The sequence below is a fragment of the Aethalodelphis obliquidens genome, unplaced genomic scaffold (assembly GCF_003676395.1).
Source record: "Aethalodelphis obliquidens isolate GAN/ISIS:26980383/991018 unplaced genomic scaffold, ASM367639v1 scaffold13, whole genome shotgun sequence".
Taxonomy (NCBI): Eukaryota; Metazoa; Chordata; class Mammalia; order Artiodactyla; family Delphinidae; genus Aethalodelphis; species Aethalodelphis obliquidens.
Genome location: NW_020837957.1, coordinates 3133532 through 3277710, shown reverse-complemented (window position 1 = coordinate 3277710; position 144179 = coordinate 3133532). Strand labels below are relative to the sequence as shown.

At 37.1% G+C, this 144179-nt stretch overlaps 1 protein-coding gene across 1 annotated transcript; it reads right to left on the bottom strand.

Annotated features, from left to right (window-relative positions):
- Positions 1–35155: 35155 nt before the first annotated feature.
- LEPR (leptin receptor) lies at positions 35156–137621 on the bottom strand. The gene is made up of 20 exons (XM_027113995.1): positions 137508–137621; positions 137142–137186; positions 110988–111047; positions 106181–106510; positions 103688–103811; positions 88275–88483; positions 83939–84084; positions 81976–82120; positions 77412–77702; positions 77135–77252; positions 74418–74617; positions 71855–72003; positions 70669–70828; positions 70469–70551; positions 67189–67405; positions 66185–66367; positions 64666–64761; positions 63179–63281; positions 62167–62242; positions 35156–36504 (listed from the first exon to the last, which is right to left on the bottom strand). The coding sequence occupies exons 3-20, from the start codon at positions 111025–111027 to the stop codon at positions 35677–35679; spliced, it is 3498 nt and encodes a 1165-aa protein (XP_026969796.1). The 5' UTR covers positions 111028–111047; positions 137142–137186; positions 137508–137621; the 3' UTR covers positions 35156–35676.
- Positions 137622–144179: the final 6558 nt, after the last annotated feature.

The following is a 144179-nucleotide window of genomic DNA, read 5'->3' as shown; positions in this document are numbered from 1 at the left end:
CAATAGATAGAAGCTCTTCCTCCTTTGTTTTCATATCACGTATCTGTTGAAGAAAACAAGTCATTTGTTTTGTGGAATTTCTCACATTCTGGATTTGGCTGATGGCAACTTCATGGTATCATTTGACATCTTCCTCTATGCTCTGTAACTCTTGTTTACTTGAGGTTAAATCTAGAGGAGAAGTCAGCAAACCATAGGCCAAAACTATAGGCCAGCTACCTGTTTTTGTAAATAACTGTTTTTGGAACACGGCCATGCTCGTTTGTTTACGTCTTGTCTATGACTACTACATCAGTAGACTTAAACAGTTATGACAGAGACTGTATTGCCTGAAACGCTGAAACTATTTACTCTCTGGCCCTTCAAGAAAACGTTTGCCAATTGCTAATCTAGAGGCTTGAATAAATTCAATGAATTCTCTGAGTTTCAAACATACTCCTTCCTACCCCTCCCCATTGTGTAGCAGCAATACTAGCCCCTCATGGTAATCAGGGTCCACTGTGACAATCAATATAGTAATTCCTTTACTTACTGGATGGCTTACATGCATGAGGCGCCCAATGTGGCCAGGTGGCTATCACTGCTTCCAGTTCAGGAAACTGTGCAGAGGCCTGCCCTGAAAGGGGGCCTCTCCCACTCCCCTGGGAATCAGGACCTCTCACATAGCAGAAATGAAGGTTGTGAGGACAGAAAGCACCGTACCCTACCTGAGTCACTGGAAGTAACAAAGTCAAACCTAGTTCCATGCATTGCCTCCTGATCCATCTAGTCAAGCTATTGAGGAACTATGAGAGTATGACATTATAGAAGCCAAGATGATGTAATATTTAAAGGAAGGAAAAGTTACCCACAGAGTCAAATGCTGCCAAAGGATGAAATAAAATAAGGTCTGCGGCGAGGAGTCACTTTTCTGCCTAAATGTCTTCAAAAACTCACTTTTCCCTACAGAGAAATAGTCATGAACATGATGTAATATTTGAGATCTGCTCAGGACACATGAAGTTTTTTAAACAGAGGCACTTAGGATCAGGAGTTGGTCACTCAAGTGCTGGCAGGCTGAGAGTGTAAAGGGGAACAGGACGATAACCTGGAGAGTGAGAACTGCAGGAAGCAAGAGCTCCTCCTCAGAACGGGGAACCTAAAGGGAAAGATGATGTTTCCAGAACCAGAGAACTTAAAGGAGGAGTTCTGAGAGCCTGGAATTTAGACTTCTTGGAGGAAGCTCTGCAAAGCTGGTACTCAGACCACCGAGGAAGGAGAATCCAGCAGAGGCTTCGATTAATTATCAAGGAATTTTAAGGCTTATCTGGTGAAGGACCAGCGGGGCTGGCTCACTGATTGTCAAAGGGGTTACAACCCAGCAGCTGCTGGCACCCAAGGGGCCTTGGAAAGGCTGGAGCCAACTGTCCATGACTCTCGAGAAACATGGACAACAGGAGAAGTCAACTTTCTCCTTCTTTCGTTCTCCAGCGCTTTCTAGTGCCTCCTATTGGCAAAACCGAATAGAGAAGCAGCTGGCATCCTAAACTGCTTTAGCCATGCTAAACCTGCCATGTACTCGCCATGTACTCTTCCAATTCCACGCATCTGTGCGTCTGTTGCCTCTGCCTGAAATGTCCACCGATTCCCCAGCCCCTTTATCTACTCCAAGTCGGTGAGCTAATTCCCATTCCTTACCTGTCCCCAGCCTGACACTCTCCAGCTTGGACTCCTGAAGAGCCTTGGGCATCCCTTATTACACTGTGGCTGCTTCTCTAACAGAACTTGGGGCTGCTGGTGGGCATGCACTGTGTCTCACTTGTGTCCACAGCCCCAGGGGCCATTAGCATGCCCGGAACATAATCGTCAAATCTGGCTGTTGACTAAGAAGTTACAAGGAGGGGAGTAGAGATGATAAGCCTGAGATTGGATTGTGGAAGGACTTATATGTCCAGCTGTGGAATTCAGATTTTATTTGGTCAGTACTGGGTGTCGACTGAAAAAAAATACACAACCTAAAAGTTGAGAATTATATTTTCTTTGGCGGACTTGCTGAGGACTTAAGCCTGGAAGCTTCTCAGATAGTTCTGAGGGACTGCCCTAAAGAGGTAAGAGAGGAGCCAGGATATATAGGAGTTTCTGCAAAAAAAAAAAAAAAAAAAAAAAAGGAACGTAAAAGACTACTGATGGGGGTGTGGTGGTGGTGGTGGGATGAACTGGGAGACTGGGATTGACATGTATACACTAATATGTATAAACTAGATAACTAATGAGAACCTGCTGTATAAAAAAATAATAATAAGATTCAAAAAAAAAAAGACTACCGATAATTAAATAAAACATCTCAAGTTAATGAATTTAGCGCTTTTCTATGTATGGGAGGATGCAAAAGCCTGGGCTCACTGAAATCATTCCTTTGATCTGCACCTTAACTGCCGGGCCAGTATCCTGCTTTCCTTCATTCTGAATCCCTTCAGAGTGCACAGTCTGGGGCAGCTGCCATGGCTGATGGCTTGATGGCCGCAGCATCCTTTTCTTTACTGATATGGCAGGCGACATTCTTAGTCCACACTGGGTAACTTGCGAATGTTTTTGACAGCATGGTGAAAACTGACCCTCCTCGTAGTTAGACGGACTGGACCAAGGCAGACTGGGAGCATGAAACCTCTTAGGAAACCAGTGGTATGGGGTGAGCAGAGGCAATGGAATGGAGGAAGGAAAGCACAGTGGGAAGGAGAGAAGATACAAATATCCTGGAGACAGAATCTTCAACGCTGAATACTTGTTTAGATGGGGAGAAGAGGCAAAACTAACTCCCAGACTTTATGCGTAGGTTTCTTGAAGTGTGATGGCGCCATTTTCAGAAAGGCGAAGAGGAGAAAAAACTAGTTCATTGTGAGTGAGGAGAAGCTGGGTCCAATTTCACTCATGTGGTATTTCAGTTGTTAATGGGGACAGCCTCGATTTTAGCCTCTCTCAGCTCATGCTAAATTGTATAGGTTCATAAGTCTTAGACTTTGATATTCACAAACATCTCCAATGGTAAAAAAAGTCCTCGTGGTTCCCTCCCTCTCTCCCTTGACTTAATACTGAATGATCAATGTCTGTCTCTAGCCACTTGTTTGTGAACATTTCCCCAGGCGATGGAAAGAGATGTCATAGTGAGGACGGGACGATTACCATTAGCAGGGAGGGTTAGGGACAGAGGAAGTGGCAGGAGATCATGGGTGAAGCAGGAATGAAAACAGGTGGGGACACAAGGCAGTGCCAGGTCTCTGGACTCCAGGGCCAGCAGCATGCCATACAAGCCAAGCTCGTGGTGGCATAAAAGAGGCTGCATAACTGTCTACCATCTTCAAATTGCTGATGTGAGCGAGCTGCAATCATGAAATAGAATTGCCTTTTCTTTTCTTTTCTTTTTTTCTTTTGGCCTCCGTGCAGCTTGTGGCATCTCAGTTCCTGGACCAGGAATTGAACCCAGGCCACAGCAGTGTAAGCCTGGAATCCTAACCACTAGGCCACCAGGGAACTCCCCAGAATTCCCTTTTCTGCTTTCCCATCTCCAGCCTGGGAGACCTGTATCCATCCTACCCACAGCAAAAATTCCCAAGTGCCAGGTCTCTGATTAAGAAATATTGGGGGTTTTTTTTAGGTTAAAAAATGTTTCACCAGTAATAAATGTTCACTTTAGGGGGGAAAAAAAAAACACCTAGAAAATGCAGTAAGGGAAAACAATAATCTCATCACCTGTCTTCACAGATAAGTACTGTTGATATTTTGTCTTTTATCAGAAATTTATATTATTTGTATATATGTGAATATATGTATTCACACATTATTTCTTTTTTTTTTTTTTCTTCACACATTATTTCTTAATGTTTCTCCCAGATTTTAGGTGGAAAAAAATAATGGTCAGTCTTCTGAAGTCACTAATGGATGTTTTTCAGTCCTACTGCACAATCTGGAGTCTGAGTCCCCTGCTGACCTCAAAAGCCCACCTAGCGAAAGCCCTGGCATAACCAGGTCAGCTGCCTGCCAACTCTGCAGTGGTGCACACACCCCAAGTGAGGAGGGTCTCTCTTGCATAAGTCCATGACAGATTTTTTCAGCTAGGGAATCCTAAATGCCAGCAAGAAGTCTCCAAATTCTTGGGACTATTTCAGGCTTTAAGCGTGCTCCAAATGGGAGGACTACAAGGGCCAAGCATTTCCTTTGGGGCGGGGTATAGTTGGGGAGGACGGAGAGAAGAATGAAGAACTCTCATTTGGAAAACGCCCACTATGCGCCAGTCAGGCACTGCTGAGTGAACCATTATTTATATGAAAGGTTCAGGGGACGCAGTGGAGAGGCCTCTGTCGGCATCCTGTTTTTGAAGGCCGACCGGAACGTCAGACTCTGGGGAGAAGTCCTTCACTCTGAATTTTTCAGAAACACCTGAAAAATAGAGACAGGCCAAGGATTTCAAACCCAGCCCCTTAAGAACAACTGCAGGTGACGCTGTAGTCACTCTGTAGGGCTGGACTGGTAATGACAGCTTCACATGCGAAGCTTCCCATAGATGACCAGCAGGTGGTAGCAGAGCACAACTCAAATCAGAGCACAACTCAAATCAGATCTGGGCAAGATCTGGGAAAGAGAAGTTGGAACCATCATGCTTTTTTTTTTTTTTTTTTTTTTTTTTTTTTTTTGTTGTTTTTTTTTTCCCCTTTTGTTTAACTTTTTTTTTTTTTTTTTTGCGGTACGCGGGCCTCTCACTGTTGTGGCCTCTCCCGTTGCGGAGCACAGGCTCCGGACGCGCAGGCTCAGCGGCCATGGCTCACGGGCCCAGCCGCTCCACGGTATGTGGGATCCTCCCGGACCGGGGCACGAACCCGTGTGCCCTGCATCGGCAGGCGGACTCCCAACCACTGCGCCACCAGGGAAGCCCTGTGGGAAAATTTTTAACAACAAATTCAATGTCTTTAATAGATATAGAACTGATCAGGTTAACTATTCCTTTTCGACTAAGCTTTAGTAGTTTGTGTTTTTCAAGGAATTGGTAAAATTTATATAAGTTGTTGTACTCTCTAAATTTTTATTGAGTTGTGTCACTCTGAGCTATTAAACAGAGAGCACAATGGGCAGAAAATAACACCTAGAAAAAGACTGACTTTGAAAAGCGCCTGGCTTGAAATGTGGTGAGGAGCCCGGTGATGCTGAGATTATGGTTGGGCTTCTGGCAGCTCAATATGTATTTATTCGGGGGGGAAAAAAATGATGGGTGTACTTTATTTCAGGCACTGTTCTAGGCATTAAGGGTATAAAATTGAAAAAACAATCCCATGCCCTTTGAAACTTATAAGATTATATTTTAATGAAATATACAGGCTATAAAAATAAGTTAATATAACTTTAAAGAATGGTTTTATTTTTTAAAAAAAAGAATGACTTGAAAAGGCACACCTTAGCTAGTTTGGTTTTGGATGGTCTCTCTGAGGTGAGGCAATCAGTTTGAGCAGAGATCTGCCTGAAGTGAGGCAGTGACCCACAAACAGACTGGAGCATTTCGGGTTCACAGGTCCTAAGTGAGAACCAGGGTGTCAGTGTTCTGACAGTCTGACTCTCAATATGTCCTTATCCAGGTTAATTTATCTGACCTCTTGACAAGGATCTTTGTGGGTCCTCCTTATTTGTGTTTTTCTTTAGCTTTCTTTAGGAAGAGCAGAAAAATACGCATGCAGCCCATTTTAACATATATTACTGCCATGTTGGAAGAAATGTAACGTTTTTCTTTCTACAAAGACACTAACTTATGAATTTCCATTTCTTTTCTTCTGAGAGGATACAAACATTTCTCTTCCTTTCTTTTGCCTTGCGCCCCTCTTTTCCACACTTCTCTTTGTCACAGAAGGCTGACCTGTATGAACTGCAGCAACAGGGCTCCAAGCCCTCTTTCTCAGGTTGGGTTTGGCTGGTTGAAGCTCTGAGAGGAAACTGGAGGGAGGTGAGGAGAGTGGTGTTGACGTGGTTATTCCCTGGATCTCTCACTGAGGGGAGCTGCAAGGCCTCCAGTTTTCTGTGTCCCTCAGTCAACCCCACTGCTCCTCTCAATGTGGCTGGTTCTTTCTCTCTCTGTCTCTCTCTCTCATATTCTCGGGTGGGAGCTCCATGCCTTCATGTCTTGGGACCCAGGACAGTAACAGTTTTGTTATTTTCATGGCATCCTTTTGAAAAAGGAGACCAAAGTCTTAGAGAAATAGATGGGTTGGAATTGATAATATGATGGGCGACCTGCTCAGGATCTCTTATCACACCCTCCTCAGAGGACTTGAGGACCCTCCCTTCACTAACCAAGTCCTTGTGAAGAGGCACCTGCATCCTTGAAGAGCTCGGCGGTGACTCCTCTGGGACTGGAAATGACCATGCAGTATGATGCTGTGGAATTGGGTTTCTGGCTTCAATGGGAAAAATAGATATGGGTGTGGTAGAGGCCAGGAGATGGCACTTAAGAAAAGCAAGGCTTCCCTGGTGGCGCAGTGGTTGAGAGTCCACCTGCCCGATGCAAGGGAGATGGGTTCGTACCCCAGTCCGGGAAGATCCCACATGCCGCGAAGCGGCTGGGCCCGTGAGCCATGGCCGCTGAGCCTGCGTGTCCGGAGCCTGTGCTCCGCAATGGGAGAGGCCACAACAGTGAGAGGCCCGTGTAACGCAAAAAAAAAAAGAAAAGCAATAAAGTGGCACAAATGCTACTGTAAGCCACCGGACAGAGAGTTAATCCGAGTATTTAACAGTAGCCTTAAACTAGAAAATGAAGAAAGAAGATAGCTAGGAAAATAAAGAACAAAAGAATGAAGATTTAAGCATGACAATCTATGTCTTGTTCATTGAATCTGGAGAAAAAGATTTATATATTTCATGCAGTCATCTGCATGTTTGAAGGTTTGAGGGTCTAGGGTGAGACCTGTCATCTTAAAGGAGACCATAGGTTTCCAGAAGATTCCCAAGAATCCCCAGCTTGAGGTCTGGTAGGAAGCACCACAGTTGCAGCTGTCATGGTGGCAGTTAGCTCTACAATTGTCCTCCTGGGTGGAGCAGCTCCAAGGCCTTCCACTTGGCCTTTCCCACCATAATAGCTCTCACTCCTTGGGTCGGAGAACAAACATGGTGATTCTGACAGTTACAAAGAAAGTCTATGCCCACTCCATAATCCGGGACTGGGGAAAGAAATAACGTGAATCTGAGGCTCAGGCCAAGACTCCCACATCACTGATCTCCGTAAACTCTAATCATGGAACACTGTGATGTTTCTGATCTCTGGGAATCAGTGTAAATTCACAGAGAGTATCTAATAACATTTGGAAGATCTGGGTATTTACCTGTCTGCAGTGCACCGTTAACTTAGTACATGGCTGCAGCTTCTCTTTGTCAAGGGTCTTTGGTTCTATAAACTGGCTTAATTCTGGTACGAAGCCGTAAATCTCTGCTATGGGTCCCCATGTCTTCTCAGCAAACCCCCAAAGTTTCATCCCATATATGTCAAGCAACAGCTTACTAGGCTGCCCATCCATTTCATTTCTAGAGACTGTTATCAGTTAGCCATCACCACAGATCCTTGTGGTTAAAACAATCCTGCAATTCTGCTTTCCCTATCAAATTAGTAGGTCTGACATCACAGAAGAGGAAAGAATGTTCTTTGGTTAAAAGTCTGAAGGTAAACCCAGTCATGGTCTTGAACATGAGAAATATCTGAGGTTTGTTAGGGATACCCACCATTTGAGTTTGTTGATTTCAAGGGAGAGCTTGGGAATTTGTGGTAAGGTTTAAGGTTTACATTGCAGTGCCTATGGATATAAAAAAGTTGCAAGGTAATGCTCTAATGTTATATGCAGAAATTTCTCCTTGTGAGTTAGTCAGCATTTGTATTATTGTTTAATTCAGTCAGTTTACCCGTATGCTTACCAATTTGTTTGCTGAAGAATACATCTTGTATCTCACTCTGTCCTTCTGGATTCCATTTCTTTCTTTTTTTTTTTTCCATATACATTTATTTATTTATTTATTTTTAGCTGCGTTGGGTGTTCGTTGGTGCGCACAGGCTTTCTCCAGTTGCCGCGAGCGGGGGGTGCTCTTCATTGCGGTGCACAGTCTTCTCATTGCGGTGGCTTCCCCCGTTGAGGAGCACAGGCTCTAGTCACACGGGCTTCAGTAATTGTGGCTTGCGAGCTCTAGACCACAGGTTCAGCAGTTGTGGCACATGGGCTTAGTTGCTCCACGGCATGTGGGATCTTCCCAGACCAGGGCTCGAACCCACATCCCCTGCATTGGCAGGCAGACTCCCAACCACTGCACCACCAGGGAAGCCCCATTTCTTTCTTATCAATGTTACTGGGTGGCTCTTTTAGCAAAGATCTGTCAGTGGTAAACTCTAGGTGCTCTGTTCTTTTCTCTCATGACTTCACAGATATTATTCTATTTTGGTTCCCACTGTTGCTTTTGAGAAGTCTATTTAAAGTTTAATTGTTCTTCCTTCATAGATTGTCATTTTTTCTCTGGTTTCTTTTAGTATCTTTTCTTTGTGTTCATGGTTTGGAAGTTTCATCATATGTTTGGGTATGGATATAGTTTTATTTACAATTTGGCCTTGTGATTCCTGGGTTTTAAGATTCATGTTTTTCTCTAATTCTGAGCCATTGTCTGTCAGACAACTCTTTGAATAGTACTGTTCTTTTATTCTCTTCATTATCTCTTCCTAGAATTCCTATTACACACCTTTTCTCTTCACCTCCATATCTTTTAACTCCTCTTTCATATATTCTTTTTCTTTGTTTTTAGGGGCAGCGTTCTGGGTAAATGCATGAGCTTTCTCTCCTAGCTCACTAAATCTCTCTTTGATTGTGTTTATTCTGTTGTTGAATTTTCCATTACTTTTAAAATTGTAATGACTATTGTTTTACTTTCCGGAAGTTACTTTCGTTCTTTTTAGAATCCACATGTTTGATTAGTAATAATGATTTTCTGTGTCACTTTCCATTTTTTATTTTATATCTTTAGTTATCATCAGCACGCTAATTTTAAAGCTCTTATGTATCTAACCTGGTTTTCATTGGGTATGATAACTTATTCCCATAGTGCATGGTTTATTCTTTTGATTGTGAGCTTCTCTTTAGTGAAAGTTATCTGTGGGAATCAGGTGTAACTTAGTTGAAGGCAATTGCTCCTGCTGTGTACCTTAGATTTACCAGTGGCAGTCACTACTTTTTAATTTCAATAACTATATATTTTATTTCTGTAAGTTGTACTTGTGTGTTCTTCAGATCTGCCTGATCTTTGTTAATATCTCCTTCTTATCTCATATATTTTATTCCTTTGTTACTTCAATTAAGCTACTCTCATTCATCTTAGAGTCTGATAATTCCAATTTCTTAAATTCTTGAAGGGTCTAATTGTGATGTTTTTCTTCTCTCTCTTATTCATGGATGGTTGTGTCCTCATGTGTTTCATAATTTTGGACTGTGAGTTCATGTTTGGCTGGTTTAAATCTATGTAATCCTGTGGAGTCTGGATTGAAGATGTATCCCTCTAGAGTAGTTTTGAATTTGCTTTTGGCAAAAGCTGTAAGGATATTACACAGGACCACATGTATATTAACATCTTGACTTGTTGGTTATAGACCTTGCAAAGGGTGTAAATTTATTTCCCAAACTTGTGCCAGGACAGAACTCTGGTTATAAATTCTCAGGGAAGATTTTTTTCCTACTCATATCCCAGGACAAAATAGACAAGGTTACTGTTATTCCCCCTTGCTAATAGCAAAATTTTATCTAATATTTTCACTGGTGGTGGAGTTCTTCAAGGAACCTGATCTTAGTTCTAAATCTATGTCTCCCAAAGACTTGACATCTCATTTGCCCCTAAGATGCTACTAAAACATCAAACTCCTGTGTTAGACCAGCAAACAGTGCAGAGAATCAGCAGCAGAAGTTCAGGTGCTTACGGTTCTGGTTTTCAGTTCCTATTTGTTTTAAGCCCACAAAAATATGTCTTCATTTTTGTGGGATTATCTAAGCATTTAAAAAGATATTTATCATAATTAATGAGTATTTCTAGTTTTTTTAATAAGAAGAATGTTTAACTTATTTAACCTACTCCAATGCTGGGAGAAGAGACCTCCTTCTGCATTATTTAGACTATAATTCTAATATTAACCCTCTAAGCTATGGCTCTTTGTACACAGCACTTTATCACCACCAGCAGAGCATGGCTCTTTTAAATGAAGTTCTGGCTTTCCAGACTCTTGTCCATAGTCTTAAAAGACTATTATTTTGGCCACAGTCTTAAAAATTTTATTTGGAAAGTCAAAGTTGAAAAGTGACCTCTTTGAGCTGTGTATATCTTCCCCATTCCCTGGACTAATGAACTTTAGCCCATGACTTAGTGTTAATAGGAACATGGCTGTGGAATAAGGAAGTCAGGAGATTACTGGGAAGAAAAAGTATGTCAGGTAATAGTTCACAATATACTGGCTAATAAGGCTTATCTTTTCCAGTATCTTCTTTTTTAAATATGGTTCTCTTTCTTTCAATATTTTATTATAAAAAGTTCAAATAGAAAGTTAAAAGAATGATATCATGCACACCTGCAAATCTACCACCTGGATTCAATAATTGTTTACATTTTTCTACATTTTAAATGATATGTATGCATAAAGAGATTATATATGTATGTATTTGTATGTATACTTATATACAATCATTTGAAAGTAAGTTGTAGACATTTTGTACCTCACCTAAGAATAAAGACATTTTCCTACATAACCTAAGAATGTTGAACAATAATTCCCAGATACCATCTAATTTCCAGTCCATTTGTAAATGTCCAAGTGTGTATTATAGCTTTCCCCACACCCTTAGCAGTTTTAGATAAAGAGAACACTCTTGGTTGATATTGGATGTTTTTAGTATGACAAAGCTTTGGAAGAAGGGAATGGTTATTTCATTATTTGTACAAAAAGCCCTTGAAAAGAAGGATATAATCTACATAAATATTCTTCATTTTCCAGTATATGAGGATATTGGAGCTGCAAGAGTCACTTTATCAACCTCAGTTTTTCAGATCTAATATAAATCCCCCAAACTCAACAAATTTTTATATGCTATAATGTTTCCTATTTAGAATGTTAGTTGGTTCCAACTGCACATAAACTTCTTAATCCTTGCAGAACTGATATTATTACAGAAAATGAATAGTTATACTTTCGATTTAGGCTTTCAAAAACTACCTGTGATAGTCACCTTAGGACTGAGGGCGTGAGCCCTGAGTCTGCCTCTCTTTGTTTCCCAGCCATGATTCATGAATGTGCACCTAGCTAGCCAGCTCCTAAGGTAGCCACAAGTGGTATAAGTGAGTTGGTCTAGAAAGCTGATGTATACCCAGCTGTAATAAAGCAGACAACACAAATATACAAAAACACCATCTTGGCCTGATTCACATCAAGCCATTCAGCGCTACAGTTTAGCTCCAGTTAACATTTTGCCATTACTATAAAGCCAATGGCTTCATTTTTCAATTTGTAAATTCCCTGGCATATGCCTCCCAGTGCTTAAGATGCTAGTCTTTAACTGGGTAAGATTTCAAAAGTAATGATCATAATATGTTAGCTATTTAATATAGGATTAACATTACATGTCTGTAAGGAATTTTTATCTTTAGCTGTAAGTGTGCATATTTCTGATGAAGTTAAGGCTGATATGGCTGACCTGCATTTCTATACTTTCAGGTACTACACAGCATGAATCTCCTCCTTCCCAGCCTAGTTTTTCTCTCTAAATATTCTCTCTCTTGTGCTATGCTATACTCTCCATGGCCAAAACACCTGTTAATCCCCTTACTCTCCAGCAGGCTTGGCCTACACATCTGGTGGAGCTATTGAATCTATCTGCAAATCTCAGCTGGGAGCAGTTTCTCTGCTCAGTCTTCATGACCAGAGCACGCAGGGCATATAGGCTTGTACCAGAAAATGCTGAGAACATATTGCTGAAGTTACTGAAAGGGGAATTTGAGGCAGTCAATTTGCTACAAGGACTCTAATGGGTCAGTTGCCCTGGAGAAAATGATGAACACTTCTCACTTCAAGTACCCTCTACTGCAGATCCAGTACCTCAGAGCTGAGAAAGTATAGCTGCCTCCTGTGCACCTCTCATCCACTTCACCAGGCTTTCATTTCCTTTCGGCATTTTCCTATTTAAATGACCTCATTTGTTAGATACAATCATCCTTTCCTCTGATGTTTTGATGATATTAAGAAGCATAAAAATGTGATAATTCTATGTGGCACAGAGGGCTTTAGAGCACACAGCACTCAAAGTGACCTTCTACTTTTAAGCTTCCTCCCAACCCTACCCCAGGGAAGAAACAACAGGTAATTCTTTCCACAGTGATACCCAACGACTGTATCAGTGCTGGGTGCATGACTAAAGGCGACATGCATCCAAGCAGATAGAACTGCCTAATACGAGTGCTGGAAATTAGTGAAACCAATCAAACTATCTCCCTCTGTTATTCAGAGAGTAGAATACAGAGAAGACCTTGAATCTACACATATTCAGAAAAAGAGATGCCTGAAAGACAACCTGCCCTGGAGTTGGGACAGAGATCATGAAATTAGCATCTCCTGGAGCTGCCTCGGTCACTGACAAGCTTCCAGTTCTGGTTCCAGTGCCAGCTCCAATCTTAATCTGAAGTAGTTGGCCGGATAGGTGGGTGCTCATGGATCATCACAGGGAAATCAAAAGGGGCAGACTAAGAGCCCAGGGGCTCAGTACTAAGGTAACTAAGAATGTAATTTTTCAAAATTAAATCTAAAGTATCTCCGTTCATTCAAATAATATCAGTTCTGCAAAGATGAAAGATTTTACATACAGTTGGAGCCAGCTAAAGTAGTAAGTAGGAAAGATTCTTGCATATAAAAACTTCTTGAGTTTGGGAGATTTACATTAGGTCTGAAATAGTAAGGTTGATAAAGTGATTCTTTTGTAGCTCCATTATTCCCAGAATAATTGGGAAACATACCACAGAAGATCTATCTGGCTAAGGTTATTTCCTAAAAATAAACACTTATTTCCTTAAATTCTCCTAACTGTTCTTTGAAATCAAAGAGTTTATCTCACTCAGAGATATATAACACCTTAAAGTAATTAGATAAGGACCAAGACTAAATAAAGTATTACATAAAGCAGAAGTGGGGATTCTGCTTTAAACAGGAGTGTAGACTAGAGATTCTCAAACAAATAGACATCCCACTGCAAAACACTTAATGCTGGACAAAAAGTTAATGAAATCCTCAAGGTCTAAAAACTTGACAAGGGAGCTGAAACAAGAAAGATAAGAAAATCAAACTTCAGGTATTAAATTTAGCAAATAAAAATATAGAACATCCAGTTAAATTTGAATTTTAGGTGAAAAAAAATTATTTTATGGGACACGCTTGTACTAAAAAATTACCCATTGTTCATCCTAAGTTCATATATAACCGAGTGACCTGTATTTTGTCTGACAACACTGTCCCAGGACCAAATGGTTACTGCTTATATGCTACTGGGCTGAGGCTTTGTATTTGCAAACAGTGGGGGCTAAACCTGGGAGCTTCACACAAAGCTAGGACCCTCTTTCTGTCCAAGGGAACCAATAGGGAAATATGTCTGTCTCTCCTATATCTCTGATTAGAAAAAAAAAAACATAGCCCTAGTAAGTCTCCCCATGAGAACATGGACTGGAATTCAATTTGTATTTACAGCTTGGTGGGTGAAATTAAAGTTCTAAAAGCTTGGTAGAGCCCCTGACTCAGAAGACGATGCAAATTCACTCTGAGGGAAAGCATGTTTAACTCAGATCTCTTATCGTTTCCAAAAATGAAGTTCAATCAAAAATGATTCCACAGGGCTTCCCTGGTGGCGTAGTGGTTGAGAGTCCGCCTGCCGATGCAGGGGACACGGGTTCGTGCCCCGGTCCGGGAGGATCCCACGTGCCACGGAGCGGCTGGGCCCGTGAGCCATGGCTGCTGGGCTTGCGCGTCCGGAGCCTGTACTCTGCAATGGGAGAGGCCACAGTGGTGAGAGGCCCGCGTACCGCAAAAAAAAAAAAAAAAAAAAAAAAAAAAAATTCCAAAAAAAAAAAAAAAAAAAAAAAAAAAAAAAAGATTCCACAATTTTAAAAAACATGCAACAGTAAACAAGCCACTATGAGTTAGAGTTAACAGAAATAACAATAGATTTAGATGACCTAGGACTCCAAATATTGACATCATCAGCTACCTAATATAAGGTAATTACTAATAAGCTATGTTAAAAATAGATATTGAGATTTTTAAAATAAGCATAAAACAAGATACAATAAAAATGCCTAGAAGATTTGAAAAAGGATTCCTCAAGTTAAAAACTAATGTCATTGAAATTTAAAATTCAATAAATATTTGATACAATAAGGCTAGGCTACTCTAACAAAAAGATCCAACAATAATTCAGTGCCATAAAGGAGACTAAAGTTTACTTTCTTCCCACATAATAGTCTGAGGCAATGTTCAAGGTAAACGTTGAGCCTCTGTTTCATTTGGCCATTCAGGGATACACTATCCTCCAGGTCCCTGTTTTCATCTATAGATGGGGTAGTGAGTTGTCATGGGTTCCAGATAGCTAGAAGGGAGAAGAGAGAATGGAGGAGTTATGAATAGGCCTTACATTTCCATCCTGGAAGTGGTATACTTCTATTCTGTTCATGTTTTATTGACAAGAACTTAGACCTAAGTGTGCTCCTTGGTAATTCCTCCTCTCACCCCTCCCCAACCCACTGACCCCAGGCATACGTTGTCCTACTTTCTGTAACCATAAATTACTTTGAATTTTCCAGAATTTTAAATAAATAAAATTATATGATATATACCCTTTTTTGTTTTGGTGGTGGTGGTGGTGGGGGTGGGGTCTGGTTTTTTTCACTCAATAAAATTATGTTAAGATTCATCCATGTTAGGATGCGAATAGAGATCATCATACGAAGTGAAGTAAGTCAGAAAGAGAAAGACAAATACCATATGATACACTTATATGTGGAACCTAAAACATGACACAAAAGAACCTATCTACAAAACAGAAATAGAATCACAGATATAGAGAACAGACTTGTGGTTGCAAAGGGGGAGGGAGTTGGGGGAGGGATGGAATGGGATGTTGGGGTTAGCAGATATAAGCTGTTATGTATGGAATGGATAAACAGCAAGGTCCTACTGTATAGCACAGGGAACTATATTCAGTATCCTATGACAAACCATAATGGAAAAGAATATTTTTAAAAAGAATGTGTATATATATATATATATATATATATATATATATAACTGAATCACTTTGCTGTACAGCAGAAATTAACACAATATTGTAAATCAACTATACTTCAATAAAAAAAGATATATCCATGTTACTGTATATATTACAGACGTTGGTATATATTAAAAACGTTGGTGCACAAATCTTTGTATGAACATGTGCTTTTATTTCTCTGGGTGAAATGGCTGGATCATTTGTGAGGTGTATATAACATTTTAAGAATGTTAAAGCAACCTTGCAGGTTTGGAATAAATCTCACTTGGATATGATATATAATTCCTTTATATATTGTTGAAATAACTAGGTAAAATTTTATTAGAAATTTTTGAATTTACATTCAGGAGGATGTTATTCTGTAGTTTTATTTAGTCGTAAGGTCTTTTTCTAGATTTTGGCATCAGGAAAAACTGGTTTTATTTCTTGTGTGAGTAGGGAAAAAGTCCCTCTACTTTCATTTTTCCTGAGGAATTTCTGTAGAATTAGTACTATTTATTCCTTAAATATTTAGTAGGATTCACTGGTGAAGTTAAGTGGGCCAGGAATTCTCTTTGTGTGAAGATTTTTAACTACAAATTTAATTTCTTTAATAGTTATTACAATGTTTAAATTATCTACTTCTACTTGAGGGATCTTTGGTAGTTTGGGTCATTCAAGGAATTTTTCCATGTCATCTAGGTACTGATTTTACTGAGAAAAGAATGTTTATAATCATTGTTTTCTGCTTAGGTCTTTATTACTTTTTTGCCTTAAAATCTACTGTGTCTGATATTATTTTAGGCACTTCAGCTTTCTTTTAATTAGTGTTAGCGTCATATAACTTGTTTCATCATTTTACTTTTAGCTTATTTGTGTCTTTATGTTTAAAATAGGTTGCTATGATCAGGTGTAGCTCTTACATATTTCATCTTGATAAAAGAAACTGCCAGAAGAAACCTACTGAAAATATTATATTTAACAGTAAATTGTTGAAAGATCCCCCCGGTATTGGTAATGAGATAAAGATGCTTCTTCTCACCACTTCTATTCAACATTGTAATGGAGGAGCTAGCCAGTGAAATAAAACAAGAAAAAGAAATAAATGGATTAAGAATGTATGAGAACAGGGCTTCCCTGGTGGTGCAGTGGTTAAGAATCCACCTGCCAATGCAGGAGACATAGGTTCGAGCCCTGGTCCAGGAAGATCCCACATGCTGCAGAGCAACTAAGCCCGTGCTCCACAACTACTGAGCCTGCACTCTAGAGCCCACAAACCACAACTGCAGAGCCTACGTGCCACATCTACTGAAGCCAACACACCTAGAGCCCACGCTCCACAACAAGAGAAGCCACTGCAATGAGAAGCCTCTGCACCACAACAAAGAGTAGCCCCCACTCACTGCAAATAGGGAAAGCCCACATGCAGCAATGAAGACCCAACACAGCCAAAAATAAATAAATAAAATTTAAAAAAAGAATGTATGAGAACAAATAAAACTGTCACTATTCACAAATTAAGTCATTGTGGATGTAGAAAATCCAAAAGGATCTACAGACCTTTTATTAATTAGAATTAATCAATATATTTATAAACACTATAAGGTTTGTATACAAAGCCAAATGTATTCCTATATACTGACAATACTAATAGGAAATAAATATTTTTAAATTATATCACTTACAATAAATAGCATCAAAAAACCATCAAATATCTAGTAATAAATCTAAGAAAATTATATATGAACCTCCACACTGAAAAAATAAATTATTGAGTCAAATTACAGGAAATCTAAATGAATGAAGAGCTATACCATGTTCATGCATTGGAATATCTGATACTTTTTTTTTTTTTTGCAGTACGCGGGCCTCTCACTGTTGTGGCCTCTCCCATTGTGGAGCACAGGCTCTGGACGCGCAGGCTCAGCGGCCATGGCTCACGGGCCTAGCTGCTCCGCGGCATGTGGGATCTTCCCAGACCGGGGCATGAACCCGTGTCCCTTGCATCGGCAGGCAGACTCTCAACCACTGCGCCACCAGGGAAGCCCTGAATATCTGATACTTTTGAAATATAAAGTCAAGGAAATTCCCCTCAAAATTTTTGACACACTGATTTGGGAAATTAACCAGTTGATTACAGTAAGTCCCCTACATATGAACCAGTTCCATTCCAAGAGTACATTTGTAAGTCCAATTTGTTCATTAGTCCAACAAAGTTAGCCTAGGTACCCAACTAACACAGTCAACTATATTGTACTGTACTGTAATAGGTTTATAATACTTTCCACACAAATAATACATAAAAAACAAACAAACACAAAAAATAAAACATTTTTAATCTTACAGTACAGCACCTTGAAAAGCACAGTAGCATAGTACAACAGCCGGCATACAGGGACTGGCATCGAGTGAACAGGCAAGAAGAGTTACTGACTGGAGGAGGAAGAGGAGGTGGGAGATGGTGGAGCTGAAGGATCATCAGCAATAGGAGACGGAGGGCAAGCTTCAAGTTCACTCATGCCTGAGGTTGATGGAACGCATGTTCGCATCTTTGAAAGTTCACAACTTGAAGATTCGTAGGTAGGGGACCTACTGTATAGGATTTGTATGGAAATATAAAGGACCAAGATCAGTCAATGCACTCTGAGAAAGAACAAAGCTGAGGGACTTATATTATCAGATATCAAGATTTATGGTAAAGCTACAGTCATGAAACAATATGGATACTGGCACAAGGGCAGACAGAAAATAATGGAACAGAATGGTGTCCAGATACAAGCCCACACATAGTATGTTTAAGACAAAGTGATACTATAATTCAGTGAGGGAGATGATAGTTTCTTCAATAAATGGACCTGAGTCTATTATACCATGGGAAAAAAATAGAGAATTGTGGTAAGCAGAGTACTAAGAATGGTCTCCCATGATTTCTACCCCCTGGTATCCATGCCTTTGTAAATTCCCTTCCCCTTGACTGTTGGCAGGACCTGTAACTTGCTTTTAATCAATAGAATATGGCAAAGGTTAAGGGATTTTTTTTGAGGTTATTAAGTTCTCTAATCAGTGGACTTTAAATTAACCAAAGGGCAGATAATCCTGAGTGGGCCTCACCTAACCAAGAGAGCCCTTTACAATAGGATCTAGGGGTGAACAACCCAAACAAGCCAAATATCCCCCTCTCCTTAGCTGACTTTGAAGAAACAAGCTGCCATGATTCAAAGCTGCAAGAAAATTAATGCTGCTGTCGTATTAGCTTGGAAGAGGACGTCGAACCTCAGATGAGCCCCTAGCCCAGTTTACACCTTGATTGTAGCTTTCTGAGTGGAAGACCCAGCTAAGCAATTTCAAGGACTGCTGACTCATGGAAACTATGAGATAATAAAATATGTGTTGTTTTAAGCTACTATATTTATGGTGATTTGTACACAGAAATAAAAAACTAATACAGAGAATCTTAACTGATACCATACAAAAAAAAAACAAACAAGAAAAACAAACAAACACAAAAAAACTAACTCTAGATGGATTGTGGAAATAAGTAGAAGAATATATTGATGACCCTAGGATAGGTTAAAAGTTCTTAAACAGAACTCCAAAAATGCTAACTATTGAGAAAAATAATAAACTATACTATATTACGATTATGTTTGCAAATTCACATATGTGACAAAAGATTCACATCCAGAATATATTTTAAAAATTTTACAAATCAATTGAAAACAAAAGCAAATGACCAAGTAGAATAGGCAGAAGACTTAGTCAAATACTTTTAGAAAGAAGATTATCTGAATGACCAAAACATATAAGAAACGATGCTTAATCTCATTTCTCATCAGAGAAATGCAAAACATTGGTCTACCATACTATTACACATTCACCCAGATGCCTGAAATAAACAGACAATTGCCATCATGTAATGAGATATCATGGAAGCCTGGATTAGAATGGTGGTAGAGGGACTTGAAAACCATTACAGATTCAAAAATATTCCCTGATAGCCTTCCCATGAATTCACAGTGTCTTGAAATATCAGACTTTGAGGCTGTAGACAAAATATTTAGTAAAGAGATTTTCATAAAGATAGGCCATCAATATTCATTTAATGTACTCTGGTGTCTTGTTTTATAAGTATATCATTTTGCTTTAAAATATATACATACAAAACTACCTCTATTTATACACACACACACACACACACACACACACACACATATTTCTCTCTGTCATGTACCCCAATGTGTTGCCAAAATAGTCTGTGTGAAATTGCAAGCAATTCTCAACCAATCTGAGACACTTAAGACTAAATATTCTGCTTATGTTTTGCTGGGCCACACAAGTAGTATGAATTTTGACCCCAAGTCCATGTGATGGGAAATCTGAGGACAGAAATCTGAGGGGGACGGAAACCTGAGGTAGGAATACTCAGAGCAGCTTTTCTTTTTCCTTTTCTTTTTTCGACTCAGTCCTGAGCAATGGCTGAGATAAAAACGTAAACCCCACCATTTTTCTCTGCTGAGCACGATTTTATCCTGTTCACCTCTGAGGTCCTCAACTCATGGGAAGGTCTCCCCACTCTTTCTCTCCCTAGATGTCGCCCTCTCAAAACTAGGTTAAAGGTCATGGAAATCAGTTGACTCCAAAGTTAGCATACTCCTCTGGGGTTTTCTTACTTTCTCTTCAGTGTAACCATACATTAAAATGATGGGTTTTTTTGTTTGTTTGTTTTGTTTGTTTGTTTTGTTTTGTTTTGCTTTGTTGCGATACGCGGGCCTCTCACTGTTGTGGCCTCTCCCGTTGCGGAGCACAGGCTCCGGACGCGCTGGCTCAGCGGCCATGGCTCACGGGCCCAGCCGCTCCGCAGCACGTGGGATTTTCCCGGACCGGGGCACGAACCCGTGTTCCCTGCATGGGCAGGCAGACTCTCAACCACTGCACCACCAGGGAAGCCCTAAAATGATGTTTTAATCTAGCATTTTTTTTTAGCTATGCTATATATTGGGAGAGATTTCTCTGAGCATCTAGTTTACTGTATTGATGAATAAAGAGAGCTTTTATGTTATTTTTGAGGAGATACATATATACAAATAATAGTAATTTGCTAATAGACAGTTGTTTCCAGGTGATAAAACAAGAAAATTAAAGCAATATCTTGATGTTCTTTAAAGTGTTCCATGATTTCCGAATGTTCTACACCTGAAAAAATTTGATAAAAACTGAGATAGAAGAGAAAAAAAGCAATGGTAACAATTATTGTCAACAAGGCTAGTTCTTTACAGTATGAACATATACTCTGTTGTCGAAACTGAAACACTTATAAGCTTGAAAGGCATCTCATATATACATAAAGGGAGAGTAGGCCAGACACAGTGAGATGGATAATCACCTTATTTATAACTCCACATCTAAAGCACAAAGTTTAGAGCACCTATCACATTTCTATTCTCTAGTATCAAAGGTGAATTTTGGGAAGAGTTTAATATTATAGATATGAATTATTTGTCTTTATTATTTAGGAAGATAAAAGTAATATTTTGCTCTCAACATTTAAAAATTGACAGATAATCTTGGGCAACTAAATACTGCAGTGATGACATTTTTCAGTATTTTTATCTTAACTCTGAATGAAATACCAAAAGAATTTTTTTTTACAAAAATTTAATTAAACTACAGTTGGTCTAGAAAGATATCAGTGAGGTATAATGAGCAGAGCTGAGGGATCCAACCATCCAGATATTAAAATATTGAGTAGCTGGTGATAATTAATAAATTTAGTAGTAGAGGAAAATAGATTGAACAATCAATAAAAAAGAATAGAGGGCTTCCCTGGTGGCGCAGTGGTTAAGAGTCCGCCTGCCGATGCAGGGGACACGGGTTCGTGCCCCGGTCCGGGAAGATCCCACATGCTGCGGAGCGGCTGGGCCCGTGAGCCATGGCCGCTGAGCCTGCGCGTCCGGAGCCTGTGCTCCGCAATGGGAGAGGCCAAAACAGTGAGAGGCCCGCGAACCAAAAAAAAAAAAAAAAAAAAAAAAAAAGAATAGAGAGCCCGGAAATAAAAATATACTTGAGGATTAGTAGGTGATAAATGTGGCATTTTATGTGAGTGAAAAAAAGTTTTTTTTCCCAGAAACAAATTGTGTTGGGACAACTGATTAGCCACTTGGAAAACATAAAAGCTAAATCATTATTCCACTCCTTATTATTCCACTCCTTATGTCAAAATTAATTCCAAATAAATGAAAAATATTAACCCCCAAATAGCAGCATAAATATAAGACAAATTAATTATCAATGAAGTGTTAGAATTTGGTATATTTTTCTAAGTATAATGCAAAACCCAGAAGGAATGAAGGAAAAGTTGAAAAATGTAAGGATGCAAAATGTATGAATGGAATAATACTACAAAGTCAAAATACAAGTGAAAAACTGTAACAAATGTTTCAAGAAAAGGAACAGCTTTTTAATAAAAGAATTATTGCATACTTCTAGTAGTAGCCATGGCAGAGTCTTATCAGATTTACTCTCCCATAAACAACTATAAAACTTAACACAACTGCTTTCTGGCATTAGACAGAAGCTATCACAAGGAGATGAGGGAAGAAAGCACATGGAGAAACCCCATATTTAACATAGCTTTCTCCCTTGTTCTCTAAGCACAAGAAAATTAAGCCCAGAAGAGAGCATCAGTGTTTCTGGGAGTGTCAAAGTTTGAGTGGTAAGGCAGTTGGTATTTAGAGGGCAAGATACTCAATAGGAACAAGTTGTTAAGAATCTTCAAAACTCCACATGAGGTGCAGTTCCTTGGGTCCTTGGCCAAATTCTAAGCTGTATATTTACGGGGTGAAACTCTAATATCCCTAGTAGAAAAGAGCTGCTTGTGAATTAAGAGCTGATTAGTAATAATAGCACAATATTGGGGAAAGTTTAGAATTTCATCCCAGCCATAATGAAAAGACACTGAACAACACCCAGGAGATTTAGTTGTAACTCTAGAAAGGTCATACCTAGGAATAATAGTAAAGACTAAAACCTAGGATGGGACAAAACTGAAATAGACCCTCCTCAAGTAGCCTAAAACAAATGTAAATAAGATCCAAGTGGTCCATAAATTCTTTAACTGCTAAAAAGAATGAAACTCAACATTTGGAGGGAAAAGATAACACAATCCAGAGCCCCTACAGCATATTATTCATAATATCCAGCATACAAGCAAAAATTACTACATATGTGAAAAAAAACAGGAAATCAGGAGATAAACCAATTAATGGAAGCAGGCTCAGAAATTCACACATTGAAGTTAGAGAAACATGTTAAAATAATTATAATTAACAAAAAGGAAATAGAAGAAAATCTGGACAAAGTAGAGGAAAAGTGTAACATTTCAAGAGACTATTAAAAGCTATAAAAAAGAATTAAAAGAACTAGAACACATTGGATAGTTTTAACTACACAGTGTTCATAGAAATGACATTAACTAGTGACCTCAAAGACAGATCAAGAAAAAATAAACAAAACTAAGAATAAGGACAAAAAAGGATTGGGAAAGAAATAGACATGTGGACCTAGACCAGAATAACTAACATGTGACTCAAGAGTTTCAGAAGGGGGCACAACTAAGGCACCTACCAGGCACCAGTGGGGGGACCACAGACACCTAATGGGACGGGAGGAACCCCCATTGACCAGGTAGGACGTGGGGCATGGGAGGAGTGAAGGGAGCAGAGAAGTGGAGGGGGGATGGGGCTGGTGCCCCTGAGGGGCGGCTGGGGGAGGGGAAGGGACCCCACACCTGAAGGGGGAAATTGGGGAACCATTGGGAGGGTAGAGGATCAAAAAGGAGTGTGGCCAAGTCTCCCCTGCCTGAGGGAGTGGGAGGGAGGGAAGGGGGAGCAAAAGTAAAGGCCGGACCTCTGGGACTGACACCCCTGAGGGGTGGCTGGGGGCGGGGAGGAGTTCCTACACCCAGTGGGATGCACCCACAGTTTGGGGTCCAGCGGCGATGGGGGAGACCCTGGGGGAGACGGTGGGGGAGTGGTGCGAAGGGAACGCGGCCAGTGCTTTCCCTGTCCACTTAAGCACTGGGGAGGCTGTTGGGCTCCTGGGCCTAATGCTCTGCCCTCAGAGTCTCCCTCCTGCTGTGCAGATCCCAAGCCCCACCCCTACACCCCCACCCAGAGCCCTACCTCTACACTCGGAGACCCCCTTCAATGTGCTGGGCCTAAATCCTAACCACACACCCTCGCTCAAGTCCCTACCTCCAAACTCAGGAACTCCACACTCCAGAGGCCCTCCTTTCTACATGCTGCATCTCCCCTTCCGTGCAGGTCCTAAGTAGAGGCCCCACCCCACACTTGAACATCACCCTGCCTAGGCCCCACCTCAAGCTCAAACGTCACCCTTCCACCCACCTAGGCCCCTTCCCACCCTAAACCCTGCCCCACCTAAGTCCCACACCTGCCTAAACTCTGCCACCATAGACAAGGCTTTTTTTTCTTTCTTTCTTCCTCTTTTAGATTGGGGTTCTGTTTTACCTTGTTGATTCATTGTTGTTGATTCCTTTATATGGTTATTTTTCCTAATAAATCTTTATTTTTCTAATTTTATTTTATTCTTAATACTTTGTTATTGTTCTCTCCTTTTGGCTTGTTACCCCCCCTCCTTTTATTTTTTCCTTTTTTCTTTTCTCTGTTGTGGTTTTATTTGACCTTGTTGCAGTTGTTTCAATTATAGTTTTATTTTACCTAATATTTTTTTATCTTTCTAATTTTATTTTGTTTTTTATTCTTTGATATTGTACTGTTCCTTTTTTTCTTTCTTTCTTTTTTACTGTGCCACAAAGCTTGTGGGATATTGGTTCCCAGGCTGGAGGTTGGGCCCGAGCTCCTGTGGTGGGAGCTCCAAATCCAAACCGCCTGACTAACAGAGAACCTCAGACCCCAGGGAATATTAATTGAAGTGAGGCCTCCTGGAGGTCCTCACCTGGCTGTATGCAACTGCATTCAAACTCCAGTGCTGGACGTCTCAGGCCAAACAACCACTAAGATAAGAATACAGCACCACCCATCAAAATAAATAAATAAATGGCAAAAAATATGTTACAGATGAAGGAGCAACATAAAAACCTACAAGACCAAATAAATGAAGACAAAATAGGCAACCTACCTGAAAAAGAATTCAGAGTAATGACAGTAAAGATGATCCAAAATCTCAGAAACAGAACGGAGAAAATACAAGCAACATTTAACAAGTATCTAGAAGAACTAAAGAGCAAACAAACAGAGATGAACAACACAATTACTGAAATTAAAAATACTCTAGAAGGAATCAGTAGCAGAATAACTGAGGCAGAAGAATGGATAAATGAGTTGGAAGATAAAATGGTGGAAATAACTACTGCAGAGCAGAACGAAGAAAACAGAATGAAAAGAATTGAGGATAGTCTTAGAGACCTCTGGGACAACATTAAATGCACCAATATTTGAATTATTGGGGTCCCAGAAGAAGAAGAGAAAAAGAAAGGGTGTGACAAAATATTTGAAGAGATTATAGTCAAAAACTTCCCTAACACAGGAAAGGAAATAGTTAATCAAGTCCAGGAAGCACAGAGAGTACCATTCAGGAAAAACCCAAAGAGAAACAGGCCAAGACACATATTAATCAAACTATCAAAAATTAAATACAAAGAAAAAATATTAAAAGCAGCAAAGAAAAGCAACAAATAACATACAAGGGAATCCCCTTAAGGTTAGCAGCTGATCTTTCAGTAGAAACTCTGCAAGCCAGAGGGGAGTAGCAGGACATATTTAAAGTGATGAAAGGGAAAAATCTACAACCAAGATTACTCTACCCAGCAAGGATCTCATACAGATTCGATGGAGAAATTAAAACCTTTACAGACAAGCAAAAGTTAAGAGAATTCAGCACCACCAAACCAGCTTTACAACAAATGCTAAAGGAACTTCTCTAGACAGGAAACACAAGAGAAGGAAAAGACCTACAAAACAAACCCCAAACAATTAAGAAAATGGTAATAGGAGCAGAAAAATTGATAATTACCTTAAATGTAAATGGATTAAATGCTCCAACCAAAAGACATAGACTGGCTGAATGGATACAAAAACAAGACCCATACATATGCTATCTACAAGAGACCCACTTCAGACTTAGGGACACATACAGACTGAAAGTGAGGGGATGGAAAAAGATATTCCATGCAAATGGAAACCAAAAGAAAGCTGGAGTAGCAATTCTCATATCAGACAAAATAGACTTCAAAACAGAGTATTACAAGAGACAGAGAAGGACACTACATAAAAATCAAGGGATCAATCCAAGAAGAAGATATAACAATTGTAAATATTTATGCACCCCACATAGGAGCACCTCAATACATAAGGCAAATGCTGACAGCCACAAAAGGGGAAATCAACAGTAACACAATAATACTAAGAGACTTTAACACCCAACTTTCACCCATGGACAGATCATCCAAAATGAAAATAAATAAGGAAACACAAGCTTTAAATGATACATTAAACAAGATGGATTTGAATGATATTTATAGGACATTTCATCCATAAACAACAGAATACACTTTCTGCTCAAGTGCTCATGTAACATTCTCCAGGATAGACCATATCTGGGTCAGAAATCAAGCTTTGGTAAATTTAAGAAAATTGAAATCATATCAAATATCTTTTCTGACCACAATGCTATGAGACTAGATATCAATTACAGGAAAAGAACTGTAAAAAATACAAACATGTGGCAGCTAAACAATACGTTACTAAATAACCAAGATCATGGAAGAAATCAAAGAGGAAATAAAAAAATACCTGGAAAAAAATGACAATGAAAACATGACGACTCAAAACCTATGGGATGCAGCAAAAGAAGTTCTAAGACAGAAGTTTATAGCAATACAATCCTACCTCAAGAAAAAAGAAAAATCTCAAACAACCTAACCTTACACCTAAAGCAATTATAAAAAGAACAAAAAAACCCCAAAGATAGCAGAAGGAAAGAAATCATAAAGTTCTGATCAGAAATAAATGAAAAAGAAACGAAGGAAACAACATCAAAGATCAATAAAACTAAAAGCTGCTCCTTTGAGAAGATAAACAAAATTGATAAACCACTAGCCAGACTCATCAAGAAAAAAAGGGAGAAGACTCAAATCAACAGAACTAAAAATGAAAAAGGAGTAACAATTGACACTGCAGAAATACAAAGGATCATGAGATTACTACAAGCAACTATATGCCAATAAAATGGACATCCTAGAAGAAATGGACAAATTCTTAGAAAAGGACAAGCTTCCAAGACTGAACCAGGAAGAAATAGAAAATATAAACAAACCAATCACAGGCACTGAAATTGAACCTGTGATTAAAAATCTTCCAAAAAACAAAAGCCCAGGACCAGATGGCTTCACAGGCAAATTCGATCAAGCATTTAGAGAAGGGCTAACTTCTCACACTCTTCCAAAATATAGCAGAGGGAGGAACACTCCCAAAGTCATTCTGCGAGGCCATCATCTAAAACCAAACAAAGATGTCACAAAAAAAGAAAACTATAGGCCAATATCTCTGATGAACATAGATGCAAAAATCCTCAAGAAAATACTAGCAAACAGAATCCACAGCACCATGATCAAGTGGGGTTTATCCCAGGAATGCAAGGATTCTTCAATATATGCAAAGGAATCAATGTGATACATCATATTAACAAATTGAAGGAGAAAAACCATATGATCATCTCAATAGATGTAGAAAAAGCTTTTGACAAAATTCAACACCCATTTATGATAAAAACTTTCCAGAAAGTAGCTTTTGACAAAATTCAACACCCATTTATGATAAAAACTTTCCATCCTAACTCAGCATAATAAAGGCCATATATGACAAACCCACAGCCAACATCATCCTTAAAGGTGAAAAACTGAAACCATTTCCTCTAAGATCAGGAACAAGAAAAGGTTACCCACTCTCACCACTATCATTCAACATAGTTTTGGAAGTTATGGCCATAGCAATCAGACAAGTAAAATAAATCAAAGGAATCCAAATCAGAAAAGAAGAAGTAAAGCTGTCACTGTTTGCAGATGACAAGATACTATACATAGAGAACCCTTACGAGGCTACCAGAAAACTACTAGAGCTAATCAGTGAATTTGGTAGACTAGCGGGATATAAAATTAATGCACAGAAATCTCTTGCATTCCTATACACTAATGATGAAAAATCTGAAAGAGAAATTAAGGAAACACTCACATTTGCCATTGCAACAAAAGAATAAAATACCTAGGAGTAAACCTACCTATGGAGAAAAAAGACCTGTATGCAGAAAACTATAGGACACTGATGAAAGAAATTAAAGATAATACAAACAGATGGGGAGATATACCATGTTCTTGGATTGGAAAAATCAACATTGTGCAAATGACTATACTACCTAAAGCAATCTACAGATTCAATGCAATCCCTATCAAACTACCAATGGCATTTTTCACAGAACTAGAACAAAAAATTGCACAATTTGTATGGAAACCCCAAAGACCCCGAACAGCCAAAACAATCTTGTGAAGTAAAAATGGAGCTGGACGAATCAGGCTCCCTGGCTTCAGACTATACTACAATACCACAGTAATCAGGACAGTATGGTACTGGCACAAAACCAGAAATATAGATCAATGGAACAGGATAGAAAGTCCAGAGATAAACCCATGCACATACGGTCACCTTATTTTTTGATAAAGGAGGCAAAAATATACAATGGAGAAAAGACACCCTCTTCAATAAGTGGTGCTGGGAAAACTGGACAGCTATACGTAAAAGAATGAAATTAGAACACTTCCTAACACCATACACAGAAATAAACTCAAAATGGATTAAAGACCTAAATGTAAGGCCAGACAATATGAAACTCTTAAAGGAAAACATAGGCAGAACTCTCTATGACATAAATCACAGCAAGATCCTTTTTGACCCACCTCCTAGAGAAATGGAAATAAAAACAAAAATAAACAAATGGGACCTAGTGAAACTTAAAAGCTTTTGCACAGCAAAGGAAACCATAAGCAAGACGAAAAGACAACCCTCAGAATGGGAGAAAATGTTTGCAGATGAAGACACTGACAAAGGATTAATCACCAACATATACAAGCAGCTCATGAAGCTCAATGTCAAAAAAACAAATAACCCAATCCAAAAATGGGCAGAACACCTAAATAGACATTTCTCCTAAGAAGCTATACAGACTGCCAACAAACACGTGAAAAGTTGCTCAACATCACTAATCATGAGAGAAATGCAAATCAAAACTACAATGAGGTATCACCTCACACCTTTCAGAATGGCCATCATCAAATAATCTACAAACAATAAATGCTGGAGAGGGTGTGGAGAAAAGGGAACCCTCTTGCACTGTTGGTGGGAATATAAATTGATACAGCCACTATGAAGAACACTATAGAGGTTCCTTAAAAACTAAAAATAGAACTGCCATACGATCCAGCAACCCCACTACTGGGCATATACCCTGAGAAAACCATAATTCAAAAAGAGTCATGTACCACAGTGTTCACTGCAGCACTATTTACAGTCGCCAGGACATGGAAGCAACCTAAATGTCCGTCAATAGATGAATGGATAAGGAAGATGTGGCACATATATACAATGGAATATTACTCAGCCATAAAAAGAAACGAAATTGAGTTATTTGTAGTGAGGTGGATGGACCTAGAGTCTGTCTTACAGAGTGAAGTAAGTCAGAAAGAGAAAAACGAATACTATATGTTAACACATATATATGGAATCTAAAAACAAAATTGTTCTGATGAACCTAGGGGCACGACAGGAATAAAGCCGCAGACATAGAGAATGGACTTGAGGACGCAGGGAGTTGGAAGGGTAAACTGGGACAAAGTGAGAGAGTAACATTGACATATATACACTACGAAATGTAAAATAGATAGCTAGTGGGTAGCAGCTGCATAGCACAGGGAGATCAGCTCAGAGCTTTGCGACCACCTAGAGGGGCGGGATTAGGGGTGTTGGAGGGAGACGCAAGAGGGAGGGGACATGGGGATATACATATGCATATAGCTGATTCATTTTGTTATACAGAAACTAACACAACATTATAAAGCAATTATACTCCAATAAAGATGTTAAAAAACAAGTTTCACAAGGGAAGGATAAATAAAATGGGACGACATTGACATGTGAAGAAATAATGGCTGAGAATTTTCAAGTCTAATAAAACCTATTGGTGGTCAAATAAAAGAAGCTCAATGAATACCAATCTGGACAAGTAAAAAAGAAAGCACACCTAGACTTATAATAGTCAAACAACTAAAAACAAAAGATAAAGAGAAAAATCTTAAAAACAAATAAACAATGAGAAATTACCTTAAGGAAACAACAATTAAAATGATGGCTAACTTCTCAACAGTAACAATGGATACCAGACACTGGAAGGCAATAAAAAGACAACTTACAAAGATGGAAAATAACTGCAAACTTAGAATTCAATATTGAGCAAAAATATCTATCAAAATTGAAGATAAAATATAGATGTTCCCAAACAAAGCCTGAAAGAATTTGTCACAGCTGATCCACAGTACAAGAAAGTTCTTTTGGATGAAGGGAAATTATCCCAGATGGAAGCACAAAGATGCAAGAAGTAATAAACAAACAGTACAAAAGGGAAATTTGAAAGACTCGTACTGCCTAAAGCAGCAATGTAACAATATTTTAGATGTTTATGAAATACACAGAAATAGGAGAGGGATTCGTTAAATGTCTCTCAAAATTATTACATATTAGAGAAGTGCAAAATAAACTCTAAGAAACCCTTACACAACCATCAGACTGACTAAAATTCAAAAGGCTGACAGTATCAATGTTGATTAGGAATTGGTATATAAAGCAACAGAACTCTTCTACCTTACTGACAGCAGTGTAAATTAGTATGTATTTACATATGTATTTGGCAGTATGTATCTATTAAAGCTAAACTAAAACCTATCCTGTGATTCAGTGATTTTACTCAGATATGAAGTATGTAAAAATTCATTAAGCTTACACTGAAGACTTGTGTACTTTACAGTACATAAGTCATATCTTAATTAAGAAAACTTAGATCACATATATGAAAAATAATGATAAGAAAGCAATAAAATTATAATAGCCCAGTAGAAAATTAGGCAAAGAATAGGAAGGTAGAGAAAAACAAATGGCTTATAAACATGAAAATATGCTCAACTTCATTCATCAAGTTAAAATTAAAATAGCAAAAAGATACTTTAGACAATTTCAGTTGGTTTCTTACACTTGTAAGTTTCTTACACTTTCTTACACAAGAGTCCTGACAAGTAGATTTGTAAAAGTATGCCAAGACATAATTATGTATGAGAATGCTCACTTCAGTATTGTCCATAAAAATAAAAGATTAGAAACAACCTAAATGTTCACCAAGTTTGAATCATTTACATAAATCATTGTACTTTGATATAGTGGAATAACTATGTAACCATTAAAATAATAAAATAGGTATATTTGAGTTTCTATGGAAATATCACTAAGATATATTAAGGGAAAGGGGTAATTTTATAACAGCAAGCAGAATATGATCCCAACTATATAAAAACTTTAAATGTATGTGGTATAATAATAACAGGTTATTTTTAGGGAACAGGAACTAAAGATTGAGAATGGAGGGAGACAACAATTTTTATTTTATATTTCCATGTACTATTTGAAATTTTTTATGTTCATTTCACTTACATTTTAAAACTAAGCAAGGAGAACATATCTGAATCCTAGCCCAAATACTAGCCCCCAAACTCAAATTGCTAGAAAACTAAGTGATGAAACAAATGTTCACAAATGACTGTAAATCAAGATTTCTAAAGGAAGTAAAGAATCAAACTACAGAGCTCTTGATGTTTAAAATGAGTAATTTTTCATTGCAAGTGGCTGTAATGCCAGCAAGTATTTGGTGTGGGTGATATATTGAGAATACAGAGAGAATAACAGTAAAGAGAGACAGCTGGATCTAAAATGTTTACAAATCCCTTCCAAAGGCAAGGCATGTTTGTAACAATTTTAAAAACACAAATGCTAACAACGGGTAAAAATAATATAGTAACTATTCACATAAAATACAAGGATTACTTCATATTTTCCAAATCTTTGCTGAAAGTAGTAATCATACAAACATAAAATAATCCTAAAATAACTTAAACTCATAAAAATTTTACTTGGACTTTCCATTTCTCATATTTGATCTCATATCAATTCCAACATTGCTTATGATTTATAATGATAAAAATTTCATAGTCATAATTTACACATCTTTCTTTATGACTTTAGGGACAAAAAAGGAGAATTAGGCTAATTAAACTTTATAAAACAATTAGTGATGCATGTCTCAGCACTTATGTTTATAACGTTTATTAACATACCAATTGCGACTAAAGAGAAAGTGTTATCTGCATGCCAAATACTTAATGACAAGTTTAAAAAGTACAATATCTACAATATAAGTATTTCACTACAAAATTAAATATCTTCCAATTTTATTCTCAGTTCAGACTTTTTGAGTGGACATGTTATTTAAAATATCCTGTCAAAGATCCTTACAAAATTGAAGTTGATGCCATACATTTTACGTATAATTAATTTTGAAAAATAGACAGCAACTTTCCACAATAAATATTGATTGATAAACTTTGTATAAAAATATTTCATTCAATATAAAAACCCATGAAAACAATTTCTTAATGTTCATACAAATGCAAGTAACAATATTTCAGTTCTAAAGCAGTCTGTTGTATTCTAAGCTGCTCTCCCAACATCATGATGAGGTACAGGAACGCTTTCCAGCTTTAAACAATTGTTCAAGAAGGCGTAAAACTACTCACTTACCCAGTTTCTTTTTATAAACAGTTCTTCACATTTTTGGTAACTATGTTTAAATTTTTTTCTCAAATGTGGCTTCTTTTAATCATAATAGAGTGGACAATTTTAATTTTGTGTTTTAAAATTTGAGAATGTGTTTTCTCAATAGTAAACACTTTAGAAGAGTCTGTAACTATCAAGATGACCCTTGGAAGATGAAAAGTAGAACACATTTCTTTTAAAAACTACAGGAAATAATTTAGAGAGAGGTTTTTTTTCAGGCAAGTCTACGTGACATATGGTTGCAGTATGTCTTGATTCATTTAGCACGTCGTCCAAGCCCACGGGAGACCCGTGGGCACAACTCTTACAGCCTAATCTTTATATTGTGCCAACGAAAGTAGCTTTGGAATCTGGTATCAATTTGTGGAGGAAGTTTATCTTCTGTCAACTTATGAGTAGTTAAAACGGATATTCCTAAGAGAAGATGACCATATGTTTGATATATGGAAAGAGGGAGTTGGTTTCATTGGAAATGGATGAGAGGAGGTAGAAGAATGTCATGCTTAGGGTCATAAAACCTTATTATAGGTCCAGGATCACCCACTGGTTTGGGACTTTCATCCAGGTCTTTTTACTACTCGAGACTAGGTTTAAAAATAAAAGACTATCTGTTCCTATTCCTCTTGTCACTATGTAGCTCATCTCTAAATGGGAACACAGGGCTCCAATAGGAGGCCCCTATTCATACTGATGTGTATCTCGTCTTCTTTCTTCTTCTTTGTTCTTGGGGGCTTTAACCTAGGACATCTATAATCTCATTAACCCTGACAAATGATTTATCTTCAAACAATCTGTTTAAACTTGAAGCCATAGCTCAAATTATTAATTTCTGAGTTGATTTTCATGAAGCTCAGATTTAGAGAGACTGATTCACAGCTTGTGTTGCAATTTTAGGCCTTTAAATGAAATACTCAAAATTCCAGATTTATCCTAAGTTTAAAAGTCCAAACCTATATTTCAGCTCCTCTCTCCCTTAAAATTTTTTTTTTACAGAATCTCTGCAAAGAAATGGAGAATATCTAACCAAACTGAAGTACAAAATATTCTAAATTTTCATCTAAATGGTAATTTTCATAAAGACCCAATAATATACAGTAATACATACAGTGAAATGAACTTTTGAAAGTGAAAATCAGAGCCCTAGCACACTGACAGTAAATATGATCTAAATTTATATATACCAATAGGCCAGACTGCACCACTTCAACCTGCTCTATGAAAAGAAAGTCCCTTGGAATTTCAGTTTCTGAAATGTTTTTGTTTGTTTTGGTAACTGAAGCTGCACCAGAATGGTATCAGTGATCTCAGGTTTAAGGTGCTGTCACAAAATTCCTTTAACTCAGACCTGCAGCACTACGGTGGTCCTGGGATGTCTGAATTCACTACAGAGTACACAGAGCATGGCAAAACCTTGGGCTGACAGGAACATTTATCAGTTTCTCTTCCCTGTTGTTCTGGGTCCCACACCACAGGAGAATGGGAGGATGTCATATCTCAGAGGACTTGCTGAGTGTTTAATCTCTAATTATATGCAGAATGGGGCAAAATGTAATTTTCTATCTATGTATATTCTGTGAGCAGTATTAAAAATAATGGTCAATTTTACTAAAATTTCAATACATGTAATAATTCTGTTTCTGAAACTATAAATCACTGAAAAATCATTGAAAAAAATTTTTTCTCTTTGTATAGAATTATTCAGTGAGTTGATATGGGTCCTCTACCTTTCTCTTGTAAGAGAGTCACTGGTTGAGTGTGTGAGATCCTGAGATACCTCAACAATACTTGTGTCATGAAACAGCTTTATTGATTTCTAGTTGGCAAATGATCATGAAAGGTGTGAAAAAATATCTATCAGTTGGGGTCTGAACAGCTCATTTCATATGGTCACAACTGGAATAGAGAAAGGGGGAGGATTTTGTTTATGGTAATAGTAAATCAGTGGAATCCTCTCTCAGTCTAAGTATGAAACTAGTGATGTTTAACAACTCATAGGAATATTTTTGAGGACTGAAGTATTTATTTTGACGATACCGATAATCTTGAAATTCTTATTGCCATTGAGCAACTATCTCTGCAGGTTTCTTAATTTAGTTTGTTGTTCAATATGCTGTCTGGGTTTTCTTGCCGTACCAAGAACTGAAATAAACAATAAAGTCTCTAAAGGCAAAGACAACATCTGTGTAATTCTCACTTAATTTTCATCCAGTGTTATATTTCTACTTAATAAATTTTATTTGATTACAAGTCAGTTTTTTTTAATGGATGATAAGGTAAGGTATGGGTTAAAAACATAATCACTAGCATTCAAAAGATCCGGGTTTATATATGGATTCCACTAACTCTGTGACCTTGGGCAAATTACTTAATCTTCTAATCTTTAAAAGGAATGTAATAGTAGTACATGTCTCATACAATTATTTCAATAATTAATTGAGCTAAAGTATGGAAAATATTAGCACAGTGGTTGATTTATATACAGGAAGAATGCTCAGTGAGGAAAAAAACAATGTACATGCAAGTGGGAATGGGGAAGATGATTCCAGAGTGATACACAGTAACATATAGCAGTCTAACTGTAGCAGAAAGTGAGCATTTCAACATCTTTTATAGAGAAGAGGTGAAGCAGACATTATGTTTTCACAAGGGCTTGTGTTCTCATCAAAATACTTGTTGTGGGTATCACCATTCTAACAGGTAGTTTCATTCTATGGTACAGATCTTAGATTTGATACATAAACATTTGTTTCTTGTATATCTTCACAAGTATATCCCCTAGACCAGGGCTAAATCATCTATCTGCAACATTCAGTTGAGTGCCTACCACAGAGTAAGTACTCAGGGAAAGTATGTTAAATCGAAACATCTTCAAATCACACAGTCTAGTAGCACAAAATACAAATACATTGCACACTTTTAAAACGCACAAGGATGCCTATTAGGTATAATTGTGTGTATGTGTAAATTAGTGCACAGAAAAGACAACTCAAGGTAAAATAACCACACCCTTGAAAACACAGTTACATTTCACAAGTGTTAGTGTGAAGTGTTCTTTCAGATGTGAGTGTAATTCAGATGACTAGCTGTTTCCACATGGGTTCAATGTTCAAAGAAAATAGTACTGTTGGGTTTACGGCTAGCTAGACACAAGCCACTGGAGACCTTCCCAAGGTGCTGATTAATCATTATAAGAGTCGGTCTACACTGCTAGGCTCTTGAAGGCTTTCTCACATTTTTTGTCTATATTACTGAGTGAGGACAAACAGATACCATTAGTTTTGAAACAATCATTTTCAAATTTGCCTCTGACAGTTTTCTTTTCTCTCCCCTAACCAACACTATAGTGGAATATATTACCCTTCATAAGACTCATTACATCATAAGTCTGAGATGTGTCTGGAATGAAATTAGACAGTTAGGTCACACATCTTGTTTTCCACTATTTTCTGAGTCCGAGTAGAACAAGTCTGAAATTGAGGTATGTAAGATACAAAAGTCTTCTGATCAGAAGTTCCTAAATTGAAGTTATTTTCTACAAGGTGTGAGCAACTGTCCTGGAGGATTCTGATGTCGGTGAATAAACAGTGGGATGGGAATGGGGACAACACTCTTGACTCATCAGTCAAAAGCACATCACTCTCTCTCTTTTTGATTGAAGTGACTCCTAAATAATAGACAGACCTTTCGTCATGATTTTCTTCAGGGAAATTTCCCTCGAGTTTCAAAAGTTCATCCAATCCTCCTGAGAATGGAAGGTGTGGTGAAATTATATTGGGATGCTGATCTGATAATATAAAAAATGCCTGGGTTTCTATCTCCCATGAGTTATTAGAGAAAGAATCCTTAGGTAGAGAATTGTTGCTAGAGAAGCATTTGCTGACTGCGCTATTTACAAGCCTTTGCTCTTCCTCAGTTTCACCTGATTTAGAGTTGCTGAGCAGGGTGGCATATTTAACAGAGGGTTGTCTCCTACTTTCCTCCTCACAGGTTATCTCTGTGCTCTCAACCTCAGAGAAGTGAGCACTGTTGCATTGGTCACTAATACAAATAGAACCCTTTTCAAGATCCCGAGTCATCAAAAGTAGAGAGACTGTAGTTGGTGGTACCATCTCATCTTTATTTTTCCATGATGTATCAACACTGATATCTTCTGAAATGGTTTCAGGCTCCAAAAGAAGAGGACCAAATGTCACTGATTCTGTATGCTTGATAAAAAGATGCTCAAATGTTTCTGGCTAAAAGAAAAGACATATTTTAATACTCAATTGTGTTCATTTTTTTTCTTTTTGCTTCACTGTGATATCATGGAAGAAATAGAAGTGTGAAAGGTTAATACTAAAGGATATAAGTCAAGCACAAATTAACTGGTTTTGGTCTGAAATAAACAGATCAAAAATCATAAGGGAGAGGCAGTATAAGATAGTGTTCAAAAGTGGGATGAGACAGACGTGAGTCATTCTGTTTCTATGACCACGGACAAGTACATCAACCTCTCTGCCTTTCAGTTTCCTCATCTGTAAAATTGTGTTCAATATTTACTTCATGGTGTTGTGCAAGGAATAAATTAGATAGTGTCTGAAAGTGCTTAGCTCTCAATAAAGATTGGTTACTGTAATTAGAAAGTGCTATCTTCAGAAGAATTCCTAATATTTTATAGCAAATTACACTTCCATGAACTAGAAAATTTAACCCAAGTTTAAAAAGTAAATTGATATAAAATTGAATGAGCAAAACAACTTGTCTAAAGATAGCTAAAATAAGTACTCCATGACATAAGATATGATATGAAGGTAAACTATATGTGGCCTTATCTGCCTTACATCATACTAAAAATCTGTTTATGACTATCAGAAAGTAAGAACTAAGAATATCTGTTTGTGAAAACAATGAAGGTGAATGAGATGATCATAGCCTTTTAAATTACCATTCCTTATAAATAATTTCATATAAAAATACAAACTATAGGACATGTGGAATGAAGACAAAGATGCAAAACAAATGCACATCATATTTTTTATAAGAACAGTGGTTACATCACAACAAAAAATTCTGCCAAGCAGCTACAAGCGAGAATCTGTGCATAAAAAAAGCTCAACTCATACAACATAAACACGTTGAAAAAATAAATGCAAAATAAAAAATACTGTAGACACATCACATTAAAAAATTAACACAACTAAATGAAGTGCTATAGAAAATGTGCTCAAGTTTTGTTACACATATAATTAAACTTTTGAATTTTACAATTTTTAAACTAATAGAATGAATTCAGATTTATTGCTTGAAATAATATAACCAACTATTCTTCATAATGGCAAATATATTCCATATAAAAACACAACTCATTTAACATAGTTTTGAACTCTTAAATGAAATATATTGGTGATTATAGCCATAAAGGAATAAATATATGAAACACCAAATATAATGGAATAGACTTATACAGATATTAAAATACTGCATAATAACAAATACTATATTAACACAACCTTTTCTCTTATTCTATGAACATAGTATGTGAAGAGAAAACTGTTCCTGTGCCTATTTTCTTTCTGACAGAAATCTATTAGATTTATAATTTCCTTCAAATATTTTCTTGCTTATTTTGTGTTTCTTAAGGTTATGACTACATATGTATAGAATTTCTTAAAATTTAAAGTAACCTAGAAATTAAGATCTCCAAATAAAGGAATGTCATGCTATCAACATGAAAACAAAAAATACAAATAGCACATAGCATACAGTCAAACTCACAGCTGTTCTTCAAATGACGTGTTTGGCATATTTCATGCCCTCTAAAACTTCATAATTGGTAACTAATTATTATGTCAAATAATTTACATGTCTTCAAATGCATTTGATGAAAGATTTCACTAATAATTAAGAAATCACATATCCATATATTATTAAAGTATATTTTATAAATGGGTCACAAACATTTATTAAAAGTATGCTTATTAAAAAATCATTTCAATCACCATATGCATCTAACTTTTCAAGATTTTAGAACAGTCTGGAAGCATATTGAATATGTATTCAGCTGGTAAGAATTAAAGAATATCCTTTCATATTTTCACACTTCAATTTTACATTACAATGATGTCTATTAAAAGTCAGTGAAGGGGGAAAGGACACATTCTTCCTGATTTTGGGGGTTTTTTTTTTAGATTCAAATCAAACTATGAATGAAATCTAAATGTAAGTAATATATATGTAGCCTAAATCTGAGTTATTTGGGTTCATCAAACAGAGGCTTTGGTTTATTCTGAATGTGAGCAATATACCACACAAGTTAAATTCATAGAAATAGCAGGTGGTCTTTTTTTCAGGTAGAAAAGTCCTATGTTTGCCTTGGACTAGTTCTAAAAACTCCAGAGAGTCTCCTTTTTTGCATCACTGCCCACTTACCTGACTGCCAGAAGCTTTGGGTGGTTCAGTGCAAATAAATTAAATTTAGTAAAGAATTTCATGAGGAGGTTGAATTGGAGGCTGATGTGTTTTCTGATCTGGTCAGTCTGACCTGGATATGTCAGGTCATCCTGGTACAAACTGTAACTTCTACTGGCCTTTGACCAGAACAAACTGTCTTTCTTTGAACTGAAATGGAAGTTAGCACTTAAGCCATTTTTAAGGCTATTGAAAATGAAAATTCCCATATTGATCAAAGTTAGATATACATAAAAGCTATCAATATAAGACATTCAAAAGAATACCCAAATGGGTCAGTTTATAGGCTGAAGTGTCTAAAAGAATATAAAATGGAAAATTTTGGACATAAAATATGAACTAAATATTTTGACTGCATTCTATATTTAGAGCCATTGTATTTGCAAAGCTATGTGTCAGAAGTTGCAGTTTTCACCTAGTCACAGCATAGTCTACTATATATTTGATGATGTCTAATAAATCTGTGGTAAGAGCAACAGTCATAATTCTTTAATGTTTTATGACCAAATGACAAATCAAAAGCTAGATATCATAAATATTACTTGTTAAACTTTAGATGACTTGAAAAGTAATCATACATCCAAACTGAATTAGACTCAGACGTATACCTTGACCCCAAATTTACCCATCTATTTTAAGTTCTAAATCAACATAATCCACCATATTTTAGTTCTCAATAGTTCCACCAAAATTTTTTAGATTGTCTCCCCTTCTTCAAAATGTAAAAATCTTCTAATACTCTATAGAATGTTGGGAAGTTGGTAGATTGGGTTCATCTGTAGTGATCATGATTAGACTTCAAAGAATGTCCATTCTCTGTTCAGATAAAATAAAACAAAATAAGAAAGAAAAATAAAAAAATCACTCAGAAAGCAAAAGATAAAAGATTTCAAAAAGATGTTCTGTCAAGCATGAGTTCTGGATTATAAATTCTTGTGTTATACTACAGTAATGCATGTTTTTAGGAAAAGATAAAATTCTGAATTAAGGTGGCCTCTTGCGTTTTCTTAATGCATGCCCTAATATCACACTCTAAGGACAGCCTTAATGATCCCAGAAAAGGAAAAACTATAGAGGAATAACAGAATAAGTAGAATGAGGAAAAACAAAGAGCTGGAAAAATAAAAAGGAAGTAGAGGAACAGCACTATTAAAGAGTTTGGAAGAAGAAAGAGTAAAAGAGTGTATCTCTGAAAACAAATATTTAAACATTAAAAGAAAGAAGAGTTGAAATAGTGAAGAAGAATAGAATGACAGAATCATTATCATGATTTTTTAAATCTAGAGAAATGTTCTAAGAAATCATCTGGTCCACATTTCTCCCTTTTTATAGACAAAGCAATCAAGGCTTAAAGTTGCACAGCTAATTATAGCAGAGTGAGGCCCCTGACTTTTTTTCTACTCCAACAAGCTTTCTATAATACAATGAAAGATGAAAAGATATTCCAAACACAAGTAGGGAGGAGAACATGTTGTTTTGCTTTTTCTATTTGTTGTCATAGATTTGAGCTGATTAAATTCATCCTCTCTTCTGGTTCCTTATAACCCAAGGGCATATATATAGATATTAAGAAGAACAAGAAAATAGAGAAAACTGAAGTCATATTTTAGGGAAGTGAAATATATACTTCTAAGCCCAGTCATGTGCCCTTCTAGAAAGAACTTCTTACTCAAAGCTGCACCAGCTCTTCTACACTTCTGTAAAGCCATTCTAGCAATTTCAGGGATGCTCTGCCTCAGATCCATGAGAATGGTGTTCTGGGAGCTTGTGGGTTGCTGAGCTTCTTATTTGGAGAGCTAGAACAGGCTGAGGAATCTAGGATGGTCTTTGAACCACAAAAAAAATATCCATTTGTTTTTAGATTTAACACTCTAAAGTAGGGTGTTAAGTGGAGTACACTCTTATGGAAATAGTCATAAATGTAGACAACAAAGGAGCAGGGATAGACTCCCCCCACCTCAAATATAGATGGCTTGGATTTAGAGGAAGAAAGTAATATTTTAGGCAAAAATGCTAAAGAAAAAGGTAAAACAAAAACAACTTGGCTACAGTCTTTTAAACACTGTGAAATATGAATTAGAAGAAAAGCAAGGTTATTGACTCACTGCAATACATTTTCCTACCACAAGAATTCAACCTTTGTTTAAAATTTTTATTTTTATCCTCTTTAAAAACTTTTTAAGAGATTCTGATTTTTTCATTTATTTTATTGAAGTATAATTGATTTACAATGTTCTTAAAGATTCTGATTTCTAAAGTATCATGAGAAATGGGGTAGAGAAGTATTCTGGCTCAAGCTGGCAGTTTGAGCATATATATTTCTCTCTTATCTCTGTAGAGACTCTGTTAGGATGAAAGTACATGAATAAATCAAATATATACCCACAACAAAGAAGACAGTCTGAGAAGGTTAAGAGGTTATGAGATTTTGAATTTCTAAAAGATGGAAAACCGAAGGAGATGAACAAAGGAAGCTGCAGAGCAGAATATCTCCAGAGTGGGCTATAGCTGAAAAAGACAGTTTGCCCTGTTGAATACACTGGAGATGGGAGGGAGGGCAGTGGGGGGGGGGGGGGGTGAAAAAATGGAAGGTAAAAACACAGGAAGAAATGAGACCTTTGGCTGAAAACTGGAAACTCTGCATATGAATGGGGCTCTTCTAACTCTACTGCACAGGGAAGAGCCACACCCAAATTGAGGTTTTATTCTCAAAAGTAATTAAGAAATTATCTGGGGAGGAGACCTTCAAGATAGCAGAAGAGTAAGATGTGGAGATCACATTCCTCCCCACAAATACATCAGAAATACATCTACATGTGGAACAACTCCTACAGAACACCTATTGAACGCTGGCAGAAGACCTCAGACTTCCCAAAAGGCAAGAAACTCCCCACGTACCGGGATAGGGCAAAACAAAAAAGAAAAAAGCAGACAAAAGGATAGGGATGGGACCTGCACCAGTGGGAGGGAGCTGTGAAGGGGGAAAGTTTTCCACACACTAGAAGCCCCTTCACTGGCGGAGACGGGGGCGGGGGGGGGGGGGGGGGGGGGGGGGGGAAGCTTCAGAGCCATGGAGGAGAGCGCAGCAACAGGGATGCGGAGCGCAAAGCGGGGAGATTCTCGCACAGAGGATCGGTGCCGACCAGCACTCACCAGCCCGAGAGGCTTGTCTGCTCACCCGCCGGGGCGGATGGGGGCTGGAAGGTTAGGCTCTGGCTTCGGAGGTCGGATCCCAGGGAAAGGACTGGGGTTGGCGGCGTGAACACAGCCTGAAGGGGGCTAGTGCGCCACAGCTAGCTGGGAGGAAGTACAGGAAAAAGTCTGGACCTGCCGAAGAGGCAAGAGACAATAGTTTCAGGGTGCACGAGGAGAGGGGATTCAGAGGACCGCCTAAACGAGCTCCAGAGACGGGCTCGAGCTGCGGCTATCAGCGCAGACCCCAGAGACGGGCATGAGATGATAAGGCTGCTGCTGCAGCCACCAAGAAGCCTGTGTGCAAGCACAGGTCACTATCCACACCTCCCCTCCGGGGAGCCTGTGCAGCCCGCTACTGCCAGGGTCCCGTGATCCAGTCACAACTTCCCCGGCAGAACACACGGCACGCCTCAGGCTAGGGCAATGTTATGTCAGTCTCTGCAGCCGCAGGCTTGCCCTGCATTCCGTACCTCTCCCTCCCCCAATCCTGAGTGAGCCAGAGCCCTCGAATCAGCTGCTCCTTCAACCCCGTCCTGTCTGAGCGAAGAACACACGCCCTCAGGCGACCTACATGCAGAGGCGAGGCCAAATCTAAAGCTGAGCCCATGGGAGCTGTGCGAACAAAAAACAGAAAGGGAAATCTCTCCCCAGCCTCAGGAGTAGCGGATTAAATCTCCACAATCAACTTGATGTACCCCCTGCATCTGTGGAATACCTGAATAGACAATGAATCACTCCAAAATTGAGGCAGTGGATTTTGGGAGCAGCTGTAGATTTGGGGTTTGCTTTCTGCATCTAATCTGTTTCTGGTTTTATATTTAACTTGGTGTAGTATTTCGAATTTATTATCATTGGTAGATTTCTTTATTGATTTGGTTGCTCTCTCCCTCCTTTTTTTTTATATAGTTTATATATATTTTTTCCTTTTTCTCTGTTTGTGACTGTGTATGTGTATGCTTCTTTGTGTGATTTTGTCTGTATATCTTTGCTTTTACCATTTGTCCTAGGGTTCGGCCCATTTTTTTTTTTTTTTTTTTTTTAAGTATAGATTTTAGCACTTATATAATTGGTGGATTGGTTTTTTGGTTTGGTTGCTCTCTTCCCTTTTTTTTTCTTCTCTTTTTTAAATTACTTTTTAATTTTTTTATTTTAATAATTATTTTTTATTTTCATAACTTTATTTTCTTTCTTTTTTTCTTCCTTTTCTTCTGAGCCATGAGGCTGACAGGGTCTTGGTGCTCTGGCCGGGGGACAGGCCTGTGCCTCTGAGGTGGGAGAGACGAGCTCAGGACATGGGTCCACCAGAGACCTCCTGGCTCCACGTAATATCAAATGGCGAAAGCTCTCCCAGAGATCTCTATCTAAATGTTAAGACCCAGCCCCACTCAACGACCAGCAAGCTACAGTGCTGGACACCATATGCCAAACAACTAGCAAGACAGGAACACAATCCCACCCATTAGCAGAGAGGCTGCCTAAAATAATAATAAGGTCACAGACACCCCAAAACACACCACTAGACACGGAACTGCCCACCAGAAAGACAAGATACAGCCTCATCCACCAGAACACAGGCACTAGTCCCCTCCACCAGGAAGCCTACACAACCCACTGAACCAACCTTAGCCACTGGGGGCAGACACCAAAAACAACGGGAACTATGAAACTGCAGCCTGCAAAAAGGAGACCCCAAACACAGTAAGATAAGCAAAATGAGAAGACAGAAAAACACACAGCAGATGAAGGAGCAAGATAAAAACCCACCAGACCTAACAAATGAAGAGGAAATAGGCAGTCTACCTGAAAAAGAATCCAGAGTAATGATAGTAAAGATGATCCAAAACCTTGGAAACAGAATGCAGAAAATACAAGAAACATTTAACAAGGACCTAGAAGAACTAAAGAGCAAACAAACAGTGATGAACAACACAATAAATGAAAATAAAATTCTCTAGAAGGAATCAATAGCAGAATAACTGAGGCAAAAGAACGGATAAGTGACCTGGAAGATAAAATAGTGGAAATAGCTACTGCAGAGCAGAATAAAGAAAACAGAATGAAAAGAATTGAGGACAGTCTTAGAGACCTCTGGGACAACATTAAATGCACCAATATTCAAATTATAGGGGTGCCAGAAGAAGAAGAGAAAAAGAAAGGGACTGAGAAAATATTTGAAGAGATTATAGTTGAAAACTTCCCTAATATGGGAAAGGAAATAGTTAATCCAGTACAGGAAGCACAGCGAGTCCCATACAGGATAAATGCAAGGAGAAAAACACCAGGACACTTATTAATCAAACTTCAAAAATTAAATACAAAGAAAAATATTAAAAGCAGCAAGGGAAAAACAACAAATAACATACAAGGGAATCCCCATAAGGCTAACAACTGAAATTTCAGCAGAAACTCTGCAAGCCAGAAGGGAGTGGTAGGACATATTTAAAATGATGAAAGGGAAAAACCTACAACCAAGATTACTCTACCCAGCAAGGATCTCATTCAGATACAGCAGAGAAATTAAAACCTTTACAGACAAGCAAAAGCTAAGAGAATTCAGCACCACCAAACCAGCTTTACAACAAATGCTAAAGGAACTTCTCTGGGCAGGAAACACAAGAGAAGGAAAAGACCTACAAAAACAAACCCCAAACAATTAATAAAATGGTAATAGGAACATACATATTGATAATTACCTTAAATGTAAATGGATTAAATGCTCCCACCAAAAGACACAGACTGGCTGAATAGATACAGAAACAGGACCCATATATATGCTGTCTAAAAGAGACCCACTGCAGGCCTAAGGACACATACAGACTGAAAGTGAGGGGATGGAAAAAGATATTCCATGCAAATGAAATCAAAAGAAAGCTGGAGTAGCAATTCGCATATCAAAAACATAGACTTTAAAAGAAAGACTATTACAAGAGACAAAGAAGGACACCACATAACGATCAAGGGATCGATCCAAGAAGAAGATATAACAATTGTAAATATTTATGCACCCAACATAGGAGCACCTCAATACATAAGGCAAATACTAACAGCCATAAAAGGGGAAATCGACAGTAACACATTCATAGTAGGGGACTTTAACACCCCACTTTCACCCATGGACACATCATCCAAAATGAAAATAAATAAGGAAACATGAGCTTTAAATGATACATTAAACAAGATGGACTTAATTGATATTTATAGGACATTCCATCCCAAAACAACAGAATACACTTTCTTCTCAAGCGCTCATGGAACATTCTCCAGGATAGATGACATTTGGGTCATAAATCAAGCCTTGGTAAATTTAAGAAAATTGAAATCATATCAAGTATCTTTTCCAACCACAATGCTATGAGACTAGATATCAATTACAGGAAAAAAATCCATACAAAATACAAAAACATGGAGGCTAAACAATACACTACTAAATAACCAAGAGATCACTGAAGAAATCAAAGAGAAAATCAAAAAATACCTAGAAACAGATGACAATGAAAACAGGATGACCCAAAACCTATGTGATGCAGCAAAAACAGTTCTAACACGGAAGTTTGTAGCAATACAACCCTACCTCAAGAAACAACAAACATCTCAAATAAACAACCTAACCCTACACCTAAGAGAAAGAAGAACAAAACACCCCCAAAGTTAGCAGAAGGAAAGAAATCATAAAGATCAGATCTGAAATAAATGATAAAGAAATGAAGGAAACGACAGCAAAGATCAATGAAACTAAAAGCTGGTTCTTTGAGAAGATAAACAAAATTGATAAACCATTAGCCAGACGCATCGAGAAAAAAAGGGAGAAGACTCAAGTCAACAGAATTAGAAATGAAAAAGGAGAAATAACAACCAACACTGCAGAAACACAAAGGATTATGAGAGATTACTACAAGCAACTATATGCCAGTAAAATGGACAACCTGGAAGAAATGGACAAATTCTTAGAAAAGCACAACCTTCCGAGACTGAATCAGGAAGAAATCGAAAACATAAACAGACCAATCACAAGCACTGAAATTGAGATTGTGATTAAAAATCTTCCAACAAACAAAAGCCCAGGACCAGATGGCTTCACAGGCGAATTCTATCAAACATTTAGAGAAGAGCCAACACTAATCCTTCTCAAATTCTTCCGAAATAGAGCAGAGGGAGGAACAATCCAAAACTCATTCGACAAGGCCACCATCACCCTGATACCAAAACCAGACAAAGATGTCACAAAGAAAGAAAACTACAGGCCAATATCACTGTTGAACATAGATGCAAAATCCTCAACAAAATACTAGTAAAGAGAATCCAACAGCACATTAAAAGGATCATACACCATGATCAAGTGGGGTTTATCCAAGGAATGCAAGGATTATTCAATATATGCAAATCAATCAATGCGATAAACCATATTAACAAATTGAAGGAGAAAAACCATATGATCATCTCAATAGATGCAGAGAAAGCTTTCGACAAAATTCAACACCCATTTATAATAAAAACTCTCCAGAAAGTAGGCATGCAGGGAACTTACCTCAACATAATAAAGGCCATATATGACAAACCCACAGCCAACATCGTCCTCAATGGTAAAAAACTGAAAGCATTTCCTCTAAGATTAGGAACAAGACAAGGCTGTCCACTGTCACCACTATTATTCAACATAGTTTTGGAAGTTTTAGCTACAGTAATCAGACAAGAAAAAGAAATAAAGGAATCCAAATCGGAAAAGAAGAAGTAAAACAGTCACTGTTTGCAGATAACATGATACTATACATAGAGAATCCTAAAGATGCTATCAGAAAACTACTAAAGCTAATCAGTGAATTTGGTAAAGTAGCAGGATACAAAATTAATGCACAGAAATCTCTTGCATTCCTATACGCTAATTATGAAAAATCTGAAACAGAAATTAAGCAAACACTCACATTTACCATTGCTACAAAAAGAACAAAATACCTAGGAATAAACTTACCTAAGGAGACAAAAGACCAGTATGTAGAAAACTCTAAGACACTGATGAAAGAAATTAAAGATGATACAAACAGATGGAGAGATATACCATGTTCTTGGATTGGAAGAATCAACATTGTGAAAATGACTCTACTAACCAAAGCAATCTACAGATTCAATGCATTCCTTATCAAACTACCAATGGCATTTTTCAATGAACTAGAACAAAAAATTTCACAATTTGTTTGGAAACACAAAAGACCCCGAATAGCCAAAGCAATCTTGAGAAAGAAAAACGGAGCTGGAGGAATCAGGCTCCCTGACTTCAGACTGTACTACAAAGCTACAGTAATCAAGACAGTATGGTACTGACACAAAAACATAAAGATAGATCAATGGAACAGGATAGAAAGCCCATAGATAAACCCACGCACATATGGTCACCTTATCTTTGATAAAGGAGGCAGGAATGTACAGTGGAGAAAGGACAGCCTCTTCAATAAGTGGTGCTGGGAAAACTGGACAGCTACATGTAAAAGAATGAAATTAGAACACTCTCTAACACCGTACACAAAATCAACACAAAATGGATTAAAGACCTAAATGTAAGGCCAGACACTATCAAACTCTTAGAGGAAAACATAGGCAGAACACTCTATGACATAAATCATAGCAAGATCCTTTTTGACCCACCTCCTAGTGTAATGGAAATAGAAACAAAAAAACCCAAATGGGACCTAATGAAACTTAAAAGCTTTCACACAGCAAAAGCACACCATAAACAAGACCAAAAGACAACCCTCAGAATGGGAGAAAAGGAGCTACAGAGACGGGCACGAGCCGCGGCTAAAACCACGGACCCCAGAGACGGGTGGGAGACGCTAAGGCTGCTGCTGCCGCCACCAAGGGGCCTGTGTGCAAGCACAGGTCACTATCCACACCCCTCTTCAGGGGAGCCAGTGCAGCCCGCCACTGCCAGGTTCCCGGGATCCAAGGACAACTTCCCCGGGAGAACGCATGGCGGGACTCAGGCTGGTGCAATGTCATGCCGGCCTCTGTCGCCACAGGCTCACCCATCACTCCGTGCCCCTCCCTTCCCCCTGGCCTGAGTGAGCCAGAGCCCCGAATCAGTGGCTCCTTTAACCCCGTCCTGTCTGAACAAAAAACAGACGCCCTCCAGCGACCTACACACAGAGGCGGGGCCAAATCCAAAGCTGAGCCCCTGGGAGCTGTGAGAACAAAGAAGAGAAAGGGAAATATCTCCCAGCAGCCTCAGAAGCAGCGGATTAAAGCTCCACAATCAACTTGATGTACCCTGCATCTGTGGAATACATGAATAGACAACGAGTCATTCCAAATTGAGGAGGTGGGCTTCGAGAGCAAGATCTATGATATTTTCCCCTTTTCCTCTTATTATGAGTGTGTATGTGTATGCTTCTGTGTGAGATTTTGTCTGTATAGCTTTGCTTCCACCATTTGTCCTAGGGTTATATCCATCTGTTTTTTTTTTGTTTGTTTTTTCTTAATTTATTTTTTCTTAATAATTAATTTTAATAACTTTAATTTTACTTTATCTTCTTTCTTTCTCTCTCTGTCTCTCTCTTTCCTTCCTTCCCTCCAGGAGGTGGACTTTGAGAGCAAGATTTATGATTTTTTTTCCCCTTTTTCTCTTTTTGTGAGTGTGTATGTATATGCTTCTCTGTGAGATTTTGTCTGTATAGCTTTGATTCCACCATTTGTCCTAAGGTTCTATCTGTCCCTTTTTTTAATTTTTATTACTAATTATTTTTTAATTTAATAACTTTATTATATTTTACTTTATTTTATTTTACTTTATCTTATTTCTCTCTTTTTTCCTTCCTTCCCTCCTTCCTTCCCTCCTTCCTTCCCTCCTCCTTCCTTTCTCCCACCATCTTCCCTCCCTCCTTTCTTTCTTTCTTTCCTTTTTTCTTTCTTCCTTTCTTTTTTCCCTCCTTCTTTCCTTCCCTCCTTCCTTCCCTCCTTTCTTTCTTTCTTCCTACTTCTACTAATTCTTTCTCTCTACTTTTTCTCCCTTTTATTCTGAGCTGTGTGGATGAAAGGCTCTTGGTGCTGCAGCCAGGAGTCAGTGCTGTGCCTCTGAGGCGGGAGAGCCAACTTCAGGACACTGGTGAAAAAGAGACCTCCCAGCTCCACATAATATCAAAAGGCGAAAATCTCCCAGAGATCTCTATCTCAACACCAGCACCCAGCTTCACTCAATGACCAGCAAGCTACAGTGCTGGACACCATATGCCAAACAACCAGCAAAACAGGAACACAACCCCACCCATTAGCAGAGAGGCTGCCTATAATCATAATAAGTCCACAGACACCCCAAAACACACCACCAGACATGGACCTGCCCACCAGAGAGACAAGATCCAGACTCATCCACCAGAACACAGGCACTAGTCCCCTCCACCAGGAAGCCTACACAACCCACTGAACCAACCTTAGCCACTGGGGGCAGACACCAAAAACAACGGGAACTACGAAACTGCAGCCTGCAAAAAGGAGACCCCAAACACAGTAAGATAAGCAAAATGAGAAGACAGAAAAACACACAGCAGATGAAGGAGCAAGATAAAAACCCACCAGACCTAACAAATGAAGAGGAAATAGGCAGTCTACCTGAAAAAGAATTCAGAATAATGATACTAAGATGATCCAAAATCTTGGAAATAGAATAGACAAAATGCAAGAAACATTTAACAAGGACCTAGAAGAACTAAAGAGCAAACAAACAATGATGAACAACAGAATAAATGAAATGAAAAATACTCTAGATGGGATCAATAGCAGAATAACTGAGGCACAAGAACGGATAAGTGACCTGGAAGATAAAATAGTGGAAATAACTACTGCAGAGCAGAATAAAGAAAAAAGAATGAAAAGAACTGAGGACAGTCTCAGAGACCTCTGGGACAACATTAAACGCACCAACATTCAAATTATAGGGGTTCCAGAAGAAGAAGAGAAAAAGAAAGGAACTGAGAAAATATTTGAAGAGATTATAGTTGAAAACTTCCCTAATCTGGGAAAGGAAATAGTTAATCAAGTCCAGGAAGCACAGAGAATCCCATACAGGATAAATCCAAGGAGAAATGCACCAAGACACATACTAATCAAACTGTCAAAAATTAAATACAAAGAAAGCATATTAAAAGCAGCAAGGGAAAAACAACAAATAACACACAAGGGAATCCCCATAAGGTTAACAGCTGATCTCTCAGCAGAAACTCTGCAAGCCAGAAGGGAGTGGCGGGACATACTGAAAGTGATGAAGGAGAAAAACCTGCAACCATGATTACTCTACCCAGCAAGGATCTCATCTCATCTCAGATTTGATAGAGAAATTAAAAACTTTACAGACAAGCAAAAGCTGAGAGAGTTCAGCACCACCAAACCAGCTTTACAACAAATGCTAAAGGAACTTCTCTAGGCAAGAAACACAAGAGAAGGAAAAGACCTACAGTAACAAACTCAAAACAATTTAGAAAATGGGAATAGGAACATACATATCGATAATTACCTTAAATGTAAATGGACTAAATGCTCCCACCAAAAGACACAGATTGGCTGAATGGATACAAAAACAAGACCCATATATATGCTGTCTACAAGAGACCCACTTCAGAACTAAGGACACATACAGACTGAAAGTAAGGGGATGGAAAAAGATATTCCATGCAAATGGAAACCAAAAGAAAGCTGGAGTAGCAATTCTCATATCAGACAAAACATACTTTAAAATAAGGACTATTAGAAGAGACAAAGAAGGACACTACATAATGATCAAGGGATCGATCCAAGAAGAAGATATAACAATTGTAAATATTTATGCACCCAACATAGGAGCACCTCAATACATAAGGCAAATACTAACAGCCATAAAAGGGGAAATCGACAGTAACACATTCATAGTAGGAGACTTTAACACCCCACTTTCACCCATGGACAGATCATCCAAAATGAAAATAAACAAGGAAACATGAGCTTTAAATGATACATTAAACAAGATGGACTTAATTGATATTTATAGGACATTCCATCCCAAAACAACAGAATACACTTTCTTCTCAAGTGCTCATGGAACATTCTCCAGGATAGATGATATCTTGGGTCACAAATCAAGCCTTGGCAAAAATAAGAAAACTTAAATTGTATCAAGTATCTTTTCTGACCACAACACCATAAGACTAGATATCAATTACAGGAAAAGATGTGTAAAAAATACAAACACATGGAGGCTAAACAATACACTACTTAATAACGAAGTGATCACTGCAGAAATCAAAGAGGAAATAAAAAAAAACCTAGAAACAAATGACAATGGAGACACAACGACCCAAAACCTATGGGATGCAGCAAAAGCAGTTCTAAGAGGGAAGTTTATAGCAATACAAGCCCACCTTAAGAAACAGGAAACATCTCGAATAAACAACCTAACCTTGCACCTAAAGCAATTAGAGAAAACAAAAAACCCCCAAAGTTAGCAGAAGGAAAGAAATCATAAAAATCAGATCAGAAATAAATGAAAAAGAAATGAAGGAAACAATAGCAAAGATCAATAAAACTAAAAGCTGGTTCTTTGAGAAGATAAACAAAATAGATAAACCATTAGCCAGACTCATCAAGAAAAAAAGGGAGAAGACTCAAATCAATACAATTAGAAATGGAAAAGGAGAAGTAACAACTGACACTGCAGAAATACAAAAGATCATAAGAGATTACTACAAGCAACTCTATGCCAATAAAATGGACAACTGGGAAGATATGGACAAATTCTTAGAAATGCACAACCTGCCAAGACTGAATCAGGAAGAAATAAAAAATATGAACAGACCAATCACAAGCACTGAAATTGAAACTGTGATTAAAAATATTCCAACAAACAAAAACCCAGGACTAGATGGCTTCACAGGCAAATTCTATCAAACATTTAGAGAAGAGCTAACACCTATCCTTCTCAAACTCTTCCAAAATATAGCAGAGGGAATAACACTCCCAAATTCATTCTACGAGGCCACCATCACCTTGATACCAAAACCAGACAAGAATGTCACAAAGAAAGAAAACTACAGGCCAATATCACTGATGAACATAGATGCAAAAATCCTCAACAAAATATTAGCAAACAGAATCCAACAGCACATTAAAAGGATCATACACCATAATCAAGTGGGGTTTATGCCAGCAATGCAAGGATTCTTCAATATACACAAATCAATCAATGTGATAAACCATATTAACAAATTGAAGGAGAAAAACCATATGATCATCTCAATAGATGTAGAGAAAGCTTTTGACAAAATTCAACACGCATTTATGATAAAAACCCTCCAGAAAGTAGGCATAGAGGGAACTTTCCTCAACATAATAAAGGCCATATATGACAAACCCACAGCCAACATCATCCTCAATGGTAAAAAACTGAAAGCATTTCCACTAAGATCAGTAACAAGACAAGGTTGCCCACTTTCACCACTCTTATTCAATATACTTTTGGAAGTTTTAGCCACAGCAATCAGAGAAGAAAAGGAAATAAAAGGAATCCAAATTGGAAAAGAAGAAGTAAAGCTGTCACTGTTTGCAGATAACATGATACTATACATAGAGAATCCTAAAGATGTTACCAGAAAATTACTAGAGCTAATCAATGAATCTGGTAAAGTTGCAGGATACAAAATTAATGCTCAGAAATCTCTTGCATTCCTATATACTAATGATGAAAAATCTGAAAGTGAAAACAAGAAAAGACTCCCATTTACCACTGCAACAAAAAGAATAAAATATCTAGGAATAAACCTACCTAAGGAGACAAAAGACTTGTATGCAGAAAATTATAAGACACTGATGAAAGAAATTAAAGCTGATACAAATAGATGGAGAGATATACCATGTTCTTGGATGGGAAGAATCAACATTGTGAAAATGACTCTACTACCCAAAGCAATCTACAGATTCAATGCAATCCCTATCAAACTACCACTGGTATTTTTCAATGAACTAGAACAAAAAATTTCACAATTTGTATGGAAACACAAAAGACCCCAAATAGCCAAAGCAATCTTGAGAAAGAAAAACGGAGCTGGAGGAATCAGGCTCCCTGACTTCAGACTATACTACAAAGCTACAGTAATCAAGACAATATGGTACTGGCACAAAAACAGAAAGATAGATCAATGGAACAGGATAGAAAGTCCAGAGATAAACCCATGAACATATGGTCACCTTATCTTTGATAAAGGAGGCAGGAATGTACAGTGGAGAAAGGACAGACTCTTTAATAACTGGTGCCTGGAAAACTGGACAGGTACATGTAAAAGTATGAGATTAGATCACTCCCTAACACTGTACACAAAAATAAGCTGAAAATGGATTAAAGACCTAAATGTAAGGCCAGAAACTATCAAACTCTTAGAAAAAAACATAGGCAGAACACTCTATGACAAATCACAGCAAGATCCTTTTTGACTAACCTCCTAGAGAAATGGAAATAAAAACAAAAACCAATGGGACCTAATGAAACTTCAAAGCTTTTGCACAGCAAAGGAAACCATAAATAAGACCAAAAGACAACCCTCAGATTGGGAGAAAATATTTGCAAATGAAGCAACTGACAAAGGATTAATTTCCAAAATTTACAAGCAGCTCATGCAGCTCAATATCAAAAAAACAAACAACCCAATCCAAAACTGGGCAGAAGACCTAAATAGACATTTCTGCAAAGAAGATATACAGACTGCCAACAAACACATGAAAGAATGCTCAACATCACTAATCATTAGGGAAATGCAAATCAAAACTACAATGAGATATCATCTCACACCAGTCAGAATGGCCATCATCAAAAAATCTGCAAACAATAAATGCTGGAGAGGGTGTGGAGAAAATGGAACACTCCTGCACTGCTGGTGGGAATGTGAATTGGTACAGCCACTATGGAGAACAGTATGGAGGTTCCTTAAAAAACTACAAATAGAACTACCATATGACCCAGCAATCCCACTACTGGGCATATAACCTGCGAAAACCATAATTCAAAAAGAGTCATGTACCACAATGTTCATTGCAGCTCTATTCACAATAGCCAGGACATGGAAGCAACCTAAGTGTCCATTTACAGATGAATGGATAAAGAAGATGTGGCACATATATACAATGGAATATTACTCAGCCATAAAAAGAAACAAAATTGATTTATTTGTAGTGAAGTGGACGGACCTATAGTCTGTCATATACAGTGAAGTAAGTCAGAAAGAGATAAACAAATACCGTATGCTAACAATATATATGGAATTAAATAAAAAATAAATAAGGTTCTGAAGAACCTAGGGGCAGGACAAGCATAACGACCCAGATGTAGAGAATGGACTTGAGGACACAGGGAGGGGGAAGGATAAGCTGGGACAAAGTCAGAGATTGGCATGGACATATATACACTACGAAATGTAAAATAGACAGCGAGTGGGAGGCGGCCGCATGGCACAGCAAGATCACCTTGGTGCTTTGTGACTGCCTGGAGGGGTGGGATAGGGAGCGTTTGGGGGAGACACATGAAGGGGGAGATATGGGGATGTGTGTGTATGTATAGCTGATTCACTTTGCTGTAAGGCAGAAACTAGAACACCATTTTAAAACAATTATACTCCAATAAAGATGTTAAATAAATAAATACAAAAAAAAAAAAGGACATTATCTGGGGAGGAATCTAGCAGCTGTGAGGTACTGGTGTCTATGACCATATCTCTCCTCATCTAGCCAGAGCCCTGTCCACCCATTTAGGCCAACAATCCCTGCTTATGTGCATCATGCTTTCCCAGTCAGCCTGTCTATTATTTTATTCTTAAACATGAAAGAAAAACAAAGGGTTTCTAGATATATGGGGAAATTGTGAGATTAAAAAAAAATAAAGCCAAGATAAATAGGAGGAGAACATGATCCTAGCAGAAACAGAGAATTCAGGGAATAAAAGAAAAGAGAATTTCTAAAACAAACAATGATCCTCTAAATTTGTATTTCTAGTAAGACTTAAGAAAATATTGCATGCATAAAACCAGAACAGAATACAATGAAAATGAATATTTGGAAATTTACAAATATAAATAGCAAATAAATGTTTAATAGAAGCACTGAAAAAACAGGGTACGGCAAGGTCTCAAACGTAAAACAAACATATTAGTGAAGTGATAAGAAATATAGAAGATCCATGCAGAGGGTTCAACATCCATCTAATACGGATTCTAGAAAGAGATCCAAAAAAATAAGAGGAGAGGAAGTTATCAAAGAAATAATATAATTGCTTAGAGTTGACAGGAGACATGGAATCAAAAGTGTCTTCAAATGAGGACAAAGTTACATGAAAAAGAACCCCCCTAAATAGATTTAGACCTATCTCTAAAATTTTAGAACATCAATAATGGGGAGGATATTTTAAAAGTCAGAAATCTGCAAGTAACCAGTGAGGAGTAAAAATCAGAATGGCATCTGACTTCTCAGAAGTGATACTGATGCTAAATGATAAGGCAGGAATTGTCTCAAAGTTTTATTGGAAAGGCTCGTCGACCTGGAAATTGATATTCCACCAAACTATCAAGCGAGGAATGCACAATAAAAAGAATTTCAGGCATGCACAGATTCCGACTTACACAATATTTCCTGGCAGGTCATATAAGGAATTAGTTAATCAATAAGGAGGAAGGGAAAAATATCTAGAAAACAGTATCCGTTAGAAACCAGTTAAGGGAAAATTCAGAGTGATGGTTTGCAGCAATTTTAGAAAAGGCCTAATCCAGATTGCAGCAGGAGGATAAAGGGTTTCCTGGACAGGGTGCCCTGGGAACAGGTCTCAGTGAAGAAGCTTATATAGTAGCAGCACACAGAAGGTTAAAAAAATTTTTTTTTAAAAGAAGCAATTAGAAACTCCAGAAAAAGCAAAACAAACACAAAACAAAACATAAAAACTAAAAATGAAGCCAAGTAAAATTTGGCACAATTTAAATCAACAGGGTGGAATGTTTCTAAAATTTTTTTGAAAAACATTCTCCTGTGACACTGGAACCACCAAAAAGTGTGGTAATATAATCACATATTACTTGCTTCTGCAAGGAACAATACTTACATACTCATAAAAATGCAAATGCAGTTTACTGGGTTTTTTATTTTTTAAAATGAACCCATAGACAAATTATAGCACAGAACATATCAACCCTGACTTAAGTAAAAGTGTAAAGTTACAGTTGACAGAGATTGGGAAGTGGAGGGAGAAATGGAGGGAAGGGTAAGAGTGCTAATGTCTTTATTTTATTAAAAAGAAAAAATGGGGGAAGGGGAGCTCCAAGAAACAGTCTCTATTTCGTTGAACAAGAAATGGAGTTTAAGAAGATTCTTCTGAGGTTGCAGAGTGATTACTGAAGGAACTGAAAAAAGTGACAAACTATATATGGTAGGAGCATGGGGAAAGAAGGGGAGAAAAAGTATATGTATAAGTAAATCCTCATTATAGCCAGAGATCAGTAAATAATGTCTACATTTCATAATGCCATAAGCATATTATTTTTAGAAATATAAAGGTGACCTGCCAGAAAAATTAAAAGCAAACCAGTTTAAAGTAATGGCACTTGGGAAGCAAGACTAAAGGTACAGAAGGGTGCAGAAGAGACTATACTGTCCAATAAATGTTTTTCCATACTATTTCACTATTAAACCATGCACACTAGGCATACCGTAATGCAAAATGATTTTTTAAAATAATGGGACATATCAAGGCGTATACTCCCAGAGAACAAAGAGGCATATACAACCATGTGTCCTGTAGCATTGTTTATAATAAATAGAAAATAGTTTTCTATCCATCAGCAGGGGAATGGATATATGAATTGTGGTATATATTCATAGGATGAAATATTATGGATCAAATTATTAAACGAAATGAAATATATCAACATGAAGATATCTCAAAAAGAATGCTGAAAAAAAAAGAATGCTGAGAAAATAATAATTTTTGAATGATATGGGAGATTAATATTAACAATAACCAAATGTATTATTGTTCATTGGTCATGGATACATACATGCAGATGTAAGAAAAAAGGTGTTGTATAAAAGTATGAACTAGACAAATACATACTATATTCTTGAAAGTGGGTGCCCTAGGAAGGGAAGGAGAGACTAAAACTAGTAAGGGCAACAAGCAGGACAAACTTTATCTATAATTTTTATTAATAAAAATATATGAGGCAAATATGAGAAAATTTTAAGATATTGTGTTAGTACACAGACGTTTTTATATTACTCCATTTTATGTACTTATATTGTCTTAAAATAATTTTAAAGGGTAAAAGGAAACGGAACATACAAAAGAAAGAAAATCAAGGGGAAATTATGTGAGAGAATTTTCATCACATATGGTATCATCCTATACTGACGTTGTTTTAAACAAATGTGGGTTTTTTGGGAAATACCTCAGAATACTGGTTTTTTTCATCTTTGATTTGAATACTTACAGGTTTAGTATGGATTTTGATTTACTATAAAGGGAAGGAGAATGATAGCTTAAAAAGTGGAAGAAATTAATTAATTAATTTTAGGGGACATTTTAGAAATCAGGGTTTATTGTCTAGAAATTACAGGTATAGATAAAAATCAATGTTCAAAAAGATCCGAATTTGAAGAACAAATTAAGGGAAATAGTTTATACAAAAATTATTACCTCCTTTTAAACAATACTGTATTTGAATTGTTTTTAAAAACAATGGGCTCCCATAGTCTGTTTGCTTTGCAATGCGTTGTGGGTTTTTTGTGTTTCCTTTTGTTTTAGAATTGGAAATCTCAAATTTTGCTTATCCATTTCATCATTTGATGGCTATTTGGGTTGTTTCCATGTTTTGACCATTATGAACACTGTTGCTATGAACATTCATATACAAGCTTCTGTGTAGATATATGACTTCATTTCCATTGGATATATACCTAGCAGTGGATTGTTGGGTCATATGGTAATTCTATGTTTAACTGTTGGAGAACTGTCAGACTATTTTCCAAAAGCGCTGCACCATTTTCACATTCCCATCAGCAGTGTAGGAGAGTTACAATTTCTCCACATTCTCACCAACACTTATTATCTGTCATTTTAATTATAGCCATCCTAGCTAGTGTAAAGTGCTACCTTGTGTTTTTGGTTTGCATTCCCCTAATCGCTAATGATGTTGAGCACATATATATTCATTTGTGCTTATGGCTATTGGTACATCTTCTTTGCAGAAATGTCTATTCAGCTCCTTTGCCAATTTTTTTGCGTGTTGATATGCGTAACATAAAATTTACCATTTCAACTATTTTTAAGTGTACAATTTAGGGGCATTAGTACATTAAGCAATACATTGTTAATATGGAATCGATGGCTAGGGTATCAATGTGAGTCCAATGGACCTGAGGTTAACCAAGATTTTCACACCTACAGGCTGGATGATCAAGACAAGCTACAGAACCACTCTGTGCCTCAGTTTTGTCATCAGAAAATATAAGGCTATTAGGTCTATGAGATAATTAAATAAAATAATATGAATATGAAAGTACGGAGCAGATAGTAAATTTGTCTTGTCCTCTTTAGAAATATAATGTGAATTATATTATATTATTTTTCCCTAAAAAATATATTTTAGTTATTTAGGAGATTAAAGTAGAAGATGAAATTTTAAGAAGTTATTTAATTTTAGAAGATTAGATTTTTATCATTAGTAAAACCTTTGAAATTATATTCTTCTTTACTCTTCAAATATCCCCAAAACTGATTTATTCCTAATTGTGTACCTGTTAAACCCTAGTAATAAACTACGCATCTTGAGGGCTAGTTATGCTTAAAGAATATCTTAACAAGATTATGAAGTCTAACACTGGCAAAAGTAAAAAAAAAAAAAAAAATCAGTCTTACAAATAAGGACATTCACACCTACTGTACTTAAAAAATTCTTCACACTTCCTCAGTTTACCAGAACCTGGGGAAATGTGATGATATTTCCGTCTATTGTATATGTCTGCCAGATGATCTGCTGTGGCATTACACTCCTCCTCAGGGAGCTTAGCAGGGTAGCGCATAGGCTAAAAACAGTCACTGACTGAACCTACATCCACCAAGTGGTTCCTTTGTGTCGGGCATTTTCTGGAAAAGGGAAAAGCCATTTGGTGCAGGTTCAAACTGCATTTTGCTTAGGTGGGCCTAATCATTTCCCTGCCCTGGTAAACACTTAGAAACCATTTTCCCGGTGGTTCATAGAGGAGATTTCAGAGCTTAACATATTGAAGACAGAGTGTTTGAGCTTCTCTGAAAGAGACAGTAAGATGGTTATTCCCTACATTTATATGTACTGACATGGTGAAGCTTTTAATTTTTTATTTAGATAGGTATTTAGATTTTTTAGACAAAACTCCTCTCACATTAAAAGATGAAAAAACCCCAATATTTAAGAAAAATAATCTCCTTACTCTTTGTCTTTTAATCTCCCTGCTTTCAGCTTGTGCTAAGGTACTTCCTACCGCAGGGCTTTGTATTCACCAGCGGACTTGCTGGGCTCTACCCTCCACCACAAATCTTAGTTAATGATTGCTCATTTTCCAGATCTCAGCTCACCCCCATCCCACACACGACACTCAGCACACTGGGCCCTTTCTTTCACAACACGTAGTTTATCATTATTAGTGTCTGTAATGTTATCATAATATATATTACATATAACATATATAATGTATATTATTTGTTATTTCAGTTATAAATTGATTAATGTTTATCTTCCCCATAGACTGCACACTCCAAGAGTTCCTGTTTTCTGACCATTTTAACCCTAAGGCCTAGCATAGTGACTGGCATAGGATAACTATTCAATAAATACCCCTTGAATGAATGGATGGAATGAATTAATGAATTTTAAAATAAAACATTTTAGAGAGAGAAAAGAAAAGTTCTTTCTATTCTGCTTTTAACCAAGTCACTCCTCTATGACCTCACTGTCTTACTGCCTAGATGGTAAGGAAAATCTCTTACAAATTGTTTTCCCAGAGCCTAGCAACATCCTAGACTTACATGTAAATACTTATTCTCATTTTGTGCTTGCTGAATGAATGACAAACAAATACATATGGCTGAAATATCACTATCACTACAATAAACGTCACTGTAAGAATTCATAACAGAAGAGAAAGAAGAGGAATAAATACTTTACTAATTGAAAAAACCATCAGCTCTGCTTTAATGAAAGGAGACTCCGTGTCTTACAGTGAGTAAGGGCATAGCTGAGAAGTGTATGGGTGTGGGGCTGGTTAGGTTCAGGCTAAGTGAAGTTTCTATAACGAGAATGACCATATGTAAAACTACACTGCTACCATGTCTGAAGATATGGCACTGTCTCTTCCACTGAAAGATTACAATTTAAATGTCTGCATTATTTTGCCCACATTATTACATATCTGTTCACTAATTCATTCATCGGTAAACTGTAGAGCAGTGTTTTCTAACTGCAAATCATATCTGTTAGTATGTGAATGAATGTAGAGGGTTGTAACCAGTATTTTTGAAATGAAACAGAATTTTGAAAACAGAGGGTGTTGCAAATAGTAAAACTGTTTTGAGCATCTTTTGTTTCAGTTTTGCATATTATCTACATCTACTCATTTACTAGGTTGCAAGGTAAAGCATTTTTCTCACTGTGGGTCATGGTCAAAAAAAAAAAAAAAAATCGAAAGCCAGAGAGAACACTTACTAATAGAACAGGCTCCAAAGTCAGACAAATTAGAAAACTAAGCCAGACTCTAAAACAAGTTACCTAACCATTATAAGCTTTAGGTTTTTTCTTCTATAAAATGGAGATTATAATACTTATCCCACAGGGTAACTGAAAGAATAACATAAAACATGTAAATATGTAAAATAATGATAACTAATATTTGTTGAGACAATACTATGTTAGAAGTACTATCTTCTTTAGTCCCCCAAACAACCCAATGAGGTAAGTTCTATTAAACCTCATTTTACAGGAGAGGAAACAGAGATACTGAGAATTGAAGTAAAAATCTTAATGAGTGTAAGAATATGTATCTCAGTCATTTGCACATAAATAAATGGACATTATTATAAGATAGCAGCAAGTCATTAATAAATCCTGACCCTAGTACTTTGCCTTTAGCAGGAGAAGCTCAACAATAGTTGTGATTGGTAAAACACAGCCCTTGAACTCGGAACACTCTTCACAATAAAAAATAAAATGCTCCAGGAACTTAAAGGGGGCAGAAATTCTTCTGAACTACATTTGTTCACAAAAGGCTTGGGGAAAGAAGAGCTTAGAGCAAGGTCTTCATTGACGTGGAAGGGTCTGTAGAGATGAGGAGAATAGCATAGGCATGACTAAGGCCCATGGACAGAAAAAATGAATCTGTAGGTTGATAACAAATTGTAGAGAGAAGTCATTGAGTACTTGATCTTGTAACTAAAAGAAAACCACTGAAGACTTGTAACAGTGACTAATGATGACACAATTACTGAGACTGCATCATAACCTCCATATGATTATTGTTCAAAACAGCGTGAAGATACTTTGCCATGAAAATTGAATTCTATTTTCCCAATTTTATGGGTGGAAAACCAACCTTGCTTCAAGGGAAATTATGGGAATTAATGATACATTTGTTAAACTCTAGAGTTTTCTGAGAAATTCTATTATAAAGTGCAAATTATTTTATTAGAGTTGACTAATTGTTTCATAAAGTAGCTTGAAAGGAACTATCTTCATAAATGTAAGTTTTATTATGATAATTGCATTTTTCAGATTGCAGTATTTGAGGAAAGGATTATTTATATAGTTTTTAACTGATTTAAGTAATTATGGAGATAATTACAAGGGTTAAAAAATATTGATTCCAGCCTTTTCCTAAGGATAATCAATTTATACCAAAAAAGTATATACAAATATTTGTTCTCCACCAGATTTGACTCTAATATTCTAATATTTATTTCATTATATACTGTGACACAGAAGAAAGATATGTATTTGTTAACTCAGATGATAAACTACCTATTGAATTTTTTTTGTCCTGGTTTCAAATCCCTGCATCTTGCTATTCTTGAAAACAAATAACAGATTAAATAGACTCATATTAAGATGAATTGAATAAAATAAGATTTAAACCTTATCCTTAAAATGTTTTAAACCTTAAAAATGTTTGAAGCTCTAGAAGGCATATAGCATCTAAAATGCGATCTTATATATTCTGGGGTTTAAAAAAACTGAAAAAGGGACCTTCTGAAAATTAAGTCCTTGTGCCCAGGAACAATTCTTGGGGTTTGGAACATCTTCCCAAAACAGCTTTTTCATCCTACAAAAGATAAACAAGGCATTAGAAGTAACGAAAAACATTCACATTGAAAATGTTAACAGTTAATAAATGTACAAACTAGAAATTTATCTACCAGACTGGTTATGCCTCAGTAGGATCAGATTCACTTTCACATGCTCTACCATGAAGATCTCCACCAACTTTCTGTCTAGACCAAAGTTAATGATCACTATAATAAACATAGCCAACTCTTATTAAAAACTGTTTGCCAGGCACTGTGCTAATAAATGCTTTGCACAGGTTTTTCTCAGAGAAAATTAAATATTAAATATGGCCATCAATTGAGTTTCAGAAACAATTCTACTGGATACGGCCCGTCAGCTCACTTGACTGAAAGGTAAATTCAGATTGTAAAATTACTTTTCCCTCTTCACTGCTAGAAGACAAAATTTTCTGTAGAGATTTGGCATGTGTGAAATAACCTCAATGGTCCGGACCTCTCAGCACAGAGTAATGGGGCACCCAAAGAACCATCCAAGAAATTCAAGGCCATTTGCCAAACCAAACAGAATGGAGCCACTCAGCGCTGACGTTTAAAAAGCAGAATGCCTACTGACCATAAGTGAACTGACGGCTTCAGATAAATCTTCACCACTAAAGGTTCTCAACCTAGATTGTACAACTTTGAAAGCCATTCTTCTCACCTCTAAGAACATACTGTCTAGGATTTCCTATTATAAGCTTGTTATTTCATGAATGTATATACAGTAAAAAAAAACAATTTCTAATTTCTTTCCTGAGGCTTATGTGTACTAGCAAAACCGAGTGTGGTTTCCTGAAATCAGGTTTTTTCTTTTTACGCCATCTCATTGCCATCAAATACATATAAAAATATTTAGAACACTTCAGTGTTTCTGATTTGGATCTAAAATCAAGGTTTAAATATGTTCAAGATTTTAACACCAAGTACAATACCTTTGGTGTGATATTAACAATGTTCCAAGCAATAAGATGGAAGAGGAAATAATTATTGGCACAATTACATATAGACCTGCATCATGCTGGTGTTTTTCATCATCTGAAAAAGAAAAAATTCACACAACTCTGAAGCTTGAGGAAATAACATCTTTCTGAATCAGAAATTATAATAGACTTTTTTTCTGATTTCAACATAAATCTGAATGACCTTTAAAGATATAAAAATCAGAAAGAGGAAGATAAAAGTATAGCTTTGATCACATTAATAAAATTATTATTTTGGTCAGAATTATGCTTCTTGTAATTTAGCAAAACATTTTTTCAAAATTATTTATTTGCCAGCTCTCTCCATCTGGTCACTTTTAGATTATATGAGTCCAAGTGTCAATAAAAGTTGTTATGATGACTCTTTGTTTCAGCATCTGCTTTTAGAGAAGGCAACCTACAACACCCACCAACCTCTATCTTGCTCACTCCAGACACATTGACCTCCTTACTGTTTCTTGAACCACAAAGCACGCTCACTCTTCAGGGCCTTTGCACTTACTATCCCCTTGCTGAAATGCTCTTCCCCTTTGTTCTTGCAGGGCTTTACCCAAATATCACCTTCACAGAGAAAAAGACCGTTTTGGGCCATCCTTACTAAAGCACCACATTTTAACTCTATCCCTTCATTTTATTTTGCTTCATGCACTTATTTCTATCTGACATTATATTATACATGATTTGTTTATTGTCTGTCATTCTTATTAGAGTACTGGAGTTTAAGCTCCATTTAGGGCACAGACTTATGTTCACTGTTCAATCCCTAGTGCTTAGAACAGTGTTCAGTGTATATTTGTTGAACAATACATGAATGAAGCTTTATAATTATTTTAATTCTAAAACCAGGTGAAATGTTTCTCTCTTGAAACTTCATTATTGGGTTGCTTGGATTTGAAGACAATCTGAAAAGTAACAGCAGAATCAAAATGTTCCCACTTCAAGTACAGTAAGGTGAATCAGAAATATAAGACACCCTGTGAACTTTTTTCTATAATTATTGCTATAGTTTTATTTTTAGAAAAAGATTTCCTTTAGAAGATGATTAAAATTTAAAGACTCATAAATATGAGTCAAAACATATTGTTTGGGGTAGGTGTATTTATATTAATTGTACAGAAAATTAATATTTTTCCAATTAATCTTTATGATGATGTATTTTATTGTATAGCTGGATACTTCCCTTTATTTTGTTTCCATCAACTTTTAGACTGAAATTTTTACTTACCAATACAAGAATACAATACCACGCCTGATTATTCTTCTTACCACCACCATGGAACCATGTACCCTTACTGCAGTCACCCATGAGGCATCTACATAAGACTCTGGGCTATTCCATGATTCCATCAGAAAGAAAAGAATCAGATGGCAGCATTACTGCTAGCTAAGGAGGAAACCACAAATCTGTGTAAAAAGAAACTAAAAGTAAACATTTTTACCTTGGGTGAAACTATCAATTATCTTCGGTTTCCCCACTCCCTCCATAAATATCGGGTAAAGACTGAACTGATACTTCTCAATGGGGATAAAATGATCTGAGGAGAAAAAATATTTTAAAGAGTCATTCCCACTGAATTAATATAAATGAGTGAAATCTATGTACAAAAATGTTAAGTGACTCTTATATTTCCATGGATGTAAAATTGATGACTTATGGGTTGAAACTGATGGATTAAAAACTGATGATTGTTACCTATGGATTGAAACTGATAATTAGGGAGTTTCAAAGACAATCTAAGCACTACCAATTCTACTGTAATGACAATAATTTCACAAATAATGTTTGAAAATCTTACCCAAAGATAGAAGATTGCAATTTTTCAAAGGCATGTTCCAGTGATAGCCAGTTTGTTCAAGTTCAGGGTGTAGGAGTTGTTTTGTTTCCCTTTCCAGGACAATACACTCTACCTCCTAAGACCAAAGCCAGCAATATTCCCTTTTCATAAGAATTTAGTTTACTTAGCCTCCCCATTCAAGGCAGCTGGGAGACTAAAGTCTCATGAAATCCCATGCAGAGAAGATGGGAGTGGGGACCAGGAATTACCTTATATATCCAGACGTCTAGATCTACGGAGGATGATCACCTTCATAGCAAAGCTCAAAATGGATCTATCAGTGATCTATCATTTTTACAAATGCTAGTAAGATATAAATATTATTCCACAAGAGATAAATCTCTTTGAAGCACAGAGAGCAACCACCTAGAGAACAGTATAGTAATGAACTGGATTTAGTTCTCTATCAATAATTTGTTTCTATCTACCTTGATGCTAAATTCTAGGGTCTTTGCAATGAAATAGAAGTATGTGCCTTTGGGATGATGTTGTAAATAAGAACATGGCAATCCTTAGCTTCCCTGCTTAAACCTTACTCAGACTTGGAGACTCTGTATTGTGCACTAATATTTTGTATTTTAATCACCTTGTGGGGTAACTGGTCTACTTTGGGAATATTATGCTGGCTTATGATCCTCAGACCTTCAGCCTGGGCCTCCCACTCACTGCTAGTGGCATCGTAAGTTGGTACACAATTTGGGAAAACAATTTGTCAGTAGCTATCCAAAGCCATTAAAATGGTTTTAAAAAAAGGTTAAGCTGGAAGCAACATAAATGTTCTCAAATAAATAAATGGTTTATGTAGATTCTGGAATAAAATGCTATACAATCATTTAAAAAATAGTTATAAGGATTGTGAACAAAATAGAAACATGCTTGTGATATATCAAAGGAACAAACCATAAGAAAAGTGGTAGATGATATGATTACAACTACATAAAATATTTAAATGGAAAAGGATCAAATGAAATAGCATTAAATGTTTGTAATAGGATGACAATTTAGGCAGCAAGATATATCATCTATATTTTTGAAGTTTTCATCAACTATCTTATTTGAATTAATAATCTGTAGCGTCATACTAATCCATAGGAGAAACTTAATTAAAGTACAGTAAGCTTACCGTGGACATAATACTTCTTAACAGAGGAAGGGATTCTAAGCCATTTAATTTCATTGTCTTCATGAAGAATTTTCCACTCAAGAATAAAATACATCAGATTGTAATCACTGGGTGATAGCATCCAGGAAAGAATTACACAACTGCTGTTTAAAGGATATGCACTGAGTGACTGCACGATATTTACTGTGGGGAAAACAAGGAAATTTATTTTTAAATTCAAAATTAATGAAGATCTCCTAATTGCCTTTAGGAACATATAACCTACTGAAAAGGGGAGAAGGAAGAGAAAGCAGACATTTATACAAATAAATAAAGCAGACATTTATACATGGCAATTATTTTTGTATCACAAGAGTCATATAAGCAGAGAGGTGTGGGAATATATGCTATGAGGAGAAATAAGATTCTACCTAAAATCCAAAAAAGAGATTTTTGGATATGGTCAAAAGGTGTTCTCTACTGTAATACTGTACAAGCCTATTAATCATTCTAATTCCCTCCAAATCTTCTCTCCCGCTGATGGAGTCAGTGCTTTCAAAGCACAAATCTGATCATTTTAACACACTCTCCTCAGAGTCCCACTTAAAAGCCTCCAGACTTCCGCACGTGAGAACAAAATTCCTATCATGCCTACAATTCCCTGAGGGCCATGCCTCAGAGCCTCTGTCGGCCTTTCTGGACTTTTTTTGCACCAGCGCCAACCAGGTCTTCCTTCATATCCTCTCCTGGACTACAGGACTTTTGGTCAGATTTTTCCTCTCGCGGGAGCACTTCCCCCGACCTTCTGGGGAAGTTTAATTCCTCTACTGTATCCTCAAGAAAGCTTCTCTGACACTCAATACCAGGTTAGGCTCTTATTTTCTTTTCTTTTATAAAATTATACTCTTTTCCTGGGAACACTCTTCTCAGTTTGTAAATAGGCATTAACTTGCATGATTATTTGATTCATGTTTGTCTCATCTACTGGACTCTGTGAATGCAAAGTGAGGTGTACCTTTTCTTACCTTTGCTCATGGGCCATGAGAATGTTAAATTCAAATTTGCAGAAGAAGCACCAATTGAATTGACGGCCAGAACGGTAACAGAGTGTGCTTGCTCTGTCCAAAGGAAAGTGAATTTAGTGTGATTTCCTACATCTTCTGACCATGTTCCATTGCGGGAAGTATGATGTTTCACCACATATCTTCTCACACTGCACAATGAGTCATTTTTCATCAGGGGCTGCGGTAAACATAAAAATTGATTAGCTCAAGGGCTACAGTGCTTTTTATACTGACTGAGCTCACGGAACTCCTACTAAACATTTCCCATTGGTAAGCAGGGGTCAGGCCAGAGCGAGCACTGCTGAATTCAAGGCTGAGGTATGGGGCTCTGACCACAGTCTCCCTGAAGCCGTCTGGGTGGCTATGGAGCATGGGAAACTTATCTCCCCCCTTTTGGTTTTTTTCTTTTAAGACTCAAAGACTAAATCATTTGAAGATAATGAAGTATGGATACAAATAGGACACTTTTCCACCTGGAAGTCTCACTCTAATTCTAGAGAAAAGAAAGACTGAAAGAGAGTTGAGAGTTTCTTCATCTAAAAAGCAAAAAAGGAATAACCCTCTGTTTTCATAAAGCAACAACTAGAGAGAGTTGAAAAGATATTAATCATCACTTCTATTAATCCTGGTGAGACTGGTCACTCATTTTTTTTCTTCCCTTGATATGCTGCCCCTTCCAGTAACAGAGGCTATCAGGACAGTGTACATGGAACCCCAGAATTTGTGTCTTTAGTTAAAAAAATATCATACCAGGTCACTGATGATTCAGTGTAAAATATATAATTAGTCCAATTGTATTCATCTGTTCTACAGAATATAACAATATGTCCCACTTCCCCCATCACCTTCACCTGTTTCAGGTAAGATTTAAGTGCTACCAATCCCTTGTAAACCCTTAGAAAGCTTAACTCTATACAACAGACTAGAACAGTGCTTCCCAATTTTTGTCACTGAGATTCTTCTAAGTCAGAAATTGAGAAACATAAATACAAACAAACATAAATATGTCCCTGCAGGGCGTGGAAGAACCTGGGTAGGTGGTAAGATTTTAGCAGCCTCTGGAACAAATAAATGTCTGAAAACTCACGCAAATTTTGCATTTTGTTATTTTAAAAAATCTATGTCAGTTTTCATATACAAATATTTACTTGCGTAACCATCAAGTAAAATTGATGATAAAGTCCTTACTTTCTAGTCCTACAAGCTGCTCTAGGCTCATCTTGTGTTATTTCCTGCCCCAGCCCTATAACCGAGCATTTTTTCACAGAGCCCTAGTTCCTTTCATTGGAGAATAGTATTAGAAACAAATCTGGGAATACTCCTTACTACCAGAATATGGATTTCTCAGCTTACAGATCAAGGAAATACGTCTGTGTATACTACATCTGTATACACACATATCTATGAAATTTTCTAAGTGAATCCATCTGTATCCATATTAAGCTAAACATGAGTTCATACTGATGTCTCCAACCCTAATCCATTACCACATGGATCATTCCGGTCTTCTCCTTGCTTGTCTGTAACCAATTCGACAGTGAGAAACCTGGGTCCTTCCTACCATCCATCATCCTATGCTTAATTGTTCAATTCCAGTTTGCATATCTAATGATACAAGAACAGTTAACCCATACCTTGTGAGAGAAATGACTTTATCAGCTAGGACACAGTGGTTATGTACAGTTTCTTTTGCCTTTAGTCTTAAGAATCTACTCATTAACAAGGTTACCTAGGCCTGAACCTTTTTCTCCCAACTCCTTCAGTAAGACTGTTCCATACACTTGTAATACAGTTAGTTTCTCTTACTGCAGTCTGGATTCCATCCTGGGATTCTCCAACCTCTTAACGATTTATCTTTAATTTGTATACACTAAGGTGTTTTCTTTGTGGTATAAGGTTTTATGAGTTTTGGCAAATGCATAATGCTATGTACTCACCAGGACAATATTATACAGAATAGTTTCACCATCATAAAAAATCCCCTGTTCTTCACCCATTCAAACCTTTCCCCATCAACCAAACCCCTGGAAACCACTGATCTTTTTGCCATCTCTACAGTTATGCCTTTTCTTGAATGTCCTGTAAATGGAATCATAACGTAGCCCTTTAGGCAGCCTTCTAGCTCTTAACAACATTCATTTAACAGTCATCCATATCTTTTTGTGGCTTTAGAGCAGTTTCTTTTTATCGCTGAATAATATTCCATTGTATGAAAGTACCAAAGTTTTTTGTAAGAAGCTACCAAACTATATTCAAAAGTGGCTATACCATTTTCCATTCCCACCAGCAGAGAATAAAAGTTCCTGTTGCTTTGCATGCTAGCCAGCAATTTGTCAGTTTTTTTGGATTTTAACCATTCTAATAAGTGTGTAGTGGTATCTCATTGTTGTTCTAATATGTATTTCCCTAATGACAAATGATGTTTGCTATGGATTGAATGTTTGTGTCTCCCTAAAATTCGGACCAAAAAAAAATACATTCACTTGGGATAGAAATCAATTCATTTGGGGGAGAGAACGCTTTGAAAATTTCTAAGCTGTATACTCATTGTTTTTGGAAATATCCATTGTGTATTTGCCATCATACAAAAAGAATAATCGGGCTTCCCTGGTGGCGCAGTGGTTGAGAGTCTGCCTGCCGATGCAGGGGACACGGGTTCGTGCCCCGGTCCGGGAGGATCCCACATGCCGCGGAGCAGCTGGGCCCGTAAGCCGTGGCCGCTGAGCCTGCGCGTCCGGAGCCTGTGCTCCGCAACAGGAGAGTCCACGACAGTGAGAGGCTCGTGTACCACAAAAAAAAAAAAAAAAAAAAAAAAAAAGAATAATCTAAATGCCCTTGAGATATGTAGGGAAGGCCACGTTTACTCTGTTTAGAATTAAATACAAATGGAATTTTTGGACTTGAAGGAACGCTAGATATCATCCAGTCCAATCTTATGTTGACACAGATGAGGAAACTGAGGTTGAAGGGTGTAAGTGACCTTGTCAAAATAGCACTGATTAACTATACTATGTCAAGAATAGAATTAAAGTCTCCAAACTCCAGGCCAGTGCTCCCTCCATTCTACACCTTGGCTCTCTGTAATCACTTCTCCAAATTGAAATAAACTTGGGATTGCAGAGACTCAAAATGATAGAATTATTAAGTAAGTCGTTTTTACAATGAAGGCTTTTTTACAATGAAACAAATCTTTCAAGAGTATAGAAGTAAAATTTAAGAATAACATAAAAATCAGGAATACCTTCCAAAGCAAAGTGACATTTCTCTCTTTTTTAGTGTTGTCTTCATTAATTATTCTCCAAAATTCAGGTCCTCTGATAGGAACTGCAAAATAACAAGGAGCCCAAGTTGTATATGTGTTCTTGGAAGGATTACTTTTCAGTCACATTGGAAGCACATACTTGTGCATTTTTAAGACACGTTCACAAAATCTTTGCAAACCTTTTATATCCGTGACAATTGTGTAGGCTGGAGTACTCCAATTACTCCAATATCCCAGTCCATCTAGCCTCTTACAGCGCACCTGGACAGCATAGACTGCACACAGGTCTGGCACCGGGAAACTGGCAGATTTTAATTTTGCATCATACACCTCAAATACCTATAAAATAAGTCAAACTATTAGATTGATCATTACTAACACATATGTAGCTAAAGGGCCCTGAAGTGCATTTTATTTTAAACCCTAACACTATTCCAAAATTAAGAGAGAACTGACTGTGTTTTCTGGCTTTATAAATACTCTTATTAGGCTTGAATCATGAGCTCCTTCAAGTTAAGGATTGCCTCAGTCATCTTGTTATTTCCATCTCGTGACAAGATCTGGACTGGCCCACTTGCAACCTCACTTCCCAATCACTCTTTTACCCTATTACTAATCTCTGTCCACTAATCCTCTATACACAAAGACTTTTAAGAATTTTAACCTAGTGGTTAGAAAGGGCCTGCTGCAGAGAATCTTTGATATCCAGTCTCCTCAATAAGCAAGTAAACTGTCACATTTATTACAGCTGAACTCATTGTGATCTAATTCTATTCTAGGGTTCCTGCTATTTCTAGGTCTTTGCAGGCTGCCATCAGAAAACTGACACAGGAAGGCATCATATGCACACTTGCCACTATGGGTGTGATTCTGGTTGTTTGATAAAAGCAGCTTCTTCCAAAATGTGTCCCACTGAACATGCGTGTACTAAAGAACATTGTTAAAGGGAAAAAGATTCCTTGGTAAAATGAGTTTGAGAAACATAGGATGAAATAAAGTTACAAATGTTTCTTAAATTCAGGACTTCTCTAAACCTTTAATATGTAATATACCATGATTCTACACTAGGGACATATGGTGATTCAGGGTTTCTTAAACTTTATTAAGCCATGTGATCTTTCTTCAAGAAACATTGTATGGGACCAATGTACTATAAAACACATTTTGGGAAATGATAAATAGCAGGAAAGTTCATTTCTTAAAAGGGTTAGAATTAGATCAATCTATTTAATAAAAAGAGCTACGGAATACAGGAGGATGTACTTTTATGCCAATAAAATAAACCTTATGCAATAAAATTCTTAAACAGTTATAAGAAATAATATTTAGTGAGGCAAGCTGAAGAAATTTCCAGGTAAAAGGTACCTTCCATTGTACTTTTTTTCCACTTAAACCATAGCGAATCTGGAACTGAAGATTATTCTCTGGAAAGACTGGCTTCTCCCAAGATATTTTCAATAATCCAATTTTTACAGTAATTTCTGCTTTCACACTAGATGGAGGCAGTGGTTTCACTAGAAAATTTTTTTAAAGTATTATATAACAGTAATTTAAACAGTAACAATACTTTTAAAATGTTATTATGATGTTATAATATTCCATATCTTCTATTTGTAAAGTAACATCTCTTTCTCAAAACCTTCTCCTTCATTATCTCATTTGATCCCCTACAACTTTATGTGATACATAAGAAAGGGATTATCTCTATTTTGAAAATAGAGAGGTTGATTGAAAAAAGATCAATGCATCGTCCACGTCACTCTGCACGTTAACTGTAAGACCCGATTAGAAATGGAACCATTGGCTCTGCATGCAAAAGATACCATACTGATCATATGAGGAATATCAGTAGCAAACTCTGTTCTATATAGAGCTTTCATTAAAAGCAAAAAACTATACACCACATTCATTTCCACATGTGTGATTTTCAAAATCTTCTACTGTCTGTTGTTAGGTATTTCTAGGTCAAGGTCAGAGGAAGTCTTCCAGAGTAAAGCCTTGGTTCTCTACAATCTGAGGAAAATAAGCTTTTTAAAGCATAGAAATAGAGGCAAAGATGAACAGAACAGCAAGGGCTTTAAAAAATAATAAAAGGCAACATACAAACTCAACGTATTTGGGAACTAACATCTCACAGCTCAAGCACAACAGTGTGAACCTCTGAAGCTACAGACTTCATCAACAATACTTCCTTAGACTACTGATGGCCAAAACACCTAAACTTTTTAATTACTATACAGTATCTCATGCTTATTCAATTCCTCATATGCCAAGAAGATGTTCTTCACCAACCAGTAAGATGACATATATTTCATCTCTTGAAAAGATAATTCCTCTTCAGGAAAGGAAGTATGAGCATTCAAGAGACCCAAACACATTAAAGCTGTGATTGCACTTGACGGAATCATATGGCTATCACATGTATATATTCCATGAATATCTAGTTTATAGAAAGAATGCTTTGAAGTACAATGGTTTATGTGATCCCCACAATACCCACATTAGGGAGGTAAAAGGAGCTTTCCACATTCTATAGGTGACAAAATAGTCACGGAGCACTTAAGTGACCAGCCCACGTTTACAAAGCTAGTAATAAGTGGAGCTGGCATTTGGATTCCAAAGTTGAATTTTCACATTGTTTTCTAGTACTCGGTAGGCAATATAAGTGCAATTTAAATGCCTTATGTTAGTACTGAAAAGAATAACATCAAAAATTGTTCAGATATCGAACTGAATCCATGTTGCAGTTGTCGTATAATACATGTGAGGGTATATCTGTGCATGTCTGTAGGGTAGGGAAGTAGGACAGTTCCTTGCTATCTTAGGATATTTAGTACCAGAGAAGTGTTGCTTACAGTAAACTCACTTAAAATGGAACCAAACTAAATAGGAAGGGGCGGTGAGAGGGCAGATCAATTAACTGGGACTTCATATTGAAAAACTTTTTTTAATTATGACAACTTTATGCTATATTTAACAAAATATAGATTTGAATTCAGATGTGTACTAATTATTTGAAAATACAATGGATCAAATGTTAAGTTCTGGTACAATTCCCCAACAAAATATTATATAGCATCAAAAGATACTCTTCTACATTTGCTGCAAAATCATAAATGGATCATTTCCCAAAGATTTCACAGTGGGGCTTCCCTGGTGGCGCAGTGGTTGAGAGTCCGCCTGCCGATGCAGGGGACACGGGTTCGTGCCCCGGTCCGGGAAGATCCCACATGCCGCGGAGCAGCTGAGCCCAGTGAGCCATGGCCGCTGAGCCTGCGCATCTGGAGCCTGTGCTCCGCAATGGGAGAGGCCACAACAGTGAGAGGCCCGTGTACCGCAAAAAAAAAAAAAAAGATTTCACAGTGATACTTAGAGTAACATATCAAAATCTCCAACGGGTCTCTTATTCCTTTGAAATCAAAATATCCTTTTAAAAGAATGTTTAAAATGTTATAATGGATGTCATCATCCTTGTCTATTTTCTCTTTATTTCACTTGAGTTATTGTGAATCCTTCTGCTTCCTACCCAGCCTTACAAATTAAAGCCTTGAGCTATGACTACTCAGATTACAAAAACCGTCAGAATATCCAAATTAAACTTTTAGATTAAAAGCATCAAATGTTTTCATAAGTACATTGGGAAAAAAACATAAAATAGTGCATTATTTAGAATAATAATACTACTAAATTTATACCCAGTGATCAATATAATTCATCAAATTATATGCTGAAAATCTTCCTATTACTGATTTAAAATAAAGCCAAAAGTATAAAACTTTCTAAGGCTAACTGTCTTTTCAATTCCACTGTAAGTAGGAAAAAATTTTTTTTAATCTAGTGTGATCAGAAAATTCAACAGTTACCCTGAACCAACCTGAATCCAAATATGCTAATAAAAATGAAGACATACATATAGTTTTTGACATACCCACGGAATCAGGAATGACACATGTTGGTGGAGAGTCCAGTGAACCCAAGGAGTGATTAATTCTAATCCACATTGTATAGCCGGATAATAGAAAGATTGGCTGAAATAGGCATTCATAAAAACCATCTCTCTGCAAGTGGCAATCTTTGGGTTCAGATATGGGATGGATAGATGGAACATCAGAACAGTAAAGGCTGCTCCTTAAAAGATACAAAAACAATCAATAAATATACAACACTGATGAAAGCAATATTTGAGAATTCTGCTTTGTTGTTTAAAATAGACAGTTTTTGCTCCATCTAAAAGTAGTTGTTCTTATTAGAAAGGCATTTTTGAATTCTCAGCTATATCACAATCTTTCCATGAAAAGAGAAAATAACCCTTCTTAAATATATCACTAGACAGTAAGTGGGTACGCAAATGAAATAAATGGCAATGTTCTAACAGGGAGGTAGGGATCCAATTGGAGATAGAACTTACAACACTTTGGAAGCTACGCTAATATACCGAAGTGATCGAATTTTTAAAATAAAGATCACAAGTGGTAATGGGGAATTCCTGATATGGAAAGGAAGATAAATTCCTTGCACTTTAAGTTCCACAAAACAAATTGAAAACATAATGATAGTAAATTGCAGCTTACTTGACATTGTCCTAATCTTTTCTAGCTCAAAGCAATATAATTAAAATAATATTAATTATTGACTTCTATATGGATCATATAGTCAGGTATATCACTTATTTTCTCAGAGAAGAAAATTAAGAAAATATTTTTTTATCACTACATCCCAATCAACACTCCACCTCAGAGAATACAAAGCGTTTCTCCTCTTCTTTGCAATAGCCCTTCTGCCATTATTTGCTTTAAATATGGTATTTAAGTGGCTAAAGTAGCAGTTACTGTTTCCATAAGAATGGGAGTAAGGAGGTTACAAGAAAATGAAAAATCTATATTTTTCTGTCTTTCATTTTCCATTTTTTGTGACTCCTTTTTCTTCCTATTTCCTCAAAATTACAAGTGTTTGTGTGTATGTGTGTGTGTGTGTGTGTGTGTGTGTGTGAATCAGTGTGGTGGGTGGGGTTAAATGAGAAAGAGGGATGAAGAGTCATCTGTGCATAAAAAATAAGAACCATGACCTTGTACAGAAGCACACTAATAGTCCACTTGGAATCCAAAGGTTAGCATCATTATCGTCACGACAGATATAACCATTTATTGAATGTTTACCAGCAGAAATCATATCACTTAACTATAATTAAATAAAATGTCATTAATTCTCACAGAAACCCTGCAAGTCCTATTATTCATTCCATTTTACAGACAAGGAAATTGAGGCCTTAGAGAGGTTAAAAAAACTTGAACACATATATTCAGCTAGTTTCATGGTTCTTCTATAAATATTACGAAGATAAATGAGTCCAAATGCTTATGGAATAGTTGTCCACAAACACCATTTTTAATGTGAAAATGCCATGGAAAGAAAGTAAAGACAGATTACAAAAGTAAAATGGTATGCCATGAATATTCTATTGATTTTAAAGTTCTCATATCAGGTAAGATGAAGACAGCTATGATTCCCACGTGAGAAACAAAGAAATTGCCTCATTTTTTTCTAATATTACTTAAGAATAGACTGGGAGCATTAGCAATAGGAATCAGAACACAGTATTTGAGGAAATGGATTTGTTTTTCAAGCAGAAATTTTAGATTTTAAGAATAAATGAGCACAAGCTATACAAATTGAAAGTCCCAGTACAAACTGAGACAGGGTGTTTAAGAGTAGTACACACACTTGAAAACTACTAAAGAATGTTATAAAAATTGTCCTAATCAAGAGTGTTATTATTTTAGATAAAGGTCTCTGTAGAGAGAAGAATACTATAGGAAGACGATGACTTTAATTCTTTTCAAATCAGAGAATGGTAAAAAAAAAAAAAAAGCCACGCAAATTACTCTTTACTAGAATTGTTTAATCCTTATTAAGTAAACAAAGTTATAGTTACCAAAGGGGAAAGGGCGGGGAGGGAGGGATAATTTAGGAGTTTGGGATTAACAGATACCCAGTATTATATATATAATAGATAAACAACAAGGATTTACTATATAGCACAGAGAATTATATTCAGTATCTTATAATAACCTATAATGAAAAGAATTTGAAAAAGAATAGATACATATATATATATACATATATATATATAACTGAATCACTTTGCTGTACACCTGAACATTGTAAATCAACTATATTTCAATTAAAAAATAATAATAATCTTACCTATTTCTAAAGACCATTCATATTATCTCTTACAATATCTGTACCACTACCTCCAACCTTTTTCTAAAACATTAATCTTCAGCAAATGATACAAGGCTTCTATAATCCTTGATATTCTCCTCTAGCCAATTCTCCAAGTCAAATTAAAATGTATAGACATTAATTTTTTGGATTTCATTTACTAACTAAAATGCAACTGTGGAGAATTAACTGATCATCAGAAAAAAATAATCTGAAGCAAAAACAAATTACAATCTTTTTGTGTGTGAATTTTTTCAAGAATCACCAATTTATTTAACCCTCTAAAAATTTCCTAATTAAGAATATTCTACCTTCCTCTTTTGGGAATAAATCTACAAGACTACTGCTATGGTGATATTCTACAGGAGATGTTTATCTCACCATATCCACAGAAAAATAAAACAGCAAAAATATACATACCTCTGATACCTCAACTGCAAAGTGCTTCCCACAAGTGATTGGATTGCACTGGGTGACCATCTGCAAGTCATTTTAGTTAAGTACCCATCAGTTTCACATGATATATTGATATTGACATCTATTTAAAACACATTAAAATATTACTATAAAGCAAAAGCACCAAAACATTTTTAATGAAAATAAAATTTCCTTAACATCTTCAATGGGACTCTAAGATAGAGCCCATAATAAAAATGTATCTCATGGAATAAAATGAAGAAAATCCCGGGATTCTTACCAATCACATATAACTCAGCATAGCGATGGTGGCACTCATGCTCATTGCAGCAGTACACTGCGTCATAGGTGAACTTTCCTCGGGGTTTGGTTGCATTCAAATTAGGAAAAGTAACTTTGCTAACATGGTCACCCACAACATCATACTGGCTTTGGGGAATTTTCTCAGCTAAATTCATCCACCAAACAATCTTTTTTGAGGAAATTATCTTGTTTTCATTTTTATAGATGCAGTGAAAAGAAACGTTAGACCCAACGGTTGTCAGAATTTTAGGTGGAAAGTATATGACATCTGTAATGGGGAAAACAAAGGTAGGATGTTAGATGAAGACAGAAAACATCACGTAAGCAATTGATACCATGTAAAAAAGATTCACAAGGCATTCAGGATTATACTGCCCAAAATAAAATGAGTGCGCTGAGAGACTGCAGAACTGTAGCTGCCTGTTCGTGTACAGTTAGTAAGTGTCCCAAGTACTCCCATTCCCAAGTGACTTGAGCCTCCATAAATGTCCTCAGTATTTTCTAAACACAGAGACTTATGCATTATAAAATATGTTTTAGACAGTAATTGTCACTTGCTAACTGATAGGCAGGAAATTAATGAAAATGAAATGTAGTCTAATTCCACAATGGTATGTCTTCCATCAGACTCTGCTTGCAGAATCAGTGAACCTTAGCGCAAGTTCTTAAGTCAAATCCCTACAAAACAAAATCCTGAAGAATAAATGGTGATAGCCACTGTCTCGTTTGGATACATGAAAATTCCAAGTAAGCAGGTAGAGAAATAAGCTTTAAATAAGAAAACTTGTTAGGAAATGTAAAATCAATGATGCACCAGTAAACAAAGCAGGCAAAACTGTAAATACTGTTCTGTCGTATCATTTTAAGTTATTTAGTGCCAGTACCCTGTGGTTGAGGACAAGGGGAATCCGTATTTTTCTAAAATATCATTTTTAATGCCTATACACTATTCCATACTACTCTTTCAGTCTCCTATTGTTGGAAACATAGTTTGTCTCTATGTTTTATTAGAAACAATAAAAATAAATGAATGTTTACATAGGACGGAATTATTTCTGCCATAGTGTATTACAAAGACAGGGTATTTCAGTTGTACAATTTAAGGTAAGCTATTTTCTGCTGATATAATATGAATATCTGTTTTCATACATATTTGGATTACCCTCAAAACAAGTCCAAAAAAGCCTTGACTAGTTTTTATTATTTTTCTCTTTTCAGTAATAGCATGCTAAACTCCAATGCCTTTATATTTATAATCCATATAAGATATTTGCATCTTGTATGTCTACAGTCAAGCATAAACAGGAAAAAATTTATTTCTTTATTGTAAAATAAGGAAACAATAATGATTTTCTTCTCATGACCAAGTATCAATACCTTTACAGGATCTACATTAATAAATTTTATTAAAAAAGGAAATTCTATTGATAAATATTAGTGAATTACTCAAAAGAACATAAATCATGGATCAAAACATTTTAGATAAGTTATTTTAAAATATGTTATCATAGCTCCAGAAAATAGCTTTTTTTTTAATTCTTGGAGAAGATTACCTATCTTTCTTTAAGGACAAAATATTTTCTTTAACCTGGTATAAGAGCTGCACAGGAAGTGTAGAAATTATCTAATATCTGTTTCTCCTCTTCTTTCAAAGCAACAAGAATGCAGTTAATAAAGGTACTACAAGAATTCAGCAATTCTAAAGTTGTTTTTAGTATGTAAATTGCAATATTCTTGTACTTTATAAGTTCTGGGAAGGTCCTGAGTTTTCCTCTAAAAGCCCAAGATCTCCCAACAGCTATAGAGAAAGAACCTATCCAATTCATTTTAAAAGAATCCATAAGATGCAACTTCCCTGGCGGTCCAGTGGTTAAGACTCCACATTTCCAATGCTGGGGGCGCGGGTTCCATCCCTGGTTGGGGAACTAAGGTCCCACATGGCGGGTGACCAAAAACACAAACTAATTTTTTTTAAAAAAGACATAAGACCTACAAAATTAGAAAATAAAGGGATTCATACCCCATTTAAAAATAAATAAAAGAATCCATAATAATTCCTTGACTAGGAATAGTCAATGCTTCATTAACTGTGAACTTGGTAGGTTCACTTTTAATATATTAATGAATAAAAAGTAGTAGTTACAAAGGTACTGAGAATTAGCATTCTGTCTGCAGTAATACATCAAGTAACCTCTGTTTTTTTTAAAAAAAACAAACCCAAACTGTTTGAAAATGATAAGGTGGGTGTGCTAATTCATTCTAAACAAATTAACACCTCAATCTTACAGAATGTTTCTGTTTGGTGGATGCCGTTACAGCACCTATTAGTGAACAATGGAGGTGAATCTAATAATATTAGGTAACTAGACTTAAAGGACAAGGATTCAAATTCCTTTACACAAGAACAGGAAGTCCCCGAGTTTGGAGACATACTTTGCTGTTGCACACCTTTCAGGGAATAAACCTCAAGTGTGGTCAGCACTGTGAAGTGCAGACATTGCAGCCAACGTAACTCAGCAAACCTAAACCTAAAAAACCTAAGCAGCACTAAAACCTCATTTACCAGGAATCATGAAGGAAATGAGGTGTTCCACTAAAATGCTCTATGTAATTAAGCTTACTGCTTACTAGCTTTAAGAATCAATTTTATTTTTTATTTATTTATTTTTTTGCGGTACGCGGGCCTCTCACTGTTGTGGCCTCTCCCGCTGCGGAGCACAGGCTCCGGACGCACAGGCCCTGCGGCCATGGCTCACGGGCCCAGCAGCTCCGTGGCATGTGGGATCCTCCCGGACCGGGGCACGAACCCGTGTCCCCTGCATCGGCAGGCGGACTCTCAACCACTGCGCCACCAGGGAAGCCCTAAGAATCAATTTTTAGTGCCACCAGAAATCTTGCATAATTATACATTTATGCACTTAACTGTTTTACTAGTGGTTACAAACATGAACTTTGGAATTAGGCTACTTTCTAACTGCATTAACTTTTACAAGTTATTTAACCCTATCTAACTCTCAATTTCTTTGTCTATGAAACAGGAATAACAGTACCTATCTCACAGGGTTGTTGAAAGGATAAAATGATAGTACGTGCAAAGCACTTAGAACAGTGCCTAAACACAGGAGGCACCCTATAATTGTCAATATTATTATTATTAATCAATAAGGAATTATCAATCTACTTCTACCTTTTATTTGTGATTCAATACGCATCACATCATTACAGTAGACAATACTGTGATAGAGAAATGTGCTTGGGAGATACTAAAATGTGTAAGATTTTCTCCCCACTCTTGGTGTCCTAGTCTACTTTCTATTTGGCAAGTTTCTGTCTTTCCCTTAATAATCGCATGGTACCACTTAGTGGCATAGGAGCTATCCAAGTTTGTTAAATTAGTAAGCTTAACTTTACGCTCATTGCTAAATCAACCAATTCTGCCCTTTGGAGCAGCTGTTTGCTCACTGTCTGGATTTACTTCTCACTTATTTTCCGGTTTTTCTGTTTGGGATGTCTACAGTCACTAGAGGGACACACCTGTGTTGAATAAGTAAAAGGCTAGCTGTTAATGGTAATATTGTTGGATATTGCACAAGTTAAATGTGTTGAATATCTGCTGAGTGTTTTACATGGTACTTGCTATCTCCATATATCCATAATCAACCTGAGTGAGTTTGAGTAGGAATAATTTTTGCACATTTGACAGATCAGACAACTAGTCAAAGGACCATGAACTGTCTTCCTATAGTCACAACCTGGTTTGTGCCAGGGCTAGCACCATTAGACTCCTGGACCTCTATGTAAAATATTGCACCTCAACTCCACGAGGAAGCTGTGAATAAATTGCAGTTTTTCTGATGTTAAAGATACCTTTAAAAATATGAAAACTGGGGCTTTCTTGGTGGCGCAGTGGTGAGAGTCCACCTGCCGATGCAGGGGACACGGGTTTATGCCCCGGTCCGGGAAGATCCCACATGCCGCGGAGCGGCTGGGCCCGTGAGCCATGGCCGCTGAGCCTGTGCGTCCGGAGCCTGTGCTCCGCAACGGGAGAGGCCACAACAGTGACAGGCCCGCGTACCACAAAAAAAAAAAAGAAAAGAAAATTGAAAGTAAAAACTCTGAAAAGCAAGCATCTGGAGTGAAAAGAATTGCTTAATTATATATGTAATACTCAAATAAAATTTTAATACTTAAAAATCTCTGCCAAATAAATATACCTGATTTTCAAGTGTAAATTCAGGAGCTGTCAATACAAGTAGTGTTCTGAATTTGTAAATTTGGAACTATTATATTAACTCTATCTTTTGGGTAAGAAAGAGTAATTCAGCAAAATACTGCTATGGGTGCACATAAATGTGGGAGCTCTCACACAAGTTTTCATTAACAGGTTAAAAATTTAAATTGTTCAAAATTTAAATTAAAAGTTAATATGGTGTTCCTCCTTTAGGTTTACTGCCACAAAATTTAAGATGCATATAATATGCCAAAGGCAAATTCAAGAACCATATTCCCCTGTCAGTAGAAGTGACTCTTATAAAACCTACCTTGTGTGGTAAAGGTAAGGGGGGTGCTCCAGTCACTCCAGATTCCTGGGCCATCCAGTCTCTTGCTCCTCACCTGAACCTCATATGAAGACCCAGGAAGCACACTGTCTACTAGCAGAGATGTAGCTGAGACAATCTCATCAGCCTGTTAAATATTATTTGAAAACATCAGAGCATCAGGTCGGTGTGAAACCTTCACCAAAATTGATCACAAGCAGGTCTCAACTAATCTCACAGAATTAAAATCTTACAGAGTAGTTAGCTGGCCACAGTGGAATTTAAAAGAGATCAATAACCCAATAACAAATGTTTGACTGACAATAGTCAATAAAATTTTAAATAGCCTGTAAGTCCAAGGAAAAAAATCACAATGATAATCAGCATTTAACTGAATGATAATGAATGCTGACCTCTCAGAATTTGAGAGATACAGCTAAAGTCAGTGGGAAGCTTCAAGCCTCTGCTGACATCTGTAACACACATGGTAGAAGATGACGCACAGGGGTGAACAGAGAACTATAAGCATTCCTAGAGCAAAGTGTCCCAGAAGGAGGGCATGAATAATTTTAAGGACCCAAGGCTGATGATCAGCTATAGTGAATCAAAATATCGAAGAGACCTAACTGCATGAAACAACCAATGATGTACTCCAGAGATATTGAACTCCCTGGCTCATTAAGACTGTGGAGCACCGCAGACTAAAAATGGCGAACAGCATCAGAAATGCATTAAACAATTTCAGATCACCTGTAGTTAAAATCCTATTATCTCCATTTTACAGATGAGAAAGCTAAAGCCCAGAGAAGCCTCAACTGCTTTTTCCATACATGACACTGGATTCTCATTCTGTTCTTTATGAATATAAAGTCTTAAAAAATTAGCCCAGATCTAAAAAGACAGGTCTTTACCTCTAAATTAGATAACAATTAGTTTCACAAATTATAGTGCCGAAGTCTTTGCATGGCCCACAAGGCTCTTTATGACCTCCTCCTCCGCTCCCCCTCTTTGACCATCCACTAATACTATTGCCCTCACTCACCACCCTGGCCTCCAGCTTCTCATCCAGCTTAGGGCCTCTGAATTGCTATTTTCCCTATTTAGACTCTAATTCTCCCAGATATCTACATCACCACTTCCTTCAAATCCCTGCTCAAATATCACCTTCTCAAGGAGAGCTTCCCCTACCTCCATTTAATATTTCAACCCACCCTCTCCCGCTAGCATTCCCAAGCTCCCCTCATCCTGTTCTACTACACAATGGATCCTGAGTTCTTGGCACGTAGTAGGCGCTCAATACTTACTGAAAGAACGAGAAAAGGATTTGACACACTATACATGTTTGTACTGCATGTAAACAAATATATTGAGCAATAAGAAAAAATAAGGATGACATATAAAATCAGAAACCAGAGAAGGTCTTTAGGTGAAAATATTATAGTTATGAATTCAATAATTCTGTATCTGGACTTCTTGTAGCCATTAGTTGTGTGTGTGTGTGTGTGTGTGTGTGTGTGTGTGGTGTGTGTGTGTGGTGTTAATGAGAGGGAGAGGGAGAAGGAGAGTGAGAGGAAGGGTGAGAAGAAGAGAAAGAGAGAGAGACAGAGAATTAATCTAATATACATAAACTTTTGGAAAAGGAACTTTTCCTCACAGTAAATTCTGGGAGGAATTTGTCATGCTCCTCAAAATATAACATGGATCTACATGTAAGACATATTGAGTAACATCAAACAATTTTTCTAAAATCATTTTATGGAAGATGCAGAAATGTTGTATATATGCTCATTTCTTACGCTGCTCCTGAATGAAAGCCAATGGTATGACATTAAATTATGACTGATTCTGCTCCAGGAGCAGGATGCACATTTGCTATGCAGAGGTGTTCTGTATGGGATTTGAAGGGGGTCTCACCTTTCCTTAATTGCTTCTCAACTTTTCATTTTATTTACTAAAATATACTTACTTTTCTCATGTTTTTTGTAGAATTCTCTGAATATTTCACTTGATATTGAAGTTGAAATGGTACCAAGGTTGGGCTGGACCAAGAAATCTTTAAATTACCAGTATCTGTGATTTTCATACACAAACCTAATGGTGGATCAGGCTTCACTTAAGAAAAAAAAAAGAACACTTTTAAGTCATGTCATTTTCATGATAATCATAAAGTGAAGTCAAAATGAGTTTTTAGCATATCCTATTCTTTCAACTAAAGTGTCTTTATTCAAAGGCTACTTACAGATCCAAAATATTGGTTCTACTCCTGTACCTTACTATAGCAATCCATGTATCTTCATTTCCTTTTCCCTACATGGTAAAAACTATAAATCAGTAAATGATGTTATTTTGATAAATGTGAATTCCTGCTGTAAAAAAGCCTGCCTTACTTTATTTAACCTAGCTTTTGCTATGCTTATTTGAATCCTCCCCTGACAAAACCCACTGTTTTAGCAAATAACAAGTGGAAAAAGTATATTACAGAGCACTATTTGGAAAATGCATATAAATTTTGCATGCAAAAATCAATGCACATATTCATGCAAATTCATGTAAATATGCATGCACATTCAGTATATTTATTACTTTTAAAATACAACACATCCAGATATACCCATTCAAATAGCCCAAACCATGCACAGTTTACACGCAGTAAACACAGCATTAGCAGGCCCTGGCTTGTCACCAGAAATGGGGATGGAGTTTCTTATCCTAATGGGGTATTTAACTCAGTTTATAATTTCTGAGTTCATGTGTATATGTGTTTTCATGTACACCTATGCATTTGTGTATATTCATACATGGAGATTTGTGTATGTGTGGCTTTAAACATAGAATATAACCTTTAAATCATTTGTAGAAACAACGCAAACATCTTACAATAAAGGATTGATTGAATAAATAATGATTCATCCCTTTAAGGGAAATCTATACAGCCTTTAAAAATCATATTAGAGAATAATATTGAAAATGTTTAATACTGTTAGTTTTAAAAGTTTATTAAACAACATCTATAGTTGGATTCCTGATTTATTAAAATTTACAAATTAAAGGATATTTGTAAATACATATTAAAATAGAAATAAATGCCAAAATAGTAGATAATAAATGAATAAAATAATTTTTCTTCTTTGTGCATCTCTATGCTTTCAAGATTTTTGTGATTAACAGGAATTATTCATGAACACAGAAATCACCATTACATTGGAATATTTACTGACTTTTATTTTCAAGAAAAAAAATGGCACATTCTTTACACATTCCATATTTTCATGAATTTAGTCATAGTTTTTTTTCTTTCCTTGAGTCAAAATTAATGAAGTTTTTACTTTCTGTGACATATTACAAATTTTAGTTACTTTAAAGCAGGTATATCTAAACCGTAAAGTCCAGAAACAACAGGTGAAATTCACTGAGTTCTCGTGACCAATAAGATAGAAAACAAAGACACCAAACAGAAGTGAAATCACAAAATTATAAACGATTTTACATTTCCTATTTGCAAACATATATGTCTTCATATTAGAAATCTAAAAATAAATCTTTCCCTGGACCCCCTATGTACTCAGTCCCAGACCTCATCTACCTGCTTCTTTCAGAGGAAAATTCCTCCAAAGAGCTGGCATACTCACTTTCTCCACTTTGCATCCCATTTTCCTGAGCAACCTATTCTGATCAGGTCTTTCTTCTCACTAGTCCACTGAAACTACTCTTACCAAGGTCACTACACTTTGCCAAATCCAATGTCAACTGTCTGATTCATTTTACTCCATCTCTCAGCAGTATTCCTACTGCTTGTTCCGTGAGTAGCTGAAATACTTTTTTCACTTGGCTTCCAGGCCACCACACTCCTTTACTCCTCTTTTCTCTCTGATCATCCCTCAGTCTTTCTCTCACTGAACTCTAAATATGTGATCTCATACAATCCCATAAACATCTGTATGCTACAGACTCCCAAATATATATCTCCCCTGAACTCCAGGCTCATATATCCAACTACATACTCAACATCTCTTCGGTTTCTAATAAGCATCTCAACCATAATATGTCACACGCCTAATCCTCTCTAATATCCCCATCTCAGCATCTGGTACCACTATTCTGGTACCACCCAGGTCCAAGCCTAACTATTATCCTTGATTCCTCTCTGTCCTTCACACTCCATACCCAATCCACTAGAACGTTCAGTCAGCATCATCTCCTAAATAGATCCCAAGCCTGATCGTTTCTTTACTTCTCCACTGCAACAACCCTAAGCCAATGGGACAATTCCAACAGCTTCCTATCTGATTCCTCTGCTTCTACTCTTGCAACTATCCTTCCTTCCTTCCTCATCAATTTCCTTCTTCACATGCAGCATACATTTTAAACATATGCATGCTTACACACGCACACATGCACACACACACACACACACACACACACACACACCCTTGATCATATCATTCTCCTGGTTCAAATGCCTCCACTGCAATTAGAATAAAATCCAAAAGTTGTAACCCTGGTTTATGGTATGACCTGGACCCAGATGACTCTCTAACCACATCTCTAAATATTCTCCTACTTCATTCATTCCATGCAAAAGAGTCTTGTATTTGGTTCTTCCAACTTCCAAGCTCATTCCATCCCAGGAATTTTATGAGTGCTATTCTTCCTGCTTGGAGCACCTTTTGTTTTCGCATGCCTATCTCTTTTCTTTCAGCTTAAATGCTATCTTCTAAAAGAGGACATCTATAACTGAAATAATAGCCCCTACACCTGACTTTCTCCATCACACAACTTCTCTTATTTCTTTCATAGCACTTTTAAAAATATTATCAAATATATCCCAATACGAGGAAAGATTTTTTTCCCCAAAATTATCCGAAATAAGACAAAATCATTTTTAAGGTTCTTATAAAGTCTATCGCAGCAACTTCTCTTAACTACTTTACTTTTAAAAACAATTTAATTCAATGCTGGCTCTAAATATTTCTAAAAATCACCTGATAGAACTGGTTTTAAAAAGAGAAAATGATGATACTTTATAGATTTTGTATTTTTCCCTGTGGTATAACGTCATGACTGAATTCCTTGGATATCATTGTAATTACATTGTGGAGATCACAAATATATCCCTAGAGGACAAGTTATTTTAAAGTCCTAATGTTAAATATGATGTCATATGCAGATTCAAAAAGTGCTATTTCCTCAGTAACTTAGAAGTGAAGGTAAAGCTGTGTGGGAAAGTGTGTCAGATACTTGGGAAAGTGGCTCTAGTGATGTCAAAATCAATGATGCAGAGATGCATATAAAGAGTTTGTATACAGGTCTATAATATTACAATAACAAGAATTTAAGGGCTTCGCTGGTGGCGCAGTGGTTGAGAGTCCGCCTGCCGATGCAGGGGACACGGGTTCGTGCCCTGGTCCGGGAGGATCCCATGTGCCACGGAGCGGCTGGGCCCGTGAGCCATGGCCGCTGAGCCAGCGTGTCTGGAGCCTGTGCTCCGCAACGGGAGAGGCCACAACAGTGAGAGGCCCGTGTATCGCAAAAAAAAAAAAAAAAAAAAAGAGTTTGTATACAATCGTTTCAGGAAATGTAAATGTAAAATAGTAACACCATTAAATTATGTATCATATGTAATATATAATTTAACATACACATACAAAACTGAGTTAATAAATTAAATAGTTTGTTAACATTTGCCTATATTATTCACACTGAATAACTGAATACACTGAATATATGTAATTATACATTCCAGTTGATCAAATAAATTTGGAGAATCTTTGCACTGAAAATATGGGCCTTTGCCTATTATTTGAGTTTTTCTTAAGGTCAGATTTGTACAGCAAATTATTTATGTTTTTACTGTTTCTCTCTGCCCACCACTGTCTGCCCCTGTTCTGTGAGGCATTCACCATTGTTTCCCCAGCTCCTAGGTCAGTGGCTGACACGCATGAGCCTCTAAGAAATGCTTACTGAAGGCATAAATTCAGATAATAACAAGCTTTCAATTATTTTCAGAAATAGTTATCCAAGATGTGAAAAAGTAATAACCAAGCAATAAATATCCATTAGCTGGATCCAGGATTTAAAGAAATCAAACTGTTTTCAAAAAGAATTTAAGTTACAATTGCAGAGATATCTATACTGCTGTTAAATCATTCCAGAAGCTGCTTTTAATACTCCCTAGAACTACACTTACCATCTTTAGAGTGTTGGTCAAAGCAAGATAAGCTAGTGAAAAATTTTGTAAGCAATCTTCAACCTGTTTGTATGACTGATGTTGATATCTATTATCTTTTTTATGCACAACTTACCAACATTAATGGGCTGAACTGACATTGGAGGTGAGTGAAAAATTACTCCACCAGATGTGATTTTCAAATACATAAGAAGGGTGTAATTGATTTTGACTGTTGGCACAGGCACATGACATTCACAACATTCATGAACACTGCAGTTGCACTGAACAATCTGAAAACTGTTTTTCTGGGGGAGCAGAGGTGACTCTTCTAATACTTCAAGCCTATATGGAAAAAGAAGAGCTAAATATTAACACAGATGTGAAAGCACTGGATATATTTAAAATGTAGGACACAATATCCAAATTGAGGGCAGCTATTCTGCACACTCAGCTTAAAGAGCATCTGGGGAAAAAAGATACATTATAACAAGGATACAAAGACAAGGGTTAAAGCAGGTTAGCTATCAGAAATAATATAAACAATGGGCTTCCCCGGTGGCGCAGTGGTTGAGAGTCCGCCTGCCGATGCAGGGGACACGGGTTTGTGCCCCGGTCCGGGAGGATCCCACATCCCGCAGAGCGGCTGGGCCCGTGAGCCATGGCCTCTGGGCCTGCACGTCCGGAGCCTGTGCTCCGCAGCGGGAGAGGCCACAACAGTGAGAGGCCCACGTACCGCAAAAAAAAAAAAAAAAGAAAAAAAAAAGAAATAATATAAACAAGAAGACAGTGAAGTACTGAAAGGAAAGAAAAATTGTGATCCTAAACCCTATATGCAGTAAAAATATCTTTCAAAATAAACATGCAATAAAGGCTTTTTCAGACACGCCAAAATGGAAATAACTCATTATCATCAGACCAGCATTATAAAAAATGCTAAAGGAGGTCCTTCAGGCAAAAAGAAAATGATAGTAGATAGAAGTCTGGTTCCACACAAAGAAATGAAATTTAACTAAAAGGGTAGATATTTATTGACTGATTAAAGCAAAAATAATAACCGTGTAGTGTTGGGTTTATAACATAGGTAGAAGTAAACTGTATGACATTAGTACCAAACTTGGGGAAGGGGGAGATCTGTAAGTACACAGTTGTAATGTTCTTCTACTATACACAAAGTGGTGTCATAGCAGCTAGAGGTATAATATCAGTTCGACTATAATAAGTCAAAGACCTATATTCTAAATCCTAAAGCCACCACTAAAGTCATAAAACAAGAAGTTACAGCTAATAAGCTACAATAATCAGCCATTGGAGTATGAGTGTAAAGATAGGAAAATAGATTAATGGAACAGAAGAGGGACCAGCACCTATATGTACAATCAATTTTCTACAAAGGTACAAGCAGTTCTGTGGAGAAAAAGTAATCTTTTCAATAAATTGTGCTGGAACAGTGGGATATCTACATGCTCCCCACCCCAAAAAGCAACTTTAATCCATACCCCCCACCAGACCTAAAAATTAATTCAAAATGGATCATCAATCCAAATGTCAAGTCTAAAGCTATGAATCTTTTAGAAGAAAATATGGGAAAAAATTTTTGTGGCCTTGGTTTAGATAAGAATTTCTTAGATGAAACACAAAAGCATGATCCATAAAAGAACAAATTGATATTGTTACAAAGTAGAAACTAACACACCACTGTAAAGCAATTATACTCCAATAAAGATGTTAAAAAAGAAAAAGAACAAAATGATAATTGGACTTCTATCAAGATTGAAAACTTCTGTTCTTCAAAAGACACTGTGAAAGATTAAAAATAACAAAAGAAAAGTCACAGACTGAGAGAATACATTTGCCAGTCATCTCTCTAATAAAGGACTTGAATCCAGAAGATATAAAGAACTTTCATAACTCAATAATAATATTAAAAAATCCAATTAAAAATAGGCCAAAATGTCAATAGTCACTTCTCCACAGAATACATAGAATGAAAAGAAACATGTGAAAAGAAGCCCCAAATCACTAGTTATTCAGGAAATGCAAATTAAAACCCCAATACTACTATCCACATATTAGAATGGTCAAAATTGAAAAGATTCATCATATCACATATTGAAGAGGTATGCAGGAACTGGAACTCTAATACACTGCTGGTAGGAATGTAAAATGATACAACTTTGGAAAACAGTTTTGCAATTTCTTAAGTTGTTAAACATACACCTACTATATAATTTACATATTCCATTCCCAGGTATTCATCCAGGAGAAGTAAAAGCATATATCCTTACAGAGATATGTACACAAACAAGTACAGAGAATTGTAGCAGCTTTCTTTGTAAGAGCCAAAACCTGTAAACAACTCATTTATCAATCAATAGGTGAGTAGACAAACAAACTGTGGTATATTCATATAATGGAATGCTACTCAGCACTGAAAAGGAATGGACTGCCAGTAGATTCACACAGCATTAATGAATCTCAAAATAATCATGCCATGTGAAAGCAAGACAAAAGTTCTGTAGGAATGCATTTATATAAAATTCTAGAAAATGCAAAGAAACCTTTGGTTACAGAAAAGGTCAGATCAGTCATTGCCTGGGGACAGTGGAGGATGGGAGGTGGGGCTGGTGGTAGGGTACCACAGGTAGGAGTAGAGGGTGGGATTACAAAGGGGCAAGAAGAAATTTTGTGATTGACAATAGATTCATTTTCTTTATTATGGTGAAGACTTTATGAGTGGTTTCATATATCAAAACTTATAAGTTTACACTAAATATGTACAGTTTATTTTATATTCTTATATGTCAAAAAAGCTGTTTACAAAAAAAAGGAAATCTAGGGAAAAGTTTTTAAGCAATACTTTGCCTATCACTGTAAACCTACAAATGAATGGGTTAACTTTAAAAAATAACTGTAATTATCTTATAGGGTTACCCAACTCAAGGCATAGAGAATAACAGCCTGCAACCAAGACACAGACAGTTGTTATTTCTGATTTTTTCGTGTTTGTTTTTTTAATCTGCCTCATCCCATGGAGAGTCTAAGCCTTGGTATAAACGAGAAGTCTTTAGGGTGGAAGTTCATGGCAGGGGCGGGGGGTATCCATGCCTCATATTCCCTGTCTTGCTTGAGCTACCCCCATTCTGTCCATAAACACCTGCTGCCTCGTATCCAAGCCACTGCACGCTTTTTAAAGAACCTGGGGACAGGGAGAGAGTATTAATATTTAGGCATGATCACTGCCTTCAGAAAAGACCTCAGTCCTTTTGGAGGAAAAAGCTGTAAGAGATAAATATACTAACTAAAAATTCAACGTGGAGAAAGTGTTGCTTTAGAAACTGTGCTAACTAGCCTATACATGAGGATTCAGATATAAACACATGAGAGAAACGGACCCTAACCTTTCCAAACACACCCCACGAATTATTAAGTGTTTTGAATTATGATAGATGTTTTCAAGTTTCCTGAGCTAGACTTTAGTATTCCTTTAGTCCTAAAGAAAAAACATCAATCAGGAAACAACATTTACAAGACGTTTTAATGTGCAAAGCAATATCCTGGGCACTGTGGAAGGGATACTGTTATTGTAAGAAGCACACTAAATTAACATTGAGACCTAAATCAGGTTTTTCTGTTTGCTTATGAACCATAAGACCATAGACAAGTAAGTTCATCTTTGTGAGCCTTGGTCTCCTTAAACAGTAAAACAGAGAAAATGCCTGAACCATCTGTCTTTATTAAGTTTTTGTGAATATAAAAGACAATTACATAAAAGTTTTTTTTTTTTTTTGCAGTACGCGGGCCTCTCACTGTTGTGGCCTCACCCGTTGCGGAGCACAGGCTCCGGACGCGCAGGCTCAGCGGCCATGGCCCACGGGCCCAGCCACTCCGCGGCACGTGGGATCCTCCCAGACCCGGGCATGAACCTGCGTCCCGCGCATCGGCAGGCGGACTCTAAACCACTGCACGACCAGGGAAGCCCCATAAAAGTATTTTTAAAAGCTTTAAAGGGCTATACACCCATGAAATTCCATTTTGAATTGGAGGTGGAATGACTTAGCACTTTCAACTTTATCTAAATCTTTAAACAAATCCAATGAAATGTTATTTTTAAAAATATCACACCATGGCTTTTATGTGTTTTTCAAATATTAAAATAAAAGCTTTTATCAGAAGAGTATGGAACAAATTAAATGAATTGTGGTTATTTATGTCAGAAATATGCTTGCAGCTTGTATTATGCTTTGACTGAAGAACTCCCAAATTTTAAGCCACAAATAGAACTGAACAGAAAACAAGACACAAAATATACTCCAGTAATATTTTTTAAAGGATAGGAAATTCTGGTGATATTTTTCTTTTTTAAAACAAAAAGAAAAGTTAGAATTACACTAACTTTACACGGTCTCACCAATGCCATCTTTTTCTAAATACAGTGGACATTTGTAGAATACGGCTGGTTACCAATGAAATTAACTCTGTGGTTTCTCTACCACTTCACTGTTGTGTTCTATTTAATCAATCTATTTTCATTTTCTTTACAATTTAAATATATGCAAATATATATTCATAATAATGACTATATACAATGATTATATATTATATAGTATGTATATATACAACATATATTGTAGTATTTCATAATTTGTGTTTTTTTAAAAAAAAAACAAACTCCATTCAGTAATTTCCCAAACCACTCCAACAGATAACCCCATCATGAAAGTCTAAGAATGAACCTAAACCTAGTTTTCAAATGCTCTAAACAGGGGTGAGAAACCTGCAGCCCAAATAACACCCATTTTTAGAAGGACTTCTTACATTAACCAATGGTTTAAAACAATACAAAAAAAAGAGGAAGAATATTCCATGATTCACGTAAATTATATGAATTTCAGTGTCCATAAACACAGTCGTGCTCATTCATTTACATATTAATTGTGACTACAAGGTTGTGATAGAGACAGTATGGTGGGCAAAGTCTAAAATATTTACTCTCTAGACTTTTAAGAAAAAAATTTTTAATCCCAGCTATAGGCCAAAAACATTTTGTACTCCCTACAGGTGGGTATTTGATGAGCAAAAGACACAAAAATAAGGAAACCACATTAAATATATCATCAAATTTCATTATATAACATATTTGCAATGTACATGAAACACCTTGAGGATCACTAATTCAATTTTTCAAACCACCTTATTAGTTCCCTTATGAGGGAACTAATAACACCTACTTTACAAGTAAAAAACTGAGCTCAAAGAGAACGTAGACCTGGAATTCATCTTAAGTCTCATACTTCCATGTTCAGTGCTTGTTTCATCACACCCAAGCTGCCTTATCATTACAAGCTGTCTTATCATTACAAGATAAGTTTCACTTTTACCATTGTCATTTTATTTAGGGGATTGCTAAAGACTTTAATGGCCACAACTAAAGAATAATTATAATCTGAATTATGTTAATATTTCTATAAATCAGAATATTAGAGAATTACAGAATTATTTCAAATTATTTTTTCCTTGAGGAAAACATTAGATATTTCTCATATTTATGACAGCAGAAGTTTTTCCAAGTTTGTGTGAAACCTGTAATACACCAGCCTTGTTACTTGCCAAAGTCAGCATAAGAACTTCCATTACCTTCCAAAAGATTTTTTAAAGTTTTAAGTATTTATGAACATCAGGGGCTTCCCTGGTGGTGCAGTGGTTGAGAGCCCACCTGCCGATGCAGGGGACACGGGTTCATGCCCCGGTCCGGTAAGATCCCACATGCCGTGGAGCGGCTGGGCCCGTGAGCCATGGCCGCTAAGCCTGCGCGTCCGGAGCCTGTGCTCCGCAACGGGAGAGGCCACAACAGTGAGAGGCCCATGTACCGCAAAAAAAAAAAAAAAGTTTTAAGTATTTATGAACATCAAATGATACTTTAAAATTTTGATAATGCTACTTTTAAACCATCAAAATTTTATAGTATAAGTTAAACTGGTGATCAAATTTTTAAAATAAGAAAGAGATATACTGGCTTAAAATAACCAAAACTTAAGAATTTCTGAAATTCTTGAAAAATGTTTACGCAGCAAAATATTTTATGCGTTGCCAACACACACACACACAAATTCAGTGTCACTATTTATTTAATTTCTCTATATGTGAGCAAACTTTACTTGCAAGTGAAAATAGTGAAAAAAATGGTCAAATAAATTTTAAATTTGGCTTCTTTGCAAATTTCACAATTTTGGCAATATTTCTACTCAAAAATTAGATATATAATTAGTACTAAAATTTCATCTTTTAGCCACAAATGGTTTATAGAAAGCACATTCTATCATCTGACCTTTGATCAAATTACTTGTTCCCCTCAAATTTTTCTATGAATATATTAATGTTTCTCTAAGCAAAGATCTATACTAAATTATTATAGGAATAACACCAAATGAGTGTTCTTGATTGTGACATAAACTGAGAGCAAAACATAGTGGGCAAACCAATAAACATGAATTGGAAAATTTAGCATTAGCTTTGTGTATAATTTAATCAAGTCACATTTTAAATCTCAGACTGGTAACCTATACAAATGTTACTCCCCAAAATCTAGTTTACCAATCCCAAGTAATTTCAAAGAACAGGTTAGTGTCCCAGACTAGTCTCATCATAATAGATTCCTGGACCCTCCATGGAGAATTCAGTAGGTCTGGGGCCAAGGAATCTGTTTTTAATAAGTGTCATAGACCAGCGGTTCTCAAAGTATGGTCCCCAAGCCAGTAACATCAGCATCATCTGGAAACTGATAGAAATGCAAATCCTGTCCAGACCTCATGAATTAGGCCCAGGTGAGAAGTTGACTTAGATGTATTTCATCAAGGAGACAAATTTAAGAAGCATTCTGTAAAACACAAAGTACTCATCAGATGTACAATATCACCAAACAAATGGAAAATCAACAAGGATGAGAGGGAGGAAGAAAAAAGAAAGAAAATAAAAAAGGAATGCAAACGAAAACAAATAGACCTAAATGTACATCAAGTTAACAATACAACCACCTGAGGCAGAAGGGGAGGGGATATCCTAATTAACTTCAGAACACAGAATTTTAGCAAAGGCAAAATGAGTCTAAACAAACATTGCACTCTAGTTACCCTATTTGTTTTCTATGGTGGTATGGCTTAGCTATTCCAAAACTACTTTGTGTGTATTCTAGGACTGAGCAACTAGGTAATATATTGTTGGAAAGGGAAGCAAGACTTCTCACTGCTAGAAAAAGGAGTTACAAAAAAAAAAGAAACAAAAGAAAGGCTAGGATAGATCCTGTGGTTTTGAACTAGAACAAGAGACATTAGTATTGCCAGAACAAAATCCAACATTCTTTGGGTTTTAATATGCTTTTAATATGTGTATATACAGAGAGATATAAAAATATAGACTTGTGAGTATTATATATACACATTATGTGTGTACTGTGTGTATGTATACATATAACTATGTAGCTGAGTGGGCCTAGAAACAATACCACCCAAGTAACAGTGAGCATCTAGCCCCCCGATACCACTTTGTAAACATCATTCTCCAACAGAAAGGAATCAGGGCTCCTTGGAAGAATGGCTGATACCAGTGTCAGAGCAGGAAAAGTATAAAATCAACCTGAAACATCTTGTAGTGCTAGAAAGTAAGGAGTCCTATGTAAAAAAAAAAAAAAAAGATCTAACACATCAAAAGGACACAGAAGCCAGTTTACATAAGCACCCACTGCCAAATATGGGACAGTGTGAGCAATAAAATAAATAATGACAGTAACTAAATATAGCTCACAAAATAAAATAAGAATCCATGAGTCCATCTTGATAGGAAGGAAGAAAGGAAGGAAGGAAGGGAGGGAGCGAGGGAGGAGGAAAAAAGGAGGGGGAAGGAAAGAAAAAAGGTAAGAGAGAAAGAATGGAAAGTGTACTTCTCACAGAGCCTAGCACTGTGGCCTGCACACACTGTTTCTTAATTAAATAACACTATGCCTAAAATGTTCCAATTAACATTGAGCACGTTTGTTTACAAATAATGCATCTTTCTTCTCTAAAAATTTCAGTTGTTCTTTTTTATATTGTCAATTTCTCTCCTCATTACGTTCATGTTTTCCTTTATATCCTTGAGCATGTGGAGCATGCTAAAACTAACTGTCTGCTAATTCTATTATCTCTGCCATTTCTGGGTCTGCTTCTATTGTCTATTTTTTCTTTTGGGGTTATATTTTCCTCTTCCTTCATATATGTACTATTTTTTACTGGATGCCAGACATTGTGAATATTACAATTGAGTGTTGGATTATGTTGTTTTGCCTTAAAGAATGCTGGATTTTGTTCTGGCAATCAGCTAAGTTACTTGGGTGACTTAAGTGTGAACCTTTTAAGCTTCTTTTAAGCTTTTTGTGGGGGAGTATAGAATAGCCTTGACTCTAGGGCTAATCTGGCCCCACTTTTAAAGTGTGGCTATTATGGGGTTTCTACTGAATGTCAGTGATATTCAACAAGGTCTCTCCAAGTCTCCCTGTTGGAAACTTTCATTATTCCTGGCCCTGTGTGACCTCTGGGAATTGCTTAGATTACAGCTCCTGGTAGTTGTTCTCTTCCTAGAAGATTTCTTGCCCAAGATCATAGACAGATGGGTATTCAGCCAAAGAATCAAGGGGACCCCAGTGCTAACTCCTGTGTACCTCCCTGCTTCAGGTACCCTGCCCTATGAATCAAGCCCCCCCCCCCTTTTACCCTCTGAACTCTTCTCTCTGTCTCCTCAATTCAGCAATATTGCTGGGCACTGCTTGAGTTCCCCAGCCTTGTGCCATGTCCTGGAAATTGCCTCCAGCCCGGAAAACCTGAGTAAAATAGAACTTACTTTGTTTCCTCCTCTCAGGAATCACGTTCTGTTCTGCCTTTGTCCAATATCTGAAAATAGATGTTTTCTACTTTTATCGACTTTTCTAGTTGTTTATGACAGAAGAGTAATCCTAGAACTTATTATTCCCTCATGACCAGCAGTCACTTTTGCTAACTTTTTATATTAACTTCTGAAGATATGTATTCACATAGTTCAAACCTTGGTTTTCTTTAAAGGGAGTAGTGAAATGGGGTGATGACTTGATGGAAATGTGTGATCAAGGAAATTTATGTTTTAAGTGGGAGTTACTGCAGCATGTGTATCGGCTGAGAGGAAAACTTGATGATGCAGGAGAGAGAGGGGATAATTGCCAGAACAAAGTCCTTGAGTGACAACAGGGGATGGGACTCAAAACACAGAAGAAAGGGTTCATTTTATATTGGAACCCAGAGAATTCATCAGCAACTAAAGAAAACAAGGAAACTGCATAGGCACTGACATGAGCAGGCTGGTAGATTTTGGTGAGAAAAGCAAAAACTTGAACCCGCCCCCTCCACCTCCTGCTTTCCCAGTGAAAATCAAAAACAAGGTCATCAGCGGGTCTCTCTGGCTCTCTCTAAGGGAAGCCAGCTGCCATGTTGTAAGGTGCTCTATGGAGAATACACAGGACAAAGAACTGAAGAAGGCCTCCAGTCACAGCCTGGGAGGAACTAAGGCTTTCTGTCTAGTGGCCCATGAGGAATTTGGAAGCCTAGGGAGTGAGCTTGGAAACAGATCCTCCTGACGTTGAACCTTGAAATAACTGCACTCCTACCTGACATCTGCAATGCAACCTTGTGAAAGACCTTAAGGCAGATGTCCCAGCTAAGCTGCACCTAGATTCCTGACCCACAGAAACTGTGAAATGATGAATAACTGTTGTTTTAAGCCACTAAATTTTGGGTAAGTTATCATATGGCATAGATAGCCAAGGAAGATATTGGTACCTGGAAGTGGGATGCTGCCATAACAAATACCTAAAAATGTGGGTGTGGCTTTGGAGCTAGGTGATGGACACAGGCTGGAAGTATTTGAAGAGGCATGATGGAGAAAGCCTAAAACACCTTGAACAGACTGTTAGTAGAAATCTACAGTTTGAGGACACTGCCAGCGAGGACACAAAAAGAAGTGAGGAACATGATATTGGAAACTGGAAGAAAGGGAATCTTTCTTACATAGTGGTCGAAAGCTAAGTAACACATCGGCAGTTCTGTGGACAGTGTAGAATGTGCCTACTGATCTGGTGATCTATTTCAGGAGATCTCCAAACAAGTGCTGAAAATGCCTCTTGGTTCCTTACTGTTTCAAGAGGAGAGATATTCATTGACAAAAGGGCTGTTAAACAAAGGAACTAGGACTTGAAAGTTGTAAAATTCCCAGCCTCTCCAGATAGCTAAGGATGTTTGAAATGGCTTCTAAGCAAAGAGAAGAGCTTATTTCTAAGAGACCTGCGGGCTTTTATCTAATGGAGTGAACCCCAGTAAGATTCCCAGGAGGCTGTGCGATCTTGTGAGAGAATTACAGTAGCAGAAACACTGCTAGCTTAGACTGAAGGAGTACAAAATGAAACAAAGCCACTGGATTCCCAAAATTGTGCCAACCGGAAGTATGCTGTGAAAACTACTCAGCTGCAGAGATGTGTAACTTTTCATTAAAAAAATGGAAGGCGAATCAGAGGGCAGAACCAAGGGCCCAGAGAGCAGAGCCAAGGGGCATGGAGATTTACTCCTGAGGCTGAGGTGACAGAGGGACTAGGCCTGACATGACGGGTAGGGGGAGAGATGGTCAAAGAGTGGGATCCTTGAAACTGAGATTAGAGAAAGAGCAAGCTTATCAGCTAATGACAAGATCCATGAGAATGGGTAAGCTAGGTTGGATGAAAAAGAGAAGAGTAAAAAGTAAAGCTTTCAAGAAATTGAAGATCGTCCAGATTGATGCTGAAATCACCAAGAATGCTGACAAGAGTGACAGTGAAGAGACAAAGTAAACTAGGTATTAGCAGTTACAAAAGTCCAAACTCCCTGGACAACCCTTGCTTATTCATCCACCTTGATTTCTCATCATTCCCCAGCTTCCCAACCACAGAACTTTTCAAGTCCTCAAATGTCTATATGTGACTGTGTTCCTTTGCAAATGCTCTTCACTCTCTCTGGCTCATTCTTCTCTGCCCCCTTACAATCTAGGCAGATACTTCTAGCATATGTTTCTCAAAGTCCCCATATTTATTACATCACAGCATTTTCAAACTTTATTATGTTCTTTGTCTTTACTGTCAGCTCCAAGAAGGCAAGGGTTGAGTCTGAGCTGTTTAACACTGTTCCCTACACTCAGCTCAGTGTCTGATGTACACATAGGCACCTCACAAAGGAAGAAGAGGATTTCCTTCCTAGGTCTAAGAGAAAATTCAAAAAATAACACATTTGTACGGTATCTCTCCTTCAGTTTCTCGGACAAACATTAATATCTGACCTTAAACAATGCTTTCCCTTAAGGGACATATTTATAGGGCTTTAAGTCCCTTATAAACATTAGGTTTTAGTTCCTTTTAAATACATACTTATTTACACATGGAAGCATTTGAAAGACTTCTCTCATGAATTCTCTAATGTCTTGGGGAGGTGATTTTGATGAAAACTTTTCTATAGTAACCATCCTTATGGATTTCCTCTTCCACAGAGGTTTCATTTGTTATATGGGCCAGCTCTTCCTCCTGATCTGAAGAGTCTTATTTAAATTTTTGGAGATATATTGCCCAAAGATGCACACAAAAATAGAATTCAAGGTGGAAATAGTATGTGACAATTGGTAAAACTAACCAAATCATACAATGGAGAGAACAATTAAAGTGGCAAGAAAAAAAGAAAAGAAAAGAAAATGCTTCTCAAATTGCATGCAATTAGGTTTTCCTGTATTAATATTTTTCAGAAACCTGAGTTCAAATAAAAGCAGGTCAAAAGAATCTACTAGGGCTTCCCTGGTGGCGCAGTGGTTGAGAGTCCGCCTGCCGATGCAGGGGACACAGGTTCGTGCCCCGGTCTGGGAAGATCCCACATGCCGCAGAGCGGCTGGGCCCCGTGAGCCATGGCCGCTGAGCCTGCGCGTCCGGAGCCTGTGCTCCACAATGGGAGAGGCCACAACAGTGAGAGGCCCGCGTAACGCAAAAAAAAAAAAAAAAAAAAAAAAAAAGAATCTACTAAATTCATCATATGAGCAAGTTGAAAAATCTATTTAGTTTATCGTAATTTTCTCATTTTTCTGGGTCTTACCATTTAGATGAACAGACCAATGACTACTTAGCTGACTGAAGTTCAAATTCGCAGCTGTAGCCAACTTACTACGCAATTTTGTAATGTTCTGACATATTCATATATAATATCTTTTTCAGAAAATGCAGACCTCAGACATAACTATGGCCTATACATTATAAAAATTATAAAATATAAATCCTTACACATAGTCACAGAGCTTTAAAACTGAGCACATTACCCTAGCCCACTGATAATATCTGAAATTCTCTTGAATAGGCACCTAGTGAGATTTTAATCATCACCCAAAGTATTCAGGTCATCACAAAAATGTACTACATTGCAAAGGAATTCTTTTCTCTGAGCTAAAATCTGTCTTGGTTAATAAAGCAGGAAACTTTCTGCCCAGACGTCAAATATATCCTCATCCACCACAGTGCTTCCTTTCTTCTCTCAATACGTTTTAAGACCAACCCTTCATCTGTGCTCTTTTTCTGGAACTTGCCTATTGAACCATTCACTCTCTGTCATGTATCTTCAATGGGTCCCCTTCTACCACATCTTCAATTTTTCTCTCCCTGCTGGGTCATTTTCTATAGACTAGAAACGAGCTCATTCTTTCCCATCCTTTACATGTTCACCTTTGGCTGTGCATTTGCCCATTACTCCTCTACCTTCTCACTTTACTACTTCAGCAGGCTTCTTGGGCCTCTAGAGATTTATAGCCCAATCATTCTGTTGTGGACATTTATCCACCTGGCTGCCCAGCATCTGCCTGGGAAATCTACTCTTCTGTTAGGCTGAAACACTAGCAGCTACGGCACATTCTCACCAATCGGATACTCCCATTCAAGACACTGGCCCTAATGAGAACTGCACTCATTAAAGCAGCAGGGGCTAGCAGGGGCTTCTAGATTCATCTAGTGACCAGCATTAGAGGTGGAAATCATCACAGAGACACTCAATGACCAGATGTGACAGCAGGGGCACCCTATCTGGGCTACTCCTGCGGGGTGACTTTAAGAATTAGTCCAGGGAATTTCCTGGAGGTCCAATGGTTAGGACTCAGCACTTTCACTGCTGGAGGCCCGGGTTCAATCCCTTGGTGGGGAACTAAGATTCCACAAGCCTTGCAGCGAGGCCAAAAGAAAAATTAGTCCAGCAGTCTAACGTAAGTTATAAATATTAACTACAGTCTGATAATCAGTACATAATGAGGATGGTAGCAGCTATGCAAATTTTCTTCTAAAATTTGTCTTATTTACCTTCACACCAGAAATTTTCAAATTTTAGTTCCATCAGATTCATCTAAAGGGCTTGATAAAATACAGATTGATGGGCCTCACTCCCAAAATTTCTGATTCTAGTTCTGGGACAGAGTTATCAAATTTAAATTTCTAAAATATTTCCAGGTGATGTTGATATGCTTCTCAATGCTACCTGCCCACATATTTTTGTTATTAGCTCTTATTCATTCCTGAAGTTTCAACTTAGCTATCTCCTTCCTTGGGAAACCTTCACTCCTCTTGCCACCAGTGCTCTAGACATTCCCACATAAGGCTCTCACACCATTCTTGTGCTCCCACACCTTCATGTGCCTACCAAGTGCACATCAGTAACCACTAAAACTGAAGCCCTATTTTGATACATATTTGTACATATCTGTCCCAACCACTAGCCTGTGAGTGGCTCAAGAGCAGAGATCATAACTATTCTTTTTTTAAAAAAATATAAGACGGGCTTCCCTGGTGGCGCAGCAGTTGAGAGTCCGCCTGCCGATGCAGGGGACATGGGTTCGTGCCCCAGTCCGGGAAGATCCCACATGCCACAGAGCGGCTGGGCCCGTGGGCCATGGCCGCTGAGCCTGTGCGTCCGGAGCCTGTTGCTCTGCAATGGGAGAGGCCACAACAGTGAGAGGCCCGCGTACCGAAAAATAAATAAATAAATAAACAAAAATAATTTTAAAAATATATATAAGACAAAATATATTTTTAAAACTAAAGGCAAGATACAAAACAAAGAAGAATGTTGTATAAAGGTTAATGGGAAAATACATCAAGAAGATGTAACAACTAAGAACATAGATCCACCCAACAATATAGTCTAAAAATACATAGAACAACATACAGCAAAACAGTGAGAATAAATACATAAATCAACCATTGCAGTTATTTTAAAAAGTTGATGTAAAATACACAACTAGTGGGGCTTCCCTGGTGGCGCAGTGGTTGAGAATCTGCCTGCCAATGCAGGGGACACGGGTTCAAGCCCTGGTCTGGGAGGATCCCACATACTGCAGAGCAACTGGGCCTGTGAGCCACAATTACTGAGCCTGCGCGTCTGGAGCCTATGCTCCGCAACAAGAGAGGCAGCGACAGTGAGAGGTCCGCGCACCGCGATGAAGAGTGGCCCCTGCTCGCCACAACTAGAGAAAGTCCTCGCACAGAAACGAAGACCCAACACAGCCAAAAATAAATAAATAAATTGATTTAAAAAATACACATTTAGTAAAGTCTATGAATACATCTTTTTCTTGACATCTTTGTTTCTTTAAAATTTTTTTACTGTGGTAAAATATACATAACATAACATTTACCATTTTAAGTGTACAGTTCATGATATTAAGTACATTCACATTGTTGGGTAACAATCCCTACCATTCAACTTCAGAACTTTTTTCATCTCCCCAACCTGAAACTCTGAACCCATTTAAACAAGAACTCTTCGTTACCCCTCCCCTAGTCCCTGGTAGCCATCATTCTACTTTCTGTCTCTATTCATCTTTATATGGACAGTTTCTAGCACACTGCCCCTTAATTATATGACCTCAATAACTGCAGAACTGAGGGAGGTGAGTGACATTCTTCTTAAGCATCAAATAAAAGAACAAATGAGAATGAATTTTAAAGAGTTAAAATTCAAATAGAAATGGTATGTATTATCACTGGAATTATTAGAAAACTTGAATGACATATTAGCTGTTAGAATCATAAGTGTATGGCTGTTTGAAACCACCATCATGGCTCTCTACCTAGCACAAATAAATAAAAAGCACTTACATTTTAAGATAATAAAAAGATCAAATATGAGAGAAAAATCCACCAGAAAAATAAATATAAACTATTTCCCCTTCTCCACTCAAATATCTAACACTACTGAATTGAGTTCACGCTTCTTTGAGAATATATGCCCATCCACATCTGCAATGCTTTGCTACCTGAACCAACATGAGGAGAAAAGAGGAAACCTAATGGAGAAGAAGGTTGTATAAAAAGTACAGAAATGTACATTGATATAAAAGGAAATGCAGAGATAGAAGAGCTTTCATAATCTACTTCTGTATATGGAAACTCTTGCATTTCAAAAAAACTTGTGTCATGGAAATGTCCAAATTTATTTATTTGGTACTTACAGAAGATATAAAAGATGGACCTTAAGGTCATAATTCTTGAAAGGACTCTTAAATAATGACTCCATATAACAGATAAATAATTTCAAGTCCTCTTTCATCCAGCACTGTATGTTCCAGTTTGCACCTGAATTAAAAATAAACTAAATGAAACCCGAGAAAAACATTCTGAACAACTCAGTGAAAGAGAAGAGCTAAATTAAATTTACCAGTGTTCCAATACAACTTTCACTGCCCATTCTGAAAGAAAAAGAACAGGCTCTAACTGATCGTGTGTGTTTGCCCATTTAGTCCCTTTGGCCTTCAGTTTCCTTTTTCAGAAAGTAAGATAATTAAATTCAATTATTGTTTCTCAAACATTTTTAAAATCCTGAACCACTTAAGTAGGACAGAAGACCCCAAAACTCACCTAGCTCAGTTCATCCTCACTTTCCAAGAGACGAGAGAACATGAAATATCAAGGTACAAGCACATTTGGGGCAGTATTTAAGTGTCTGCTTTAGCAATAAAGCATGGTGATTCACGTTGGAACTAAGATGCACATCTTAAATTTTTTTTTTTTTTTTTCTTCGGTACCCGGGCCTCTCACTGTTGTGGCCTCTCCCGTTGCGGAGCACAGGCTCCAGACGCGCAGGCTCAGCAGCCATAGCTCACGGGCCCAGCCGCTCCACGGCATGTGGGATCTTCCCGGACCAGGGCACGAACCCGTGTCCCCTGCATCGGCAGGCGGACTCTCAACCACTGCGCCACCAGGGAAGCCCTCAAATTCTTGTTATTGTAATATTATAGACCCCACATACAACTTATATGAGTATATTTCACTGTACACTGAAAAACTCACCTGACAATGATAAACTATTAGTGATTTGTAATTTAGAGAGCAAGAATAGCAATAGTTGAAAATCATGACTAACTTAAGACAACACTAATACTTATCTTTAAGCACCACTAACATATTTCCCCATTTGAAGGATTTCTAGCTAGTAGGGACTTTGCATAGGTTGAGCCCTATGAAGTAAACAGCCCATATGGCAGAATATTAAATGGAAATCCTGAATAACCACCACTTAACCTAGTAATTTTAGTTACAAAAACTTAAACTCATTTAAAAATAATGAATTATTAGCCTTTATATATATACGTAAAATTAAAATCTGCATCAAAATCATTTCACTTGATAATCGAAAAAAGTGCTAACATTTTTTGATCATTTTACAGCTCATCACAGGGACCCTAACATTTTAAGTTCATTCTTAATATATTTAATAATCATTGGAATGGCTAAGTTAAGTTCCCTTACAAATTAAAGAACTGTGTCATTTAAAATTAACTTAAATGCTTATAGAGTCAGTTGGAGACACTGGGAGTTATTATTTCTAACTTGTTTTAAAACTCTGATTTTAGGGGCTTCCCTGGTGGCGCAGTGGTTGACAGTCCGCCTACCGATGCAGGGGACACGTGTTCGTGTCCCGATCCGGGAGGATCCCACATGCCGCGGAGCGGCTGGGCCCATGAGCCATGGCCGCTGGGCCTGCGCATCCGGAGCCTGTGCTCCGCAGCAGGAGGGGCCACAACAGTGAGAGGCCCGCGTACCGCAAAAAACAAAACAAACAAACAAAAACTCTGATTTTATTGCACAATTATGCTTTATCCTTACTCCTAACCTGATTTCAACAAACTGAGTGTTTCTTCCATCTAATCAGTGGTGCTTTGGCCCTCCAAGGGACATCTGGCAAAGTCTAGAGATATGTTTTGATTGTCACAACTGGGGAGTGAGTGTTAACAGACATTAAGTGGGCAGAAGGCGGGGATGCTTCGAACATCCCACGATGCACAGAACAGTCCCCCATAACCAAGAATTATCTGGCCCACAACGTCAATAATTTTGAGGTTGAGAAATTCTGACTAACCCTACATAGGAGTGTTATATTATGTACGTCTTTATTTTCATACTGTAGGTCTCTACAATGTTAAGTCAATTGTCTCTGCTCTATTTAGCTTTTCCAGAGGCTTGGAGATAATTTTGTTGTTTAGATTTCCACATGCAGAATTATTAACAACATGAGCTACACTTAGTATGCATTATACTTAAACAACAAAAAAAACCTTGATTTGGTTTTTTTGATCTCTCCTTGGTTACGGAGAGATTCCTTGCTTGCTTTAACTAGCTCAACAGTATTATCTGCCATTTGATATTTTATCTACTTAACAAAAATAAGTTGTACTTTTTCTATTTTAAAGCCAATTTAGAAGACTACAAGAAATGTATGTTAAGGTTAAAAAGTTCCCTCATTACATTTTTATTTTATTTTTAGGGGATAGAAAATAATTGGGGACTTATTAGTTTGGTCCTAATTTTATTACTAATATAAAATAATAATGTGTGCTCAGAATCACATCCATAATACATCTATTTCACACAGGTTTCAGAGAACAGAACCATTTTGTTCAATACAGTTAAGTAAGAGGTAATGTTTGGAACATTAAAATACTTACCTGTTTGTTGAAAAACTAAAGAATTTACTGTTGAAACAAATGCCTTCCCTTCAATGTTGTCTGCATGTACAGAGCAGTTTTTATCTTCCTCGCTCCAAAAGCAACAGTGGAAAGTTGTTCTGGATGATAAGTTAGATAAGTAGGTACCACTTGAATTAAGTTTAGTTTCAACAAGTGCCTCATAATGTCCACTCAAATTTGAAGTGTTCTTTGAGATTCCAGCAGGCAAGAGGAAGTCATATGTTGTATTTCGTGGCATGCAAGACAACTTAAATTTCCAGGGAGTAATTGGATATGCCAAGTTAAATGCAGTTATCACATAAATAAATTCTGTTAGGACATTTAAAAGACACACAGAAAAGCAATTAATCATTTTGACTAGACATAAATAGGAAGTATCTAAGATTAAGCCATGTAGTGCTCAATAGTAATTACTTAACTTTCTAAGTGCTCAATCAGTGCCTAATGCATAGCTCTGTGCTTCCACTGAACAAAGTGTTACACTTAAGAGGGTGCATTTATTTATAGAGGTAACTTCACTCCTTAGCACCCCTTTTTTGGAAATTCACAATTCATTTTCCTCATTAATCTAACATCTCATAATTATATTTTAATGATAGGAAATTATAGCTAAATATTCCAATTTCCTTTTGTAAAAAATAAATTATTCTAACGAACTTCCAGCATAAATGGTAAGTATCTGGATGTGCAATTATATAAGCAAACATTAACGTGCTGTTTTAATATTTCTTAATGAGAATAACACCAAAATGTTAACACTACTTTCACTGAGTGCTTTTAGAAAGGGTTTGTCTTCAACATCAGGACAGCTGGATGATTTCCTGAATCTGCCCATGGTTCTCCAGATATATGACATCATATAAGACATGTCCTTAATGCATTCTCCAATAATTGATGCACAATGACAGACTTCTTACAGGAAACGTCCACTGCTGATTAAAGACAATTTATCACTTTTTAGACACATAAAATTAAGAACAATTTTATAATCCTGTACCCCCCGCAAAAATCCTCAGAAGTGATACTTGTATTTTACTGAGTAGTTGTTTGATAATAAAATAATGAATTCTCCATAATTCTTTCTTTTATAAGTTACCCTAACGATCCAACAGCTGTGTTTCCTCATATACAAAGTAATGAAGAATGAAAATTCTAAGAATTTTTCATGGTTTTGTATAGAATGAGACTTTTGAAGGATTATGGTAAACATAAAAATGTAAGAAAATAGAAATTTTTTTTAAAATTCACAAAAGTATTGTTCTAAATTACAAAAGTAATACATGTAAAAATATTCAAATACACAAGTAATGACTGTTAACAATTTGGTTTCTAGAACTTTCTATTAATGTTAATTAATATAAACATGTATCAGATGCAAAATTTAAGGCAAAAATGATTAACACGACTAGCATTATTTTTCCCACACTGATAACAATTGGGTATTATAACATCACCAAAAGTGAATCCTCACTGCAACTATGTTCCTTTGGACTTCAATCCTTCTAACATTTATTTCTGAAATTAGAACTCACTAAAAAGAGAACTGGGTATTTCTTCCATTTTACAAAACCAAGAATATGTATTGGTACTAATTAAAAGCATTATATTTTATAGCTGCACATGGAAGATTTGGTTGGCTGAATTGAAATTAGCCTAAAATCCTCAAAGAACTATTTAAAACTTAAAATGTAATAATGAATGTCTTAGACATAGTAACTACTGAATCAGTTTAATTAAAAGATGATTCTATTTTGTTTACATGCTTCCTTTGCAAATGATATTTCTTTCCCTCCAAAGAGGGAAATATATATTCACCTGGAGGCTTATGTTATCATGTTATCATATGACACCTGTTATCATCCTATCATATGTTATACAAGGCCCCAGACCTCTTCCAATTCACAAAGCTTGACAAAACCACAAACCTTTTGGAAAGCCAATGTGAAACATTAGCATGGAGCCTAATAAAAATTAGATAGAGCATGTAAGAGAGAATGTTACCACTCTTTGATAGCCCCCTGTGGTCTAGTTTTTCTGAAATCTGTAACAGTGGAATTATCCTGGATATTTTCAGTAAATATATATACGGCTAAAATGACAAAGAACAGTATATATAACAAGGAAAGCTCCAAGAGCACTTTTAAAGATTGGAAGTTTGGGATTGACATGTACACACTGCTATATTTAAAACAGATAACCAACAAGGACCTACTGTACAGCACAGGGAACTCTGCTCAATACTCTGAAATAATCTAAATGGAAAAAGAATTTGAAAAAGAATAGATACATGTATATGTATAACTGAATCTCTTTGCTGTACACCTGAAACTAACACATCATTGTTAATAAACTATACTCCAATATAAAATAAAAATTTAAAAAAAAAAGATTAGAGTAGCCAAAAAGATGCCCAGAACTAGCTGACACACAGGTAATCGTTGCCAGAGAAAACAGGTTTTGTTAAAGATGGCTTGACTTTAATTTCAAAAACTTGGAACACAGTCTTAAATAAATGAGTTGAGTTAAAAAAAATCAAAATATCTCTAGAATGCTGTAAGAAACAACTGAGAATAGTACAATGCGGAGGTTAAGGGCACTGACCCTCTGAGCAGTGGAAAATTTGCATATAACTTATAGTTGGCCCTCCCTATACACGGTTCCTCTGTATACACAGTTCTTCTGCATCTGCAGATTCAACTAACCTTGGATCGTGCAGTACTGCAGTATTTACTATTGAAAAAAATCTGAGTATAAGTGGACCTGCGAAAACCCATGCTCTTCGAGGGTCAACTATATACTCAAAAGTCACTGGCATTGTGTGACTACTTTCCAACAGAAGCCTGCTATGCTTCACAGAAATTTAAAACACAAGATTCTAAAAAAATGTCTATTAAGCTTTCTCTCGAGGATATTCGAGAGATAGGAATAGGTAGGAGGAAGACTAGTATACATTTAATTTTTGAAAGCATTCTTCTGGTGATAGTCAAGGTGGGAATTCCCAAGGTATACACCATCCCTTGATAATATCCCCTTATAACATTATCTTGTCATTGTTTACTAGTCATAATGGGGAATACCATTTAAAATGACATTTCCTTTCCATTTTAGAACAAATCTGTTATTCTGTATGGTAGCCATTTATTTTAAATATTATCACCAAGTAAACTGCTCCTGGATACAGACAATTAAAGTTTTGACTATCATCTGATATATGTATTCATAATTTAATAATGCTGCATTTGCTAAATAAAATTAAAATATTTAAATGTCATGATATCTTGTTTCCAAGTATGTATAAGGCTGTTAATGTGTATGTATAAATATTCTGAACTGTAAAAGAAAACCAAGTTAGAAAATAAATGATGGGCAAGGAAAAAAAATTTGCAAAACATAATAAATTCTTAGGGCTTGTGATGTTTAATGCTATGTGTCAACTTCACTAGGCCCATGGGGTGCTCAGACATTTGGTCAAACGTTAATCTGAGTGTGTCTGTGAGGCTGTTCCTGGATGAACCAGTAGACTGAGTAAAGCAGATGCCATCCCTGATGTGGGTGGGCCTCATCCAATCAATTGAAGACCTAAATAGAACAAAAATGACTGGGTAAGAGGGAACTCCTCCTGTTTGACAGGTGAACTGGGACGTCAGTCTTTTCCTTCCTTTGGACTCAAACTGAAGCTTTACTCTTCCTGGGTCCCAAACCTGCCATTGTTTGGACAGGAACTTATACCATCAGCTCTCCTGGGTCTCCAGCTTGCCAACTGCAAATCTTGGGACTTCTCAGCCTCCATAATCATGCGAGCCAATTCCTTATAATAAACCTCATCCTAGATATATATAAATCCTATTGGTCCTGCTTCTCTGGAGAACCTTGACTAATACAGAGCTAAATATCTACATTTTAGAAATTTCTAAAAATCAATTGAGACAAATAAAATCCAACAACAAAATAGTCAAAGTATGTGAATTAGAAAATCACATAAAAAAATAGAAATGGTCACTAAACAGTACTCAATCTCACAAATAACCAAATAAATAAAATTAAAGTGAGATGTTGTATTTTGCTTTGACAGGGCAAAAAGATAAAAGAATGATAACATGCATCTTTGGCAGGAATACAATGGAATACCACTCATATACTCATGTTGGGACTGCAAAAGGCACAGAGCTTTGTGGAGAAGATTTCACAGTATCTATCAAATTCAAACATGTGCTTACTACTCAACACAGAAATTCCTCGTTAGGAATTAATCTATAGAAATACTCTTCTAAATACACAAAGATATATGTATACGAATTTCAATGTAGCATTATCTGTTATGGAAAAAGAATTGTCTATCAATGGGAGTTGTTCAAATAAATTTATAATTTAAGGTACATTCATACAGTTCATTGTCATGCAACCATTAAACAAATAAGTAAATCAGTAAACACTGGCAAAATAGTTGTCATGATAAATTGAAAAGCTGTTAAGTGGAAGAAAGAAAAATGCAGAATGTATAGACCAGTTCTATTTTTGCAACTAGAGATATGAGTGTGTGTGTGTGTGTGTGTGTGTGTGTGTGTGTGTGTTATGTTCCTGGGAGGATACACATCACATTGTTTCCAGGAGGTTGGGAAGAGTTCTCATTTTGACACTTATACGTTTGTTTGGTTTGCATTTTTAACCATGAGCAAGAGAATTCCTAACTGGAAACGGGAAATTTGATTAGCCATTAAAGGAAACAGCATCTCTAAGGGCAAAATCTCTACCTCATATATGGATATTTAAAAAGCAAATAACTTACCCCAATGTAAAAAAGCCACACAGAATTTTTGACAACTCATCTTACTTCAGAGAAGTGCGCCTGAAAAACAGTAAATCTAAAACAAATACACACACACATAAAAAAACTGACATATACACAAGCCGTCTGTGGAAAAATATAAAAGGAAAAGGATTATAATTAAGAATTCTTTAAATTGTAATCCTCTACAATACTCTGGATCAGTATCAGTGTTTAACATTAACGTAAAACTGTAAGTTATAGATTCATTCCTACGCACATGCTATTTTACAGAGTTAAAATATAAGCGATACATTCACACATGGCTTAATAAAAAAAATGGCAATGTTCCTTTATGACATGACAAACCAGGACAGGTATCACAGATGAGATTGAATTTTTAACTAAAGAAAAGTGCTCACAATGTTAATTAAATATGTACAGCTGATCTAACATTATAAGTATCACACTCTTCATTTTCTGTCTGTGCTCAGTTCTTAAATTTCTCTTATTTCCTAAAGCCTTTATCTTCACTATGATACTACAAAGCCAAATGATTATAGCATAGGTAATGCACTGCACATTTATTTCCAATAAAGATGAGGACATTTTCCCATATGCTTTTAGAAACCCCCGTTCATTTGTAAATGAGGTAATATTCATTCACATTGGCGAGTTATCAGTAGTTGAAGGAAAGTCTGATGGCTTCATATATGCGGATGATAGGGATGACTTCAGAGACAAACTTTCCCATGAGTTCTATTCAATTTGAATATATTATGAATAAGATTATTTGTACTACTATGTTAACATATTGGACTTAGATTTGTAAGGAAACACTAAAGGCTTTTGATGTCCGAGTCTTTTTCATTATCTCATATTTGGAATTCAGTTCACTATATGAAAATTAATCTGAGGTAAAACACCCTGCATTAAGCGTCAGGAATGTTGGGTGTCAATCAAGGCTCTTTGACTAATCAGCTATAGGACTTGGGACGTCACCACTCTAGACCTCAGGTTCCTCATCTACAAATCAGACTGAAGGACGAGCTCTACAATCCCTTTCAGAGCTGCCTATGATTCTGGGGAGACTTTGGTTTAAAACAGTAATCACAGCTTGAGCACAAAGAATATTATAAAGTATTGAGTGAGAAACATGTCTCATAAGTCATATTTGAGAACTGGTAGCATGTGATGAGCAAACAGAAAAACGTGTTTGTTTAGTTCACAACTTACATGACTCTTAGGAAAAAGATGGATGAGTATGACCATTTTGTAGTCTCGTAAATTTGTTTGTCAGACTGAGTTTTTCACCAGGATTTTGATTCTTTACACACTTGACATCAGAATGTATCTTTACAGTTTCTAGAAATCAGTTCAGTGTGCAATCTTAATTATCTAATGGTATTAAATGTGTGCAAAGTCCTCCCAGGATTTTTATGCTATCTGTTTCTGATACAACATTGTCTCATAAACAAACCCAAGGTCAATTGCATAATCAGGATGTGTCATAAATGCAACATATCACTAGACTAAGTGTTTCGACTGAAGTGACTAATGACTAAGTAATTCAGTCCAACAACTGATTTGACTCACTGTTAACTCAACTGTTCTACTGAGTCAAGTGGATCAACAATACATCATATTGTTCTTCCTTACATAAGACAACCATTCTTATATTTAATGTTCCAGGCGAAACACAAACTACTCTTAGGTTTGAATTCCTGCAATCAGGTTTCACTCTTCTATAACAGAGTAACAATCACAAGCGTCAAGAGGGCATAGCCGTAACATTGAAGAGACTGTGAAAGGTGATATTTACATAGACACAAAGAAAGATTTATATCCACCCTAAATTGTACCAGAAAGGTTTATAAAAACGTAAATAATAGGGAAAAAATGACATATCTCAAAACTGTGAGGAAAAAAATCAAGCAAAGGGAAAAATTAATGGTAAGGTGACCAAAATGAGTATAATATACAAAACGCCATTAATTGAAATTCACTTCCTACAGATGAGCTTTTAATTTGTTTTAAGTTTTTTTTAAAATTCAGAGAAAAAGTGAAACCAACAGTTTAGGGGGAAAGTACGAATAATCTAGGAAAATAGTCTAACACTAAGAACAGAAAGAAATTTTGCCTGAGTAACTTCATAAGATAACAAGTAACATCCTCATAGGTATCCTAACAGCACCTAGTTTCACGGGAAGTTCAAAATTCAATCATTTCTCACTCCCTCCACTGCCAAAACCCTGCTCCAGGCCACGATTGTCTCTTGAGAAGGGCCTCCTAACTGGTCTGCTGGCTGCAGCCCTTGCTCCCCAATTAAGTCTGTTTCCACTACAGCAGCCAGAATGGTCTTGGTAACATATGGGTCAGCCCATGTCTCTTTTACAAAACACTGCAGTGCTCACCTTTTCACTCAGAGTAAAAGTCCCAGTCCTGTGCAACACTACAAGGTCCTGGATCTCTAGTGCCCCTCTGATCTCATCAACTGCTGCTCTCCCCTTTGCTCGAGTCACCTTCTCAGAGGAGCCTTCCCTGAACAGCCTACCTAAAATTCCAACACCTTCCCCACCCCATCATGTCATATCTGCTGTTCTGTTTACTTTTTTTCTCCTTATTACTTAACACTATCTAACATGAATATGGTTCATTATTTTTCTTGCTTATTTTCTAACTCTTCCTGCTAGAATGTAAACTCCTCTAGACCAAGGGATTTTTTGACTGTGTCCTTTTCATGATATCCTTCCCACATAGAAGCCTGCCTCTCATACAGAAGGTGCTCCATATGTAGTAACTGAACGAATGAGTGAAGAAATAAATAAATGAGTGTCAAGATAAGACTCTTTCTTGAAATAGCCTTCGAAACAGGCTGGTGGTATCACACCAAGACAAAATTGAATAAAAGCAATCTTTAAAAGAGGCATTCTAAATCATCCAGATACAGCTCTTTGAGAAACTGTCGTAATATAAGAGAGAATTTCAGAATGGTGATTCCTAACTACTTCTGGATCATTGACCTTGTTGAGAATTTGGTGAGAGCAATGTACCAACTGGCAGGAGGAGGCACATATACCTAAAATTAGGGCTATAATTTCAAGGGGTTAATAAACTCTCTGAAATTTATCCAAAGCTCCCAGATTAAGAATTCCTAATGTAGGTAAATGAAGTGCACATCCCTCTATAATTATAGCTCCATGAATTGAGTCATTGATAGACATCAAGTTATGAGGAGCTTGAGATGATACGGCCTAGCATTTCTCCTGGAATGTAATCATTCTACGTTGATAGTTAAAAGGAGTAATGTGTCTTATCTGAAATATCTGAAGAAATCTTTAGTAAACTATACAAAGATTCACCCATAGTCTGATCTAAACGACACATCCATTATATCTGGAGGTACAGGCACTAATTCAATTTGCATAATATACCAAACATAGTAAAGCATATTAAACATATCACTAACTCTTCAGTTATTACTAAACTTAAAACAAAAGGAAAAATTAAAATCTGTACTCTACATAAATTATTTTATCAGACTTTAATATCTATTGTAGAGAATTTTTGTGTTATTTTTATGTATCAAATTCTACTTATATATAAACAGAATAGTCTCAATTAGTGTTTGAATGAATCTCTGGGCAGAAAAGAAATTAACTACAACTTTCTCCAATGATCTCAAAAAGTCTCTAGATTTGTAGAAAATTTTACAAGTAAGAAAAGCAATTCTGGCAATACTGTTGTTTTGATGAACAAACTCAATGAGCTCCATCTGCCACTAAGTTTTGCTTTTACTTTCTGCTAGAGAAGCAGCCATGTATCTTTCACCTAAATAACAACATTTAAGCATTTTATTTAAATATAAATGAAAAACACTCTTAGAGTGTCAAAATTTAGCAAATATACTCTGGTCTATTTCTATTAACCTCATTATTTTAAGTATGTTTACTTTTATTTCTTCACTTAGGAAGGAAATTGGTCATGTTATTCCCATTAAGTAGCTGTTATAGACTTAAATTAGTTTTTTTATTAAACAATAAATTTCTTCCTGCATCCTGGTATAAGCATTTGTCCCTTTGAAAACATAATTTCGAGTTTAATTCCTGATATGACTCTAACTGTGTGTTCTTGTTGCAAATTGATTCCTTGAAATTAGACTAATAAGCTATGATTTATTAACCTAGGTACCAAAGTCAACACAGCTGAGTCAAAATAGGCATCTTACCAATATACGAAGTAACTTAAAATCTGTACATAAATCAACTCATTTAAATATTAGTTGAATACTTGGTAAAATGTAAGTTATTACGTGGGGTACTACGTATACAGAAATTAAGAAGAAATCATCATTTACTTTAAGAATAATATTATTTTTTAATTTTTATTTTATACTGACATTATTTTATTATTTTACATGTCAAAGTACTATAATTCCAGTATGAATAAAGTGCCATGGGACTTCAGATTCAAGATGGCAAACTAAACAAATTGATCTTCTTTTCCTCCTGAGATGCTTTTAGAATTATAGTAAAGTCAATCCACTTAGAACGAGAGAATGACGGGACCAGCAGCAAAAAAGAGATTTAAACTTCTGGAAGATGAAACAAAGACTAACAAAGTAGAATGAAGGAAGGAACTACCTAGGACATTTGGGTAAGGCTCTGTCATCAATGAGGAAGCAAACTTGCTTGGGAGAACCCTGGATGTTGGATCGTTTGGTCTCTATATGTAATGTTTGACTTTTTTATCCCCTCATAAACAGCAAAATCTAGCTCTCTGTAACTGTCAGTGGAGTGGTTTACAAATAACCAAAATCAACTCTGCCTAGTTTAAGTAGTGCCAACTGAAAATTGTCACTTGCCATCTGGAATGAAGTCATTAGCCACTGTAGTCGCTGACCTTCAACACACCCTGAAGTGAGTTCAGGGTGGAGATCAGGAATGAGGCACTCTGTGCTCTGGGAAAACCTGGCAGAACAGGCCTTCAGATAGTTAGATATTTTCAGAAGACTTTATGAGCCCAATTTCTTACATCTTCTCACATCTAGAAAAGCACAGTCACTAACAGAGACATGTGATCCTCGTGACTAGCAGCTACCCTCTGCCAAAATGTGTGCTTGATTGCATGTACCCCCTTCACCAAAATCACATATATACTGCCCCCCACACCTCTTCAGAGCAGTTTCTTAGAGCTGTCTGAGAGGCTCTCTCCCGGGCTACAGTCCTCATTTTGCCCCAAATAAAACTTAACTTACAACTCTCACATTGTGCATTTTTTTTAGTCAACAGTAGAAAAGGAACTTACTAAAGATTACTGGGTACCTCACAGAACCTCAGCGAGGACCAGAGAACCCAGCCAGTAAAGCACACAGTCAAGAACCATACCCAACATCTAATGTAGAATTGCTCTAGAAAAGACAGCCCTGACACCACAACAGGACACTGTATGTTATGACTGAAACCATAGTGCCTACTACCTCTGAGTTCTTCTGAGCTCATGTGCCCCTTCATGTCCCACACTTCTCAACTAAAATCTGGCATGAATGCTTCTAAGTGGTAAAACCTAATTCACAATCTACCTTCAGACAGCCAGAAAACTTGGTAAAATATGGATCTATAATGTGGGGAATTCCCAAAGACAAGCAAAATATTCAAAGGTGTCAAATGGCCAAAGAAAATAAATAATTGTCCTTTATACTCCTATATGATAAAGGGGGGGAAATACAAGTTATCTGAGGAGAACTTGGGCTTCTAGTATAGGCTTGGCACCAACATGATAAAGACCTTACACATCCTGATACTTAAGGGGATAAGCCTTCAGCATAAATGGCAGCTCCTTACTCAAGGGCCTAAAATGAAGCCTGTCAGATGGCAAACAATGCCCATACACACAGAATTCACATTCTTATTTCTTCACGTAAAGCCACCCTGAATGGAGACATGAGCTAAGACATGAAGAAAGTCTTCAGTATAATGGAAAAATTTTGAATAAAGAAAGACAGAAAAAAGAAAACCTACCACAGGGGACACAGAGATAAATCAGAGGAAAAAAAGTAGCTTTAACAAATGCTAAAGAGGACGTGTCAAAAGACTTTGCACCCATAAACTCAAAGATTGTTCTGACAAAGGAATATCAGAGGAAGAAAGAGCTTTGGGAAAAAAAAAAGGAAGAGTTGCGAAAAAGTTTTTCCAATGGAAAGATTAGAAAACATATTTGCATAATTAATTCCTCCCCAAGGTGGGGGGAGGGGAATAAAGTCAAATGATTCATATCCAACCAATAGCATTTACAGAAAAAAAGAATAAAGAGAAAATGATCGGCGAAATAATATAAGAAAATTTCCCAGGGCTGATAAGAGACATAAGTCTTCAAACTGAAAAAAAAAAAAAAAAAATTCTACCAACTTCCAAGAAAGAGGAATGGAAAAAAAATACATTCCTAAGCATATCATTAAGAAATTGCAGAAGAGCAAAGAAGAAGAGAAGATAGGAAGAGTTTCCAGAGAGAAAAAAATCACTAAAGGAACGGTAAACAGAATTAAAACAAATGTTTAATCTCAAAACACTGAATTCTAGAAAACAATCCAGTAATGGCTGATGGAAAATTATAGTTTAAAATTCTATTAGCCAATCAAGCAAGTATCAGAGCAAAACAAATATATTTTCAATAATGCAATGATTTAGAAAATTTATATCCCGTGAATCTCTTTCTCAGAGGTAATTTTCTGACGTATTCCAGCAAAATGAGGAATAAACCAACAAAGAGGGATTCAGGGACTCAGGATACAGGAAAGCTTGACTACGACTCAGTTGATGACTCTGCAGGCTTGAGAATGAACTGTCCAGATAGTAGATGGGGTACAGATGACCACTGAAAGGAAATGGCCAAGAAAAAGGTGAGGACAGAAGGCAACTTAATGCATAATATGATTCTGAAGCTGCAAAAATTTGAAAATAAAACAAACAAAAAACCAGAATAACATGAGGCAAAAAAGGAAGCCTTAGTTCAAAATTGAAGCCACTAGTCCAAATAAGAATATGCATTCAATAAGCTTCAAAAAGAAGAATGAAATGGATTCCAAAAAATAAAGGGAATGAGGAAAAAACTTAAAATTAAAGACATAATGAACAAGGCTCACATATCTTCTCACAATAAGAAAAAATTCAGCTTAATGGAAAAAGCCTTATTAAAAAGTCCTGATCTAAATACGAATTGAAATAAAATATGGCACAATTTTGAGCAAATGCTGAAATTAAAAAATCCATTTGAAAGAAGAAAGAATCCCCTTAACCTTGATTCTAGGAACATTCTCCTTTGGGTGGCTGAGAAGTCACATTGAATGAAATAATCCTAGAACTCTTCCTAGTTCTGCAATGAGTAATACTTAAAAAGTCACAATAACATTAATGTTGCTATTTATTTATTTTTCAACTTTTTGGCCTAGCCAATAGACAAAAATGAAAAATTTAATTGCAAATATTTAGCATAAAATATTATCAATATTCTCACTGTACAGCTGTCAAAATTGGAGTAGTATAATTATAAAAGGAGAGATGGTGAGAAGGCAAAGGGTGAAATATCCCAACCTCATAAAGTAGGGAGTCAAGAGAAACCATCTGTACTGAATGGAACAAGAAATGGTCATGGAATTATAAACGGAACCAATAAAAGAGGTCAGAAAATTAATATAATTATATGTAGAAGAGGGTCAGAGAAAGAAGGTGAAATTAGTAAGCTAAATTCTTTCCTACTATGGTACCTGTTTAAAGTTGATAAATGAAAATAAAAGGAAAAAAAGTCAATATAAGCATATTATTTAGCCCTACAGAGGTAGCCAATGGAGGAAACAAACCCAGAAATGATTAAAGTTAGTTGTTCTCAAAGTCAGGAATAAAAAAGTGAAGGGAGTGGGGCAACGGAACCACTGTGTTTTATTACAGTAGGTTTTTGTAACCATGTGCATGGATTCTTTTCATGCAGAATTATTATTTTGTCCTTTTAATTAAATTAAGTGCTAATGGATTTCAAAGAAAGTAGCTACTAACAAAGTCCTAGGAGCTAATTAAAAGTTCAGAGAAATGACATATTAGTTGAACTCCAAGAAATACAATACAAAGGGAGAGAGTAGTATTGTATTTCCTCTATTCTAAGATTCACAATATTTTAACACCTCTGACACCAGGATCCTTGTTAAAATCGAAGTCATCTTACAACCACTGATGGCCTGGTAGCAGCTGTGATCTCATTGTCATTGATTGCATACACAGAAACCTGGGGTGCTTTTCTAATGACAGACAGGACAATTTTAATCCATCAATATTTCAGTTAACAAACTATTGAAAGACCATTTGAGGAAGGAAGGAATATGAGCCCTGTGTGCTATCTGAAAACCTTCTGTGGACATCTTTTGCTAAGATCAATATAGAGCCAGCATAAAATTTGCAAAATGAACCAACTTAAAAGAAAATTTCGGAGATTGGTTCAAGATGGCGGAGTAGAAGGATGTGCTCTCACTCCCTCCTGCGAGAACACCAGAATCACAACTAACTGCTGAAAATCATCAACAGGAAGACACTGGAACTCACCAAAAAAGATACCCCACATCCAAAGACAAAGGAGAAGCCATAATGAGACAGTAGGAGGGGCACAATCACAATAAAATCAAATCTCATAACTGCTGGGTGGGTGATTCACAAACTGGAGAACACTTATACCACAGAAGTCCACCCACTGGAGTGAAGGATCTGAGCCTCACGTCAGGCCTCCGAACCTGGGGGTCCGGCAACGGAGGGGGAATTCCAAGAGAATCAGACTTTGAAGGCTAGTGGGATTTGATTGCAGGACTTCAACAGGACTGGGGGAAACAGAGACTCCACTCTTGGAGGGCACACACAAAGTAGTGTGCACATCAGGACCCAGGGGAAGGATCAGTGACCCCATAGGAGACCAAAACAGACCTACCTGCTAGTGTTGGAGGGTCTCCTGCAGAGGCAGGGGGTGGCTCTGTCTCATCGTGAGGACAAGGACACTGGCAGCAGAAGTTCTGGGAAGTACTCCTTGGCGGGAGCCCTCTCAGAGTCAGCAATTAGCCCCACCAAAGAGCCTGGGTAGGCTACAGTGTTGGGTCGCCTCAGGCCAAACAACCAACAGGGAGGGAACCCAGCCCCACCCATCAGCAGTCAAGTGGATTAAAGTTTTACTGAGCTCTGCTCACCAGAGCAACAGCCAGCTGTAGCCAGCACCACTCCCTCCCATCAGGAAACTTGCACAAGCCCCGTAAATAGCCTCATCCGCCAGAGGGCAGACAGCAGAAGCAAGAAGAACTACAATCATGCAGCCTGTGGAACAAAAACCACATTCACAGAAAGATAGACAAGATGAAAAGGCAGAGGGCTATGTACCAGATGGAGGAACAAGATAAAACCCCAGAAAAACAACTAAATGAAGTGGAGACAGGCAACCTTCCAGAAAAAGAATTCAGAATAATGATAGTGAAGATGATCCAGGACCTCAGAAACAGAATGGAGGCAAAGATCAAGAAGATGCAAGAAATGTTTAACAAAGATCTACAAGAATTAAGGTAACAAACAAACAGAGATGAACAATACAATAAATGAAATGAAAACTACACTAGAAGGAATCAATAGTAGAAAAACTGAGGCAGAAGAATGGATAAGTGACCTGGAGGACAGAATGGTGGAATTCACCGCTGCGGAACAGAATAAAGAAAAAGGAATGAAAAGAAATGAAGACAGCCTAAGAGACCTCTGGGATAACATTAAATGCAACAACATTCACATTATAGGGGTCCCAGAAGGAGAAGAGAGAGAGAAAGGACCGGAGAAAATATTTAAAGAGATTATAGTCAAAAACCTCCCTAACATGCAAAAGGAAATAGCCACCCAAGTCCAGGAAGTGCAGAGAGTCCCATACAGGATAAGCCCAAGGAGAAGCAAGCCGAGACACACAGTAATCAAATTGGCAAAAATTAAAGCCAAAGAAAAATTATTGAAAGCAACAAGGAAAAAACGACAAATAACATACAAGGGAACTCCCATGAGGTTAATAGCTGATTTCTCAGCAGAAACTCTACAAGCCAGAAGGGAGTAGCATGATATACTTAAAGTGATGAAAGGGAAGAACCTACAACCAAGGTTACTCTACCCGGCAAGGATCTCATTCAGATTCAATGAAGAAGTCAAAGGCTTTACAGACAAGCAAAAGCTAAGAGAATTCAGCACCACCAAACCAGCTCTACAACAAATGCTAAAGGAACTTCTCTAAATGGGAAACACAAGAGAAGAAAAGGACCTACAAAAACAAACCCAAAACAATTAACGAAATGGTCATAGGAACATACATTTTGATAATTAAACGTGAATGGATTAAATGCTCCAACCAAAAGGCACAGGCTTGCTGAATGGATACAAAAACAAGACTCATATATATGCTACGCTCTACAAGAGACCCACTTCAGACCTAGGGAAACATACAGACTGAAAGTGAAGGGATAAAAAAGATATTCCATGCAAATGGAAATCAAAATAAAGCTGGAGTAGCAATTCTCATATCACACAAAATAGACTTTAAAACAAAGACTATTAACAGAGACAAGGAAGGACGCTACATAATGATCAAGAGATCAATCCAAGAAGAAGATATAACAATTATAAATATATATGCACCCAACATAGGAGCACATCAATACATAAGGCAACTGCTAACAGCTATAAAAGAGGAAATCGACACTAACACAATAATAGTGGGGGAATTTAACATCTCACTTACACCAATGGACAGATCATCCAAACAGAAAATTAATAAGGAAACACAAGCCTTAAATGACACAATAGACCAGAGAGATATAATTGATATTTATAGGACATTCCATCCAAAAACAGCAGATTACACTTTCTTCTCAAGTGTGCACAGAACATTCTCCAGGATAGATCACATCTTGGGTCACAAAGAAGCCTCAGTAAATTTAAGAAAATTGAAATTATATCAAGCATCTTTTCTGACCACAATGCTATGAGATTAGAAATGAATTACAGGGAAAAAAACATAAAAAACACAAACACATGGAGGCTAAACAACACATTACTAAATAACCAAGAGATCACTGAAGAAATCAAAAAGGATATCAAAAAATACCTAGAGACAAATGACAAGGAAAACACGATGATCCAAAACCTATGGAATGCAGCAAAAGAAGTTCTAAGAGCGAAGTTTATAGCTATACAAGCCTACCTCAAGAAACAAGAAAAATCTCTCAAATAAACAATCTAACCTTACATCTAAAGGAACTAGAGAAAGAACAAACAAAACCCTAAGTTAGCAGAAGGAAAGAAATCATAAAGATCAGAGCAGAAATAAATGAAATAGAAACAAAGAAAACAATAGCAAAGATGAATAAAACTAAAAACTGGTTCTTTGAGAAGATAAACAAAATTGAAAAACCATTAGCAAGACTCATCAAGAAAAATAGGGAGAGGACTCAAATCAATAAAATTAGAAATAAAAAAGGAGAAGTTACGGGGCTTCCCTGGTGGCGCAGTGGTTGAGAGTCCGCCTACCGATGCAAGGGACATGGGTTCGTGCCCCGGTCCAGGAAGATCCCACGTGCCGCGGAGTGGCTGGGCCCGTGAGCCATGGCCGCTGGAGCCTGCACGTCCAGAGCCTGTGCTCTGCAACGGGAGAGGCCACAACAGTGAGAGGCCTGCGTACCACAAAAAAAAAATAAAGTGTAAAAAAAAGGAGACGTTACAACGGACACCACAGAAATACAAAGCATCTCAAGAGACTACTACAAGCAACTCTATGCCAATAAACTGGACAACCTGGAAGAACTGGACAAATTCTTAGAAAGGTATAACCTTCCAAGACTGAACCAGGAAGAAGTAGAAAATATGAACAGACCAATCACAAGTAATGAAATTGAAACTGTGATTAAAAATATTCCAATAAACAAAAGTCCAGGAACAGAGGGCTTCACAAGTGAATGCTATCAAACATTTAGAGAAGAGCTAACACCCATCCTTCTCAAACTCTTCCAAAAATTGCAGAGGAAGGAACACTCCCAAACTCATTGTATGAGGCCACCATCACCCTGATACCAAAAACAAACAAAGATACTACAAAAAAAGAAAATTACAGACCAATATCACTGATGAATATAGATGCAAAAATCCTCAACAAAATACTAGCAAACAGAATCCAACAACATATTAAAAGGATCATACACCATGATCAAGTGGGACTTAACCCAGGGATGCAAGTATTCTTCAATATACACAAATCAACCAATGTGATACACCATATTAACAAATTGAAGATGAAAAACCATATGATCCTCTCAATAGATGCAAAAAAGCTTTTGACAAAATTCAACACCCATTTGTGATAAAAACTCTCCAGAAAGTAGGCATAGAGGGAACCTACCTCAACATAACAAAGGGCATATATGACAAACCCACAGCCAACATCATTCTCAATAGTGAAAAACTGTAAGCAATTCCTCTAAGTTCAGGAACAAGACAAGGATGTCCACTCTCACCACTATTATTCAACATAGTTTTGGAAGTCCTAGCCACGGCAATCAGAGAAGAAAAAGAAATAAAAGGAATACAAATTGGAAAAGAAGAGGTAAAACTGTCACTGTTGGCATTTGACATGATACTATACATAGAGAATCCTAAAGATGCCACCAGAAAACTACTAAAGCTAATCAATGAATTTGGTAAAGTTTCAGGATACAAAATTAATGCACAGAAATATCTTGCATTCCTATATACTAATGATGAAAAATCTGAAAGAGAAATTAAGGAAACACTCCCATTTACTGCTGCAACAAAAAGAATAAAATACCTAGGAATAAACCTACCTAGGGAGACAAAAGACCTATATGCAGAAAACTACAAGACACTGATGAAAGAAATTAAAGATGATACCAACAGAGGGAGAGATATACCAAGTTCTTGGACTGGAAGAATCAACATTGTGAAAATGACTAAACTACCCAAAGCAATCTACAGATTCAATGCAATCCCTATCAAATTACCAATGGCATTTTTTACAGAACTAGAACAAAAAAATCTTAAAATTTGTATGGAGACCTAAAAGACCCCGAATAGCCAAAGCAGTCTTGAGGGAAAAAAACAGAGCTGGAGCAATCAGACTCCCTGACTTCAGACTATACTACAAAGTTACAATCACCAAGACAATATGGTACTGGCACAAAATATAGATCAATGGAACAAGATAGAAAGCCCAGAGATAAACCCACACACCTACAGTCAACTAGTCGATGACAAAGGAGGCAAGGATACACAATGGAGAAAAGACAGTCTCTTCAATAAGTGCTGTTGGGAAACCTGGACAGCTACATGTAAAAGAATGAGGGCTTCCCTGGTGGCACAGTGGTTGGGAGTCCGCCTGCTGATGCAGGGGATGCAGGTTCGTGCCCCAGTCCGGGAGGATCCCACGTGCCATAGAGCAGCTGGGCCCGTGAGCCATGGCCGCTGGGCCTGCGCATCCGGAGTCTGTGCTCTGCAACGGGAGAGGCCACAGCAGTGAGAGGCCCGCGTACCACAAAAAAAAAAATGAAATTAGAACACTCCTAACACCATACACAAAAATAAATTCAAAATGGATTAGAGACCTAAATGTAAGACCAGACACTATAAAACTTTTAATAGAAAACAGGAAGAACAAGCTTTGACATAAATCACAGCAAGATCTTTTTTGTCCCACCTCCTACAGTAATGGAAAAAAAAACAAAAATAAACAAATGGGACCTAATGAAACTTAAAAGCTTTTGCACAGCAAAGGAAACCATAAACAAGATGAAAAGACAACCCTCAGAATGGGAGAAAATATTTGCAAATGAATCAACGGACAAAGGATTCACCTCCAAAATTTACAAGCAGCTCATGCAACTCAATATCAAAAAAACAAACAACCCAATCCAAAAATGGACAGAACACCTAAATAGACATTTCCAGAGAAGATATACAGATAGCCAAAAAACACATGAAAGAATGCTCAGCATCACTAATCATGAGAGAAATGCAAATCAAAACTACAATGAGGTATCACCTCACACCAGTCAGAATGGCCATCATCAAAAAAATCTACAAACAAGAAATGCTGGAGAGGGTGTGGAGAAAAGGGAACCCTCTTGCACTGTAGGTGGGAATATAAATTGATACAGCCACTATGGAGAACAGTATGGAGGTTCCTTAAAAAACTAAAAATAGAACTACCATATGACCCAGCAATCCCACTACTGGGCATATATCCTGAGAAAACCATAATTCAAAAAGAGTCATATACCACAGTGTTCAATGCAGCACTATTTACAATCTCCAGGACATGGAAGCAACCTAAGTGTCTGTCAACAGATGAATGGATAAAGAAGATGTGGTACATACATACACTGGAATATTACTCAGCCATAAAAAGGAACGTAATTGGGTCATTTGTAGAGACGTGGATGGATCTAGAGACTGTCATACAGAGTGAAGTAAGTCAGAAAGAGAAAAACAAATATCATATATTAATGCATATATATGGAACCTAGAAAAATGGTACAGATGAACCAGTTTATAGGGCAGAAATTGAGACACAGATGTAGAGCACAAATGTATGGACACCAAGGGGGGAAAGCAGTGGGGGGGTGGGGGTGGGGGTGGGATGAATTGGGAGATTTGGATTGACATGTATAGACTGATGTGTATAAAATGGATGACTAATAAGAACCTGCTGTATAAAAAAATAAATAAAACAAAATTCAAAAAAAAATAAGAGCCCACAAACAGCGTTCCCCTGGGCCACAGTCCCCCTCTCCCAAGGGAACCGATGGAAAAAAAAAAAAAAAAAGAAAATCTCAGAAACCATAGTGAAGCATTCTTTTTTGAAGTGCTATATAACAAATAGTCTTGATAATCCAGAGTATGATACCATTTGGGAAAATACTGACATCAACAACACTGAGTTGAAAAATGATTCAGAAAAACCGGATTCTGAATAAGAAAACGAATTCCTTAATGGATTTCTTTGACTTTTACTTTCCTTATGAGAGTGATATGATTTAAACAAAAATCTTTACCTAAGTAATTCTAAAAGAGCTCTTTCAGTAGACATAAAACAAAAATTCTAAACAATGAGAAAGCATTGTAAAATAAATAGGCAGAGCTTTTTCTTTCTTAGCAGTGCAAAAGCAGTAGTGTATCTTAAAAATCCACAATGTCTTAAAGAATTACAACTAACTAGAAAGAGCGGTAACTAGGAGGAATCAGAGATTATTTTTAATTTGGATAAATCATAACAGATTTCAGAGAGGAGTGAGGATTTAACTGCCTCTTGAAGAATGGGGAGGAATGTGAAGCATATCGTAAGTATTATTTTAAAAGGTTTTCTTATAGAACTTTTTGTTCTCTCAGATCAGACCTGTAACCAGCAGTGTTACTGCAAGACACCCAGGTCACTAGAGAAATACTCAGCTACCTCCTGGGTAGGTCATGATCCTAACAGATAACATCTTCATAATATAACAGCAACTACAATTATCAGGTGCTTATTATGTATGTGCCAGTATGTTTTCTCTCTGTTTATGCATAAACACATATACACACACACATATATGTGTGTGTATAATTTATTTTCTCTTTCATCTCCTACACACTGACCAGTTTGGTTCAGAAACTTTGTTGGTGCATACAGAAGTCTAATTATTTGATTATCTCATAGGTTTAGACACCCAAATAACACGTGCTAGTTAAAGTAAAATGAGAAAATATAATTCTGAGAAAAACTAAGTTGTCCTATGCCTTCACCAAACAGCTATTTGGTAACAGCTGTTCTTAAACATGAGTTCACATTTTAAAGCCTATTATAATACCATTATAGACGCCGCTGAGAATCCTTACTTGGCTCACATCTTTAGCTATTATCTAGTACAACTAGATAAAACATTTATACATTTCCATAAACATTATAGAAATTATTAGCCCAAGAGTAGAGTCGGTCAGTCAGTCCGTCAATCTGTCTGTCTCTCTCTCTTCCCCCCATTCCCTCCCTTCCTCCTTCTCTCTTTATCTTTCTCATTCACTGTTATACACACATATATATATATACAGATTTGTAAGTCTGTACTGTTTCTGAATTTTCTCTCTAATTGGCAAAGACTTAAAAATTAATATCAACATCACAATGCCCCTTTAGGGTGTCTCCATTTGGGTCATTTTTATTTGCTAGTCCATAGTACTCTAGTCTGATTTAAGTAGGTCCACAGGGTACCAGAAAATTTCATTAAAATAGTTCTCATATGCGTGACTCTCTCCTTTAAGACCATCCACAGACAATGGTTCCCACAGCTCTGTTCTCTCCTCAGCGAGTCTCCATCTACGCTCAGCAAAGCCACAGCTTTAACCCAGCCGACTGGACCACTTAAAGATGCTGATGCCAGGCAAAATTGAAAGTGGGCTGTATTCACTTTGGAGGACACTTTATTGGTACGATAAAATTGTATAAGTGGGAAGAATCTAGCCTATCAATTCTATGGAAGAATAAGAGACTTGCTGACTTTCATTCAGTGAGAATCAATATCCACAAAAATTTCACATAGCCTACCTTAGACATATTCAGTGTTCACATTCTGGAAAAGATTTTAGGGACTTCCCTTGTGGCCCAGTGGTTAAGGATCTGCCTTCCAGTGCAGGGGACGCAGGTTCAATCCCTGGTCGGGGAACTAGGATCCCACATGCCACGGGGCAACTAAGCCTGTGCGTTGCAACTACTGAGCCCAAGTGCTCTGGAGCCTGGGCACCACAACTAGAGAGAAGCCCACGCACCGCAACTAGAGAAGCCCACGCACCGCAACGAAAGATCCCGCATGCTGCAGTGAAGATCCCGCATGCCGCCACAAAGACCTGATGCAGCCAAATAAATAAATAAATATTTTTTTTAAAAAAAAGATTTTAAACTTCCAAGTTGATGGCACTTAAATTTGACAGGGATGTTTTACTACCTAACCAGTATTTCTGTGTCTGATATTTCTTATAAACATCTACTGAATCTCACTTAAAAATATTACAATGGCATTAATCACGTCTTGAAGCTTGGCACATCAGCAATGTGGATTGAAGGGTTACAAGAGTGGATATTTCTGGTTTTCATTTTAAAGCCAACAGGAAGCATGAGGATAATCATAAGTCAGAACTACTGAAAAAGGTTGTTAAACATATAAATACATATTTTAAAGTAGTATCCCTTTAATAAAACCCTACAAAAACAGAAATATAACTCGAGAATCACTACAAATTAATGAAAGCATCCATTCAGCAGGAATACATAATAATTTTAAATGTGTACATGTAGTATAACCTCAAAATAACATATATTTATTATAATGTAGCTTTGAAATGTATATGGTGAAAATTCAGAGTACCACAAGGAAAAAGACAGATATCCACATATATGGTAGAAAATTTTAATACACTCTCCTAAAGAATGCATAGAACAGCAGACACAAATACATGAGGATATATGAGATTGAAATAATACTAACAAATGATACTGGAACAAAAACATTAACAAATTTGACATAGATTGAACTCTGCCTCCCCCAAACTGTAGACTGCATATTATTTTTAATCACCAATGGGGCATTTACAAAAACTGACCACGTACAAAGCCATAGGTATGTTACAAACAAATCCAAAGGACTAAAATCATACAGACCATGTTCTCTGTCCACGGTGTTTTTAAAACAGAAAAAATAGCAAAAATATAACTACACAAATGCCATATACTAGGACATTAAGAAAAAAAGTAAGCCACTGGGCAAAAAAGATATAATATATTTTAAACTGATGATAGTGAAAAAAGCATCTCAAAACTTAAATTATTTCATGCAGATAAAGCAGTACTGAGAGGAAATTCAAAGAAAGAAACATCATTCTTAATGTGACATGACTTCACCTGTGAGCACTTCAAATCAACATTATACCTGAGGTCCTAGGCAAGGCAGAAAGAGAAGTGGAAAAGGTTTAAGGAATATAAAGGAAGAAACAAAACTGTCATTATTCATGAATGACAAGAAAAGTGGAAAATCCCGAAGTAAGCTGTTTAACTTAATTACAAAACTTAGCAAGATTGCTGGTGGAAAATATAACTACCTAAAACCAAGCATTTTAAACCCTTCCCAACTTATTATATGAAGCCTGTATTACTCTGATACCAAAACCAGACAAAGACATCACAATAAAAGAAAACTACTGACCAAAATCCTTTATGAATATAGATGCAAAAATACTAGCAAACCAAATCCAGCAATGTATAAAAAGGATTATACACTATGACCAAATATGATTTACCTCAGGAATGCAAGTTTGATTTAAAATGTGAAAATCAATCAATCATAATAATAGAATAAAAGACATGACATGTCCATAGAAAAAGGGTTTGACAAATTCCAATGCCATTTCATGGCAAAAACATTCAACTAGGAATAGAAGAGAACTTCTCCAACTTGATAAAGCTGCATATGAATAACCCATAGTTAACATCATACTTAATGGTGAAAGACTGGCTGCTTCCCTGATAAGATCAGGAACAAGACAAAGTTATTCACCTGCACTTTCTATTCAACTAGAGGTTTTAGCCAGGGCAATTGAGCAAGAAAAAGAAATAGAAGGCATCCAGATTAGAAACAAAGAAGTAAAACTATCTCTATTCTCAGACGACATGATCTTGTATGTAGAAAATAATAAGGAATTCACAAAAACTATATTGCACCTAATAAGTAAGTTCTGCAAGGTTGCAGAATACAAGATCAATGTACACGAATCATTTCTATTTCTGTGCATGAGCAATGAACAATCTGAAATACAATTAAAACATAATTCCATTTCCTATAGCATCAGAAATAATGAAATACTCAGGAATATTTTCAACAAAAGAAATGCAATTATTTGTATACTGAATGCTATAAAACATCACTGAAAGAACTTAAAGAATACCTAAATAAATGGAAAAACATCCCACGTTCATAGACTGAAAAACAATTTTATTAAGATTGTAATATTTCCCAAATTGATTCAATGCAATCCCTCCAAATTTATAGCTACATTTTGTATATATATTGACAAGCTGATTCTAAAATTCATATGTATTGATATATGCAAGGGAATAGCTAAAACAATATTGAAGAAGAAGAACAAATTTGGAGGATTCACTTCTGATTTCAAAACTTGCTTCAAAGCTACAGTAATCAAGACAGTGTGGTACCTGGTATAAAGATAGAAGTATAGGTCATTGGAACAGAGTTGAGATTCCAGAAGTAAACCCTTACATTTTTGGCAAAATGATTTTTGACAAGACACTTAGATATGGGGAAAGAATGGTCTTTTCAACAAATGGTGGTGGGACAAGTAGATACCCAAATGTGAAAGAATGAAATTGGTCCTTTCCTTCATTCCATATATTCAAAGTAATCAAAAACCTAAACATAAAAGCTAAAACTCTAATATTCTTATAAGTAAAACATAGAAATGAAGCTCTGCAACCTTGAATTAGGTAATGGCTTCTTAGACTGAAATTAAGTATAAAAATAGATAAACTAGACAAAGTTAAAACCCTTGGGCTTCAAAGGATACCATCAAAAAAGTGAGAAAACTCACAGAATGGGAGAAAATATTTGAAATCCTATATCTTAAAAGCAATTGTACACTATATGAAGAACTCTCACAACAATAAAAAGACAAACAATCCAATTAAAAATAAGCAAAGAACATATCTCAAAAAAAAAGATATATAAATGGTCAATAAGCACATGAAAAGGTGCTCAATAACATCAGTCATCAGAAAATGCAAATCAAAACCATAATGAGTATCACTTCACGTCCACTATGATAGCTTAATCAAGGTTCTGAACTGTAACAAATGTTGACAAGGAGGTGGAGAAATTGGAACCCTTGTACCTTGCTGGTGGGAATGTAAAATGATGAAAACTGCTTTGGAAAATAGTTTGGCAGATTTTCAAATGTTAAACATAATGTTACATATGACTGAACAATTTTACTGCCAGGTATATACCCCAAAGAGATGAAAACATACATTCACACAAAAACTTGTATGCAAATGTTAGTAGCAGCACTATTCATAATAGCCAAAAAGTGAAAACTACCCAAATGTCCATCAACTAACGAATGAATGAACAAAATGTGATATATCCATATAACGGAATATTATTTGGCCATAAAAAGAATGAAGTACTGATCCATGATACAGCATGGATAAACCTTAAAAACATGCTAAGTGAAAGAATCTGTTCACTAAAGTCCCCATGATTTTATTCGTCCAGAATGTCCAGAATAGGCAAATCCTTAGACACAGAAAGTACATCAGTGGTTTCCAGGGATCGGAAGAGGGGGCATGGGGAGTGAATGCTAAGGGGTATGGGGTTTCTTTTGGGAGTGACAAAAATGCTATAAAATTAGATAGTGGTGATGGTTATATAACTCTGTTAACGTACTGAAAACCAGTGATTTGTACACTATAAAAGGATGAATTTTATGATATGTGAATTATAGTCCAATAAAGCTATTATTTTTAAAATACTTTTAAAGGTCAAGTTTATCTCTCTATGGCAGTAACAGAAACACAATGAATATTTTGAAAAGATTCATTTAAAATAACTTCAAAAATATGAAGTTCCTGTGAATAAATCAAACAAGAAGATGTTCAAGGACTCCTAAGGGAAAAATGAGACTATGTTTACATTTATCATATTAGAGAAGACCTAAATATATTGAGAGACAGTCATGGATTCTAGAACTGAATATTTACAAGGTATCAATTTCCTTTTAATTGTTTATAGACTCAAAACAATCTCAATAGAATCTCCATTAAATTCCTAACCAATTTTTTAGAACTTGACAAACTGATTGAAAAAATGTATATGGAAAGGTAAAGGGCCAAGGAATGCTATAGCACTCCTGAAAAAACTGCACCAAGTGGGAGGATTTACTCCCCTACCTACCAGATAGCAAGACAATTTAAACCTGTAGTAATTACAGAAAGAGGTCAAAGGAACAAATACAGAGCCCAAAAACAGACCCAACATATTATCAACTCTTGATATTTGAAAACAGTAAGTATTTGTTGTTTTAAGCCACTAAATTTGGGGGTAACTTGTTACACAGAAATGGGTAACTAATACATTGCTGCTCACCAGTATTCTCAGATTTATTTTTTCTTTTAGAACAGAGGTTAACCTTGCCCACCTCCTTGAAGTTAGGCATACCATATGACTTCTTTTGCGTCTAAAGTATGAGTGTAAATCATTCATGTCACTTCCAGATGGAGGCATTTAAAGCTAGTTCATGATTACCCCCACTTTCTTTTCCCATACTATACCAACTGGGAAAGTCCTGTGTTCCAGATTGTACAGCTACAGAATGACGGAGGTTCCCTAAATTTAGACCTGACAATAGTTGCCCTGGAAAGTTGCCTTAATCCAGAGGAAACTTTTCTTGAATGAAAAATAAACCTTTATTGCATTAAGTCAATAAGATTTGGGGATAATCTGTTACCGCAGCATAACCTAGCCTATTTTTACAGATACTAGGCTCGATCTCACTAGTAATTGAGGAAACAAACAGTAATGATATAATACATACCTACCAGATGGGCAAAAATTAAAGGTCATGATAATACTAAATTTTGGCAGGGATGTAGAGGAATGAAAGTAGGAATATAAATTGGTGGAACCATGCTGGAAAAGTGTGGCATTATCTAATAAAGCTGATATCTGCAAGCCCTGTGTTCTAGTAATTTGACTAGCAGTTTTATACTCTAAAGAAACTCCTGCATCTAAGCACCAAGGCATTTGTAGAAGAAGAATCATAGGTGGTTTATTTATGGTAGTGAAAGAAAGAAAGGGACAGAAGGAGGGAGGGAGGAAGGAAGGGAGGGAGGGAAGAAGAAGGAAGAAAGGAAAAAGGGAGGGAGGGAAGGAGAGAAGGACAGAAATGACCCAAATATCCTTAAACAGAATGAGTAAAAAATAAGGGTATTATATTTATATAATAAAATATATCCAGTAATGAAAACAAACAAACAACATCCACTGTCAGCAACAGCATTCAATCATCAAAAAAAATTACTGAGTTCCCCTTATATGCTTGGCTCTATTTCAGGTACTAGGCTCTATTTTGGAGCAAAACAAGAAAAAAAAATCCACCCTCATGGAGTTTGCATTCTAATAGAAATGAGACAGGAAAAATGATTAAGTCATACAGTATTTTTAAAGGTAGTAAGTACATGCGGAAAAGCAAAGGAAAGGGGAAAGTGTTTTGCAAGGTAGGATATACAATTTTAAATGTGATAATCAGAGTAGCCTTCATTGAAAAGGAGACAACTGAACAAAGATTTAAAAGAAGTGAAAGTAACAAAGTAAGTCCTGTGGTATCTGGGAGAAGAGCGTTCCATCCAGAGCAAAGATGGTCCCCGATATACTCAAAGAATACCAAGGAGACCAGTGTAGCTGGAACTGAGTGAATGAGAAAAACAGCAAGAAATGAGATCAGATAGGTAAATGGGAGAGAAAAAAACAGGTAGCACCTTATAGGTAATTCTAAGGATTTGGGTCCTTTAAGACTTTACTCTGTATGAACTGGAAAGGCACTGGAGATTTTGGAGGAAAACAGTGACATGATCTGACATATGTTGCAAGAAAAGAGCTCTAATTGCAATTTTGAGACTGGATTATGGAGGGAAAAGAATGAAAATGGGGAGACCAGTTAGGAGGTTCTTGCAATAATCCACGTGGGAGATGGTGTCAGCTCAGACTAGAATGGCAGCCATGCAGGTGATGAAAGTAATTATATTCAGGAATTATTTTGAAGATAGAGCAAAGAGGACTTCCTGACACATGACATCTAAGGTATGAGGGAATGGGAGATATCAAAGATGACTCCAAGTTTTGGGGCATGAGCAACGTGAAGGATGAAGGTAGGGAAGGCTGCAGATAGAGTGGACTTGGGCAAGATGAAGATTCCATTTGGAGCATGCTGAACTGGAGATGTCTACTGGACATTCAAATGGAAATGTTGAGCAGGCAGGTGGACATAGAGGTCTGAAGTTCAAGAAGATAACTCAAAGCTTGAGCTATCGTTTTGGAGGCATCAGTGTACAAATATAGAGATTGCATGAAATCATCAAAGAGCGTAGAAAGGAATGAGCTCCCAAGGACCACAGCTTAAGATATTCTAAGGTTAAAACCTCTGAGAGCAGAAGAGAGATCAGCAAAGGGGACAGAAAGCAATGGCTAGTGAAGGAGGAGGAAAAATCTAGAGTACATGGTGTCCTGGAGGTCAACAAAGAAATATTACAAGGAGCAGAGAGTGATATCTGTGACAATGCTACCAACAGGTGAAGTAAGATCAAAGGTGACAACTGACTACTGGATTTGGGAGAGGTGATGTCACCAGTGACAGTGACAGGAATAGTTTTGGCAGAGTACTGAAAACAAAAGAGTGATAGAAATAGGTTTAAGAGAGAATGTGAAGAAATGAATCAATGATAGGGAATATAGACATCTCTTTTTAAAAGTTTATGCTTTCAAATGGAGAGGACATGGCTTAGTCTCATAAGCATAATGTTAAGCAAAAGAATCTGTGAAAGAGTGCCTCCTATATTCGTATAATTTTTTTAAGTAAAAGGAAAATTGTGATTAGGAAGGAACAAGCAACAGGTTTCTGGGTATTGGCATGTTCTCTTACTTCTATGGTAAATAATGGGTATTTGCCTTGTAATTATCTGTTATAATGATTTGCTATATTATTTGTCAACCAGTACATTTGTTTTATGTACTCTTCTCCCTGTATATGTCATAGTTCAAAAAGTTTAAAGATTAATAAGATCATGTGTATGAAAAGACAACAGGTAATATCACTACAGAGTTAACAGAAGTTTTAAAAAATATTTGAGGAGGAATATTTCAAATTATAAGCAGACCAAATTTGAACTGAAACTCCAAAAGTTTATATTTACTAGGTCTGGCCAGGAGGCGAACACTTGTGCCTTTCTGATTTAATTAAAAATGGAATTTGTAAATCACATAAAAATCTCAAAAGAATTAGAGCAGACTGTAAGCCCTTTTCTTCATTTTTAACTCCACAGGACATGTTTTTTAGTTTGTGTTTGGCTCTCAGTAGGAAAAATGCAGTGCAACATCTGCCAAGGCAATTCTTTTCTTTTTCTGGATATTTTTTAAGTTTTATTTCTAAGACCCCCTTGGGATACTGCACTTCACAAACGCAAACCTTTTCGTTATATAATAGTGATCTAACTGCGAAGACACACTGTTTTTTTCTCGGTAAGTTCATTACAAAAGAGGAATAGAGCTTCTGCCAACCATGATGGCTCTCCCTGGCCATGAATGAGTTGGACCATGCGCAGATCCATCCACTGTTTTCAGTTGTTTTCCAACAAGTGACTAGAAGCCGGGATATTTGAGTTCTACTACTCTCTGTTCATTCAACAACCAATTTCTTTAACATTCTGGGCATCTCTTTCAAAGGAGATGATCATCTACGTCACCTGAGGCTATCATGGAAGACAAATGCCTGAATAACTGATGACACTTCCAGTCCAAAGGTGAAAAGGCAATGAAAATAAATTTAAATGTGTTCATAAAAGAGTACTTCAAATCTATACCACTCTTCCAAATGGAATACAAAGCACATGCTAGGTGGGAACACATTGTTTTATTTTAGATCAAAGCCACCAAAAAGAGCCAGAGACACTTCTAAACCTATCCCAACTACTGATGACTAAGTCTCAAATAATTTTGAATTACAAGGAACAACAAAAGCTATTCTAACATTCTGTCTGCTAAAACAAGTCAACAGTTGTTTGTTGTTTTTTATCAAAAGGAAATAAAAATCTCGCTGACACTTTATAGTACACACTTCTTGTACAACTTTGTTTGTGTCTGTGTGTCAATTCCTAATTTCTGGTTTATCTGTTTAGTTAACTCTGCTATTTTTCTAGGATTCATCCCAAGACAACTAAAATGCATTACTAAAATTGGCACCTCTGCTACTGAACTTAATTTCAGAGAGGCTCTAAAGTGGTCTGAAACCATTTTTTTAATATCCTGCACACAACTTCATGCTAAAAAGTAACACTGTTCAAGAGCAGAAATTGATAGGAAAGGTGCAATTTTTGTTTTCCTCCAAAACAATTTTTATTTCCTCCAAACATACAATACTGAAAGTGAATAAGTACTTATACTAAAGCCACATGTTTCTGTTGCAGTGTTGCAAATATTAACTTCAAGTTGAACATGATTCTTCAAGCTAGACTCAGAGATGATCTAAATAGTTACATATAAACTACATATTTCTGAGCTCTTTTATAAGTGTTTTTCTCTTTAAGTTTTGGTTGGAAAACCCTAAAATCATAAGTCTGAAGTGCATATGAACAAAAATCCCAAGATCAGTATAGATTTTTAAAATTTCATGAAATTATGAATCTAGCAATGTTTGTAACATGTTAAAAAGTTAAAGAATTATAAATTTTTAAGTTGGGAAACATCTTAGATATTATTAAAAGGCCCTCAGAACTTGACAGATGAGGAAACTGAGGCCCAAAGAAATTAAACTAACCACAGCTGTCACCATAAATGGCAAATCATACCAAAAGCCAGATGTTCTGACTCCAAGTCCAGAGCTCTGAAAGAGCTATTTGTTTCAACATACTTTAATACTTAAGGAAATGAAAGTTAACAGAGGGCACTCCAGGCAGTCCCTCAATATAAGGAACTCCCTCAGGCTTACAAGAGCCAGTCTCCTCTTCTGCTTGCAAACCCAAGTCCTAGAAATAACACCCCCAAATTCCCACTTTCTCAAATGGCCTCATCCTACCTAGGGTTTCCAAAATGATTCCTCAGTTGGGTCTCTTTTTCATATCCCTACAAGTCCCTTTAAATAAGTGCTTTGGTTGGGATTGGGTTTTGTTGTTTTTGTTTTGTTTTATTAATTTGCTTGGGGAAAGCCGGAGATGGTGGAAACAGAAGCTCCGGGCTAAACCATCCCTAGAGCACATTTTTTTTTCTTTTGTCATCCAAACCAACAAATCCTTCCTCCGGGCCCCAGGGCTTACTGGTTTCCGTCGCAGTCCCTTCAGTTTCCAAAGTAGGAAGGAGACCTGGAAAAGAAGTTGGCCAGGTGGCACGTCCTTTCTGGGGCGCCCGGCAGGTGCGCGCCCAGGCTGGGCTAGCTGCCCTGGCTGCCCTCGGGCGCGCGCCCCGATGCGCCTTGCCCCGGGGGAACGAGAGCCCCCGCCGCCCCTCCCCCATGGCGCGGGCCCCTCCGGTGGCGCCGGCTGACCCGCCCCGGCCTCCCGGTCCCCACTTGGCCAGCGGGCTCCGGCCAGCCACGCGCGCCCCGGCGCCCGGCTCCTCGCGTGGCCGGGAGACGGAAGAGGTGGCAGAAGCGGGTAGAGGAGAGAGAGAGAGTTGGGTCCCACCTCGAGGCCCAGGTCCCACCCAGGCGGAGGCAGAGATGGCGGCGGCGCGGGGGCTCGGCCGGCTGTAGGCTCTGCGGTGGGGCGGCTCCAAACTCCCTGCCGAAGGTGCCGGGCAGCTGTCAAGAGAGAGGAGGCAGCGGAGTGTGGAAGGAGGGGCTGAGGGGGAGCGGAGGGAGAGGCGGGAGTTGGGGGAGAGAAGGGATGAAAGGTCGGGTCGCCGCCCGCGCGCCCCGCGCCCTCCGCCACCGCTCCCGGGGCGGCAGGAGTGGCCCCCGAGCCGTCAGGGCTGGCGCGCAGGTGACGGGGGCGGCGGCGGGGATGCGGCTGCGCGTGGCGGCGAGCCTGGGGGAGGAAAAGCGAGGAGTCCGGAGAGAAGGACCCTCTGCCCGCAGGGAAGCCGAGACTCGAGGCGAACTCGGCAGAAAGGTGGCGCCGCTACCTTACCCAACTGTCAGCTACCGCGCGCCCACTCTGAGCCCGGGGGTCTCAGGCCCTGGACTGGGCCCTGGGGTTCCCTCTGTCCCTCCCACTTACAGACTAACAGGCCTCTGTGCATCAGGTGTGCAAAATGCTGCAATAAAGATTGTAAAAATCGGGAGGAGTGGGAAAGGAAAGCGAAATGGAAAAGACCAGAAGTAGTGAGGTAGTGAGTTTCCTGTCACCGAGAATGTTTCGGCCAAGCATTTTGGTCGTATTTGTCAGGAAGTCATGATTCTTTTCAATCTTGAAATTCAATGGCGTTTGACGTAGTAAGTTAAAAAAAAAAAAAAAATCCGGCCTTGAACAGTCTGATTCTGACCCCAAAGTAATAATCATTTTCTTGCTCTCCACTCAAAATGTTCACTCACTGATTTATTCATTAATACATGTTTGTTGAGGCCCTACTGAGTGCCACACAATATGCTAGGTGCAATTATTATGTTCCTTGAACTTGGAGTTATGACAAGCAAGTATTCATATAATTACCAGTTGTGATGGATGATATGAAAGAAACCAACAGAGTGAGGAAGAAAGAATAAAGGGGAGTAGAGTACTCTGGATTGGGTGGATGGTTAATTTTCAACGGAACTTGCCTAACATCCTCATAGGAAGAAGCATCAGAGACACAGAAAGAACTTAGCCCAGAGATGGGTAGAGCCAGAAGCAATGTCTCCCTGCTCCCTGACCCAGACACTTGGCCAACCTGTGGAGCTTTGTAAACGGAACTTTTCCCCCAGAGAAATATTGTCCCAGGGTCAGTGTCACTTTAATGGAGACAAATGTCTTCACTGGATGAAAATAAGAATTGGAGTAGAAATACTGACTTCCTCAAATTATTGTGAAATAAAACAACCCAAGAGAATCCTTAATTAGATAGTTGCTATGAACTAGCGTATGAATTTTCTAGGGTTGCCTTAACAAATGACCACAGGCTCAACAATTAATACAAGAGAAATATATTTGTTCACTATTCTGGAGGCCAGAAGTCCAAAGGCGAGATGTCGTCAGGTCCATAGACTTCCCCAAGGCCTAGGAGACAATCCTTCCTTGCCTCATTCAGCTTCTGGTGGCTCCAGGACTCCATCGGCTTATGGCTAAATCTCTCCAACCTCTGCCTCCATCTTCACATGACCTTCCTCTCTGTGTCTGTGTCTTCTTCTCTTCTGTCTCCTTTAAAGACATTTGTCATTGGAATTGGAAACCATCCAGGTAATCCAGGGTGATCTCAGCTCGAAATCCTTACTAATTAAATCTGCAAAGACCCCTTTTCCAAATAAGGTCACATTCACAGATTCTAGAGTTTAGGATGTGGACATATTTTGGGAAGAAGTCACCATTCAACCCACTAAAGCTAGTAAACTAATAGCGGCCAAAATCATTGCCTACTGTGGAATCAGGGTGCCATTCCAGGACCACTATTCAAAATTGTACTGATACTAAGCATAATTAATGATTTTATTGTGAACTTCTAAAAATGTGTCATTAAACCTGGGCTTATGAGGAGTAACTGTAATAAGGAAAAGAAGTACAGAGGCTCAAGCCTTTAATTCATATCTGAGTCATAGGAAATATTTGAAGGCCAAGCATAGCTTGCCAGAAGCTACCATTGTTAAATTAATACAGAAATACACTCCACATCCATATGTATGGATTTCTGATAGTATGATCTAATACTGAATGTCTGCTAGGCACCAGGCTCTGAGTCATGGGCTCCTATGCAGCTTACATTCTAGGTTATGGGACACATTTGAAACTCATTTCCTCTGGCACAGTGTCTGATGCATACCTGAAACTTGATAAAGAGTTAGTGAATGAAGAGATGAGTACAAATAAATCACTATCAATCAACTAGGCAATTATCACCACACTGAAAAACATCTCCATAATAAGAAGATAAGATTCATTAGAGCAAAACAGATTAACACCGTGACTCATTCAGTATTTTCCTGAGTGAAGGAAAAATCCCTAAAAGGAAACCTTTGATTTAAAAAAGAAAATAATGAGATCACCTATCTTCTCTTTTTTAAAAAAATCAATATGTGCCTATTTACACAGATACAAATCCTGCTGGGAATAATCAATCATAACTGAAGTTATGGTTACTGAAAGTGAATAAAATATTTTGTCCAAGTATTTTGGTTGATCGTTTCAACTATTAATTTCATTATATCGATGCATTACTTCTTGAAACTCTTTACAAACAATGATCTCAATGACTCCACTCTCTCCTGGTTCACCTCTTTCCTCTTTGAGTTTCCTTCTTACTCTTCTACTCGTACAATTATAAACCATCAACCAATATATGTTAATATCTACTAAACTGAGTCCCACTCATTGACTTACTTGGGTCATGAGCCCATCTCTGAATCAGTCATGGTGGCCAGTAACTTCGAATATGATGACCGTACAGGTGTGAGTCACCTGTGCACTCCTGGAAAACAAGAAATGGGAAGAGAATTGATCTCACTCTAACCAAATAACTTACAGTGGGGGAAAAGTGGTACCTCAAAATAAAATTAGGGTGATCTTACTGAAGGAGCAGTGGGCAAAGAAGCACAGATACGTATCCACTAGAGTACACACTCAAAAAGTTTTGCTGTGAACTGAACATAGTTTTAATTGAAACAGTTGGCACTTCACCCTTTTTATGGTGTTCTAAATGTTTCATAGAAAGTTATTTTTAAAGAAATGACAATTGTGACTATTGATTATGTGTCTGATTACCACACAAATCTTAAAATTTTACATTTACAAGGACTTTGAAAAATGCTTTTATATGCATTGGAGGCCATAGAGTCAAGCACGTGGGCTCTGGAATCTGATTGCCTAAGTTTCTATGCACACATATTATGAGACATTGAATAAGTTCCTTACCCTCTTTCTGTCTCAGCTTCCTTTTTTGTAAAATGGAGATGATAATAACCACCTCTCTGAAATGTCATCAGAAGTAATGAGATAGCCACTATGCCTTTGGAATGGTACTTATTACCTAGTACTCTATTATGCTTGCTTGTTATTCATCTCATTTAGTCTTCAAACATCTCTGGAAAACATTTTGGTACATTGTTGTACGTTGATAATTTATTTTTCCCTTAACAGATAATCAATATCTACTGTGTATCAGGTACAATTACCAAGATAAAGAGCATGTGTCCTTTAATCCCAAAAAGAGTAAAGTGAGGATTCCCAGAGTTCAACCAGGTTGGTATAGGGCACTCCATGCAGGGGAACAGAGTGTGGAAAGAAAGGCACAGAGGAGGAAAGGCATGGTACCTTAGGGAAATTCAAGCAGTATAGTGAGACCTCAGGGTATGTTCAGAAAAGTATACCTGGAAGAGTACTTAGAAGTTTAATAGGAAGAACTTTGAAGGTCATGTGGATTTTTAAGGTCATCTGGACTTTAACTGTTATGCATGATGAAATGTTGGAAACTTTTAGATTTAGGAATTATGTTTTCAGTTTTGTAGGAAGGAAAGCACATCCCGGGTGTGTTAAGTATGGCGGAAAAGGTAGAAGATAAGCCTAGAGCCAGGGATGACAGTGAAGAAACTAAGCCATTGCAGTAGACTAGTGCTTCTCAAACTTCAATGTACAACCGAATCAAACCTGGGATATTTAAAACACAGACTCTACTGCAGGAGTGCTGGGGTGAGACCCTGGAGTCTATATTTCTAATAAGCATCCAGGTGATGTCAGTACTGCTAGTCCCCAGTAGGACAACAGACTACTTAAATACCACTAATGCCATTGCCAACAAAAAGAAATTTATATGTAATGGACATCAAACTTCTAAATCCTCACAGAGAAATAATTGGCAGCTTATACAACTGCCAATTGAAGAACTATTACGTACAACAAGCTAATAAGGTAGAATGTTTTTATTTTGATCCTTAAAATATCTCTGAGAATAAATCCTTTTAAAGCATGAATATCCAAATGAAAATTACTAGGGTATATGTGTATACAGTATATACAGTATACTGTAATGGTTTCTTTATGTGTCGACTTGGCAAGGCTACAGTCCCCAGTTACGCAATCAAACTCTAATGTAGGTGTTGCCACGAAGATATTTTGTAGATGTGTTTAAAGTCCATAATCAGTTGACTTTAAGTAAGACAGGTTACCTTAAATAATCAAGATGGGCCTGGTTCAGTCAGTTGAAAGGCCATAAAAGCAGAGCTGAGGCTTCCCTTTTGAAGAAAAACTTCCACCTGTGGACAGAAGCTTCAGAAGCTTCAGACCATGACCAAGAGTTCTAGCTTGCTGTTCCTGGCAGTCTGCTCTATGGATTTTGGACTTGCCTAGCCAGGCCCTGCAACCACATGAGCTTTGCAATAAATATCTTACTATGTATCTTCTACTGTTTCTGCTTCTCTAGCTGAACTCTAACAAATTTTGGTAACTGGAAGCAGTGTGCTGCTATTAAAAAGACTGAAAATGTAGACATGGCTTTGGAATTGGGCAGTGGGCGGAAACTGGAGGAATTTCAAGGAATATGATGGAAAAAACCTATCTTGCCTTAAAAAAGCTGTTAGTAGAAACATGAATATTAACAACTCTGCTAGCGATAACTCAAAAGGAAGTGAGGAAAATGACAGAAAAAAACATATATCACCTTAGAGAGTAGCTAAATCATCACTTATAGACTGTTGGTAGAAATATGGACGTTAAAGTGGCTGCTGGTGAAGACTAAGAAGAAAGTGAGGAATTTGTAATTGGAAATTTGAAGAAGGAGGATCCTTTTTACACAGTGGCTGAAAGCTTAGCAGAATTGTGTCCTGCAGTTATGTGGAAAATAGAACTTGTATACAATGAAATTGGACATACAACTGAGGAGCTTTCCAAGCAAAGTGTTGAATATGCATCCTGACTTTTTCTTACTGCCTATAGTAAATTGCAGAAAGAAAGAGCTGAATTGAGAAAAGAACTCTTTTTTTATTTTATTGAAGTATAGTTGATTTATAATGTGTTAATTTCTGCTGTACAGCAAAGTGATTCAGTTATACATTTATATACATTCTTTTTTTAACATTCTTTTCCATTATGGTTTATCATAGGATAGTGAAGATAGTTCTCTATGCTATAAAGTAGGACCTTGTTGTTTATCCATTCCATATGTAATATCTTACATCTACTAACGCCAACCTCCCACTCCATCCTCCCCCAATCCCCTCCCCATTGGTAACCACAAGAATGTTCTCTATGTCCGTGAGTCTGTTTCTGTTTCGTAAATAGGTTCATTTGTGTCATATTTTAGGTTCCACATATAAAGGATATCACATGGTATGTGTCTTTCTCTTTCTGACTTACTTCACTTAGTGTGATAATCTCTAGCTGCATCCATGTTGCTGCAAATGCATTACTTTGTTCTTTTTTATGGCTGGGTAGTATTCCGTTGTATATATGTACCACATCTTCTTTATCCATTCATCTGTTAATGGACATTAACATTGTTTCCATGTCTTGCCTATTGTGAATAATGTTGCTATGAACATAGAGGTGCATGTATCTTTTTGGATTACAGTTTTGTCTGGATATATGCCCAGGAGTGGGATTGCTGGATCGTATGATAATTCTATTTTTAGTTTTCTGAGGAACCTCCTTACTGTTTTCCATAATGGCTGCACCAACTTACATTCCCACCAACAATGTAGGAGGTTCCCCTTTTCTCCACACCCTCTCCAGCATTTACTATTTGTAGAATTTTTAATGATAGCCATTCTGACCGGTGTGAGGTAATACCTCACTGTAGTTTTGATCTGCATTTCTCTAATAATTAGTGATGTGGAGCATCTTTTCATGTGCCTCTTTGCCATTTGTGTTTCTTCTTTGAGAAATGTCTATTTAGGCCTTTTTCCCATTTTTTGATTGGGTTGTTTGTTTTCCTTTTTGTTGTTGAGTCGTATGAGCTGTTTGTATATTTTGGAAATTAGGCCCTTGTCAGTCACATTGCTTACAAATATTTTCTCCCAATCTGTAGGTTGTCTTTTCATTTTGTTTATGGTTTCCTTTGCTGTGCAAAAGCTTTTAAGTTTGATTAGGTCCCGTTTGTTTATTTTTGTTTTTATTTCTATTGCCTTGGGAGACTGACCTAAGAAATCATTGGTACAATTTATGCCAGAGAATGTTTTGCCTGTGATCTCTTCTAGGAGTTTTATGGTGTCATGTCTTATGTTTAAGTCTTTAAGCCAT

Bases quoted from the DNA above. Each gene is read 5' to 3' on its own strand.
- LEPR (XM_027113995.1), bottom strand. From the start codon at position 111,027: ATGAGTTGTCAAAAATTCTGTGTGGCTTTTTTACATTGGG. The intron at 106,511-110,987 runs GTAAGTTATTTG...ATGTCCTAACAG, and splicing joins TGTGGCTTTTTTACATTGGG to AATTTATTTATGTGATAACT. The intron at 84,085-88,274 runs GTAAGTTGTGCA...TTTTTTCTTAAG, and splicing joins AGTTCAGCCCATTAATGTTG to TGAAGCCTGATCCACCATTA.